We start from the raw sequence: 121,896 nt of genomic DNA, 5'->3' as shown, positions 1-121,896 counted from the left end.
TTGTGATGGAAGGGTTAATGTTTTAGAGGGTTTGGTAATCTGTAAGTGGGAGTTCATGGGTGAAAGCAATTAGGGGTGGAGGTGTGCAGGAGATGGGTTGCAGCTGGGTTTACTGGATTTAAGGAGCTAATCTTGAGACTGATATTTGGGAGAAAAGTATCTGTTGTATTTTGGTGGTGGATGTTGCTGGTTTTTTCCTCATGTCTGTTGGAATTTTCTGTATTTTGACCTGTCCCGTGTAATCTTGGAATCCTTGAACCTTTGGAGTGGCTTTTGACTATGGTATAGACTTTTGATCCCTGGACTATGTTTATTGAACTCTCGACATTTGACCACCGGACTGGACCCTTTTGACTACAGAGTTGTTTTTACTATCTTTATGTTTTATGTTTTGGTCTATTAAAACAGCCAGAAAGTAAGTGCTGTTTTAATTAAACTGTTTGATAAAACTGGGAGTTTGATTCATCTCTACCTAAATAAGGCAGAGCCCTGGCAACGTGACAGGGAATGAGAAAAAGAAGCAAAAAGGATGACTCTCCAAGCCCCCAAATGTGTGCGTGCGCACCTCATCTACGGTCCTTCAGGTCCTCAACTCCCAGTCAGTCCCACTAAATAAAAATAATCTAGAAAATAAATAAAAATAGACCCTCTGAAAGTCCCCTTGTGATCCCCCCCCCAGGGGTCCTGACCCCCAGGTTGAGAAACACTGATGTAGATGTTTTTACCAATTGTATGTTTTTAAGCATTGAATTGTTGCCAATATGTGAAGCCACTCTGAGTCCCCGAGGTTGAGAAGGTTAGGGTACAAATATGGAAAATAAATAAAATATTAATACTAAGAATCACAAAATAAATTTTCTAAGATCCTAAGATTTCTATTCCTAAAGCAGTAGACCTTCCCGTTTTACTGAATGTGACAGATGGGAAGACATCCACTGTTATGTTTTCTAATGACTTTTTCCTAAGTCATATTTCTAACTTCAACTTTAATTGAGAAATCTTGGCTTGATACGAAATAAATCAGAACAAAAACAAGCACTTTACAAAATCTTTATTACAAAATTTACACCTTTGGAACATTTATAATTGTTTAAAACTATTTTCAAGATCTGTGTTGACAAATCTGATTATTTTGAGTGTTGCATTTACATTTCAACATGAAAAATGCAAAATTTTATTAATAAAAGTGTTCTGTACAAGTGCATAAAACTCCATGAAACATCTCTGCTACAAAGTGATTATTGTTCCAAATTAAATTTTGGAGCAAATACAGAACTGCTCTGAATTTATATCTTGAAAGTATTTTCATAACGTGAGTTGAGTTGAATTTAAGTGAGTCACATCACTGTCTTCACAGAGAAATAGATAAAAAGAGATAGGTTAACTTTAATTGATATTCAGGACTTTGAGATGTTCAAATGATGTGTGAGCATGTGCATGTCTTCAAGTTGGCTGTCCATTTATGGCAACCCAATAATTTCATAAGGTTTTCTAAGGCAATGAATACTCAGAGGTGGTTTTGCCAGTTTCTTCCTCTGAAATATAGCCTACAGCACCAAAACTTTGAAAAGTTTCAATTAGCAAGGCTTCTAATCCTGCTACTGGCAGGAGTTAGATGTCCCCCAGCTCTGTGCTGTATGTTGAAATAAGATCTGAGAGCTGCATGGGGTAAGCCTATTTGTGGGGATGATACATGAAGAATAAGAACATAAGAAAAGTCATGTTGGATCAGATCGATGTTCTCTCTAGTCCAACATTCTGTTCACGCAGTGGCCACCAGTCAGCATGCAGAGTTAGGCTGCCTTATACTGTCCTGTGCACTTACCAAATGGGGAATTGTTTCTGAAAAATCAGTTTTCTACATTCTTTGAGAAAGGAAAACAAGGGACAATAATTTGTTCTTGCCCGCAAGAGCACATTTTATCACGACTGACATTTCTACCTGGTGATTCTAGACTTCATGATTGTTCTATCTGAATTTTTCTGGCTCAATCAATCTTCCTCCACTTTCAATTTTGTCAGGAACCCAGCACTTGGATTAAACAGCTTTTACCTCACTCTTTAGGTCAAACTGCTAAACAGTAGGTAATATAATAAGCTTTAACTAGAGAGCTTGTAGACAATTAGGGACCAAAAGCATATTTTGGAATGATTTTTTTGCATGATACAAATCTTGTATGTAAGAACCAAACTCATCTCATGCTTAAATCCAGGTTGCTTTGGATTGAGTGTATTTTTCATTTACTCAATATGATGTATATTTTTCAAAATTATTTTTCCTGATTTTGGTACATTACGCCTTATCTCAAGAGATGTGATTTCCTGTTTGTATGCTGTCATTAATATAAATGTGCTGCATCTACAAATACCCTCGGTTCATAGAAACAGAGAAGCATAGGAAGCTGCCAAACACTGAGCCATAGAATTGGTCTATCTTGCCAACTGTTCTCAATTCTGGAAGCAGTTCAGAGTTTTCATTCAAGAATCTTTATCCCAGAGATCATTGCTATCCTTGGGTGGTCTGCCATCCATACACTAATCAGACCCAACCTTGCTTAGCTTCTGATTAATTTCAATGCTTTCAGAGTGACACGGTGTCACATTTGTGGACATTACTAGTTAGACTTCCTGCCTTATGGAGCAAACAAACAACACTTTCACTGGTGACCAACATGGGTAGTGCTGATCAATATTAGTCTTGAAACAGCCTTTTAAAAAAACCATCAAATACTTCCCTTGATCAGGACACTCAATTTCTGTAGTTGTAACTTAGAAGTATTTTTCTGCCACTTTGCACTATTAATTCATTTGTAGTTTGTCGTACACACTTAGTTTTTTTCACCAAGTTAAAATTTACATTTTTAATTAAGTTTGTTTTTGCCCGATTTGTTTGTTTTGGTTCAGTCCAAAATTACCCGGAGGCTCTAAGCCTTTAACTACACTTCCTAGTTTGCTATCATCTGTATATTAGATGAGGTTGCCCTCTATCAATCCATCCAAATAATTTATAAAGCAATTGAACACCTTGGCTGGCATAAGCTTCAAGACAATTGGTCCAGTCAGCCAGATTCAATATTCTCTCCTTTTAAAAGATATGGCAACATTTGCCTTTCCCGTCTGCAGGGACCTCATTTGTTCTCCAAGAATTTGCAAAGGTTAAACAGAAACTCTGAGGTTACACCTGTAGGCTCCTTTCTTATAACTGGATAAAGATCATTTGGAGATACAAAATCATTTTAAGTGGTCAGATGTTCCCATACTACCTCTGTACTTATCTTAGGTTGCAACCCCTTCGCTGTATAATTTATTAAAATCTCACCAAGACGAGAGCTGCTTTCCTTCTGAGAGAAAATGGGGACAAATTGGGTGTTGGGCCATCCAGCTTTCTGACACCATTTAGCATGTTTCAATTTTCTTCACAGAGGGACTTACTAGTTCTTTGCTCTTACTCTTGCTTTGAAGACAGTTTTAACACACATTTTCACTATTTTAATCTCTCTGGAAAACTTAAGCCCATCCTAAGATTTAGCTGTACCAACCTTTTCTACAAACACTAGCTCCTCATGTGGACTCTTAACTGTTGATCTCTGCCTCTTTCCATCTTTATATTTGTCCTTTTAAATCTCAGCTCATCTGAAACCTCCTCATGTAATCACCCTGGTTTTCCACTGAAACTTATACCTTTAATAAATGTCAATCTATTATGAGTTTTCCTCTCTTTCAGTATATCAAGCATACGTCGTAATTCAGTATATTCTTTTTGTGTCTCCCTGTTGTCTTGTGTCTCCAAGACTGTAAAAGCCAGACACCTGAAACTTGTAAGGGATAGATACTATGAAGCTCTTGAAAAGGGACAGAGATAGCCTGGGAGATAGTTTTCTTCTTCTCTTTCTTGACTGGTTGCACTGGGAGTGATACGTTATTTTGTGTAAGAGAGATAAGGGAGATGGGATGGATGGAAGAAACATTCTCTTTCAAAGTCATTTTGTCTCTCAGATCGAGATTTATCCTTGATCTACTAAACCAGTGGTTCCCACCCTTTGGTCCTCTGGGTTTTTGTTCTTCAGCTTCCACAATTCCTAACAGCTGAAAAGCTGTCTGAGATTTCTGGTAGTTGAAGTTCAAAACAACTGGAGAACCAAATGTTGAGAAGCAAACAAACTAGAATGATAGGGAAGACATAAACTCTTACACCAGTTGTTCTTAACCTGTGGGTCTCTAGATGTTTTGGCCTTCAACTCCCAGAAATTCTAACAGCTGATAAATTGGCTGGGATTTCTGGGAGTTGTAGGCCAAAATACCTGTGGACTCACAGGTTGAGAATCACTGTCTTACACAAATCAAAGGATAGATTATTCCGTAGGAACTGAAATGGTATTTATTACAAGGAAGAGAGCAGGCATTTTCTCTGTTTCCTATATGAGGATTTCCTGTGGGTGATTTACTCATTCATCTTTGTGGTCATAATTTGTGGCCTGCTGTTTGGGAATTTCTTACAAATTTATAATTTAGTGATTTTATTGTTCTTTAGTTTGTATGCTTTTCCCTTTTGCAAGTATTTCCTATAGATACCAGAAGGTGGTAGTAATGGTGACTTCATTAAAAACAAAAACCTTCCACTAAAACAACCTCTGCATAATTGAAAATAAAAGATGAGTAAAGAAATTTGGATGTATGCAGAACACTTTAAGAAAAGATAGAACTTTATTCATTTTTTTCATATGATTAGTAGAAGTACCATTTTAAGACCCTCCCTCTTTTTCGCTCTCTCTCTATATAAAATCTCAATGGTTCTCAACCTGTGGGTCCCCAGAAGTTTTGGCCTTCAACTCCCAGAAATTCTAACAGCTAGTAAACTGACTGCGGTTTCTGGGAGTTGCAGGCCAAAACACCTGGGGATCCACAGGTTGAGAACCATTGATATATAGAGAGCCTTTCATCTGCTGCTGGGCCAAGGCAGTGGCGGTTGGGAGAGGGTCTTTCATTTTCCTACCACAACAGTATCTAGTCCATATGACAACATGACAGTTCAGACGAAAAAAACTGGGGAAACTTTTTGTTTCTTTTTTTTCTCCAAAAATATTTTTTCCTCTAAAACTGAAAATTGGAAGAAAAAAACAAAACAAAAAGAGATTTTACAGTATTTTCTTTCGGATTTTAAAAAGTTTAAGACAAAGTGTTCATATATTTAGTACCACAAAATCCTTTCAAAAAATATATTACAGGAAGACTTTTAGATAAAACAATATCTAGTAGGCGATCGTTACAATTCCTGGTATACAATTCTTGGTATTTTCTTGTCAGTTCTTTTTTATGGGAACAAACGCTTTATGCCTTTGACCTTATGGAAGATTAGAGTAGGCAACATATTTTTGTTTCACTATTGTTGGTAGTTTCTTCTGTTTTCATTTCTTTTGCCTGCTCATTGTAAGCTGAATTTGTAACAAATTATTTAAACATTTTAAACAGGGAATTCAATTTCTAACCTGTACTTTTAAGTTACTAAACATTAAAATTTTATAACAAACAAAATTGTACAATTGTTTCATATTACACATAGTACCTATTATGTGTTCTTAAACTAACAAAGTAATTTTCATCCCCTCCCCAAAGATTCAACACAAGCATGTTTAAGTACACCAAAGAAGTGCAATGTGAATTCTGACCGCTGTTTTGGTGTGGGTTTTGCCATTTTGAGGGAATGGATTTGGGGGTTCAGGAGACCTAGAGGAAGCAACCACCACAATTTCTGGTGGTTTGAGAATTTCTGGCTTCTACAGAGACAAATTAATCATTCATTTTGCACATTGGCCGAAAGTCAACAGATAGGCTATACCTGGGGATCCCAAGGGCTACATCCAGTTCTTAGGTTCTCACCCCATGCTGTAAAGGGTATCACATTCATTTTCATTTTTTTCCATACAAGAGGGAAGGGTAAATATTTCCCACAACTTGAAACTTTATGGGAATTTTACACCTTTAACAGTACCATGGGCTTTTTAATGGATGTTGTATCTAAAATCCATTATATGCTAAGAATTTCTAGTTAGAAACATAGGAATACCAAGAAACAACCAGCGTTAAGATGACACACAACCAAAAAGCAGGTTTGTTAGTTTTTAAACTTTATGGAATTACCATATTTTTTCTCACTGGAATTCCATTTTCTGAAATACTTAATTGTACATTCAGAAAAGTCATTTTGGTGGAAATTTAATTGCCTGATTTCTTGATTGATTGACTGATTGATTCTACATCCTTCTTTTCTCCCAGAGCAGAATCCAAGATGGCAATGTAAGATTGAGTATTCATGGAAGTAACATTGGTAATTTTTAAAAAGCATGATGTTCAAACTAAAGTTCATGTTGTAAGATTCCATCCGGAAGGCTTGACTGTAGATGTTGCTGGCGTATTTGGTGGCAGAGGAATGGAAAATTATTTTGCTTCTCAACATTGTTAAGTCCAATTTTCCACATTAAAGTAGAAGTTGCCTAAATATATTAGAGGCTTTTTTTAAAGACCGCAAATAGAGGTTCTATGCACCTCTGAGAACCATGTTCTGCATCACAGGTCATGTTATTTGCTCGATGGCTACAATCATGAAGGTGAGATTAAATTTTCTACATCGTAGCCTAAATATATTAGAGGCTTTTTTAAAGACCGCAAACAGAAGGATTATTCTATGCACCTCTGAGAACCATGTCTGCATCACAGGTCATGTTATTTGCTCTATGGCTGCAATCATGAAGGCGAGATTAAATTGTCTACATCTTTGATGTATTTTGCAGTCATGAATTAAGGCGTTGTTCACTGTCACACATCGGTCCATGTATTGGCTGGTCCTTCATTTAAAAAAAAAGTTTTAAAAGTGCCTTTAGACTGAAGAATGTGAGAATTATGTTTCTAACACTGTACATTCCTTAGGCCGGGAAGAGTCACTTTTCCATAATTGTAAATGTCTTCATCTTTGCCTTTATTAAGGTGCTTGATGATATTTTTCTCAAAGAGGAGTGGGTGATAGGCACCCATAGTGCAAGCTTGGTCAAAGATCATCTGGTAATAATGACAGATGTTTGTTTGCCTTTTGGAAGGGAGATACTCATAAACATCCACTTCGTCACAGAAATTCATCATGAGGACAATACCTATGGATGAAAGAACAAGGGAGAAAGAGACAGACACAGAGAGAGAGAGAGAGAGAGAGAGAGAGAGGGATTATAGATATTGCTTGATAATCGGATGCAAGAATAGAAAGCAAGATCTTACATTAAATTAGCATGTGATAAAGTTCCACCAGTGGACTTATTCAGAGGTTCAGAGATAGGGCCCTTCCACACAGCCCTATATACTAGAATATCAAGGCAAAAAATCCCACAATATCTGCTTTGAACTGGGTTATCTGAGCCCACATTCATATAATGTGGAATTTCCTCCTTGATACTCTGGGATATAGGGCTGTGTGGAAAGGCCCATAGCTATTGAGGTCTAGAGCAGTGGTTCTCAACCTGGGGTCCCCAGATGTTTTTGGCCTACAACTTCCAGAAGTCCCATCCAGTTTACCAACTGTTATAATTTCTGGGAGTTGAAGGCCAAAAACATCTGGGGACCCCAGGTTGAGAACCACTGGTCTAGAGGAAAGACAAAAGCAAACCACAGAATGGTGGTGCAATGGAGGTTTCCTTGGTGCATTCCTGTGATTAATCCATGGCCACTGAGGCAGTGGGTGGCAGCTGAAACGGCATTGCCTACCAAAACTGTTGTGTGAGGAATCATAGAATTATAAAGATGGAAGAGATGACAATGGCCATCCAGTCCAACTACCTCTCATGCAAGAATTTACACACTCAAAACACCCAGCCAATTTTTAAAAACCTCCAAAGTTGTGCTAGTAGTGTAATTCCTATTTCAGATAGCATAAAGTCATAAGAGGATTTCAGCCAAATAGTTGAAAACACCATGTGAAAAATCTGTGGAAAGGAATAGGGACAAGGATATGTTATTTTGCATCACAGGAATCTAAGAAGTATGAATATATGATGGCATTCTGCTTTGCATACTATATCTACTGAAGTAGGCTGAATTGCATAAAATACCATTTGTTAGTGTTGCAGATACCTGCCAACATTTTTATTGCTTTTGGTTTGCATATTGACTCAGAAACTGTGAATCTGGTTAATTCTTATGAGAATGCAAAGCAAAAAGAAATTACTCTTTGTTGCTAGAAAAACAATAAATGTATTGTTGAAGGCTTTCATGGCCGGAATCACTGGGTTGTTCAAGGTTTTTCGGGCTGTATGGCCATGTTCTAGAAGTATTCTCTCCTGATGTTTCACCTGCATCTGTGGCAGGCATTCTCAAAGGTTGTGAGATCTTCACAGCCTCTGAGGATGACTGCCACAGATGCAGGCGAAATGTCAGGAGAGAATGCTTATAGAACATGGCCATACAGCCCAAAAAACTTTCAACAACCCAAAAAATAAATGGTGAAGTCTCAATAATGCAGACAATGAGGAGATCTTCCTAATGTCTCTTCCTGATCCCCCTCCCCCAAAACTTCTAATGACTGAGCCAAATGCTGTAATCTAGCTCTGCCTTTTGAAAGTTAAATTCACCTTTATTCAGGATCCAGGGATGTATATGGAAGCTTCCTGAACTACTGAGCCTGAAAGCACAGTAGGGATAATTAGTAGAGGCATTTTGGAAACTCCACAATCTGAGCTGCTTGCTATGGACCACTGACTGGCTTCCATCTCAAAGCTCACGATTAGCAAAACACAGTTCAAGAGGTGTTTAATTTGTAGACATAGATCCACTTAATTTGCAGGGCTGCATATCAATTCCAATCTCTAACCCAGAAGTACGTATCTCCAAATTAAAAGGGTGGGAGTTTGTAACTGGTTACACAAAGCCATTTACTATAGCCAGAGATCATTTAATGCTATTCAAAGCTAGTTTGAAACTCGACAACAAATGCCCAAGAAAGCGCATCAAGAAAGCCCTTAATGCACACTGGGTTTCTGTGGTTGGTGTCAAGGTGTCAAGCTGGTTCCCTGATTTCCTATGTAATCATCTGCACTTTCTTCAATACTGGTTTGAAACTGCATTAAATGTTCACTGTTGATGGGAACCAACTTCCTTTCAAAGTTTTTTTCAGTTCTAAGCCCTGGTTTACCCTTACATCCATTCTAACAGTCCATAGGGCCTGCTGGGTGGAGTTGTTCTAGGTGGAGTTGTAAATCAAAAAAGAAAAATTTCTGGTACTGCTGTCCAGTTTACATGTCATCAAGTGTGAAGAAGCAGCAGTGGAGCTGCCTCTTAACTGAGAAGCTCATTTAAGCTTGTCATTCACCTATTAGTTCATATTTATATCCTGCCTGTCTTTCAATAAACTTTAGGCCGAATGCTGGTTCTTCTCTTCCGTACTTCAACTTCACAATAATCTTATGAGAAAAGTCAGGCTTAGAGACTGGTTCAAGTTCACCCAGTGAATTTCATGGCTCAGTGGAAAAAAACCCACAACTGGGTTCTCCCATTTCTTAGTCAGGTACTTCAATCACTGTTCCATAATAGCTCTCGGTTAAGCTCAATTCACTTCTAATGGATTGTCAACATTGCATTACTGATGTCACATTATAAAAGAAAGCAACTGCAATCAAACAAAGCAAAACACTCTAAATCGCTTGGGTTTATTATGCATCATCTCTGGAAAATATATTTGAATTTGGATAGAAGTAAGGGACTCAAGTAAATAGGATGACAAAGGGCACCATCAATCTGCTTCCACTTTATTATAAACATGTGCAATTTTAGCGTAGAATCTACTACAAACCCACACATTCTCCTTAGCTAAAGCAGTACTGCCCTCTAGAGGATGTTTCCCTTTGAACTAGCGAACTCTTCTAGACTGAAAATGAAATAATACTCGAAAATATTCAAGAAAACATGTGTATGTGTTTTTTAAAAAAACATGTTTCTTCAACTGTTGAGAATCTTGGACTGCTCAGAACCTGCAGTCTGGGAGTTATTCTGCCCCAAATTCTGCACATAGTTTTTTTTTTCTGCACAGAACAAGGAACATTTCTAGGCATGTTTTTTTTTCTGAAGAGAATGCTTCCCTGCATAGAAAATGCTACTTTTTCTGCAAAAAATAACATGTGAGAATTTTGTGTAAGATAACTCTTGAAGTATGAGCAATCCCAGGAAGTTTTTTCCTTGCAGGAAAAAGAGAATGGAGTAAGCAAAGGGGGGGGGGGGGATGAGAAGGTCTAGCCCCACTGTTTTGCAAGGTGTCATTTTCCTTGATACCATCAGTAGACTCTGCAAGCACATGAGCTCTCCTGCCTTGTCTGATTAGAACTAGGAAGAGTGTGGAAAATGTGTTTTTATTTGGACTAGAATTCTCTGAATTTCTCCTCAAGTAACTTTAGGATCAGGCCTTGCCACTTTAGTTATTTATAGTATAGTAATCCTTTGTAAAGGAGCCCCCGGTGGCGCAGTGGGTAAAAGCACTGAGCTGCTGAGCTTGTTGATCGAAAGGTCGCAGGTTCGATTCCGGGGAGCGGCGTGAGCTTCCGCTGTCAGCCCTAGCTTCTGCCAACCTAGCAGTTCGAAAACATGCAAATGTGAGTAGATCAATAGGTACCGCTCCGGCGGGAAGGTAACGGCGCTCCATGCAGTCATGCCGGCCACATGACCTTGGAGGTGTCTACGGACAACACTGGCTCTTCGGCTTAGAAATGGAGATGAGCACCACACCCCAGAGTCAGACATGACTGGACTTAATGTCAGGGGACTACCTTTACCTTTACCTTTAATCCTTTGTAAACTTTGGGATTAGGTATAGAAAAATGAGGTTTTACATATTGGATGACAAAGGAGAGATCTCAGGTAGGGTGACCAATGCCTCCAACTTGTTACTGGACGAGAGGCAGAAATATGGAGCCACTAGCTATGCTGCTTGAACTGCAAGGTTCTAGAAACTGCAGTTCCAAAAAAGTATCTCTGAACTTTGGGGGTGGATCTACACTGTCCTATATCTCAGGATCTGATCTTAGATTATCTACTTTGAACTGGATTATATGAGTCTACACTGAGATAATATGGGATAAGCAGGAAATATTTGCACTCACTGAGCCTGAACTTAATTATGACCTTTCTCTTAGCCATATTGTTTTATGATACTGTTCATGACTGTGTTATGCTTTATTATTTTTTGATTGATTTTTAACTGTGTCTCTATTTTTATCTGTAATTTTTAGGTTTGTTCCTCTGTAAGCCACTCCACATCCCCTAGGGAAGATGGTGGTGGGATATAAACATAAAGTTGTTGTTGTTGTTGTTGTTGTTGTTGTTATTATTATTTATAATAATAATCTGGGATCAGATCCTGGGATAAAGGGCAGTGTAGGTCCAGCCTGGATATGCTTCTGTGGAATTCTTTTTACTGGTTTCTGCTAACTTTGAATACATGGACATCAATGGTGTCCTTTCAAAAATGGTCTGGGATATGCCTTGTTCTGTCAGCATCTGTTCTTTGTCACAGTACTAAATACAGATGAAGGCAGCATCAAGCCATTGTTTCAGATATCCTCCATGCTGTTTGACTAGTCCAAACAGTTATCCTTTTTCTTTTCACACTAATAATAATAATAATAATAATAATAATAATAATAATCAACTTTATTTTTACCCCACCACCATCTCCCCAAAGGGACTCAGGGTGGCTTACATGAAGCCAGGTCCAGCAGTTACAACAAAGCAAATATACAACAGAAAAAATACAGCAATAAAATATAATAAAAATAAAATACAAAAAACAATACGAAGTAGACAATTACAATAATTGAACACAGTGGGCAGGGCCGGTTGCAAATATTAAAAAGTTTAAAAACACTGGGTGAGATGAGCAGTATAGTGTATCTGGGAGGAGGACATGCTTGCGCAATGTAGGGAAATCTTTATGACCCACACCTTACTTGCTGGCAGTAAGGTCCCATTTTGGAAGAAGACATGCCGTGCTTTACGTGTCCTTCAACTCAAGGTAATGAACAAAAACCCAACTTTAAACATTTGGGATTAAAAAGCAAACAGAACAGAAGTAGCCCTTGTACTATAGAATAAGAATAAATATCTGAGATGGGTAATTCCTTTTATTAGGACCAAAGGCACTGTACAGCCTTATAACATCTTGTTGGTCTGAAATGTGGCACATGGCCACCCTCTCTCCCCTCATTCTGATATTTGTTTCTCTATTTTGATAGAATGTTACTATGCAAGGGCACCATCTTGTGGTGAGATATAAAGATAACACCAATTCAGGTGTGTTTATGGTACGGAAATCATACCTTCATTATTGCAATTGAGTTCTCTTTTTACTGCAAATGTTTACTTAGCTGCAAGTAAGTTTGCTTGCTTTAAATCACAACTACCACCATACATGCCTGAATATCACCACCAAGACTGAGACCTGAACACCTGAAACTTTACCTACACACTAAAGGGACCCTGCATGTCTGCACTTCAAAGTTACTCCATTTCTTAGTATTCATATTTAGTATTCAATCAGTATTCATATTTAGGGTGAGTGAACTAGAGCAGCGGTTCTCAAAGTGTGCTCCGCAGAGCCCTAGTACTGCCTTCGGTCCTTTTCTCTCTTATTTCCCTCATGGTGGCATCTCTCCTCCTCCTCCACCTCCAACCTTTCATACTCTTTCCTGCGCCTACCCCTTTCACACCTCCCTTGCTTATTTCTCCTCAGCCCCCTTACTACCAAAAGTCTTTCACTGCCTCCCTTGCTGCCAAAAGCCTTTTCCCCCCTCACCTTTCTCGGTGTCCAGATGCTTTCCCCTTTGCCTTCCTTGCTTCCAAAGCCCTATTTCCTCCCACCGCTAAGAAGGTGTTTTGATTGTGTTCTTCCTACATATCAGAAGGAGGTTGGACTAGATGACCCATGGTGTTTCTGCTGCTATTATTATTATTATTATTATTATTATTATTATTATTATTGACACAAAAGCACAGTATGTCACAGCAAACGAGATCTATATGCTGGATTTCATATCACAAAATCACAAGTCGAACACTTCCCAAGCGTCTAGGACTGTGTGATGTATTTTCAAATGATGGGTGCAGATCCAAGCAAGGTGGGCTTTTGCAGTTGACAGATCGTGATTTTTGTCGATGTCCATTGTTTCCAAATGCTGGCTGAGATCTTTTGGCACAGAACCCAGTGCACCAATAACCACTGGGACCACCTGTACTGGTTTATGCCAGAGCCTTTGCAGTTCAATTTTGAGGTCTTGATAGCGGTTGAGTTTTTCCTGTTGTTTTTCTTCAATGCGACTGTCACCCGGTATGGCGACATCAATAATCCAGACTTTTTTCTTTTCCACAATTGTGATGTCTGGTGTATTGTGTCCCACAGTATTTTTGCGTGTTCATTTTCTACTACCTTTGCAGGTTTATGATCCCACCAGTTTTTACTATTGGCAGGTGGTACTTGATTTATTATTATTATTATTATTATTATTATTATTATTAAGGGTGGGTGGCCATCTGTTGGGGGTGCTTTGATTGTGTTTTCCTGCATGGCAGAAGTGAATTGGACTGGATGGCTCCTGTGGTTACTCTGATTACTATTATTATTACAAAGGGTGGGTAGCCATCTGTTGGGGGTGCTTTGATTGTGCTTTTCCTGCATGGCAGAAGGAGTTGGACTAAAATTGTTCTTCATTTTAAATATTGTATTGTTCTTTCTTAATTTTTGCACTGTGTGAATTACATAGTTCACACAAGCACCCTTCATCCACATACCACTGACCCAGCCCATGTCTGATATATATACATTATATAAAATATAGGATAATATATTAACATATCTTGGGGCTTCTGCTTCAAAAAGGGCTCCATGGCTGAAATAGTTTGAGAACCCCTGAATTAGGGAAAAGTTCAACCATCGTATTGTGCTGCTGGAATCAACAATGACATTCGGCTGCGAGTGCCAAATTTACCATGGATCTCGATAACAAATGTAGAATCTCTCTGTGATGCAGAAGGGAACCATATAGCCTTGAGCAGTCACAGGGTATATAATCTACTCTCTTTTCCAGAGCAATAAAAATAGAAAAGTGGGGGGAGGGGGGCAGATATCACTATTTTAGTGTCCTGGGGGCAGTCACCAATTTTCAAAAACAGGAAAATTTGAGGAGCTGAAAAACTGTGCTCTTCAATCCATTTTAAATATATTTCCATCTTTAGCTCCCTTGACTTCTATTACCACTCGGCTGGTGATGACAACCTATTAGCTCACAGGCTATTGTAAGGCAGTTGTGTGCCTGACTCATCTTAATTTACAAAATTAGATAGTTCTGTGTGCCTAGAAAAGTGCAATAGGAGCAAATCTCTCTCTCTCTCTCTCTCTCTCTCTCTCTCACACACACAGGGGGTTTCCATATACAAACTAACAAACACTCAACTGTGAGATTTTGCTCATGTAAGGGGGAGGGGGTCCCTAATTAGATCCTAAGTACAAATCTAGAAGAACAAAGAGAAGGAATTGTGGATCTGTTCTGCAGTGAACTTACCAAGCATTCCTGAAGATGGTGGATTTGGCTGAATATCTTCTGGGGAGTTTTCTTGAATGATATCCCAGAGCTGCCACTGAAGGTGCGGATTCAGGATATAAAAGGGTTGTTTTGGATACTTTTTCCGATAGTTCTTGAAGCTTCCATAAAAATTGTAGTCTGGCTTTTTATACCACTAAAACCAAAAATTGAAAGAATCGCATATCTTATCTAAATAGTGGCCACATACGGAAATATTCTCCAGAAAGTTTCATCTTCTCACCTAACTTACCTCTTCAATGCTTGAGTGGTAAGGGGCTGGATCCCATAAAATTAAGGTTCCAAAGTTATACTGTGGGTCTGTAAGAAACCTTTTTTCTTCAACAGTAATAAGCTGGAAATGATAAAAGAGGTGATGATTAAATGCATTCTGCTCCATTAGAAAACTATGAAAAGCATGGCTTTATAATTTACATCTGTTATAACTGTTATAACTTGTCAAAGGACAAGTGGGATCCTCCCACCTCTGCAGGAGTCTACCGTATACCATGCAGCTGTGGACAAGTCTACATAGGGACCACCAAATGCACCGTTGCCCAAAACATGAATCAAGGAACATGAAAGGCACTGCAGACTACTTCAACCAGAGAAGTCAGCCATAGCAGAGCACCTGATGAACCAACCTGGACACAGCATATTATTCGAGAACACAGAAATGCTGGACCACTCTAACAACCGCAATGTCAGACTACACAAAGAAATTCACAGCATGTGGACAATTTCAACAGAAAGGAAGAAACAATGAAAATGAACAAAATCTGGCTACCAGTATTAAAACATTCTAAAATTATAACAGTAAATTTTAAAAAAACAACAAACATAGGGGAACTTCAGACAAGAAACAATCAGGGACAGCTAATCATCTCTCAACAAAGGATTCCCCCATTCAGTAACAAGCCACACCTAAAAACTATCATGCCATCAAATGCTAATCAAGGTGGCAAATTGAAACATTCACACATACCTCCAACAGACAAGAGTTCTTTCTCCCGACCTGGACATTCCCAGATATATAAACTCCATTTTCCTAGTTCCCAACAGACCTCACAACCTCTGAAGATGCCTGTCATAGATGCAGGCAAAATGTCGGGAGAGAATACTTCTAGAACATGACCATACAGCCCGAAAAACCTACAACAACCCTGTTAGGATAGCTTAAAATACATACAACAGAATACATATATCAAAACATGTGTGTTTTGGAGTAGGAGAGATGCATAGCTATAACTCCTCTCCTCATTTTAACTTCACATGCATTTGCCTGTAGCAGTAGGAAGTATTCACATAGGGATGTCTGCATGTGACAGAGGATAGGAAGTGATAGAAAGATAATGCACAAATATAAAGACAGGGTTAACTTCTACTCCCAGACAGACAGGCAGACCAACATCCTGTACAGGTATTATGAAACTAGTGGAAATAACTGCATAGGAGAGGAGCGCAGACTATAGCCTTCCATCATTAATCTCTTCCTGAAGAGGGCAGCCTTCTGAATGAAGCTTTGAAACAGCACTTGTACTCTGTATTGAAAAGCTCTTCCCATATACACTTTTTGAAATGGCAAGGTGTTTTCTCCAGAGTGTCTGGCATTTACAGTGGATGACATAAATATTTTATAAGCTGATGTTACAAAGAGTAAATGAAAGAAAACAGACCTTTTGGGGTCTACATAAAAGCTAAAGGATTCCCCTGACATTAAGTCTAGTCGTGCCCAACTTTGTGGTGTGGTGCTCATCTCCATTTCTAAAACGAAGAGCCGACGTTGCCTGTCATGACTGCATGGAACGCCATTACCTTCCCACTGAAGCAGCAGCTATTGATCTACACACATTTGCATGTTTTCAAACTGCTAGGTTGGCAGAAGCTGGGGATATCAATGTGAGTTTACCCTGCTCCTCGGACATGAACCACTGACCTTTAATTAAGTAAGTTCAGCAGCTCAGTGCTTTAAACTTCTGACCCCAAGACTCTGGGGTTTACATAGTTGTGGCATATTTTTATGGGTCTGATAGCTTAGTTTATGTAGTTTGAAAATACCTTGCTCCATTTTACTACCAGTAACAGTTGTGTTAGAGCCCCCAGTGGCGCAGTGGGTTAAACCCCTGTGCTGGCACAACTGAAGATCGACAGGTTGCAGGTTCGGATCTGGGGAGGGCACAGATGAGCTCCCTCTATCAGCTCCAGCTCCTTATTTGGGGACATGAGAGAAGCCTCCCACAAGGATGGTAAAATATCAAAACATCCGGGTGTCCTCTGGGCAATGCCCTTGCAGACAGCCAATTCTCTCACACCTGAGCGATTAGCAGTTTCTCAAGTCACTCCCAACATGACAAAAAAACCAAACCAAACCACCCCCCCCCCCTGTGTTTGCATTTATGCCACCCAGTACAAAAATTAGAAACTCTTTAGTTTAGTAATACCGTGGACTTTTCTGGCTGAGCAATTTAAAGGCCCCTCCCCTAAATTTTTGTATGTGTGCCAGAAGCGACTTGAGAAACTGCAAGTGGCTTCTGGTGTGAGAGAATTGTTTGTCTGCAAGGATGTTGCCCAGGGGACGCCCCCGATGATTGATGTTTTACCATCCTTGTGGGAGGCTTGTCTCATGTCCCCACATGAGAAGCTAGAGCTCGACAGATGGGAGCTCACGCCGCTCCCCAGATTCGAACCGCCAACCTGTCGGTCAATCAGTCCTGCCGATACAAGGGTTTAACCCATTGCCACAGGGGACGCCTCCCTAAATTATACGCCCCAGATTCTGCAGGATGCAGCCACAGGATTTCACATGGGATGCATACCCTTTGCCTACTCTCTAAATTGTGTGGTGTGGGGAAAAAACCCAACTAGCCCTCTGAGGGTCCTTCCACACAGCCATATAACCCAGAATATCAAGGCAGTTAATCCACAAGATCTGCTTTGAACTGGGTTATCTAAATTCACACCGTCATATAATCCACTTCAAAGCAGATAATGTGGGATTGTATACATCTGTGTGGAAGGGGCCTTAGAAAGCATAAAGGAGAATATCTTTGCAATATAAGGAGCAGCAGAACAGGCATCCCTTTAGTGGGTCATGCTGTGGAACAAAATCATTTTGCAGCTGACCTCAAATTCTATGTGTTAGAGAAAATAAATACTGTACCAATTTCAAGAACACACTGAAGAGAGTTTTTTTTAAAAAAAATTAAATCGGCTCTTATAAGTCGTAATGGAGAAATAGAATTCCTTCCATTCATTCTAAATAACTGGGAGTTTTCAGATATTATCTTCAGTCCAGTCATGTCCACAGTGAACTTCAATCTGTGTGTTCCAACTTCTACTCATGAAGTAAAATATCAATCTTGCATTTATGTCAGTAAATGATACCGGAATTCTTTTGCAATTCAGCAAGTTTCTGCAATAAGTATGTAGAGGCTAATGTAATATATAGGTATGAGAAATTATTTTATCTCTTTAAATGTTAACATGTCATATTCCTGCATTGACCTTTATACTGTTTTAATGTCCTCTGGAAAAGGACTTAAAATAGGCATGGGCAAACTTTGGCCCTCCAGGTGTTTTGGACTTCAACACCCACAATTCCTAACAGCCTACTGGCTGTTAGGAATTGTGAGAGTTAAAGTCCAAAACACCTGGAGGGCCAAAGTTTGCCCATGCTTGTCTTAAAACATCTACAAGCCAAAACATAGTATACTTGTTCCCTATTTAATGTCACCTTTCACATGTGTCTCCCTTATTTCATATCTGCAGATTTTTTGTGTGTGTCAGTAGCGACTTGAGAAACTGCAAGTTGCTTCTGGTGTGAGAGAATTGGCTGTCTGCAAGGATATTGCCCAGGGGACACCCAGATGTTTTGATGTTTTACCATCCTTGTGGGAGGCTTCTCTCGTGTTCCCGCATGGGGAGCTGGAGCTTACAGAGGTAGCTCATCCATGCTCTCCCCGGATTTGAACCTGCGACCTGGCGGTCTTCAGTCCTGCCGGCACAAGAGTTTAACCCAGGGGCTCTAGATTCAGATGAAGGGACAGGATTGTTAAGACATCAGACTTAGCCTTGCTTTTCCTAACTTCAAGGCACTTGAGCCTATATGGGCTGAACTCAGGGCTGAACCAAAAGTGTTTTTTCCCCCATCAAAGTCATTGGGGCATTTCAGAGAAAAGGGGAAATCAAAAGTGAGTCAACACTTCTTTAAATAGTCATTCCTCGTTCAACAACAACGACAGCCTTTAATGGCATAGTCTAACAAGATCACAGCACAGAGATGTATAACAAAAGGAAGTCACAGAAAAAAAGTAAAAAAAATGCTTAAAAATGACTAATCTCAAGAATAAAACTTGCAACAGTCTCGCAAAAGGTCATTTTTTTTTTTTTGTAAAAGACCAGCCCTCTCTGACCCAGGGAACCAAAATACTTATCAGTCAGAACAGAGATAAGTGTAGCGTTGAAGGAGAAAGACATACAATATTTTCATAGAAGTGGGTTCAGTTTTTTTTTTTTTTGTCATGTCAGGAGCGACTTGAGAAAGTGCAAGTCGCTTCTGGTGTGAGAGAATTGGCCGTCTGCAAGGACGTTGCCCAGGGGACCAATGGATGATTTGATGTTTTTATCATCATTGCAGTGAAGTGCTTTCACTGTTTTTAAGGATTTTTTTTTTTTTTGCCTTACCAGCACTCAGTTTTCAAAGTGGCTGATTCTGACTGGCAATCTTCAAAGCAGTTTTGTACAAGTGAAGAAACAGACTAAAAAAATCTGTAGTAATTTTTCCAGTTCAAACTGAATGCATTAATTCAAAGGAGCATTAGAAAGAATAGAATAGCTCCATTCATTGTAACACTGAATTGGGAACTAAAGGGGTCTGTAATAGCTTCATTAAGTTTGTGTCATCCATTGATTGATATATGCAGTTATATCACCCTTGAGAACTTTTTACACTACATATCTATGGGACTTGATTCTACATGCTGCACCTAATAAAATCCTGGGATTTGTAATTCTGTGAATTCTCTAGCTGAGAATACTAAATATCTTCCCTAAATTGCCAATCCAAGGTTTTTTTATAGGATGCAGCTGTGACAGATAAAAGTAGAATCATCGTACAACAATTGTGCAGTCTGAGAAAAGAATAATAGAATCCTAGATTTGGAAGAGACCTCATGGGCCATCCAGTCCAACCTCCTGCTAAGAACCAGGAAAATCACATTCAAAGCACCCCTGAGAGAAGGTCATCCATCCTCTGCTTAAAAGCCTCCAAAGAAGGGGCTTCCACCACTCTGGGGTAGAGAGTTTCACTGCTGAACAACTCTCACAGGTGGAATATCCTTTCCTGTAGTTTGAAGCCATTGTTCCGCATCCTAGTCTTCAGGGCAGCAGAAAACAAGCTTGCCCCCTCCTCCTTATGACTTCACCTCACATATTTATACATGGTCATGATGTCTCCCCTTAGCCTTCTCTTCTTCAGGCTAAACATGCTCAGCTCTTTAAGCTCATAGGGCTTGTTCCCCAGTCCCTTGATCATTTTAGTCACCCTCTGGACACATTCCAGCTTGTCAACATGGTCCTTCAATTGTTGTGCCCAGAATTGGACCTGCTATTCCAGGTGTGGTCTGACCAAGGCAGAATAGAGGGGTAGCATGACTTCCCTGGATCCAGACACTAGACTCCTATTTATGAAGGCCAAAATCCCATTGTTTTTTGGGGTTTTTTTTGCCACTGCATGACATTGTTGGCTCATGTTTAACTTGTCCACGAGGACTCGAAGATCTTTTTCACACATACTGCTCTTGAGCAAGGTGTCCCCCATTCTATATCTTTGCATTTAATTTTTTCTGCCTAAGTGGAGTAACATGCATTTGTCACTGTTGAACTTCATTTTGTTGCTTTTGGCCAATCATCTCTCTAATCTGTTAAGATTGTTTTGAATTCTGCTCTTGTCTTCTAGGTTATTGACTATCCCTCCCAATTTGGTGTTGAAAGGATCTCTGGATTTCCCTTGTAGCAATTATTTTCAAATTGTTTGGGGAACTTTATCAAACTGAGCATTTCACCCAAAGACCTAATGACGCTGCTTTCAGTTCCTAAGGCACAGAGGAACCCACATTTCCCTTTATGTCCTCGATCATACAAATAAAGAACCCACTTTAACTTCTCTTGTAATGTTGTATTTGGCTTTCACTCCTAGTTTCAAAACTTGGTTTTCACTGAATTTCTCAATTCATCATCATGATGTTCCTCAATCAGAATACAGGCATACTTCAGCTAACAAAGTAGGTGTGTTTTGGAGCATTTTTTTAACCATAAAATTTGGTACCAAAGGCACAAATAACATGAAAAATAGGTATGAGTTTCTTTACCACAATAAACATCAGATCAATATTGTAAAATTCAAAAACATTTAATCTACTGATGCCTCAATTAATGTAATTGTATTGTTATCTATTTATATTTTGAAATTTACCAGCAGTAGCTGCATTTCCCATCCCTTGGCTTATACTCGAGTGAATCCGTTTTCCCAGTTTTTTTGTGATAAATTTAGGGACCTTGGCTTATATTCAGGTCAGCTTATGCTCGAGAATATACAGTAGTATCAGTGGTTAGAGTGGAATCCTATTATTTTCCAATCCAGGCTTTATTATTTTGTTCACTGAAGGTATGCTTCTGCAACATGATACCAAAAGCTCATGTTTCCCCAGGCATCAATCATCTTTCCAATACCAATTCTATTTTTTAAAAGAAGAACCTTCCAGCTTCCAGGTAAGTGTAAGTGTGCCTAAAAAGACTGCAAAAAAGAAGCTTCTTTGGCAGAGGCTTTGCTATCGGAGGTATGCTTGTATCGGAAATGACTGGTTTCCTTGGAGGAATTTCTTCCAAATGCAGCCAAAGGGCCATCTTGGGAGCAAGCCTGGGCAATCCTCTGTTTGAACAAAGAATGTACTTACTAGAGTTACTCAGCAGATAAATCATCAAGCAAGAGGTCTTCTCGTGTTATAACAAAATTTGAAGAACAGTGGTTTCTTGAAGTGTACCAATGAAGGCAAGAAATAGGGAATAATCTACATGGGCACTTTAACCCAACTCAGGATTGATTCAGCTCCATGGTATCCACTAGGCATGTGCAATCCATGGTTCTAAATGGTTCTAAATTACTTACAAACGAAAGTTCTGGTTGTGAAAACTAGGGGGCGCTGGTGCTTTGCTTCTACAGTGTTGCTAAAGTTCTGGTGGTGAAAATTTCAGAACTCTAACAAAACTTTCAAAATATTATTATTATTTCATTATTGGTGATTTTTATGACAGAACCTATTAAAAACTGCCATTTATAATGACTTTTTGAAAGTTGTGTTAAGGAGTTCTGAAAGTTTCACCACCAGAAATTTAGCAACACTGTAGAAGCAAAGCACCAGCGCCCTCTAGTTTTCACCACCAGAACTTTAGTTTTGTAAGTACTTTAGAACCATTTAGAACCATGGATTGCACATGCCTAGTATCCACATGGCAAACAAGGCCTTCTCACCTCCAATGTGGGGCAAGGTTGCTTAACATGGTTTCCCCCATGTTTTGCAAAGTTGGGAATGCTCTGGAGCACCTCCGTACTTTGGTATAGTGTGGAGAGTTGGGCTGTTATTTACTTGGAATCAGTTCTGCTCTTCACACAACCATCCCACTTTCCTTGAGCTCTATGGGATTGCCACCTCCTCCTTTCCCCCTTCACTCTCCAAGTTGCATGGATGTCTTTGCTAACATCAGCAATGGTACACATCGTGGCCAGGAGCCACAATGACAGCAACAGGACGACAAAGAAAAAGGTGGTTGCCCTGAGATTTTTGTTTGTTTGTGTAGCTGTGTTTGTAGCCTCCTTACCTATGAGGGGCAAGTTTAACTTCAGATGACCCTAAGAATGTCATAGGTCTTTCTTAGACAAGAAATACTGAGAAATAGATTTGCAATTTCTATCCCTAAAATATTACCTACAACACCTGTCAGTTGTTGGTGATCTCTCATCCAAGTACTAACCAGGGCTGACCCTGCTTAACTTCCAAAATGAAATGGGACCTGGTGCCGTTGGCGGATTTAGACCCATAAATACTAGGGCAGGCCACCTTTAAACACAAAGGACTCTGCTTTGTTCTGTGCGTATTCCAGAGATTCTGTAAGTTGCAAAAAGGTCAGTTTCTCATGAACTTGCTCTTGCTTATCCGTTAACTCATCGGCTTCATTAATATCCAGTCCCCAGATACTTTGGCTATTTTTAGCTGAGTACCAGGCACCAATACTACAACAGCTTCAGATGCCTGCTTTCAGGGACCTTTCTGCTGTCCATCAGCAGACACTTAACAGCTACCAGATTTACATGTCCTGTTCTTTTGCACTGTTCCTAATGAACTGTCTGTTTTATTGGCTATTTAAATATTTAGGCTTGACTGTCTTGCTAATTCCTACTTAACTGTCTCTGTGATCTGTCTTGTAAACACTATCAGACTGATTAATAAATATTACAGTATCCACAAAGAGCAACTGACTTTTTGCATATCAAGTAATTTTCATATCAGCCTTAATTTAAAGGCCTCTCTCTTGGTCCTCTAACAGATACGAATTATTCTTCCTGCTGCTGTCTCCAAGTCTGTGGAGGAATATTGGAAGGGTCATTGCCCACAGAGAGGCCTTTATGGCTGTGAATGTGAGTGCTTAAGGAAAGATTAGCTTTCAGCTGCTCCATTCCCACCATCACATACAATCTTCTGCAGAGGGCTTCACCTACCCCTGCTGTTATGATCAATCAAACTGGTTGACGGGGACAGCTGCGATCAACATGGGAGTCTCTTGAGCCTAAACACCATTGTATCAAAGATGGATTAAGGATGCAGAGAAAATGAATGTAATGAAGAGGTTTACAAGTGCAGTTTCACTGCAGAATTCAGACTCAGAAATGTACCTAGCCAAAGACTGGTATGCCTTAAAATTATGCTCCCTATTAAAGAAATTTCAGACTATGATACAAAAATTATATGGTGATGCAGCAGGTTAAACCACTGAGATGCTGACCTTGCTGACCAAAAGGTTGGTAATTTGAATCCAGAGAGCGGGGTGAGCTCCTGCTGTTAGCCCCAGTTCCTGCTAACCTAGCAGTTTAAAAACATGCAAATGTGAGAAGATCAATAGGCATCACTTGAGAGGGAAGGTAATGATGCTCCATGCAGTCATGCTGGCCACATGACCTTGGAGGTGTCTATAGACAACACCGGTTCTTTGTCTTAGAAATGGAGATGAGCACCATCCTCCAGAGTTGGACACGACTAGACTTAATGTCAAGGGGAAACCTTTACCTTTACTATAACAGACTCACTGACATCCATGAGATTTACTTTAGTAATGAGTAGTAGGCAGATTAAGATTTCCAGAGGAGAGACCAATACCGTTTAAGCAATCCCTGACACTATTCAACATCTTGTACCATCAAGAACATCTTTCAAATGTTTAAGTGTAGTCTTTATTTTTTGTAATTTGAATCCATGGGTTTAGATCACTGGAGCAACAGAATGTAAGCATCACAACCTCTGAGGATGCCTGCTATATATATAGGTGAAATGTCAGGAGAGAATGCTTCTAGAACATGGCCACATAGCCCGAAAAACCTACAACAACCCAGTGATTCCAGCTATGAAAGCCTTTGACAATACATTAAAATCCCTTACATTACTAATCCAAAATGGCCCACCTTCCATTGCTTTCCTTATGACCAGGCAACTTACCTGGGAATTTACAAGGCGAATAGTGGTTTTCTCTCCTACGTCAAAATGAAATCCTCTGACAGGGGCCCCATTAAACCGCAACACAGCATCATGACTATCTAAAAAGAGGAAACATACATTCAAGGTATCTGACAGACCCAAGACACAAACATCTATTTTGATCTTTGTAGCTGTTGTTGGGGTATTTGCTTTACTATAACCAAACTTTCCACTGTGAATGTGAGAAAACACAGCCACCTTCCACTCAGTGTACATGCATCTGTTCCTGCAAAATCATACTATTTGAGAAATCCCAATTGCAGCAGAGAGCAAAATGTCATGGCAGTTGTGGGTCTTGTTTTGAGAGAGAAGTGAATCCATTCTAGGTTTCAGTTTGCACTTTAGAAGAGGAAACCAAGGTGTGGAAATCTATGGGGCAGGACAGGGTTCAACAGATTCAACAGCTCCTTTAAGGTTTAGATTAAAATCTGGAGCAAACACATCAATCCAATGACAAGGAAAACAGTTGACATTCTAGAAAGAGAATAGACATATACATGAAAAGCACTGCTTATAAGAGAAAAAATGGGAAATGCTTTTCATAAACTTCAGTCTGGTGGCATTTATGGAACAAAAAAGTGGAACACAACACTAACTACACTAAATGACATAATGTAGTTTCAGCATATATTTCATTATATAGCAGTGTAGATGGGGCCTCAGCTCAGACATTACTGAATAGTGACTGTGGATCCTGAAGATCTGGGAAGAGTGATTTAATCTGTCAGGCAAAACTACAGTACAATGCAATGGATTTTTGTGATGTTATTATACTGTTTTAGTATTGGGTTGCTGTGGGTTTTAGTATTCTTTCACCTGTTTGCTGATATTGAGATCCTTGCTGTAATTAACACTTCACAGGCAAATATTTGCATTTAATAATTTCTATTACATTTGAGAGGGTTGAAAGTGCTGCACCAATGTAATTAAATCATTCATTTCATTAAACATACTATTCCCGGGTCGCCCTTATTGAAAGGATTTCAGGACAGTATGCAGTGGTGTTGATAAGCTTATAAATACAGCATAATAGTATTTTCTCAGTAACCTTTACAACTACTCCACAGGTAGAAAACTACAGTGGGTACAAAGCCTGAAATTACACCTGCTGATTTCATGGCTGAGATGGGATTTCAACCAATCTTGTGAAGCTTTTACATAACTTCTACTTCAGGGAAGCTGCAATTGCACAAAATTTTACTTAAACACAAATGTATCTTGACATGGTAGAATTAATGCGTCATTGTTAGTAAAGTCTGAACCTACTGTCAATCATAAATCAACCATAATTATTAAATGTAAGTCACAACTTGATTTAAAATAGGGACCATTACATCATAAAGACTAGACTGGATAATGCTGTCAAATATAATGTAGATTTTAAAGGGCCAGGACTGATTACATCACATTTATTCTAAATTCCCATAACCAATGCTTACATTTGGATGTCACAACAGATTATGTAGGAACAAGACTGGCTCCCTCATGTTCTCTCTCTTGTCCAGAGAAATTACATGAAAGAAAATGGGGAGACCCTCTATACCAGTGGCTCTCAACCTGTGGGCCGTGGCCTAGCAGTGGGCCATGAAAATGAAAATCAGGTCCACAAACCTCCTTCCTCTTCATTTATTTTATTAATTTATTTCCACTCCTTTCTGCAGAGCTGACCAGCCCTGCCCCTTTTGGTACTAATGTTGGAGAGTGGTCCCTGGTCAAAGTGGTCTCTGGTCAAGTGGGCTCTGGTCTAAAAAAGGTTGGGAACTACTGCTCTATACATTTTAAACAAATGGCAGTTTCAACTTTCACTACCATTTGTTGGAATAAAGGTGGCATGGCTTAATGTTGGCTTGTTTCAAAGAATCAAAGTTATAGTTCTTCTGCAGGCCCCAAAACAATCTTCTAGCCACAAAAACCATAGTTAAGAGCAAATAGTAACGTGTGTTTTAATAGATCGATCCTAGTCTAAACATAGGCATTATGAAACACATGTGCAAACAATCACTGAACTTGAGATGTTAGAAGAGTAAATCCAATAGAGAATTATCCTTTCTAACCACCACCCCCCCAAACTGAATGCCCCGAGTGTGATAGATTTTAATCGTCATCATCATCATCATCATCATCATCATTTCTATTGCAATAGAGTAACACAGACCTATAACCATCCCTAACTGGGATGACTTCATGGATCCTGCTGAAGACACGACAGCACATCGGCCCAGTTTTATGCTGATATTTCCCTTTGGTACATATGGCTCCCATTCTGATGTATTGAAGGGACTATCTGCAGCAGTTATCATCCTGAAGTCCAATCGTTTCCGAAGCTGGCATAACAGTTCCTCAGGTCTGACTTTATGAGCATACTTTGGTCCCACATACTTCACCCTATACTTATTGATTTTCAAGTAGTTTTCCCTTGCTTTCTGCAACCTGGGATGGAGGTTTTGGGATGAACTGTCTTTGTTCCATACTTTGAGGGCATTGTAGAAATCCTTGGTTTTCATCACTAAATTGCTTCTTATCACTTTTGTAGAGAGGTTAATTTTAATGTTTGATGATTTGGTAGACAAAGGGACTTTGTCGGTGCCATTGGCAGCTACTCCTTGGACTATTTCTTCTTTTGAGGTGCCCCATCTCCACATCTTCCACGGCATATGGTCCGATCGCCCGTCTAACCTCAGAGAAAAAATGACACCTCTCCGTGTTTCCTTCCATAAACAAATAGTAAAAACCAAAATACATGCCAGGAGAATGTATACACATTTTCGAAATGAGCTGACATGAACCATAATGTATGATGATGCATCAGGTTGGAGAGATCAACTTCAGTCTGGAAGCTGGACCTGAAAAGAAACATACATAAATAAGAATTTTTTTTTGAAAGGTTGGGGACATCAACAGCATGGTTGGTGCCTTTTAAATGTAGCCACAACTATTATTACGTTTAAGGAAAAACAGGTTCAAACTGAAGGAGTACAGATGTAGGGGCATGGGCTCACCAGCACTCCAAATGCACAAGCTTTGGAGTCCCCTCAAAGTCCCAGGCAGTAATGCAAGGAGGCCACAAGTTAGATTCTTACTACAAAGGTTTTAATTGTGGGCCTTGTAATAAGGTGACAGTAGTGTCCACTGCACAATATTTTTGTTGCAATTTGAAATGGGGTTGCACGGCTTTTTATCACTTTCACAGAAAATTGAAAACACATTCTCATTGGTGTTCAAAGATCAATCATTTCAATGGTCTAACCTACCTATACAGATGTTCATTGGCTCTAACAGACAGGAAGGCACATGTGGGATCTTAACAATGGCCCAACTATAGTCTATTGTTCTCTGGCCATGAACACTCCATTGGAAAGTATCTATAGGTCGGTACTTCAGGCAGTTGGAAAATTAAGGGAGCATTGGGGAGTACTATCTTTATAACTCTGGTCCTTGGCAGCTCTTTCTCTACACATCAGCAGTTTTTACAAACAAAGGCCCTCTGCAAAAGCAGGAACATAAGATTTTCAATCATTGGAAGCATCAATGAAAATCCCTTTTTAAAACTACATCTCCCTCAGAACAAGGTCTGAACTCAAAACATATCACACCCACTTGTCCAGAATATATATATATATATATATATATATATATATATCATTAATATCTTCTAACCAACTCCCCTTATAAATAACCTTTAAAGAACCCGTTTTTACTCTGACAACTCCAAACTGATCGCTTGGAGGTCTGATTACTAGATCCATGGAGGGATCTTGATATAAATGAGAACTGTGGGGCCAATCTGGAGAAGAATATATTTGATACCAAGCTATGGAACATTGAGAATAGATCTTCTGGTTAGGAGAAAGCCAGAGAAAGATCTTGATGGTTGACAGTGATGGAGTTTTGCCAAAAGTGGTGGTTGAACAGAAGAAATTTGAAAAGACAAAATTTATTGGTCTGGCCTCTGAAAGAGAGAACAGTATCTAGGGATAGTACCATCATGCTTTAATTCAAGAGGCTGTTGAAAGTTCTCCCCTTCGTGTCAACTGCCATTGTTGTGCCCTCTGAGGAAGAAAAGAGCAGCCAGCATTTGCTGAGGATGCATCTATACTGTAGAATTACTTCAGTATTACATCACTTTAACTCCTATGTTTCCATAGCACTGAGCCATGGCAGTGAAAGTGATGTCAAGCTGCAATGCAGAAGGTTGGACTTCTGCAATGCATTTTACATTGGGCTAATTCTGTACCAAGTTCGAAAATTCCAATCATTTCAAAACCCAGCAGCCAGACTAGATACAGGAACATCTAGGAGTAAGCATATTGCACCCATATTAAAGTTGCCAATTAGTTTATGTATAAACTAATTGCCACTGGTTGCCAATTAATTTCTATATAAAGTACAGGGTGAGGCAGCATAACTTCCTTTTTTAAAATGCGCACCATTCAGTCAGTTGAAGACGTAGCGGAGCGCTAATGGTCTCGTTCGAGAGGCGGAAGTATAAAGTTTTGTCCTGACACAGTTCAGTCGCCATCATGTGTTGGAACAGTGAGGAGTGTGCTTTTGCCATTGAGGCCTACTTTTCAAGTGGATTTGGAGTGGCCGGCCCGCTCTCCAAATTTAGCCCTTGTGATTTTTTTCTATGGGTTTTTTTTTTTTAAATCCCGTGTTTATGTGAACCGTCCATGGACCCTACAAGATTTGAAGACCAACATCCAGGAAGAAATTGCCAACGTAATGCCTGCTATGCTGGCAAGAGTCATGACATACGCCAGAAATTGGTTTACTCAATGTATGGAGAATGGGGGGACGTCACCTACCTAATTTGATCTTCAAAACGACGTAAAACAAAACTGGTTTAATAGGTATGCGCCTACATTATTAAAAAAAAAATTCTGATTCATAAAATGGGTTTTATTAAGTTTTGAAAAAAGGAAGTTATGCTGCCTCACCCTGTACAAAGTTTTGGTTTTGACTTTTAAAGGTTTTGACTGGTTTGGATCCAGTTTGCCTTCTCCGGTACAACCAACTGCTTAGAATACCGAGGTCCTCTAGAGAACTACTCCTGCCAGCCTGCCAGAACTCTATTAGTGACTGTTACCCAGAGGACTTTTTCATTGGCCGTCCCAAGACTGTGGAATGACCTACTGGAAGAGTTCTGACAGCTGTCGGGATTTAGAACACAACTAAAAACCTCTCTCTTCCAGCAGGCCTAAATTCATGACTTGTGTTTACTGTATTTTAATCTTTATTCTCTGTATTTTAATGGATGTATTTCATAGAAATACTTTTTAATATGTGTATGGTACATTATGTTTTATAATGATGTGCTTTGTTTTCCGCCAAGTCATTTTAATTAATTGTACAATAACAGATCTATGAGCAAACAGAAAACAATCCTTACACAATCAATATATAGTACTGATATTTCTTATCATTTATCATAAAAATTGTTGATAGTCAATCTTCCCAAACTTTTTTTGAAAATACAGTAGAGTTCCGGTTATCTGAGCTCCGCTCATCCGACACTCTGTATTCTCCGATGCCATCATGTGGCCGATTGGAAACATTGAACCCTTTGATATGTGCTCATGAGAGCAAGTGGCTTTCTTTCCCCGTGTGCAAAAACTGGGAGGAGAAAGAAGAGGAAAGTGCCTCTCCAAAGGGAAGGGAGGGAAAATCAAAAGAGAAAGAGGGATGGGAAGGGAAAAAAGAAGTGAGGGAGGAGGGAAAAGGGAAATGCAATGGCTCTCCTTCTCTCTCTCTCTGTACTCTTGGCACACGCCTGCTTTGGAAACTTCTCTCCAACCCAGGCTTGTTTCCAAACTTGGCTGGAAGGTAGTGGGGCGGAGAAGCCTTGTTGCTTTACCTGGTTGGGTGGGCGGAGGACCCTCCCCTTCTTCCTGCACACACACACAGACAAACACACACATCCTCCCTCTCCCCCCCCCCCTTCTCCCTTCTCTTTTCTCCCCCACACTCTCTCTTCTTCTTCCTTCTACTCCTCCTATCTCTTTTACCACTGACAGCCTTGCAGCAACTTGCACTTCTGGCCTTCTTCTCCTCCCCCTCCTCTTCCTCTTCTAACCCAGGCAAGGATAAATAGAGACATAGAATCCTAGAAATGCAAGAGGCTATCCAATCCAGCCCCAATCTGCTAGGCTGGAAGGCACAAGCCATGGCTTCCCAGCAGAGCCACCCAGCTCCAGATGAGATTCTGGAGACAGTTGACCAATATCAGTGTTTAGCAAACTTTGGTTTTCCAGTGTTGCCATTCCTCTATGCTCAATATGGGATTCTAGAGATGGTTAATCTACAGGATTATCAGTGTGCTCCCAACTCTGGTCTTCCAGGTGTTTTGGATTTCAAACATGATGTTTTGATGCTTAATTTGTAAAACTGTAACATACTTTGACGTTTAATAGGCTTTTCCTTAATCCCTCCTTATTATCCAACATTTTTGCTTATCCGACGGTCTGCCGGCCTATTTATGTTGCATAAGTGGGACTCTACTGTAATTCAAAAACAGCTGACAGTTATCTTAAAATCTTTGTATTGATTTTTTTAAGGCAGGATACTTTATCCAATTCTGCCAAACTGAGAAGCTTTGTCAGTCATTCCATCACAGATGAAATTGCACTTTCCTTCCAATAATGAGCAAATAGTATTCGAGCAGCCTTAACGACATCCTTTTTGTCAATTGTGTCAAACACTAATCCCAGTAGAAACGCTTCTGGTTAAAACAGAATGTTTTGTTTCAAAATAATTTTTTTTTTTAACTGCCATCCAGTACGCATAGGCTTTCAAACAAGTCTGCCAAGCATGAAAAAGGGTTCCTTCTTTCCTTTTACACTTCCAGCATTTTTAATTGGTGCCCTTATTAATTTTTGCTAATTTGGTAGAAGTTATGTACCATCTATGAAACATTTTATAGAAGTTTTCTTTCCATTCACTTGTTCTGGTGAATTTAAGACCTTTCTCTCACATCTTCTTCCTTGTAGCTAAACTTATATTATGTCCCACATCTTTTGCCCAACTCAGCATGCAAACTTTTATTTGCTCTTCTCCTGTTTCATAGGTGCTTGCGAATTTATTCCTCTCAGGCCATAAAATCTGTTCTAAATCTGTTTGTTCCTTTTCAGATTCATGTTCTTGTAAGTCCTCTGTAACGATGTGTTTTTAACTGTGTTGTGCCTTGCCTCGAGGCACAAGGAGAGGCAGGTAAGAAATAAAACAACAACAATTCTGCAGTGTAGATGCATGTTGTAGGTTTTTCGGGCTGTATGGCCATATTCCAGAAGCATTCTCTCCTGACATTTCACCTGCATCTATGACAGGCATCCTCAGAGGTTGTGACAACCTACAACAACCAAACATTACTAACAATGATTCTATAAAGATGTTATTTTTTTTTAAAAAAAACTATATTTGAACAAGTGCTGACCCATCACCGAACTACAAATCCTACAATTCCATAGCATTGAGCCATGATAAAGTGGGGTCAAATTGAATTAATTCTATACTGTAGACCAGGGGTCCACACACTTTTTAAGCAGAGGGCCAGGTCACAGTCCCCCAAACTGTTGGAGGGCCGGATTATAATTTGAAAAAAACATGAATGAATTCCTATGCACTCTGCACATTTCTTATTTGTAGTGCTAAAACACTTTAAAACAATACAATAATTAAAAATATCTATTTTAACAAATATAAACTTATTAGTATTTCAATGGGAAGTGTGGGCCTGTTTTTGGCTGATGAGATAGGATTGTTATTGTTGTTGAGTACTTTCAAGTCATTTCAGACTTAGGTTGACGCTGAGCGAGGGCCGGGTAAATGATCTTGGAGGGCCATATCCGGCCCCCGGGCCTTAGTTTGAGGACCCTTGCTGTAGACACATCCTTGGAATCAAATTAGTATTTAATTGCTCAAAATACTCATTATGTCCAGATATATAATGTGTACTAAAATTATCCTTCTCCTGGCAGTACTTGTACCTCTGGTTAAAGTAAAGCGGCTGTAAAATGTCACAGTTACCAATGGATCAGTCCCTAATATCATTGGACAACTATTTCCACAATTCCTAGCCAATATGAGAGGTGATTAGGGATGATGGTAGATGAAGCTAAAAACATCTTCATATCTAAGGCTGGGACTCACTATTACAGTCTATGAAAGTGATGCTACAGCAGAATTATGTCTCTTTAGGTCCATATACCTAATAAGCAGGTGAAGCTGAAGTGTGCCAAACTTTTTCTTTATTGTATATACATCTTTGATTTCACCTCAAATGGCTTTTGATGAAACCACCCCCTAGCTCCAAAAAAGGATTACAATCCTTTTATAGTGGTGTTATAAGCATTGGTTGTCCCAATTTCCGATCTCTTGTGTTCTCATTCAGGTTGTCATCCAGTTACCTTTGGACTCACTTCATATTTTATGAAATCACCTTTTCCACCACTTTATTTTTAGTTATGATCCATGGCAAGTGCAGGAAGCAAGTCAACTAAGCCACTTCGCCTATGTTTTGATTAGTGATGACATTGCCTCAAATAGTACTAGTGAGCTGGAATAATAATGAGCAGAGCAAGGATTTCCATGTAAACCATGCCATCAAATAATGTACTGTCTACTAAGGAGCCTGAGCTTGTGATTAGCTTGGCATCTGCCAAGGAAGCGCCAACTGAAGATACGAAGGTGACCAAGACATCTCTTTTAGCCATCTGAAATAGAGATGGCTCAAGTTTCTCCTCTATAGAAAGAACAAAAGTGCATGGATAGACACCTCCCAGCCCAGCCTTCTGGAATTTTGCACTTTCCCTTGGCTCTATTTAGGAACTACAGCATATACTCTGAGCCCTCTGAACTCAGCATCTATTATTGTTCAGCCATGATATAGTTTTTATAATGTTTGCTTTGTGATTGAGATATGGAGACTAGGACGCGGAACAATGGCTTCAAACTACAAGAGAGGAGATTCCATCTGAACATGAGGAAGAACTTCCTGACTGTGAGAGCCGTTCAGCAGTGGAACTCTCTGCCCCGGAGTGTGGTGGAGGCTCCTTCTTTGGAAGCTTTTAAACAGAGGCTGGATGGCCATCTGTCAGGGGTGATTTGAATGCAATATTCCTGCTTCTTGGCAGGGGGTTGGACTGGATGGCCCATGAGGTCTCTTCCAACTCTTTGATTCTATGATTCTATGTTTTCCTGATGTGTTGTTGTTGATTTGATTTTGTTTGTTTTAATCTGTATTTCTCGGGATTGTCCCTATGTAAGCCACCTCAAGTCCCTTTATGCAGGGCATAAAAATAAAATTATTATTATTATTATTATTATTAATCATCAAGAATATAAAAATCACTGCAGTATTCTTGTGAAGAAGCTAAAACAAATACCTCACAGACACACCCTACCAAGCCTCCAGGATGCCAAATTAGGAAGAAAAAATGAACCTTAAAATGCAAGGGGGGGGGGGGGGGGAATAGGATTTTAAAAGGCGAAGTCTGATAAAAGCTGAAAAGAGTTGAGATTGTACTTCTCTTAATATAGCGGGGGGGGGGGGGATTTCATAAGTTTTGACTCATTTTTTACCTATGGCCTACATATATATGGCTGTCAACTAGGTGTCACCCATCTTACATTTGTGCATCTAATTTTTCCAATGTAATGTAATGTTGCTGTTGCTGTGTGTCTTCAAGTCATTTCTGACTTATGGGGACCTCAAGGCAAGCTAATAATGGGGGTTTCTTTGCAGAATTTATTCGGAGGAGTATTGTTTTTGTGAAGCTGAAAGATCACTCAAAGGGTTCCATGACCAAGTGGGGATTTGAACCTAGGTCTCTAGAGTCATAGACCAACACTTAAACCAATGCACCATGCTGGCTACTACCATTTTACTACCTTCTTCTTATTGGTATTGTTTGGCATTGTGCCTTCCATATATCACTTCTATGAAATTCCCATCCATTGTGAACTGCCTTCTATTTCAGTATCATTAGATATGCAGATGACACCACTCTGATGGCCGAAAGCGAGGAGGAGCTGAGGAGCCTTCTAATCAAGGTGAAAGAAGAAAGCGCAAAAGCCGGGTTGCAGCTAAACGTCAAAAAAACCAAGATTATGGCAACAAGAATGATTGACAACTGGAAAATAGAGGGAGAAACCATGGAGGCCGTGACAGACTTTGTATTTCTAGGTGCAAAGATTACTGCAGATGCAGACTGTGGCCAGGAAATCAGAAGACGCTTACTTCTTGGGAGGAGAGCAATGTCCAATCTCGATAAAATAGTAAAGAGTAGAGACATCAAACTGGCAACAAAGATCCGCCTAGTCAAAGCCATGGTATTCCCTGTAGTCACCTACGGATGTGAGAGCTGGACCTTAGGGAAGGCTGAGCGAAGGAAGATCGATGCTTTTGAGCTGTGGTGTTGGAGGAAAGTTCTGAGAGTGCCTTGGACTGCGAGAAGATCCAACCAGTCCATCCTCCAGGAAATAAAGCCCGACTGCTCACTGGAGGGAAAGATACTAGAGACAAAGCTGAAGTACTTTGGTCACATCATGAGGAGACAGGAAAGCCTAGAGAAGACAATTATGCTGGGGAAAGTGGAAGGCAAAAGGAAGAGGGGCCGACCAAGGACAAGATGGATGGATGGCATCCTTGAAGTGACTGGACTGACCTTGAGGGAGCTGGGGGTGGTAACGGCCGACAGGGAGCTCTGGCGTGGGCTGGTCCATGAGGTCACGAGGAGTCGGAGACGACTGAACGAATGAACAACAACAAGCTAGTACATGGGAATAACCTCCAATGACTTCCAATGGCATTTAATCTCAGCTGAATTTGTAGAGGACTGCAAACATCACACCCCTATAAACTTCATCTACAGAGGTTGGAATACTCACTTTGTTGTACTACAACTTCCAGAATCTCCTAGTCCGCATGACTACCGTCTGTGCCAGGTAGAATATTTTGGAAATTGCAGTAGTAAATTATCCCAGTAATATTTATTTTTTAAAAATCCAAGGCTTTCTAAATTTATTTTGACTGTATTATACTATGAATCATACTGGAAATAGTTTACAAGATGCTATAATAAGAGTAGTCTAGACTAGCGAGCAAATATGACCACCTCAGGGCCCATGGGGATTTCCATTCCCACTTTTGTGGTTTCTGAAAGTCCACATAAATAGTTCGACACTACCTGTGACCAGCTATATGATGGAGAGGACACTCAGAATGAAAAGGCCTGAGAGCAGAAGAGGAAATTAGATGACTAAATCAACACAGGTAAAATGGAAAAGGTTCCCCTAAAGATACAGAACAAATCAGTTCCATTTGGGAACTTACATATCAGTACAACCCCTCCATGCAAAACACATACTGGAATGTTTTTTTGAAATCAAACTAGAGACATTTTGCATAAAGATCAACAAGGATGCAAAGGTTTTTGTTTTTCAAACTGCAATTTGTTTATCTAATGTATAACATATAATTCTATATTGATATGCAACCAAGGCACTTTAAACGTATTTCCTTAAAAACAGCAAATATTTACTAATGCACAAAAACGTAATGTACCAAAACCAAGGAAATTGTTATAGTTGGGGATGACAGAATGTAAACCTGAGTCAACTACTGTTGCGTGATTTGGAAAAAATCAGCAAGGCTTTCTGACTTCAAACTTTCTGAGAATAGCAACAACAACCCCCACTTCTAAATTAAGATTTTGGAATCCCTAATCTGTATTTAAAGATATGCTTTGCAGTTGTAATTATTCTGGTGTAAGGATCATAGGATACAGTAAATAATTCTACGCTCTGAAAAACTGTTTTTGTACCACTGACTATTTTGCATGTTAATCTAGTTGATAGAGCTTCCATTACTAATAAAATTGGCAGTTTCAATGTTAAAATGAGCAACGCATGGGTAAAATTAATCTTGAGAATCTAGTAATTATTCTTAATAATAATAATAATAATAATACAACTTCATTTATACTCTGCCACCATCTCCTCGAAGAGACTCGGGGCATCAAACAAAAAGCACACTATAGTGTTGCAACAAAACACAAATACATTTACATAAACAACATATGTTTGCAGGAAAATATATATTTACATAAAACATCATACTAATATAAACCCTACCCACTTAACCTGTAATGAAAGCAGTATTTTCCTTCTGCAGGAAGAGGCTGGAGGGGTGAAGTAGCCCTGCTTTTCATCTTTTCCATTCATCGACTGCTAAACACCCTGAAGAGTTTTTAGTAAGGCCTCTGCAAGACACTTTGCAAAGTCTGAAGACACTGCATGTATTGAGTTACCTTTGGGATGCACTTGCTGACCTTACTAAGTTCTTCCATCAGGACTGAAACTACCATAATAACCCCTCACCTCTCTTTACATTAACTATGCATCTCAATATTTGATGCCCTTCCAATCCTAACTCAGAGTTTTGAGTGTGTTTTTATATCATGGGCATGAGGTTTATAGTGATGTAATGCTGTAGTCCTCTACAAACTCAGTTGGAATTGAATTTTCCTGAGTTTTCTAGTACTATCCACAGCTGTGTAACTAACACAGGGTTCCATGTTGACACAACAAAAACCCAATATTGTTGGATTCTTGAAAGCTATGCAAGTAGAGAGTATGTTCTGTTAAACTGTATGAAAGCTTCTAATATGCCCTGGAGCAGTGGTTCTCAACCTGTGGATCTCCAGGTGTTTTGGCCTACAACTCCCAGAAATCCCAGCCAGTTTACCAGCTATTAGGATTTCTGGGAGTTGAAGGCCAAAACATCTGGGGATCCACAGGTTGAGAACCACTGCTAGAGGAAGACTGAAGCTGGATCTACACTGATCCCAGATTATTTGCTTTGAATTTGATTCTATGAGTCTATCCTGCAGATAATCTGGGCTCAGATCCTGGGATATAGGGCAGTGTGGATCCAACCCATTTTTCTCTTATTTTGAGACCACTTCAGCTAAGTGAAGGACAAGGTTCACACCAGAAGGCTGTGCACCAATAAACTTAGTGGACAACTATAAAACTAATGAACAAAATGCATATGATCAGCATGCATGAAGGAACTACTTACAAAGTTAACATCACTGATCTTCATGATATAGGACTGACAAATGGATTTTTCTTAAATCTCACTACAGTATGGCAAACTGAACTACAATCAAGAAGCATGATGAATACTTGAATACACTTTGAAGTGATGTGTGTGTGTGTGTGTGTGTGTATGTATATGTATATGTAGTTCTGCATTTTTAAAAAATATGGCAAAAAGAGGCACAGTAATTTATTATTGCGATTAATTTGACTCTGGCGACTGTAGATTGGCATATTTTCGCAGGCAGTGGTATCCAGGTCCTTGTTCCAAAATATGCTGTTACTAAGAAAATCATCCCTAGTGCTCTCCTGCCTTTCCCAGAATAATAAATATGCTAACAAGGATGAAGTCCTTAGAAGACTAACCATTCATTTTGTCAAACTATTATGCGAGAAATAAGCACAGTACCATCCTTCAGGGTGTTTAGCCAACAAAGTCATGTGTATGACTAACAATATGTGAGCAATGTTAGGAAAAACTGCAGAATGGTAATTTGAGAGTTCCTCATTTGTTTTGAAGACATCTTTAGTCTACTACCTTCATGGAACAGAGATTAATGGCAATAGAAAACAATGCCAAAATCTAGAATGTAAATGCAGCTATGACTAGACAAAAAAGCATAGCACATCCTGTATGAATTAATAGGTAACAGCAATAACAGAAGTTTATACCCATTCAACATTTGGTTGAATGGAGCCAGAGTGGTGCAGTGGGTTAAACCCCTGTGCTGGCAGGACTGAAGACCGACAGGTCGCAGGTTCAAATCCGGGGAGAGGCAGATGAGCTCCCTCTATCAGCTCCAGCTCCTCATACGGAGACATGAGAGAAGCCTCCCAAAAGGATGATAAAAATATCAAATCATCCGGGCGTCCCCTGGGCAACGTCCTTGCAGACGGCCAATTCTCTCATACCAGAAGCGACTTGCAGTTTCTCAAGTCGCTCCTGACACGACAAAAACAAACCAACCCCCCCCCCAAAAAAACCCCACATTTGGTTTAATTTCATGTATATATGAAGACAGAGAGAAAGCAGGCATTTCTTAAAAATCAACTCATCAGTACCAAGAAAGCCCAACTTTATGTCTATATTGCATAGTATGGTTTGATATTTTAAATAAAATATTGAATTAAACTAAACTAAACTAAAGTACACTCTTAAAATTGCTTACCGGTTGCTCTATGTGAAACTTCTCTCTCATGGGCCAACCAAGCACTCAGTTTCACTAGAAGTGTTGGAAGACATGCAATCTCTAATCTACACAGCAATCTCTGGTATTCTGAGATATACAAAGCTCTCTACGCTTCAGAAAGTGTTTGCCCTTCTGCTAATTTGCAACAGTGCTACACATCCACTTTTCACAGATTGGATATCTTTTCATGATTGCTGTTTGGTTTTCATTATCAACACAGCTGTTCTAAAATTGTTCTAGTATTAATAAGGGAAGATTTGTAAGATAGCTACTGGGTTTCATACTGACACCTGGCCCGTGGGTAGTAGGACAGCCTATAGAAAAAAAGTTGTAATGAATAGGCACTGTACATTCTGAAAATTTGTAAATAAGACTGATCTGTTATAGGCAATTCCAAGATAAAGTTGCACAAAGCCATGAGAGAAATTGCAGCCTTCAAACACAACAGCAATGAATACTAAACAAAACATCAATCTACATGAGCACCTAAATGCGGGGCTGCTGTAGAGCACTGTGGCTTCGGACTAGCTCCGTATTGGGGTGGCGGAGGCAGCATGTTTACCAGCTCTGCTCCCAAATTCTGGCACTGGTGGGAGCAGAGTCTAGACCTGGGGGTCAGGACCCCTGAGGGTGTCAGAGGGGTCACCAAGGACCATGAGACAACACAGTATTTTCTGTTGGTTATGGGGTTCTATGTGGTAAGTTTGGTCCAATTCTATCATTGGTGGGGTTCAGAATGCTCTTTGATCATTAGGTGAATGATAAATCCCAGCAACATCCACTCCCAAATGTCAAGGTCTATTTTCCCCAAACTCCACCAGTGTTCACATTTGGGCATACTGAGTATTCATGCCAACTTTGGTCCAGATTCATAACTGTTGGAGTCCACAGTGCTCTCTGGATGTAGGTGAACTACAACTCCAAAACTCAAGGTCAATGCCCCCCAAACCCTTCCAGTATTTTCTCTTGGTCATAGGAGTTCTGTTTGCCAAGTTTGCTTCAATTCCATTGCTGATGGAGTTCAGAATGCTCTTTGATTGTAGGTGAACTATAAATCGCAGCAAATACAACCCCTAAATGACAAGATCAATCCCCCTCAAACCCCACCACTATTCAAATATTGGCATATTGGATATTTGTGCCAAATTCGGTCCAGTGAATGAAAATACACCTTGCATATCATATATTTACATTATGATTCATAACAGTAGCAAACTTACAGTTATGAAGTAGCAACGAAAATAATTTTATGATTGGGGGTCACCACAATATGAGGGGTTGTGGCATTAGAAATGCTGAGAACCACTGGTCTAGACTATCTTGTCAATCTGTCATCCTTACCTTTGCTATAGTTTATCTCAACTAAAGTGGATTCACTGAATCAACTGAACTACCTAAGTATTGTATTTCCAAATCCCTATAGATTAAGTGGATCTACATTAGTTGAGGTTTTTGTATTTAGGGGTGGAAACGGTGTATTACTCCAGATGCTGCTGAACTGCAGTTCTCACCACCTCCTGGTAGAATTGATAATGAGGAGGAATGTTGGGAGTTGTAGTCCAAAAGCATTTGCTGGGTCACACTTCTGATTTGGTCTTAAGAGATCTGGAAGACAAGAACCCTGCTCCCTTCAAAATGTAACCTTATTGGTTTTGAATGATTACTCTCATATCTCTGAATTTCAAGTTATGCCACGCCAATCCATTCATATTTGGTTTTCTTTGTTGTGATTCTACAACTGGACAACTGATGCAAAGAAATAGTTTGCCATGGAGCTTTTGCTCAGAGTGGCATAAAAACAAAACAGCTCTGAAATAGCTCAGTTAAAGTAAGCAGTTCTAACTACTATATATACACTAAATTTAAATACATAGAAAGGAAGGGTCATTCGTGTTTCTAAATATAAATCCCAAAGCTTGTTCTGTGACTTACCATCTTGACAACGATTTATCTGTTTTGCTCTAAGTAGAAGAAAATGTTCCATGGAATTTGCATAAAATCGAGAAAGGAGTTGAGCAAAGAACAGGTGCCAGGAGAGAGGTGACTGACAAACTGTCACAGCTGAATGGCAGCAGCTCAAGAAAAGAGAAGCAGCAGGAAACGCTCATGAAAAACAACCCACTGCTGCACAAACCTAGGAAAGGATAAGAAACCCCACAGAAGCCCTGGCACAATTTGCAGTCACTCGTCTCCTTGCCTTGTTACCTTATTGTCTATGATTTCTTTGGCAAAGGAAATATTTTCAATGAAAGAGTTCAGACCCAACTTACTAGCCTTTATTCATGTGAATGTCCCCCCAAAATAAAGGGTTGTCAGCTAAACACACCTGCGCTTGCAGTGCACCTGCATCAGCAAGATGACATTTCAAGCATCATTGTGGATCTTTTTTCTAATGCTCAATTGCTTCACGACATATCCAAACTCCTTTGTAGAAAAGCTAACAATAGTGCTTTCTGGGTGTGCCTAGACTGTTATGTCACTCAGCCATGTCAGGCAGTGAGGCATACTTCCTGCATGGTATGATTTTGACTATTTCTTTCTGTACTGGATGGAACCAAGTAATAGCGTCCTGCACTGCTTGTAAGGTCAGGATCTCTGTTTACAAGTAAGAAAATAGCAATAAAAACCACCTCTCCCTCATATGTGAAAAACAGGTTACACTTCCCCCAGTCCCCAAATATGTGACGTGTCAGCACTGAGTACCATGGCATGAAAACCACTTCCCCACTCTGGTAACATGAAAGGAGGAGAAAAGATTTTAAGTACAGTATAATGCTGGAGTGTAAGCTTTTAGAATCACAGAACTGTTGCAGACGCCAAGTGCCATACAGTCCTGCCATGAAATAACAATAATCAAAGCATTCCTGACAGGTGGCCACTCACTCTCTGTTTAAAAAGCTAAGAGAAGGAGACTCCATTACACTTCAAAGCAGTATATTCCACTATCAAAAAGCTCTGACAGTCTTGAGGGCTTCTTTAATGTTTAGGTGGTATCTCTTTTCCTGCAGTTTGATTCCACTGCTCTGTGTCCAAGTTTCCAGAGCAGCAGCATACAAGCTTCCTCCTTCCTCAATCTGACAGTCTTCCAAATATTTAAACATGGGTATCATGTCCCCACTGTACCTTCTTTTCTCTAGACGAAACATACCCAGCTCCCTTAAGCCACTCCTCATACGGCTTGCTCTCCAAACCTTTGATCCTTTTGGTTGCCCTTCTCTGGACACTTTCAAACTTGTCAATATCCCTCTTAAATTGCGGTACCAAGAACAAGACATAGTCTTCCAGGTGAGGTCTGACCGAATGGAGAACAGAATGATAAGTTTCTAACTATCTTTTTTATTGTCAACACAAAGCATGCACTTACAAACCCAGTCTGGATCTACACTGCCCTATATCCCAGATTATTTGGCAGTGTAGACTCAGGGCCCTTCCAGACAGACCCTATATCCCAGGACATGATCCCAGGTTTTCTGCTTTAAACTGGATTATATGAGTCCACACTGCCAGATAATCTGGGATAAAAAGAAAGCCTAGGATATAGGGCCTGTCTGGAAGGGCCGTTATATAATCCAGTTCAAAGTAGATAATCTGAGATCAGATCATGGGATATAGGGCAGTATAGATCCAGCCTCAGATGCACAATTCACAATTACTAGCTGGTAAAACAGCAGCGTATTTCCAAACATAGCACATGGGCTGGATTTTGTGTTTAATCATATTTAAAACAATTGGACTTTCTTAGTCACATCTAACTTCCCATTGATTCCGGCAAGTCTCTGGCAACCCCTTGAAAATATTGCAATAATGCTCTTTGCTTGATTGAGGCGTTGGGAAGTAGTTTGGTGAGACACCAGCACTCTTTGGCTGGAAGTACCAAAGGCCTTGTAAAATTACAACTTCCATGACTGAGCCATGGCAATAAAAGTGGTGCCAAACTGCCTCCATTCTACTGTGTAGATGCACCCTAAGAGACAGAAAAAAACTGAATTTGTACTTTATACAGTGGGGTGGGCAGCTGTGATCGGTCCTGGAACTAATTCTCTAACGTATTGTCGAAGGCTTTCATGGCCGGGATCACTGGGTTGTTGTAGGTTTTTCCGGGCTATATGGCCATGTTTGCCTCCAGAACATGGCCATATAGCCCGGAAAAACCTACAACAACCCAGTAATTTTCTATTCCTTGAGCAGCACTGTTTGTAAAAATGTCCCCAAAAGAAAAAAAAAATCTAGAAGAAGTCAGAGGTTCAATGAAGATACAGTAGAGTCTTGCTTTGCTCATCCAACGTTCTGCATTACCCAACACAGTCTGCCTCCTCCTGTGTCAATACATTGCAATGTTTTTGTGCTAAATTCATAAATACAGTAATTACTACATAACGCTACCATGTATTGAACTGATTTTTCTGTCGATTTGTTGTAAAACATGTTTTGGTGCTTAATTTGTAAAATCATAGTGTAATATGACATTTAATAGGCTTTTCCTTAATCCTTCCTTGTTATTAACATTTTCGCTTATCCAATGTCCTGCCGGCCCATTTATGTTGGATAAGCAAGACTCTACTGTAGTAAAAGCAATGGTATTTGCTCTAGTAACCTATGGATGCGAGAGCTGGTCCATAAGGAAGGCTAAGTGAAGGAAGATAAATGCTTTGAACTGTGGTATTGGAGGAAAATTCTTCCTGCAAAAAGATCAAACCAGTCCATACTCCAGGAAATAATGCCCGACTGCTCACCGGAGGGAAGGATATTAGAGGCAAAGATGGAGTTCTTTGGCCACATAATGAGAAGACAGGAAAGCTTGAGAAGATAATGATGCTGAGGAAAATGGAAGGAAAAAGGAAGAGGGGCTGAGCAAGGGAAAGGTGGATGGATGATATCCTTGAAGTGACTGGCTTGACCTTGAAGGAGATGGGGGTGGCGACGGCTGACAGGGAGGTCTGGCATTGGCTGGTCCATGAGGTCACGAAGAGTCGGAAGCGACTGAACAAATAAACAACAAAAGTTTCATTTATGGTTTTGTGTAAAATGTATTTTTGATGTTTACCAGTACTGAAAAACCTTCAGGATTGGCAATTCTCTCTTTTTGCGTCCCAGTGAAAGGGGAAACTTAGGAGTCTAAAAGAATTCAGGGGTAAACATCTCCGAGGATCACTTGAGAGCTTGCTGTTTTATATAAAGTAACTCCATGATGAGCAGACCAATACAATCTAGCTGTCTTATTCTGTATAGAAGTATTATTTCCTGTGCAGAAAATGCTGGTTCCGGCATAGAAAAAAAAATCTGGATTTTATTTTTTAAAATAACAATTTTAGAGTAAAATCCCATCTGTGTAGATTCTTGTTAGCCCAGAATTGTCCTCGTAAGGGTTTCCTACTTGAAAAACAGGTTTTCCCACCATTTTTCAATTTCTTCTAAAAATATTCTTTTTATTCCTAGTGAAAAAGGGCTTGTTGGACATCAGCACATTCCAATAGACACAGTCTATTTATTGCCAGAGGGCAGAACAGGAAAAGGCTGCAGTAAAGATGTAGCTTTATAAAACTGATGAAGTCAACTTCACTGTTTTGAGAGAAACAAGAGGTACGTAGGCAAATGTATTAGAGTATGCCACTGCACACAGGAGTGACCATTTCCTAGGCAACACTAGATTCTCTGGAAATAAAACCGGAGATATAACTAACTAAGCTTACAGAAAGGTCAAAGCAACACCAGCAAGCACATGCATTTATGGCTTCCAGGTACGTGCTCCGCTTGAATTCAGGTTAGTTTACCTATCGGTCACATGAACTTTTGTGTAGCTTTTAATGCATGTGAGTCTTACACTTTTCAGAACTAAGAAACTAAAACTTTGACCAGCTCTCTGTCCTATACAGTAAGGATACCTTTATAGTAGGGATGGAGAACTGGTGGCTCTGGAGAACTTCTATTCTGCTGTACTTTTGACCCAAGTGTCTGAGGCTGATGGAATTACAGTCTTAACAAGAGCAGGAGGGCCACAACTCCCCAGCCTGCTTCAATCAAATTAGGTACCGTAAATTCCGGGGTACTAGACTAATTTTAATGCCTGGTAAATCTTATTAAAAGTTAGGGGTGGTCTAGTACGCCGGGTATAAATTAAAATAATAAGTTAAAATAAAAATAAATTCGCCCTTAGTGGCGTGGCTTGAGGAGGGAGGGAGGAGGAGGAGCTTGGAGGGAGGGAGGGCATGGGGAGGAGGAGTGGCAGGCCACATTGTCACGGAGACCGGCTGGGGGTGATGGCTTGGTGGGCTTTCCCTTTCCCTCCATTCAAGGACCTCCTCTGCCCAAGGAAGCATCTCTGGATGCTGACTCCAAGCAGTGCTGGGCGACGGCGTTCCTTGGATGTGCTCCCAGAAGCATGCTGGAAGCAGTAGGAGTCAGGGAACTACTGCTCCCACCATGCCTCTGGGAGCACATCCAAGGCACGCCGTCGCCCAGCGCTGCTAGGAGTCGGTGTCCGGGGGCACTTCCTTGGGCCTAGGCAAGCCCAGTAACCTTCAGAGGAGGCAAGCAGCAAGGGCAAGGAGGTCCTTGAACGGTGAGCTGCAGGGGCCACGGGGGCATAGTCTTCGAAGAGGGGGGTAGTCTTAAATGCCGAATATATCCCTAACTCTGTATATTATCATCAAAAGTTGGGCGTCGCCTTATACCCCCCGTCGCCTTGTATTCCGGAATATACGGTACGTGAAGGTTTCCCCTGTCCGACTCTAGAGGTTTGTGCTCATCTCCATTTCTAAGCCAAAGAGCCAGTATTGTCCGTGGACACCACATGTAACCGGCACGACTGCATGGAGCGCCGTTACCTTCCCACCAGAGCGGTATTTATTGATCTACTCATAATAATATAATAACTTTATTTTTGTACCCCACCTCCATCTAGTTAAAAAATAGCACAACAGATTTTATAAAAACAATTTTAGAAATATAAAAACAACCATACATAATACAATATATATAAAAAGTCTAACAATTGTCAGTGGTCTGAGTAGTGCAAAATTCTGAGCTCACATTGGCATGTTTTTTAACTACTAGGTTAGCAGAAGCTGGGGCTAACAGCAAGAGCTCACCCCGCTCCTTCGATTCGAACTGTGCCACTGGGGCCCAATAAAATTATAGTTCAATTAAACTGAATACTTTTGCAGTTATGGCCTCCTCACTTCAAACAATATTGCATACTTCGGCTGCATCGACACTGCCATATAATACAGTTTCAGACTGTATTGTATGGCAGTATAGATACAGCCTTATAAAAGGTGCAGAAAGGAACAAATAATATGATGAAACACCAGGACCAACTCCTCTATAAAGATCAGACTAACCTTTTTAGCATAGCAAGAAGGGTAATATGAAGGGTAAGATGTTATATATGTACTGTATAAAGTAAAGATATGGCTATGGGACCAAGCCTTTGGGCAGTAAAGTAAAGCAGTACAAGAAATAAATAGGTCATAAGTGCAATTGACAATAGCAACGGCTTCAGATTACGATTCTGGATTTAATGCTATATTAAGATGTTTTTAATTCTATATTTTAATTTTAAATGTCTGTTTATGTTGTATGTTTAATATAATTTTAAGGTTTAATTTATAGTTACATGTTATCGTTTTAGATATCCTTTGATTTGTATATATGTTGGCATTGAATTTTGCCATTACTTGTTGTACACTGCTTTGAGTCCCGCCAGGGGTGAGAAAAGTGGTATATAAATGCAGTAAATAAATAAAAAAATATAAAATTAGGAAAAATGTGGAAAAAAGAAGCAATGAAGAGAGATTTAGGACAGATATAAGACATTCTATGGCATTAAACCTGCATAGTTTTAATAGCAATCCCACATTTTATCCATTCATCCAATAACAACAAAAATCTCAAAACAAAATTAGGAAAAGAATGGATTTTGTGATTTTGGGTTACTTTTGTTTGTGATACAAAAACAAAGTCCCATGCCATTGTCTCCCTCCAAAACATGTAAAGAAAAAAGGAGCAGAGACATTATCTGGCTATAAGTATATTAACCCTGTTTGGAGCCAAATTAGAAATAAAAACAATAGAAATAATAATAATAATAATAAACAACTTTATTTATAGACTGCCCTATCTCCCCAAAGGGACTCAATACTGTTTCCTACAAATATGGCAAACATTCAATGACCAAAGATAAACCATACAAACAGTTTACATCAGGACAAAACAATTAGACAACTCGGATTAAAACATTATTCTAACCTTCAATGTAAATATGCTTACATATCCTTCCAATAACAATAGAGTAAAATAATAAATATAATAATAATAGAGTAAAATAATGGAAATGTAATAATAACAGCAATAATAGAGTAAAATAATAAATGTAATAATAATAATAATAATAACAACAACAACAACAACAGAGTAAAATAACAAATAACCTTGACTCAAGTATAAGCCGAGGGGAAATTTTTCAGCCTAAAAAAGCGGCTGAAAAACTAGGCTTATACTCGGGTACATACAGTATATTTGCATCGCACAATATAAAAAATACTCCATGCTTCACACAGGCCACTTTTTTTCTGTCCCATGAGTATTAATCCCTGGCAGATGGATATAAGATTGCAGCCCTGGCAGTTTAAAACCATCACTATTAGGATTCATATATTTTGCTGCTAGCAACCTACTGTGTTCGGAGTGAGAAAGGGTTATGTTCCAGAGTAGCAGAATTTGCCAGTACTGTACCATGTTTTTCAGCTACTTTAAAAGAATGAACAGTCCTTAAGAACCCTTTATTTTTGAATGGTTGATCTCACCCCTCCTCCTGGGTGGATCCACAAAAATGTTGAATAAGGAAGGATTAAGGAAAAGCCTATTAAATGTCAAATTACATTATGATTTTACAAATTAAGCACTAAAATATGTTTTACAACAAACCGACAGAAAAAGCAGTTCAATACACGGTAACGTTATGTAGTAATTACTGTATTTATGAATTTTGCACCCAAACATTGCAATGTATTGAAACAGTTGTGGATCTGGCTGGGAGGCAGACTGTGTTGGATAATACAGATCATTGGATGAACAAAGGTTGGATAAGCGAGACTCTGCTGTATTTGAAAACACATCACTTTCTAAGAAAGGTATCCCAAAACACCAGTGATTTAAGTCTTCATGTCTTCTTTACCCTGTCACTCAATTTTCAAATTACATCATCGTAAATCTACAGGAACCAGAGTAAATAATTTCAAATCACTTCTTTAAAAATTGGGAGTACAAACAACGCATAAATTCAACCAGAGAAGTCAGCCATAGCAGAGCACATGATGAACCAACCTGAACACAGGATATTATTTGAGACCACAGAAATGTTGGACTACTCTAACAACCACCATGTCAGACTATACAGAGAAGCCATTGAAATCCACAAGCATGTGTACAATTTCACCAGAAAGGAGGAAACCATGAAAATGAACAAAATCGGGCTACCAGTATTTTAAAAACTCTAAAATCAGGACAGTAAATAAAGAGCAACACTCAAAAAACAGTGGAATTCCAGACAAGAAACAATCAGGGCCAGCTAATACCTCCCAACAAAGCCAGGAAGGAAGCAGCCAGGCTTTGAAACTACAAGGTCATTCCATGCTAATCAAGGTGGCCAATTGCAACATCCACTGCTGCCTCAAACAGACAGTTCTTTCTCCCACCCTGGACATTCCACAGATATATAAACCTCACTTGCCCAGTTTCCAACAGACCTCACAATGTCTGAGGATGTCTGCCATAGATGTGGGCGAAACGTCAGAAGGAATGCTTCTGGAACATGGCCAAACAGTCTGGAAAACTCATTATTTATTTGAGGAAATTTGTATGATGCTTTTCTCTGAGCACAGACCCAAGGTGGTTACAACAGAATAAAAACATATACTACAAAGTTAAAACAACCCATTAAAAATATAAATATTTGGAACAGCATGTGAATGAACATTCCATATCATATACTGGACTTAGTTACCCTCTGCTTTGCAGATTTCCTATGTATCTGGGCAATAGCTTCGAAGGGTATATTTTTATACTGTAGAATTCATGCAGTATGGCTCCACTTTATCTGCCATGGCTCGATGTTGTGGAATCTAGGGAGTTATGGTTTGGGGATTTGCTAGCACTTTTAAGCAGAGAAGGTTAAAGATCTCGTGAAACTACAACTCTCATGATTTCATAGCATTGAGCCATGATAGTCAAAGAAGAGACAAGCTGCATTTATTCTACTGCATTATTTGCGTGTAGATGCACCCAATGAATGCACCCAAAGAATCATTTTGTATAAAGATTACTGCAAGAAGAAAGGTCAAACTTACCTTCCACATATGCTGGAATCCTGACAATGCATTAGTGGGTAAAATATAGTTTTGGGACTACATGTGCCCTCCAAGGCCTTTCTGTGGTCCTCTGAACTTCCCAGGTGGCACTTTCCCTGTCTTTCCTACAGTGAACTGCAAGGCCTTGTTTCCAAGTATGTAGAACTACATAGGAAAGCAAAGGCTGGCTCTACACTGTCCTTATATCCCAGGATCTGATCCCAGATTAACGGCTTATCCCAGATTATCTGGCAATGTAGACTCATATAATCCAGTTTGAAACAGATAATGTGGATTATCTGCTTTGATAATCTGGATGATATGTCAGTGTAGAAGGGGCCTAAAACAGCAGGTTTTAAAACAGAGAAACTAGCACAGAGGAAAGACACACCTTTTAAGGGAATGGCTACCAACAAGTGATTTACACACCAGAAAAAGATGGAGTTTGGAGGAAAAAAGAATTTAAAGGAACTGAGTAAAAGCCTGTTGTCTTTGCTCCTTTCTACACTGTCATATAAAAACCAGATTATCTGCTTTGAACTGGATTATATGGAAGTGTATACTCAGATATTCCAGTTCAAAGCAGATAATGTGGATTATCTGATTTGATAATCTGGATTATAACACCGTGTAGAAAGGGCCTGACTGTGTGTGTGTTGATTCTTTGGATCCATCTACACTACCACATAATGCACTTTGAACTGCATTATAGAGATCAATGTAGACTCATATAATGCAGATTGAACTGGATTATATGAGTCTCACTGCCATACAATGTAGTTCCATGCAGTTAATCTGCATTCTGAGACTGGATTGTATGGCAGTGTGGATTCAGTCTTAGTGGCCAGAACCTACATGAGACAGGCCCTTTTGCACTGTTTAATATGAAAGAAAAAATACCACTTCCAGATATTATTTTTTTTTTGGACTTTGCCAGTCTGCAACATCTGAAAAGTCACAAGGGCAGAAAATTGCCCTTCAAGCCTGCTAGAGCTGCTCACCACAATAAAAAAAAATCCTCTCCAGTGGCTAACATTGAGTGGTTGTGTTGTTTTAATCCGCACACTGGCCAAGACTGTTTATTTAGTTTCCGATAAATTTCTGGTTCCAATTCAAGGTTTAGGTTATGCCCTACAAAGCCCTAAATGGTTTGGGCTGTCCCTGGATTGCATCTCCTACTATGAACCGGTGCAAGGTCTAAGATCTGCTGGGAAGGCTCTTCTCTCGTTTCTACCACCGTCACAAGCACGGTTGGTGGGGATGAGGGAGAGGGCTTTCTTGGCAGTGGCCCCCTGTCTTAGGAACACCTTCCCCAGGGAGATTAGGCAAGCCCCCACACTGCCCTCCTTTCGTAGGGATCTGAAAACTTGGATGTTCCAGCAGGTTTCCGAGAATGATTAGTCCCTAGGCCCAAGTCCCTAAATAGCCAGCTAACACTCTGTCCTGCACTTCATCCACTTCCCCGGCCCTATAATACTTTGTTTGCACTATCCTTTGCCCAGTCCTTTTCTAGTTGGCTACGTTCATTGTGTAATCCTGGTCATTGGTTTGTTGAACCTCTACTGATGGAGCTAAAATGGAATGAGTTTTTGGTATTTTTTATTTTTTTTTAGTGTGTTTAACAGGGTTTTGGTACTTTATGATGCTTTTAGTTGTTATTTTGTTCATTTAGTTGAATAGATTGTGTTATATTGTTGAATGTGTTTATTTTGATGTAATTGTCTGTATGCTTTTCTTTCCAGCAATTGAATGCTTGCCTTATATGTTGGAAACCGTCCTGAGTCCCTTTGGGAAGATACGATGGTATACAAATACCGTTTTTATTATTATTATTCAAAAATGTTTGTGTCAGGAGCAACTTGAGAAGCTGCAAGTCACTTCTGGTGTGAGAGAACTGGCCGTCTGAAAAGACATTGCCCAGGGGATACCCAGAAGTTTGATGTTTTACTATCCTTGTGGGAGGCTTCTCTCATGTCCCTGCATGGGGAGCTGGAGCTGATAAAGGCAGCTCAACCCACTCTCCCTGGATTTGAACCGCTGACCTGTTAGTCAGCAGTCCTGCTAGCATAAGGGTTTAACCCATTGCACCAGCAGTGGAACCAACAGGTCAGCAGTTCGAATCCAGAGAGGGAAGGTTGAGTTCCCTTTGTCAGCTCCAGCCTCCTACAAGGATGGTAAAACATTAAACATCCAGGTGTCCCCAGGGCAACATACTTTAAGACGGCCAATTCTCTCACATCAGAAGCAACTTGCAGTTTCTCAAGTCACTCCTGACACACACACACAAATATTATGATTAATTACGCCATTTGATTCCTACATGTGATGGATCCACCCTTGAGGAACCTGACAGGCAGTGCTCCCAGACATACATTGGGATTTATGTTAGCACCACAGGACTTGAACAACTCTGACCAAGAGACCAGCTGCTAAAAAAAGTGCAGCCACATATGGCATCATTTATGCCCGCATTAAACCATAAAAGTTTCTGGCTATTAATTGCAAAGATTCACTAAATGATGCTTCTAATTTAAATCTTATAAGCCAGCATGCAGATAAGATTTTCAGGTGAAATAAAAATGTGGCTTCTTTCCTTTGAATGGTTGTATACATAGAAAAAGAATTTTCATGCAATCGAATTCCCAGTGAAATTCCTCTTCTGTACAGCCATTAAAAGGCTGGCAGCCCTGCAATCTGTATAATCACAACTGAATCCAAGACAGTATGAACAACATATTATCTGGACAAGTTATTATGGGAAAGAACTAGTTTGGTTTTTAAGACACTTGAAGCGGTCTTTCCCTTTGGACTTCTGTCCAAACAGAATCTTCTCTGGAGTTCACATCACTCACAAATTTTATACCAAGCAATTGTTCAATCTGAAGATGGTGATGCCTAATTTGAGTGTAAGTCATTAAAAGCAGGAAGACGGGAAATATTATTATCTATCAGTGTGGAATTGTTTCCTACGACACTCCTAGTCCATAGTCTCAAGAGATTTGCATTATGATGCTGGGAAAACAGAATGTGTACTGGATTTCCAGAAAGTTTGTACAGAAACACTCTCTAAAGAAAGGTGACATTTGAATACTCCTCTGCATTTCGAGCTCCATTAGCGTTGTACTCTATTTATTGTTTATTTATTGTTTAAAACAAACTACAGTAGAGTTGTATTGTCGAAGGCTTTCATGGCCGGAATCATTGGGTTGTTGTAGGTTTTTTCGGGCTATATGGCCATGTTCTAGAGGCATTCTCTCCTGACGTTTCACCTGCATCTATGGCAAGCATCCTCAGAGGTAGTGAGGTGAGTAGAGTTGCTTATCCAACCTTCGCTCATCCAACGCAGTCTGCCTCCTGTTTGGATTCACAGCTGTTTCAGTAATTACTACATAACATTACTGTTTATTGAACTTCTTTTTCTGTCGATTGGTTGTAAAACATGATGTTTTGGTGCTTAACCTAATTTGATTTTAATAGGCTTTTTCTTAACTCCTTCTTATTATCCAACATTATCTGAAACTGTGGAGTCAATTTTCCTATTCCTATTTCAGAACAGCTAATATAGGAAGCAGTTCTTCCTTCTCTTTGGCTCTGAATTTCGCCTCTTGACAGGTCTGAAAAATTGTGATTCTGCTGCTTTTTTGTTTATTTCCTGGTGTACATCTGATGGAAAGTAATGCCTGTTTTTGTGGCTTTTTAGCAACCATGGATGCCCCTTTCCCAGACTCATCATGTTCCTTTTTGTTCTGCCTTCCTGCTTCTTTCTTAAAGAAACACACACTGTGCCAGTTAAGCCACTTCTGTTTCCTCTCTCTTCATCAATCATGGTAAGGCTGAGTAATGTTTACTACAACTTGCGATAAGATATGGGTTTAAGATTATTCCTCCACCCGTTTTACACTTCAACTCTTAGAAGCCCACACCAGTAAGGACAAAGTTGTTTGGGAGCTGAAGTGCGAAATATCTGGAGGACCAGAGTCTAAGAAACCTTGAACTCAGGTATGTTGAACACATTTTCACCAAGGGCCAATTCAACGTTATAGTTGCCTTCAAAGGGAAGTTTATAATTGTAAGACTGTATACAGAAAATATAACTATTTAGGCCTGGCATTGAAAGCCTTGCGGGGCACATAAAGTGCCAGATTCGGCCTGCGTGCCTTGCATTTGACACGTGTGTCCTAAGGGAATGACAAGGATAAAAGACTTGAGTGCATAACCATTTTTCTGGACCAAACACGTCCATGTGCATCTTTTGTTGCTGTATGCCTTCAAGTCACATTATCCTGGACAGATTTGTTCAGAGCAGGTTGTCTTTGTCTTCCTCTGAGATTGAAGGCGCATCCAAACAGCCTTTTAAAAGTGGGAGCTCCTGCATTTTCAAGTGAGGCATCCAAATAACGGCCCACGAAATTTAGGTACTGTTCCATTATCTGGGCGGAGGCCACTAGGGGGCCCTAGAGAGAAAAGGATAGTCCATTTTACAGGGGGTTGAAGGAGAAAAACCATTTCCCCCATTTTGGTTATGCCCCCTCCCGACTTCCCATTTCATAAACGAGGGTTGTTTCCATGATGGGAATACGGGTGGGGAGAATAGCAGGAAAACTGGGGGAAATGATTTTCCTCCTTCAACCCATCCCACCTCCAGTAAAATGGACTATCCTTTTCTCTCCAGCACCCCCCAGTGGCCTCCGCCCAGATAATGGAACAGTACCTAAATAAGCAAGCAAGCACATGACTAGTAGTGTTTTCAAGTTACCGAATGTTTTCATTTCCACTAAACTAAGGAAATGAGCATATCTACCATAATTTATGAAGAGAGTTCAACAACAAGTTGAATACTTTGACAGGATACAGATATACTCTTTCCTCCAAAAATAATATATATTCAGTTCTCACAATACAGGAGGAAAGCCCTTCCTGGTTTGCAAGCCATTTCTAACTCCTGCCTGTCCCTTTCCTTCTCAGATAACATTCAGTTTTTTTCTACCAAAGATCCATAAGGTTATAGCAATGTTTATTTATTTTAAGCTTGCTGAATTTCTTGAATGGCTGCCATTGGATTTTAAAGAATGTGTAAGGAGGATGCCATCCTATTTTAATAAGCAAAGATTCTCAGTTTCTCTGTTCGTCCTCTTCAACAAACAGGAAAAACACCTTGCAAAGCAAAGAGACAGTTACTAAGGGCTGATAATAACAGAGATTTGACTTCGCAACATCAGCATGTTTTGAAAGAGAGGAAATCAGATAGGAATTTTAAACCTGCTGCCATCATCAACTGACAGAGGACAGAAGAAAGACACTATTTCCTCTCAACTATCAGAGACAAAGACATGGGCAAAGTTCAATGTTAGGCCCCTTATACACTGCCATATAAAATCCAGATTATCCAATTTGAACTGGATTATCTGGCAGTATTGTCTCATATAATCCAGTTCAAAGCAGATCATGTGAATTATCAACTTTGATAAACTGGATTATATGGCAGTGTAAAAGAGGCCCTAGTCCCATCCAGACTAGACCAACGAAATAAATTATATTTAGGCCCCTTCTACACTGCCATATATTCAAGATTATCAAAACCATTATCTGCTTTGAACTGGATTATACGAATCTACACTGCCATATAATCCAGTTCAAAGAGATAATCTGGATGTTTTATGGCAGTGTAGATGGGGCCTTGTTTTCCATAAAACCCACTGTTTTCACCTAGTTTATTCTAGCTAGGGCAAATACTGGATTGATTTTACCTTATCCCAGGATCTGATCCCTGATTATATGCTTTTTAACTGGAAGATATGAGTCCCCACTGCCAGATAACATGGGATAAACAGGTAATCAGGAATCAGATCCTGGGATATAGGGCAGTGTGGAAGGGTTATTCTGAAAGCTCTTTCCCCATGTCATAAATATTATGTCTTTAATTGAAATAGTAATAGGTAATATGATGGAATGACTGGCAAGTGGAATTGGCCAATCAGAATTAATAACAATACTTTTATATTTTTCCAGATATAGGAGTTACTCTTACTTGAAATAATCTCCTCCTCCTTGGTCCCCCCCCCCCTCCTTTGATACATAATAAGATTAGTACACATCAAACAGGCTTTTGTATTTAGTCACACATAGGACACTTCCCAAGTGTCTAGGACTATGTGATGTATTAGTGAATAATGTGTGCAGATTTGAGTAGGGTGGCCTTTTGCAGCTGACAGATGGTAAATTTGTCAGCGCCGATTGTTTTTAAATGCAGGCCAAGGTCTTTAGGCACTGAACTCAGTGTGCCAATCACCACTAGGACCACCTTTACTGGCTTGTGCCAGAGTCATTGAAGTTCTATCTTTAAATCCTCATATCGTGCAAGCTTTTCCAGTTGCTTCTCGTCAATTCTGTTGTCACCTGGGATTTCCACATCAACTATCCATACTTGTTTTTACCCCCCATGATCATGAAGTCAGGAGGATTGTGCTCCAAAACTCTCTCAGTCTGCATTCGGAAGTCCCAGAGTAGTTTGACGTGTTAATTTTCCATAACTTTTTCAGGCTTGTTATCCCACCAGTTCTTTGTCACAGGCAGATTGTATTTGTGGCCCAAGTTCAAATGGATCATCTTAACAATGATATTATGCCTCTGCTTATAGTCCATCTACATGATCTTTTTGTAGCAGCTGATCCATCATTTCGCCTGCTTCCTTGCAGAGTCTACACTTGGAATCTGTTGTTGACTTTTCAGTTTTGGCTTTGATGGCATTGGCTCTGATTGCTTGTTTTGGGGCTGCAAGAATCAGGCCCTCTGTCTCTTTTTTCAAAATTCCATTTGTGAGCCACATCTATGTTTTTTCCTCGTTAATTTTGTTATCAATTTTCCCCAGGAACTGTCCATGGACAGCCTTATTTGGCTAGTTTTCTCTTCTGTTCTGCATTGCATTTTTCTCTTTGTCTTATGCACTTTAAGCAGTTTTCTACTATTGACTTCTATCGATGTTGTTTCTTGACTGTCTTTCACATAATCTGCCAGTGCATATTTCTCTTCTTCTACCATTTGTTTCACTTGCAGAAGCACTTTGCCTCCTGATTTTCTGGGCAGGTAAAGGTCTGTTTACATCACTACGTCTATTATTATTATTATTATTATTATTATTATTATTATTTATAAATCTCTTATGGAACATTGCTTTGGTCTCATTTAATGGACAGATGTCTAGAAAAGAACAATGGAAATCTTATCCAGTTTATTCCCATGGAACTCCCTGTAAAGTTTGAGACCATTTACCACATGATCTTTCTGGACAGATTATCATTGCTGTGGGTTGAACATGCAATGAATTTATTTCTGAACTGGAGCTCTGTTTTCAAAAGGCAGGGAATAATGCACAATAATAATATTCATGCGGTGGGTCCCATCAGGATAACATTCTGTTTCTAGTGTCAGTTCCTATATAAGAGTATTGGGTGAGAACATCAAGACATGTAGAGCCAAGTACCACAATTATTTTGATTATGCCCTGCATCCTTTTTAAAATTTAGATTTGGGCTAGACAATAATTTTATGTAAGCATTCAACCTCACATGAAACAGTTAAAATTCCAGTGCAGGTAAGGGCCAATTCAACATACTTCGTCATGACCTCGCATACCTGGCTTCCCTATAAGTGTCTGAACATTGAGCCAAGTACCTGAACACATTTACAAACCTCCCTGTGATCTGGAATTCTGATAAGGTAGGACGTTATAAGGCATAATGCTCTCTCTGTGCCCAACAGAGATACTCACGGGTCTGATAGGGAGTAGACATAGTTAGACTGCCTACAGTTATTCATGGTCATGATGACTTCCCAGAACATTCACGAGTGCACAAAATGGTGGTAGGTTACTGACTGGGACTAGATAAAAAGGACAAATCCTAGGCTCCATCTACACTGCCATATAATGCAGTTTGAATCTGCACTATATGGTCAGTATAGATTCATATAGTGCAATTTAACTGCACTGAATTTCATTGGATCAGTCTACACTGACTACAGAATGCAGATTCAAACTACATTACATGGCAGTGTAGACAGGGCCTTACTAGGATGTGAATGACCTTACCTTATATGATGAAGTAATGACTTGGAACACTTGAAATAAATCTTTTCTAGAGACTCAACATTCAAATCTTATTCACTTGCTTTAAAGGGGAAGGCCAAGCTTGGTATTTAAGTCTATAAGGTTCCCAAGTTAGGTCCCTTGGGAAGTCTGACTTGGTCACGGTGGGCCATGCTCTTCTTACATCCTGAATAGATTACTGCAACACACTCTATGTGGGGATGCCTTTGAAGACTGTTTGGAAACTTCAAATGGTCCAACGGGCGGCAGCCAGGTTACTAACAGGAGCGGCCCTCAGGGAACACACTACTCTGTCGCGTCAGCTCCACTGGCTGTCAATTTGCTACCGAGCATAATTCAAAGTGCTGGCTTTAGCCTATAAAGCCCTAAACAATTCCAGCCCAGCTTACCTGTCCAAATGTATCTCCTCCTATGAACCATCTAGTAGCTTAAGATTGTCTGAGGAGGTCCTGCTCTTGATCCCGCCTGCCTCGCAAATGCGATTGGCAGAGATGAAGGACAGGGCCTTCTCAGTGGTGCCCCCCCCGGCTATGGAACTCCCTCCCCAGGGATATTAGATTGGCCCCCTCCCTCCTGACTTTCTGAAAAAAGTGAAGACCTGGCTCTTTGAGCAAGCTTTTGAGAATGCAGCAAAATAGATAACACAGAACTATGAATGATGAACATGGAATGGCCAGACAATGTTACTGGATAACGTTTTTAACAGGATGACACCAATGATTATATGCTTTAATAGTTTTTATATATATTTAATATTGTCATGTTGACTGTTTTAAATGGCACTTTTATGAATGCCTGACATTGAATTGTGCCAATCTGTAACCCGCCTTGAGTTGCCGTACGGCTGAGAAAGGCGGGCTATAAATATCATAAATAAATAAATAAATGAGGGTGAATGGTGTGTGCATGAACACTCTTAATAGCATTGTACTGTTTGCAGTAACAGAGGTGATGTAAGTCATACAAAAAATATGTAAACTAACACAGTACTTCCTAGTTTTAACTAGGAGGTGCCCAAAAACCAGAAGACAAAGATGTAGCAGTTGCTTGTACTTTAGAAAAGCCAATCTTTGTCTATCCATTTCAAGCTTACTTCATCCCCTCTTCCTTACTACACATCTCCCGAAAGCACTTCAGACATAATAACTGAGAATACAACCATTCTTCCACACACTGAGGTCATTCAGGCAGATAGCTCACTGACTGGAATGTTGCTATAGTGCTGGAGATGTTAGCTCCATGGTGATGAAGGGGACACAGCCGCATCACATCCACACACTCAGCTGGGAAATTCAGGAAAGTGACAGAAAAAGATTAGGGTCACATGAAGGAGATCACTGGAATGAAGCTCTGAAATTCACCACATATGCAAACACATACACACTTCTACAGTCCCGAATAAAAAGTTCTGAACAAAGAGATAGAGACATGAGCAGCCTCATCAAGAAAGAAATTAATTAACCACGGCAGTATTAGCAAACGTGAAGCTGGGCTATGAGAGTTCAGAAAACACTAGTGAAGATCTAACTAATCAGTATTCTCCTCCATTATTTCCAAATACTAAAGGGCTCTATTTCAGCAACACTTGCTACTGGAAGAGAAACAGGATTTCCTTGCTGCTTTCGCTTGGCATGCACAGTCAGCTGTTTCATAGCCATGAGTTCCACATCAATGGATTCAACCAACTATGGCTAAAAATATTTGGAGGACAAGGGTGATTCCAAAAAGCAAAACTTTATTTCGCCACATGCCAAGCATTACACTGATGTCTAGACATACTCTGTTGTAGTCTCCCACCATTTCAGAGATTCTCGGGCTCTCTCTAGCATTTATTTAAGTGGTTTGCCATTTTATGTAAGGGGTACAATTTTATTATGCTATTGTATATAATGGGATTGAAGCATCCACAGATGTAAGTATCCATGGGAGGTATTGGAACCAAACCTCAATTGATTTTAGACCTCCTTCTGCTATTACTTTATTGACATGAGAGCCCCAGCAACATTATTTGTTCCTTGGCATATTGTTATGTCCCTTCAAGCTGACTCTGACTTATTATGACCCCATCATAATTATTATTTTTTGTGCAGGATTTATTCAAAGCTACCCATGGTTGAATGGGGATTTGAACCGTGGTCTCTGGAAGTCCAAGACTCAAATTACTACATCATGCTAGCTTCTTTCTTGGGTACTCTGGAAATACTGAAGGATATGGACTACATAGGAAGATCTCTTCCCCATACCATCAACACCCCTCATAGAAACACATCCATGTTCAACATCTACACAAATGACCAACCACTGCCAGAAGGGACAGAGAGTTTCATCTATGCTGATGGTGCCATTACCGCTCAAGCAGGGAGCTTTGAGATGGTTGAACAGAAGCTCTCCGAAGCTCTAGGTGCTCTAACTGCCTATTACAGGGAAAACCAACTGATCCCTAATCCATCTAAAACACAGGCATGTGCCTTTCACCTTAAGAACAGACAAGCATCCCGAGCTCTGAGGATTACCTGGGAAGGAATCCCACTGGAGCATTGCAGCGCACCCAAATACCTGGGAGTCACTCTGGACCATTCTCTGACCTACAAGAAGCACTGCCTGAACATCAAACAAAAAGTGGGTGCTAGAAACAATATCATACGAAAGCTGACTGGCACAACCTGGGGATCACAACCAGATACAGTGAAGACATCTGCCCTTGTGCTATGCTACTCTGCTGCTAAGTACGCATGCCCAGTGTGGAACACATCTCACCACACGAAAACAGTGGATGTGGCTCTTAATGAGACATGCCGCATTATCACAGGGTGTCTGCGCCCTACACCACTGGAGAAATTACACTGCTTAGCAGGTATTGCACCACCTGACATCCGCCGGGAAGTTGCAGCCAATAGTGAAAGGACCAAGGCAGAGACATCTCCAGCTCATCGCTTGTTTGGGTATCAGCCAGCACGTCAACGCCTTAAATCAAGAAATAGTTTTCTTAGATCTACAGAGACACTCGCTGGAACACCTCAGCAAGTGAGAGTTCAAAAGTGGCAGGCTCAAACCCAGCATCTCAATCCGTGGGTGATACCAGATGAGAGACTCCCCCCTGGGCACACAGAAGACTGGGCGACTTGGAAGGCGCTGAACAGACTGCGCTCTGGCACCACGAGATGCAGAGCCAATCTTAAGAAACGGGGCTACAAAGTTGAATCCACGACATGCGAGTATGGAGAAGAGCAAACCACTGACCACCTGCTGCAATGCAACCTGAGCCCAGCCACATGCACGATGGAGGACCTTCTTGCGGCAACACCAGAGGCACTCCAAGTGGCCAGATACTGGTCAAAGGACATTTAATCAGCTACCAAGTTTGCAAAATTTGTGTTTTTTTAATCTGTTTGTTTGTTTTGTTCTGTTAGAAATGTAATACAATGTTCTGGTTGCGGATGACGCAATAAATAAATAGAAACACTCTGCTCATTTTCTCTAGATCTAGAAATGGAGTGGTAATGGGCTCTCACATTATCTGGGCAACATAGCTTAGAGCTACAGCCTCCCCTCCAGGGAATCAAAGGAGAAACATGGGCCTGTAAGATCCTTTCCAATTAGAGGTTATAAAACCTGAGGGTGTTATGGGACAAAGAGTGATAAAAGACTGAGGCACCTATCTCATCTAGAGGAAGCTTGGTGGCAGATTAGCAAAGACTTCCAGACTCCTAGCTGCCCCACACATACCCATCTCTATCAAAGAATAGAAATGTTCAGTTAGCCACATTAGGATCTCACATTGCTTTTTAACTTTAACTTAATATGACCTAGATAATTTGCAACTTCAAAGTAATGCCTGAAGGAAGATGCCTTCATGTAAGAGATACTCTTTTGCTAATGTAGTTTACTTGCTTAGAATAAAAGCTTTCCTTAAAATATCTTGTTTGATGTGCACATGTATGTATACATGATGCTCATCTCCCATAGAGGAGGGGAGGGAAAGTCTCTGCAGATGTAGAGAAAATGCAAACGATGCCCTCAATAACTTCCTACAAAGTTACTGAGTCAAGTAGTTGGGTCCCCCCCACCCCCAGTGTCAGGAACAACTGGAGAAACTGCAAGTTGCTTCTGGTATGAGAGAATTCGTTGTCTGCAAGGATGTTGGCCAGAGGACACCTGGATGTTTTGATGTTTTATCATCCTTGTGGGAGGCTTCTCTCATGTCCCTGCATGGGAAGCTGGAGCTGACAGTGGGAGCTCCTCTGCACTTTCCCCAGATTTGTGATGGCAGCTTTGTGACCTCCGACTTGTGATGGCAGCTTGATCTCAAGGGATCCCCTCTCCTATATCAGAGCACTAGTTGGGAGCATTTACAGATGGGCTAATACCAAACCATCCATAGGCTGCATCAGCCTCTACCCTGAATCAAGAAGTGGCAAGATGTCTATTTCCAATTTGTAAGTTGTTCTTTGGGTAATCACTGGGGGGAAACAAGATTAATTTTTGCCTCAGTGGAGTGGCCTCCATACGAGTCTGGCGGGAACATTGGGAAAGGAAATTTAAATAGCAAAAGGGCCCACAGGCACCTGCTTTTCATCTCTAAATTTTCTAATATATCAAAGTGATATTGAAAGGGGATACATGGTAGTGCCTCTGCATGACAAAGGACCACAGAACAGCGAGGACCTATGTGAGCATGATCTTACCTCCCTCTGAGTCTTCCTCACTTAACAACACTTGAAGTAACACTGACAGACAAGGGAATTCACACACAAACATACTCCAAGGATTTGTGAGGAGATACACATGCTGTACTACATAGTACTGTAAATCCATATTTGTATTAAGCATTTAATGTATGGGTACCTAATTGTTCATCCCAGTCCTATAAAATCCAAGCCAATACAATCCTCAAACCCTGGTTGTCAGGTTAATTATAGCTGAACAGAAACCCATTAAGCCATTACTAGTACAGCCACATCAGATCCAAGAGAGCCCGAGGCCAAACACAGCAGTAGTTGTCGGCAGCATTTCCCCTTCTTTTGCTCATGGAGGGGGGCTGTATAGAGACACTAGCAAAGACTCCATTAATGTCAAAATAAAGGCTATTTGAAGCTCAGCATCTTGAACTCTGCTAGAAAGACAAGACAACCACCTTGTAAAACCTGAATTAACCTTTGCCTCCCCATGTTTTCTTACCTTCCAGGAGTAGTAGTAATTTTGGGTGAGCCAGTTATCTAGAAAAGTGGCAATCATACAATAAGTTCCTCTAAGCAGAACCAAAAGCTACTGAAATCTCAACAGAGGCATTTTTGTTTCCTTTCTTTGTGCTTTGGAAAAAAAAACCCTTAGTCTTGGCCTATCTCCAAATATAGATGGGTTCTTACTGTAAAATACTGTCCAACTCGAAATCTACTCTAGATTTCAGTAAGGATGGCTTTAGAAATGGGTTTTTTAAGGAACTTACCAAAATCTCCATAATTGGGTCAGTTGAAATTGTTTGTTAAAAAGAAAAGAATAGGAGAAAGTGAATCTGACAGTGTATGAAGAGAGGGGACAGGATGGCAGTTCCACCTTGCCTCCAGTGTCAACAGTTGAGAGCCCCCCTCCCTCCAGCACTAACTGCTGCTCTGAGATCAGAATGAAGTGAGGGGCCAGGAAGGCAGTTCCATCATGTCTCCTGCACTGTGCTTATAATGTAATGTAATGTAATGTAATGTAATGTAATGTAATGTAATGTAATGTAATGTAATGTAATATAATATAATATAATATAATATAATATAATAATTGTATGTACATATAATATTGATAATATTATAATGTAATCTATATATATATATAAATGCTCTGTGCATAATGAGTACCTTAAAAACAAAAAAACAAATGAACTAAATCACACCAAATTTGGCAACCAAATGTCTCACAACACAAGAAGTGACCATCACTAAAAAAATTATGATTTTGTCATTAGGAAGTTGTAGTTGCTGGGATTTATAGTTCACCTACAATCAAAGAGCATTCTGAACTCCATCAACGATGGAATTGAACCAAACTTGGTACACGGAACTCCCATGACCAGCAGAAAATACTGGAAGGGTTTGGTGGGTATTGACCTTGAGTTTGGGAGTTGAAGTTTACCTACATCCAGAGAGCACTGTGGGCTGAAACAAGGATGGATCTGGACCAAACTTGACACAAGCACTCAATACGCCCAAATATGAACACAGATGGAGTTTAGGGGAAATAGACCTTGACAATTGGGAGTTGTAATCACTGGGATTCACAGTTCACCTAAAATCAAAGAGCATTCTGAATCCCACGAATGACAGAATCGGGGCAAACTTCCAACACAGAACCCCCATGACCAACAGAAAATACTTAAGGCAATCCAGTCCAACACCCTTCACCAGGGCAAGAAAACGTAATCAAAGTCCTCCTGACAAAGAGCCATCCAGCCATAGATATAGATAGATAGATAGATATGATTCACACACACACATAGTATCATAGATTTGAAAGGGACCCCTAAAGAAGGACAATGATATGTTGCATGTTCCAGGGTGGGCAAACCAGACACTCTCCACATCAACACTGACAAAGAAACAGCAAGAGATACTGTTTACTCACAAGCATAAAGACCTTACATATATTAGAAACCAACACTTTCTCATTACTTTATTTTCCAGATCAACAGACTGGGCCACAGCAACATGTGGCAGGGGACAGCTAGTACAATATAATATTACTATTTTTTTTTGTCGTGTCAGGAGCAACCGCTCCTGTTGTGAGAGAATTGGCCGTCTGCAAGGACGTTGCCCAGGGGACGCCTGGATGATTTTTGATGTTTTATCATCCTTGTGGGAGGCTTCTCTCATGTCCCCACATGAGGAGCTGGAGCTAATAGAGGGAGCTCATCCGCCTCTCCCCGGATTCGAACCTGCAACCTGTCGGTCTTCAGTCCTGCCGGCACAGTGCTTTAACCCACTGCGTCACCGGGGGCTCCTAATATTACTAATAATAATTAATATTACTAATAATAATATGATATTATAATTATATATTTTATATTAAATGTAATGTTACTAATAATATTACAGTATAATGTTATAGTACATTGTAATATATAATATTAATATTGTGCTATGGTCATAATATATTGTATTTACTTTTTACTTGTAAGCCGCTCTGAGTCCCCTTCAGGATGAGAAGGGTGGCATATAAATGTCATAAATAAATATATAAATAAATATTAAGACAAGTTGCTAATAAGGAATTACAGTTAAGAGAATTATAAAATCATTCATAGGTATGCTAGAATTTACTCAAGCCCTACTTGATCCCAACTCTCCTTCCTTCCTAACAGGTTTGTCATATTTAGAATAGAATTGCATTATAGTCTTCAGCATTCTCCAAATGGCTATACCTATTGATGATATGGACAGAAGAGAAATCTGATCCGTTTGTTTATTTTTAATAAGAACATACCCAAAATTACAAATTTCTTCATAAAATGTCATATTTTAGAGAAAGCAAAAACCAACATATCGGTTTATACCTAGATTCTGTAGATAACAGCCAATTCAGCTGTTATTGTTTAATTGGTTGTTTAGATTTCATCTAATTTCACTAATGTTTCTTGGTAAATATACTTCCCTCAAACATTCTCAGTAAATCAACAGGATTGCCATCTAACTCTAATGTGAATCCTTCAGAACATGGATGGGCAACCTATCTGGAGCTCCAGATGTTGTTTTCAAGTTACATTTGTCCTGGGCAGCAAAGATGGTGGCAAGGAATAATAAAGAGTCAAAGATCAACAATATCTAGAGAATCATAGAGTTGAACGATACCTTGTGGGTCATCCAGTTCAACCCCCTGCCATGAAGCAGGAAAATCGCATTCAAAGCACCCCCGACAGATGGCCACCCAGCCTCTGTTTAAAAGCCTCCAAAGAAGGAACCTCCACCAGACTCCGGGGCAGAGAGTTCCACTGCTGAACTGCTCTCACAGTGAGGAAGTTCTTCCTAATGGAACACTCTGCTCTGGAACACTCTGCCACCTGAAGTCCGTGCCTTGCGGGACTTATCAGCTTTCCGCAGGGCATGTAAGACATACCTGTTTCGACAGGCTTTTAATGTTTTTAAATTGTTTTTAAATTGTTTTTAAATTGTGTTAGATTTTAGCCATTCTTATAAGCCGCTCCGAGCCCCAGGGGAGTGGCGGCATATAAGTTCAAATAATAAATAAATAAATAATGTTCAGGTGGAATCTCCTTTCCTGTAGTTTGAAGCCATTGTCCCACGTCCTAGTCTCCAGGGCAGCAGAAAACTATCACAAGTTGCCTATCCCACATTTTTTATTCTCCATAAAGTTAAATATTGGGAACAGATTGGTTCTTGTTTCTGATTTCATTTTCCTAATTTCACTGACTCTGGATTAGGCACTACCTTCTTATGAGATTGACTTCAAACAGATATGAATTTATAACAGCATGACTAGATTTTATGGGAACAGTATGTTTACTAAGTGAAGGACATTTCCTTGACATATTAAAGTAGTTTAATTGAGCTTGTTTTAATTAGTTAGACATTTGCTTTGTAATTGTTTCCTTTTTAGGTTTTAGAAACCATTTGTGTTTGAAACTGCCAGGCAAAATATATGGTTTAGGCTGGATTTTTTTGCCTTTTTATGCCTTTGTATCACCTAACTAAAAAGTACCTCCTTTAAAAAAAGAAAAAGAAAGTAGAGATATATAGATACTGTTCATTCATTGTGGGAAAGGAAGCTGGCATGTTGTTCACCAAAAAGATTTTAAAATGTGTTAGTCAAATGTTAACTAACCCAATCAGGCCCGTAGCCAGGATTTTGATTCGGGGGGGGGGGGGGCTGAGTTTGATTCGGGGGGGGGGGCTGAGTCTGAGCGAAAGAGGGTCTACCCTAGCAACCCTTTTGTATCGTTACCCCAATACCCCCATGCATATGGGATATATTGAGTATGGTGATCAGATCATGGTATGAATAAACATAACAGTTTAAATAATGCACCAGTAAGGCCTTCTTGCGGAGCACTATGAGAATTTGGGGGGGGGGGGGGCTGAAGCCCCCTAAGCCCCCCCCCCCCCCCCCCCGGGCTACATGCCTGAACCCAATATTTTTAATTGTCAGGAACCCTTCACTTCTTTCAAAGGGCAAAGTGACATTGAAAAGTTGCACATTGAAACCAATCCCAATAAGAGGAAAATAAACATAATAATGGCACAGTGTAAAACCTAAATATTTTGGCATTTAGGTCAGAATCCTGCTGGTGAAATGCAAGTGGGGCACAAGGGGCTATTCACTAAAATTTCCCTGCAGCTGCTATCAGGCTCTAGAGAGTGTTGCTAGAGACATTTATGGCTAAGGCAGGGGAGGGGGAGGAAGCTGACCATGCAGGAGGATGCTCATTCCCACTGAAATTCTTCAAACTGAGAGAAATAAAAGTATGACAGTTCCTCTTCTCCCTGTCTAGAGAACTGCAGCATAGATGGGAGGGAGTTCCCTGCTGTTTTGTTGTCTCCCTCTTTCCCCTTTCCTTCCCCCCAGCTATTTTACAGCCATAGCTGGGGCCCCCAAGACTTGACAGCTGCCTGCAGGAGAGAGAAGTGCAGAGCTGCATGAGCACAGCATAACACTTCATGTGTGTGATGCCAGATGTCAGCCTTAGAATACTTTGTGCAAGTACTTAGCCTTTTTTTTTAAAAGGATACTACCAGGGAATGTGCAACTGAAAACATAAAATTTGAGGAAATGTAAGTCTCAACATGAAATGATGATAAACATTGGCTGAAGACAGTTCTATTCTTAACTGTAACCAAAAAAAATCTTCAAAGGCAATTTCACGTTGATGATCTGTGACAATGGCTGTCTCCACCATGCCCTACTTATGTGGTTTCCAGAGATATCTAACAAAAGAGAACATTTCAGCAAACTGTTTACGTGTAGAACTACTTCCTATGGAGGTTTCCAAGACAAAAATGGGCCGCCTACTGAGAAAAGAGCTCAATTTCTTCAACATCAACAGCAACACTGAAAATGTTTTAGAAGAAAATTGTCATTGCTATCTTTTGTAGTGTACATGTCACTTTCCCAATACGTTCAAACATTTAACCACTAAGATTTTTCTTAATGTTACAGTGGCACAACTGTGGTGCAGTTTTAGAAATTGTCAGTGGAAATTGGTTCCTTGTTTTTGGGCAAGTGCTGGGACACACAGTTATCATACAGACGTAGATGCAGGGGTCCTCAAACTAAGGCCCGGGGGCTGGATGTGGCCCCCCAAGGTCATTTACCCGGCCCTCACTCAGGGTCAGCCTAAATCTGAAACGACTTGAAATCACACAACAACAACAATCCCATCGCATCAAAGCAGGCCCACACTTTCCATTGAAATACTAATAAGTTCATATTTGTTAAAATTGTTCTTCATTTTTATTATTGTATTGCTTTTATTGTTGTTGTTTTTTTGCACCACAAATAAGATATGTGCAGTGTGCATAGGAATTCATTCTTTTTTTTTTTCCAAATTATAATCCAGCCCTCCAACAGTTTGAGGGACTGTGACCTGGCCCTCTGTTTAAAAAGTTTCAGAACCCCTGCGTAGATGTATTGCTCTTAATTGAGAAGGCTATTTCAGACTCTCGAGAACAAGAACTGTATAATCAAAACAACCTCTGACATGAACATAAATACTGGGCAGATAGTAGTCTCTTGCTGAAACTTCTCTACATTAGCCATATCCCTTTGGCTTTGTCCTTGCAGTGTCTCATACGGAGAGGAAAATTTCTGGCATGCTGGGAAGAATGACAAGTACCTTTCGCCAGCTGAGTCACCATCATGCCATATCCCAAGGTCGCAGAAGGGTGTCAACAGCATTGTTCAGTTTAAAGTTCTTTTTTCAGTACAACAGCTCTACCTAATTTGGCTGTGTTGGATTTGGTTAACTCTTCCATCTGTAAAGTTTACTTCTACTAAGGTTTGGGAGTTCAGCGGCATTGGAAATGTCAACATGCATAATTACTTCAAGGAAGCAACAGAAGGACTGTAGCTCTCACTGTCTATTACCCATACTGATTTGAACAATTTGAAAATTGAGATCTAAATTAATAGTGATTAAAGGCTTGGATATAATGAATTTAAGATACAATCAGGGATACAAAACAAAAAGGATTAATATCAATAAAATGGGCAATCACAACAAATGCCCATCCAGACAGTACCTTTATCCCAGGAGCTTCTGCAGCAAACAGGAGGGTGGCCAAATGCCATTCCCTGTAAACGTGGAAGCAATAGCTACAAAAGACAAAATACAAGGAATTTCCAGGTGCAGGAATATCGCAGTTTTGAGCCAAATATGCGGATTTCCGTATGTCTGTATGTCCCTGAAATTGGAAATCACATGATTTTTTTTGTCTGGGTTTGTTCCCGGGTTTTAGATCTTTGTTCCTAAAAAGAGGGTGAAGGCAAAAGACAAAAACCTTGTGTACCAGAAGGCAAAAACTTTGTGTGCCAGAAACTTCATGAAACATGTGGAGGGTGCATTTTATCAGGCCAGGTCAAAGTTGTGGCCCCCTAGTCAATGTTATACATCTTTTTCACAAGAAGAGCAATCAGGAGCAGCCATGTTTGATGCCTATTGTTTGATGCCACAAGTACACAACCAAATCTGTCTGGACAGATGGCTGGGCAGCCAGGCTCTGAAAAGTGTCAATAATGACAAAGTTCTGTTCCTGCCTTGAAAGTGTGTGTTCCTGTTTGATTGTGCAGTGCTGACTTGGACAGAAGTGGTCTTACCCTGTAAAATTTGTGTGGCAGATACTTCATGAAAGGTCTGGAGGGCACAGTTTCTCTGGCGAGGACAAATAACTTTTGCAGTGATTCGCTGCAGTGATTCTCCACATATCCGAATATTGAGGGTTTTTGTCTTTTTAAAACACACACACACACACACACACACATCCAAGTTTCTGGCGAAAATCCTGTGGCAGCAATCTTAGGAGCCTCTAAATCTCGCGATCAAGGATCAAGTCTGGACAACGGCTTCACATTATCTTAAACAAGTTGAGAATCAAAGGCTTAATTCACGATTCCATTACTGGACTGTCATCCCTGTTTACAATCACATTAGGTGCACATGGGAACGAAAATAAATCCCTAGTTTCATATCAATGAGCTAAAAGTCAGGGTAGAATCGCAGTCCTACATTCTGCAGCCAGGTTCAAACAGGACATAAGCAGTCTGGATCTAAGGGGAAGTTACTTTTCTGTCGCTAGTGGAGATGAAATTTCATTACCTGACTTTTATTACCCTTTGCCCTCAAGAAGAGTGACCCTGCCTGAATTTGTAACCCTAGATTATCTAAATTGAAAACAGAAATAATACACACACACTTGCCGGCTACACCACTGTCATTATATTGCCAGAATAAGCAAAATGTCATCTAGCTGATCCAGATAAATTGGCAGTGGGTCCAGGCTTTATACTCATGCTCAGGGTGTTCCTACGTGATGATCAGTGCAAGAACATAACATAACAAGCTGGTTAGAGCAAGAAGTAAAAAAGGGACAGTCTTTTTCATTTCCTCTTTTGTTCTTATTCACTTCCCATTTCCATAAGACTTTGTATCATTTTTGTCTGGTTTTAATTTTCTTATTCTTGATTAATTATCCTCTGCATAAATGTGTCCAGAGGAGGGTGACTACAATGATCAAGCGTCTGGAGAACAAGCCATATGAGGAGCAGCTTAAAGAGCTGGGCATGTTTAGCCTGAAGAAGAGAAGGCTGAGAGGAGACATGATAGCCATGTATAATATGTGAGAGGAAGTCATAGGGAGGAGGGAGCAAGTTTTTTTCTGCTGCCCTGGAGACTAGGACGCAATGGAGCCATGGCTTCAAACTACAAGAAAGGAGATTCCATCTGAACATTAGGAAGAATTTCCTGACTGTGAGAGCCGTTCAACAGTGGAACTCTCTGCCCCGGAGTGTGGTGGAGGCTCCCTCTTTGGAAGCTTTCAAACAGAGGCTGGATGGCCATCTGTCAGGAGTGCTTTGAATGCAATATTCCTGCTTCTTGGCAGGGGATTGGACTGGATGGCCCATGAGGTCTCTTCCAACTCTATGATTCTATGAAATAGATGACAAATTGATACAGAGTTCTGATTATGAGAGGCTCCTTTTTCCAGGGTAAGTAGAATTGGATTGCCCAAAATATATTTGTAGAAAGGCAGGGCATGAGAGTCTCATCATGAGACTTGGCAGTGGGTACTTTATATTTGCTTGCCACAGCAGATTGAAAACTTGTATTCAGTCCATAGTTCATTTTTAATCCAATTTAAGCTCCTTTTCCACTTACACTGGAACAGGGAATGAGGATATTCTCTTGTATAGCGTGCATAAGGGAGATCAGGTTGATACAGTGTGCTTCGATTTTTCATGAGCTTTTAACAAGGCTATTTAGTCAAAAAATAAAAGGAAAAGAGGTGAGCTGGCACACTACATAGAAAGGTTGTCCTTTTGTAAATCAGCAAATGAACAAATAGGAGGGCTTGTTTAAAGTCCAATGCATCTCCCATTGAATTTGAGATATTGAAAAAAGGTCTTGGGAAGATGCTGGGAATCAGTTCTCTATGAAAGAAAGCACAACACTTCTCAAATAATGCTGACATGGCTCCCCCCACATGAGTCTCCTAGAAAAGAGGAACAATGACAGCCTGGTGACAAATCTACATGCCAATATGGTTTAAAGTCTCCTGTTGACTCACGGCAACATCACGAATGTCATAGGGTTTTCTTAGGCAAGGAATATTCTGCCAGTCTACAGCACCTGGAATACATTGGGCACTTTCTCATCCAAGTACTAGCTAGAGCTGACACTGCTTAGATTCCCATATGAGAGAGAAGCTAGATCACCAACTTAATATTAGTACTAATTGAAAGTTCATTTTTCTATTCTTTTTATTCTGATTGATGCATGGCTGCAAAAATGTCACAATTGTCTAACTTGTACTTTTGCTATTGTTCAATAAAATTGTAACTTAAAATTTAAAATTTTAATTTTATTTATTTACTATATTTTACCTCATCCTCTCTCACCCCAAAGGAGACTCAGAGCAGATTCCATATTGGCAACAATTCAATGCCATATAAAGAAACATATAACTACCAGTAAGCATATACCTTAAAAACCATAAAAGTTTTTAAAAATCATAAAATCAATACATTAAAAATCTTAGTCCAGGAGACATTCTGATCGTGTTCACTTATTTCAAATCTGCTTATCGCACTGAATTACTTTCCGAAGGCTTGATCCCACAGCCAAGTTTTTAATTTCTTTCTAAAGGTCAGGAGGGAGGGAGCTGATCTGATTTTGCAGGGGATGAAGTTCCACAGCTGAGGGGTCACCACTGAGAAGGCACTGTCTCTTGTCCCCACCAACCACACCCGCAAAGGAGGTGGGATCGAGAACAGGGCCTCTACAGAAGATCTTAACCTCTGAGGTTGTTCATAGAGAGAGATAACGTTCGGACAGGTAAGCTGGGCCAGAACCGTTTAGGGCTTTATAGGCTAAAACCAGCACTTTAAATTGTGTTCGGTGGCAGACTGGCAGCCAGTGGAGCTGGCATTAACAGGGGGGTTGTGTCCTTCCTGTATGCCACTCCAGTGAGGAATCTAGCTGCTGCCCATAGGACTACTTGAAGCTTCTGAACAGTTTCCAAAGGCAGCCCCACATAGATTGCATTGCAGTAGTCTATTTGAGATGCAACAAGGGCATGGACCATTGTGGCCAAGTCTGGCTTCTCAAGGTATAGGTGCAACTGGCATACAAGTTTTAATTGTGCGAAAGCACCCATGGCCACCACCGAGACCTGGGGTTCCAGGCTCAGTGATGAATTCAGGAGAACTCTCAAGCTATGAACCTGTGTCTTCAGGAGGTGTATAACCCCACCCAGCACAGGCTGCAACCCTATACTCTGTTCGGCCTTACCACTGACTAGGAGTACCTCTGTGTTGTCTGAATTCAATTTCAATTTGTTCTCCCTCTTCCAGATCATCACAGCTGCCAAGCATTGGTTCAGGACCTGATCAGCCTCTTTAGCAGCAGGTGGAAAGGAGTGAGAGTTGGATGTCATCTGCGTACAGATGACATCAAACTCCACAACTCCGGATTATCTTCTCTTTCCTCCTGCTTTTTTCGAGGCCCTGATCCCCAAGAAGGAACGAAGGAAGGAAGTCAAGAAAGGGAGGATGGAAGGAAGTCAAGGAAGGAAAGAGCAAGTGAGGGACTGAGGCTGGAGAGAGAGGGCCAGTGGAAATTGGAACAGAGGTCCCAATTGGCCGCCAGGCAGACTTTGGACATGCCTGTATTAAGGGCATCCACAACATCAGGAGTTCATTCATAGTGAGGCAAACAGGCCAAGCTCTATGCAGAATAATGCATGAATATTGCATAAAACCTTTGAAGATATTAAAAAACTAGTCAGTGGATGTTCTGATCTTGTGTGAAAACGTGTATCTGACCATAAAGTAGTCATTCTTGGGTAAAAGAATTTCAGAGATAGGCTGCAACAAACCATCATTTGAGTTCCAACCCTCAAAACTAGAAACTTTTTTAAAGGACATAACATTGCTAATTATCTTACAAAACCCATTGCATTATCAGCAGGAACTGATATATGGCTGCGGACTGAGAGTAATATTACCGTACTTTTTGTATTTTTGTATTTTATTACTTGTTGACTTCACAATAAAACCAGTACCACACCACCACCACACTGGCTGTATTAATTTAGACCACAACTTCTTAAACTTTGGGTCCCAACTCATTAGCTCAATGTTGGGTTCCATAAGAAATTGGCAACAGTAATTTTTTTTCTGAACTAGTGGCTGTTTAAAACATTTAGATGAATCTGTAATAAAGTGTTTACAGTGGACTCTGCAGTCTGCTTCAGCTATACTTCATAAAAAAGAAAACCAGCCTTTTCGCAAGCCTTGAAAATGCTGATTTGTTATCCATAAATATTTTTATTTTTGTACCTATTTTATATATCTATATAACCAAGGTCATGAGGGAAATGTTTAACATTCTATGATCTAGAAAACAAAAGTTCATGACACAATTAAATTCATGAGGTTGCTGTAAGTCAATAGGTGACTTGAAGGTACATACACACATAGAATGGAAAATATTTATGGAGCAATTAGTTAAAACAGTAGGCAAGCAAGTGAAAATAGAAAAACCAATCCTTTTAGTAGAAAGCTTTCAAAATGAGTCAGAAAGCTGAAAATTTGCTGAAGATTTGATATTTTTGAACCTAGAAATATGAAACTACATTAATGTTGATATGATAGCAAATTTTACTTAGAACATTATTTCACAGAGGGCAGGGTAAAGGTAAAGAACTGGTCAAGAATAATGGAATCAAGCACTGCATATTGCCTGTCCAAGCCAAAGACATATAGAAAACCATCTGAGCAACACTTACCGTATACACTCATGTATAAGTTGACCTCATGCATAAGTCGAGGGCAGGTTTTGCTGCCAAAATCACGGACTTTGATATGACACATGGATAAGTCAGGGGTCAGTCTTGGAGGGGGAAATCACTAATGCTAGCACATGGGGCCATTTCCCCATAGCCGCTGCCACTGTCATTTTTCCATCAAGGCATTAAAAAAACAGAAATGATACCTTGGCAGAGACAGTAGAGGGGGTCAATGCTTCTCTCCTGATGGGCTAAGTTCTTGCCTTTCATCATTTTCCTCAGAGGAGGTGGTGGTTCCTTTTAAAATAAGAGTTAAGGTACAGCATTCAACACTGAGCAGTACATAAGTCAACTCAGGTTTTTAGTGCTGTTTTTTTGACGAGTATTTCTAGACTTAAAAAGTAAAGGTAAAGATTTCCCTTTGTAATTGTGTCCAACTCTAAGGGTTGGTGCTCATCTCTATTTCTAAGCCGAAGGGCCAGCATTGTCCGCAGACACCTCCAAGGTCATGTGCCCAGCATTACTTCATGGAGTGCTGTTACCTTCCCGCCGGAGCGGTACCTATTGATCTACTCACATTTCCATATTTTCAAACTGCTAGGTTGGCAGAAGCTGGGGCTAATAGCGGGAGCTCACACTGCTCTCCAGATTCGAACCTGCAAACTTTCAGTCAAGAAGTTCAGCAGCTCAGTGCATTTAACCCATTGCGCTACTGGGGGCTCCTTATTTCTAGACTTATAAATGAGTCTATAGGGTAAGTCGTCATTCCAGAGTTATGACGTAAGTATTATAATTAATTGAGTTATATCATCCTCTGTATATATAGTATTACAGGAAAGGGCAGAAGTGCTTTTCTGATTCAGTGAATATGGCAGCCCAATGTTTGACACAGAGCAAAGGATTACAGAAAAGGAAAGATATGAAAGTGTACAAGCAGTTTTTCACCTACAAAGACTTTGCTGCATAAAATGAGATACCAGAGTTTTTAACTGTAGTTAAATTCCTTTGCTATTTAAAGCCTTTCAAGGGGCAGGGGGTAGTTAATGATTACCATGAAGATCACACAAACACCAGAATAAGAACCCTGTGATTACTGAAACCCAGTCATTTCAATTTACTGTACGGATTATAAGATCAAACTCTCCAGAAGTAATCAAAGATTTTCTCCTTTTAGTCGTATTTACTAAAGACATGTCCTTCCTCATGTCTTGAATATTCAAAGACAGAAATATTTTTAAAGCAAAGAACTTACTTTCTATCACCATCTCTACACCACAAAACTTCAGATTCGGTCTAGCGAAAGTTAAGAAGGTCTGCTTTCCACTTCTTCACTGAAGTCTATGAGATCTGAAAGTGCTCTACTTTGGATTGGCTCATTGAATTTATTTCGTATACCTGATCAGTAAGTGGCCTAAATACCCTAAGAGCATTCATTCTATCCTGGAAGCTAGGAACTGCCTGTTCTGCTTAGTATTTATATGAGATAATCCCAATGGTGTAGGCTATATTGCGGAGGAAGGTACAGGCAAAACTATTTCTAAATATTCCTTGCCTTAATAAACAGTATGAAATTTATGGGGTCACAATAGCTCAGTAGTTGACTTGAGGGCACATATACAGATCAATAAGAAAATAAAGGGTTTTGAGTATGAAATGGGCAGCTGTGGCCTTTCAGATATCTTTGGTCAACAGTGCCATCTGCCATAATCTTCACACACACACACACACACACACACACACACACACACGAGAGAGAGAGAGAGAGAGAGAGAGAGAGAGAGAGAGAGAGGCGGAGTATGATCTTTGTGGGACCAGTACCTGAGTTTTCATTGCTTCATATCTGACAAATGGTAATATGCCTCTCTAGGCTTTCCCTAGGTCCTCCAGCACAACTTTTTGTTGTGCTTCGATGAAAGTTGATTTGTTCAATAGGTTCACAACTACCCACAATTTCTATTAATCTAGGTAATTATAAGAAAGTATTCCCTGCAGATATGGGAATCCTACTCTATTACTGTGAGAGAAAAATCCAGCTCCAGTTTCAATTATGAAAAAGCCACAGCAACCAACACCAAACAAACAGGCTGTTCCCTGGGTTCTCCAGGCAACTGAAAGGCACATATACACAGATACAGTAGATGTGGGTGTTGGTGCACACGTACCTACATATGTGTATGGGGGATGCCTCTCTGTGTGTCAAAAATATGGAAAGCTGTGTATATCCAAGTGTATGACATGATACAATGACAGACATGATACAATGGAAAAAAGCACGAAGACTTCTGTACCTGAAATACTCCATGGTTCCAAGGACATGTAAATGTGTATAGGATTGCCACCCAAGGGGATTCGGTTTTGCACCAAATAATTTGAGCCCTTTTATACTGAAGCCCCTCATTTCATTTCCTCAGATCCACTCAGCTAATCCCTCTAATTTTCAAACTATTACAACAGTTTTGATGTTCCCCTGTTGAAATGTGAAGTACTTATTGCAAAGGAATTCAGTCAGCCAATAGTTTTATTTCTTAGGTGACCGATGATACCTTACCCTTGTTGAAAAAATCATGCATTTCTTGACTTTAGTTTATTTTATTTATCACAGGAGCAAAATATTTATAGTGAACTGGAAACATACAGACAATGCAAAAATGGCATTAAGTTAAACCATTTAAGTATAATTGCATTTCAATTTATAAACATTTCTCCTTCTCTGGAGGAGGATTCTTTCATATCTCCTGAAATATCTCTCTCTCTCAGGTAAAGAATACACTGGCTCTCCTCCCCTTCATATTCTTGCCACTCAGCTAAACAGCTAAATTCAGACTCATTTTGGATGTCACCTCCCTTCTGATCTCTCCCACAGATTCATTTGAGCGACAACATGAACTAAGAAAATACAAAAGATACTTTATGGGTCCATAGACATCTATGAATTTGAAATCTTTGTTAAAAAAAATACCTTTATATCAGGATACAGCACACATTCCAGACTTTTTCTTTGACCTAGCACAACCCACTGTTGCCCAAAAGAAACGGCCAATACCCAAAAGACATTACCAGTGGACAAATCAAATCCCAGCAAAGTCTGTGGAGAGAATATAGCTGATATCAATTCAATTGCTGGAGGCCACTTGACCAAATTTAAACTCCAGCGAACAAGACTTCTGATTTAGTATCAGCAGACCATCCTCAATCCAACTTCTTGTATGTTGAGTTTTTGATCAATTCATTGAATCACTTTCTGAATTTACTGTAAAATAGTGCTCTTAACATCTCATTATAATGCTGGAATGTAATTCATCCAAACCAGCATTATCACAGTGCCATTCAAGCACCTCTGCAATAAATATGACTTGGGGCCCTTCCATACAGCCATATATAATCCAGAATATCAAGGCAGAAAATCCCACAATATCTGCTTTGAACTGGGTTATCTGAGTCAACACTGCCATATATTCCAGTTCAAAGCAGAAAATGTGAGATTTTATTCAACTGTGTGGAAGGGGCTCTTGTCATATGACAATCCTGTTAAGATTATATTGCTCTTTTAGGTATACAGGAAGTTAACACAGGGAATGAAATGAATAAAGTTGACTTTGAAAATGGATTCAAATTGAATAAGCATCTGGACATGTTAAATGTAAAGGAGGAGCCAGTGCTGTTTCAAATGGTCTCTTAAAATCCCAGAATGTGGATATTCTATTCAGAAATGTCCAGCTAACTCTTTCCCACACAACAGTTAATCATGCAAAATAGCACAAGAATCCTGAGGAGAGTCACTGTCCAATAACTATTCCAACATGATCTTCTGAAACAACATGACTTTTTCATTGTTGTCAATAATGTGCTTAGAACAATTAAGATAGTCATGTCAGATCAGACTAAAGGTGCATCTAGTCCACTAGCCAACTAGATGATTATGGGAAACTGTCTACAAACAGAAAATGAACTCAACTCAAGTCCTTTAGCTCATGTTCCTAGGCAGATGGTATTTAGAGGAAACAACTTGCAATATTGGAGGTAATACATAGCTATCATAACTACTAGTCACTAACAGTTTTTTCTTACATGAGGTTCTTCTCAGATTACCATGGTGCTATTACTGTTTATTACTATTTGATTTATGTCTGTTTATAAGTAACTGAATTGGCAATATACATTCATAAGTGAGATTATAATGGGCAGCTGTTTCTATTAAACACATATGAAAGGTTTGTTTGAATGTCATCTCAGTACCAGGAACAATCACGAATATTTGGAAATGGGTATTTTCAGACTAGCCTACCTTCCTTGTTTGTTCTGAAGGAATAATAAGGAGAACAACTAATACAAGCAGGTACAGGTAGGAGGCAACACTGTATCTGGAAGTATCCTGTTCAGCAATTATAGTGTCATAAGTCTGCTATGACATTGACATTGTAGTTCACTTTTATGGGTGCTTCATCGTGGCAAAGATTAAACCTCCCTGCCAAATCTACCTCTTAGACATGCACTCCACATAACAGGGGTCTACAATTGCCAGAGAGCAGGGGGAATGAGTTAGGGTGCACAGCTTCCTATCTATAGCCGGGTGTGCTGCCACAGGCAGAGGCTGATGCATCCATCATCCCTCGATCCCCCACTCTTCAGTTGCTCAAAAATTGTCATGTTGGGGGTGCGATAAACATAGCTACAAAAGGTAACTATATGAATTTATGTCTCCCGATACAGTGTTACATCCTTTCATTCTCTCAGATCTATTTGTTATGGGTTTATATTGTATGTGTTGTTTTTGGTGATTCTTTACTATTTTGTTGAGAAATACCTAAGTGAATATGGAGATGTTTGCATTAAGGATGGTGGGAAATGGATAGTATTATCATTCTGTTTCCCAGTCAGCCAGGTGTCAGCAACCAGTGACATAGGAACCAATGAAGGATTTGCAGATAATGTGGCATGTTCCAAGAAGAATTGTGCTGCTATGACATTGTCTATGGCTTTTTCATCCAAAAGGTCTGCCAGTCTGTGTGACCTTGCTCTCGTTGTATACATCACCATTGGAACCACAGTCATTTCTTTGTGAACCTGAACTTTAAGGAGATATACAATACTCTGAACATTCCTGGAGGGATACAAATAAATTGCCAGCTAAAACACAGTTTAAAACATAATAACACTTTAGATAGCTCCTTTAATATTCACACTAAAGACCAGAAAGATTCACTGAGATGGAACCCACCAGTCACCAGGAGATGAAAATGGGGAAGAAATCATTTCTGTGCCATTAAGATGTGTTTATTTGGAAAAGCAACTCAATGCTCTGATCGTATTAATTGTAAACTTATGCAAAACAGACATTTGTATTGATAAAAACCCATCCACACAAAAGAATATTGAATCCTGCTTCTCTCCTTCATCCAGCTGCTGGAAATGTGTGACAGAGTCCTGATGGAAACTGGAGAGAAACTGGAGAGAAGATTTAGGAAGGGAGCACTTAGAAGGAAAAACAAGGCAATCCCTTGCCATGGCTCCAAATAAATAGTTGAATAAATGGAATAATCTGGGTCCCACTGGACATGAAGTCAGTATTTTCATAAATGGCAGGCTTGCATTGGGGCCCTATTATTTATCAGGTTCCAGACACAAGGCTTAAAAATGGCTTGTATTTGTCTATATAGCTGGATAGGTAAGCACCAAAGAAAATTGAGAATCAAGGCAAAGGGAGAGCCAAACAGGAAAGGAAATTAAATTTAAATGCAAAAAAAATTACAGTGAAGAGCAGGAGAATAGTTACTGGACGGATGAATAATAGTGGTGGTAGGATAAGAATTGGTGTAATATCCAAGTTCATTTTTGAAGAAGTTTTGTGGGATTTGTACTGGGATTAATTTTTGGATGTTGCTTTAAGCACCTAGAAAAAAGAAAAGCCAGAAATGTAAATAGTAACAAAATCAATCTAATCAGTTCATAACCTCTTCAGGTATCATCGTGTTCCAATGCTGCTCTTATTGCTGCAGTTAATCAGGAAGGCAAAGACAGAAAAATGCAAGAGCCTTTGTTCACCTCCACCTGCAGACACAAGGCACTTCTTAAATTCTCCCTTCATTAGACATTTTGACTCCTCCCAACACTCACTCAGTTCATGCCTTAGCTCACAATAAACACACCACCTATTTTAAAATGTGTGAAAAGGTGAGGCAACCTGTCTAGCTGAATTAAAACCACCCCCTCAGTCACTACCTTATGAGTACTAGGAAATGGACTCTTAGCATTTACTTTCCAGAGCTGACATTTTATAAATTTATAGGAGTCATTTTTATTATTTCATTAAAAAGTACACTGGGCACCCGGCAACAAAAGAACAAAAATAAAAAAAGACTAGGAAGGAACTAGATTATAAGAGTCTTGAGAATGTCACAAGACACAATAAGTCTGCTTTTCACCAGTTCCAGAAATGGCAAAATATACTTTTGGGGACTCTCCTGTATATGAGAGATTTTGGGAGCCACTCTACAAAAAGCAATTTTCTTAATCTCTGCTCTTGGCCTTCAATTTAATGCCATTTCAACAAGTGAGATACGTAGGGGACAGAAACTCACAATGCAGTGCCTCCAAAGCACATTGTGTTATGCATGGTTACATATTCCATAGTCTCTATTCCCAACATTAGAAACAAAAGAATAGATATTTTATTTATTTATTTATTATTCAAACTTATATGCCGCCACTCCCCTGGGGCTCGGAGCGGCTTACAAGAACAGGCTAAAATCTAACACAATTTAAAACAATTTAAAAACAGCAATATCAAAGATAATGTCTTCATCTTGCAATAAGCAACTTAATAAAAAGAATGGTACACATAAATCCACAGATGGGAAGATCTGAAGGGATGTCATTCAGAAAATGGAATGTATTTATTTGTTTACTGCTGCTCCAGAAACAACATGAACCAAAGAATTCAAATTACAAGAAAATTGATTCCACTTAAATATAGTGGTAATAATGATGATGATAATGATGATAATTATTTTATTTTTACCCGCCATGCCTCATGGCTCGAGGTGGGTTACAATATAGCTAAAACACATAATCATTATATTAAATAAACAGTAATCCACTGTAATGTTACAAATAAATTTTGAAGATAATACTTAATTTACAGTCAGTATTTGAACAACTGTGTTGTAAAAAAATTAATTATGCTCACCAACATTTTTTTAGAATTGTGACATCCCAAATGTTCTCAAAGGGTTCATTTGAAATCACAATTGTGTTCTTGAGGAAGGCAGTAAAATGGAGGAAAAAAATAACTGAACAGTTTCAGATATATATCTTCTCTTGATTTTTTTCATCTCTACCAATCTGTATATTAAATAATCATGTATTTAAATACAGTGTTTAAAAAAACACACACACTTTTTCTACTTGTGTTGATGACACCTCTCAAGAAAGGTCTCATACCTGTAAATTTGGCAGAATACTATACGAAAGGTTAAATACAAAAGGGAGTCATTCAGCAAAATGATGGCTGACACTGGATATTGGAGTGGGAACTCAGCAGAAATGGATCTGTTAAAGGTTAAACACACTTTGCAACTACAGTAAAAAAAATTACAATTAAAATCACTCAAATGTCATTTTTCATAGTCTTCTTTGATTACATATTCTTTGAAGATTGGTCCATACAGAAGTTACTGATGTAAACATAAGTGGTACTTATAACTAATCCACAATAGATTCTTAGACTGCTTATGTCAACTGCGTTTATACTGATGACTAAAGTGCTGGTAATTCAAAAATGATAGTTCTGACCTAGAACTGTACTATGGCTTATTTTACATATTGTGGTATACCAGGGAGAAAAAGAGATCAAGAATTATTTATTCTTTTGTTTACAGTATGAAACTTTTGTTGTATCTCACTAAACATTTCATGATGAATAAATAGAGAAAATTAACAAGACCATATCTATAGATTATCACCATTAGCTTTTGGGTAAATTAATCTAAAATAATTACCATATCCCCAAATTACTAAACAGAATTCAAAATCTAATAACTTCTATGGGCATTGACCAAGATATAGGAACAAACAAAAACTTTGCCTGTTGTAAACATGGAAAAGTTAACATTTGAACAAGATAATTAAAGGGTGAATCTCTTGAACCCATTCACCAGATCTTCACTTATTTCTTTGCTATGTACATTTTGTAGAAATTTTGAAACCACGGGAGGAGATACAAGAGAAACCAGCAGTATAGTAGGAAAGTACTATTACCCAATAACACTTTTAAAAGTCCTTAATATACCTAAAATAAAGAGTCTGCACTTTGTGCCCCAGATACCATAATGTATCAACAACATAGCCACCTTTCAGTTGTTTAATTTCCCTGTTTTACTGCAATAAATCTATGGATGAATGTAAACAAGTGCCTTACAACACATGAGAGGTTAAGAATTTTAACTCATATGTAACTTGGTAATTTGGCTTGACTTTGAAGGAGTTGAGGGTGGCCATGGCCGACAGGGTGATCAGGCATGGGCTGGTCCATGAGGTCACAAATGATTAGTAACATTTGGTACTAAAACACAATAATCAGCAAAAGATTATGATCATGTTTTAGTAATTTTCTGATTGCTGCTCTGCCACACTTACATAGTTAGGAGTGTGCTTTGTTGCTAGGAGTGGAAACTTCCAATCATCCTACTCCAGCCTCTGTGAAATGCTGGACCACTCTAACAACCACCATGTCAGATTACACGGAAAAGCCATTGAAATCCACAAGCATGTGGACAATTTCAACAGAAAGGAAGAAACCATGAAAATGAACAAAATCTGGCTACCAGCATTTAAAAAAACCTCTAAAATCATAACAGTAAATAATGAACAACACTCAAAAACAGGGGGATACCAGACAAGAAACAATCAGGGACAACTAATCACCACTCAACGAAGGATTTAGTCAGGCAGTAAGAAGAAACACCTTGAAACTGCTAGGCCATTAAAGGTAATCAAGGTGAGCAATTGAAACATTCACACCTACCTCCAACAGACAAGAGTTCTTTCTCCCACCCTGGACATTCCACTGATATTTCAACCCCATTTTCCTAGTTTCCAACAGACCTCACAACCTCTGAGGATGCCTACCACTGATGCAAGTGAAACATCAGGAGAGAATGCTTCTGGAACATGGACATACAGCCCAAAAACTTAGAAAAACCCAATTCCTGCTGTGTTTTATCACAGTTATTTTAATTCTTTGAAGAACATCATTTATTCCGATCCTGCAGTATTCATTGTTAACTCATACTGATAAACTGTGAGTTGTCTACTTTGGTTTCTAAATGTGTATGTAATCATTTTAAAAGCATTTTTATTTTTGGTTTACAAGAACTGGCCTGTTATGAGCACATGCAGTGACAGAGGAGATATCAATGAGACCTGCCTTTGAAAAGTCATGTTGGAGAGTAAAAACAAAGTCAATATACAAATATGCAAAATCAACATGCAAACTGATGCAAACCTGATATACAAATACACAAGAGTAAATGAGTGTGCATCTAACACCAACACATTCCTACAAAGTTCAAAACTAAAATGATTTCAAAGATATCATAGCACTGGATCCAAAGTTTACGTGCTTCCAGACAAGGCTTTTATTGTACAATGGCCCTCAACGATATCTGGGTGCAGATGGAACAACATTATCTGATGCTTTTGTGGGGTTTTATTTATTTTGCTAAGGAGAAATGTTTGTAAAATATCTATTGATGGCTAGCCCTAGTGGCTGTCCACAAAGAAGCAGCCTTTGTTGTACTTACAACAGTCAAGGCTAACCATATGGAGTCAGATGGAAGATCTGCCACAACAGGGACGATGTCCCAACTCCTGTTTTTTAAGGTTTCTCTTTATGCACATACTCCAAAATGCATAAGAAGTCCTGCATTGATGGAGTCTTACCTTTCAGAAGTACCAGCAGGGCTTCAATTCCACTTTAAGCAACAGTACAAAAAGCAGCAGTAAAATCCGGAGTGGATTTTACCCCTTTGCAATGGTAGATTCATTGAATGAAACCAAGGATTTTTGGATGAAATCAATTATCTGAATACATCACAGTCTGGTTTCAGGCCTGGTCATGGTATGGAGATGGCTTTGGTCACCTTGGTAAATGACCTATGCAGAGATCTTGACAAGGGGAATGTATCCTTGTTGGTTCTCTTGGACATCTCAGCGGCTTTCAATACCATCAATCATAGAATCCTTCTGGGGTGGCTCTCCGGAATGGACCTTGGGGGCACTGACTTGCAGTGTCTCCAATCCTTCCTGGAGGGTCGCACCCACTCAGTGAAGCCGGGGGATTCCTGCTTGGACCCCTGGCCCATGACCTGTGGGATCCCTCAAGTTTCTATTTTATCCCCCATGCCTTTTAACATCTACATGAAACCGCTGGGTGAGGTCATCCAGAGTTTGGAGTTCAGTGCGATCTCTACCCTCAACTCTACTACTTTTTTCCACCAATCTCCAAGGAAGCCCCCAGGATCCTGGACCAATGCCTGGCTGCTGTGATGGACTGGATGAGGGCTAACAAGCTGAAGCTTAATCCTGACAGGACAGAGGTCCTCCTGGTCAGTCGTGTCACTGATAGGTTGGCAACCTGTGCTCGATGGGGTTACACTCCCTCTGAGGACACTTGGGGGGTCCTCCTAAAGAAACTCCAGCACCTCAAAATATAAATTAAAAATACACTAGGAAATCTAACAAAGTCCCATGGCATCTTAAAGACAAACAAATTATTACTGAAAGAGTTTTTGTGAACTGTAGTCTGTACTGTCAATAAAACTGCATGCACACTAGAGTGTACACTGTGGCTCAGACTGGAGGCTATGAATCCAGAGAAAAACAATTTGCTGAGTACATACAGTAGCCATTACCTTATTGACCTGAACCAGACATAATACTGTCATGAGAAATACTAACAAACTCTTTAACACACATGCAATATACTAAGCACCTGTATTCATTATTTGTATTTCCGGTGAGATAATCAAATTTAATTCACTTTAAAGACTGGGAAATAATGTGGTGGGTAGATTAAATTGTTTTCCAAGGGTTGATTGTCAGGAAGTCTCTTCTTATACCATGGTCATACAATTGATAACAAAGCAAACAATAAAAAGTTTCTCTTTCATTTAAAAGCAAGTAAATTAAAGTAGATTTGGACATGTTTTTTATCACTCTGAAAACTAACAAAGGTAGGATTGGACCTTTTTAAAAAACTTAAAGAACATTTAGAAATATGAAATATTAAATCTATGAAGGAAAATCCTTCTTGATCCTTGAGAGACAATTCCAGAAACAAAGAAAGCTGCCTTGTACCAGGCCTTGGAAACATCCTTTTTTGGATTATCATGCCCCCAAATCCCCATACATAATGCTAGCTAGAGAATTCTGGGAATTCTGATCAAGCAAGTAATTTTTCCAAGCTCTGATACTCTGCTAGTTTATATGTTTATTTTGTCTTGTACTGACTATATTGACTGAAATAATTATCCAGTCTTTTCCTATTTTTGTATCTCAGGAGTATGCTTTCAGGCCCTTCAACACAGCCATATATCCCAGAATATCATGGCAGATAATCCACAGTATCTGCTTTCTACTGGATTATCTGAGTCCACATTGTCACATAATCCAGTTCAATGTGGATTTTATACAGTTGTGTGGAAGGGGCCTTTTTCACTCAATATCATTAATGATGCTAGATGACTTTCTAGTTACATGAGAACACTTTATTATTCCTTAATATAAGGATATGTGGCAAGAGAAAATAAAACATACTGCAAAATTTATATGACAGCCAGAATAGCATAATGGTTTGAGTGCAGCAATACGATTCCAGGAGACATGCGTTCAAAACCTGCCCTGCCACTGAAATCCACTGGCAAAACTTCAGCAAATCATAGTCTCTCAGGCTAGATTTATACTGTGCTGTATCCCAGGATCTGTTATCTGATCACCCCAGATTATCTGGCAGTGTAGACTCATATAATCCAGTTCAAAGCAGATAATCCAGGATCCAATCCTGGGATATAGGGCAGTGTAGATCGAGCCTCAGTGTCAGAAAAAGATAATCTCAAAATTTGCTAAGAAAACCATGTGAAACGTTTCCCTAGGGTAGCTGTAAATCGGTAACTGCAACAATATTTGTATTATAACAGGTGACCATGTAGTGCATAGTAAAGTAATCCCTTGCATTTGTTCAGGGTCTATTGAAGTTGCCACCTTCTTTCTTGAAACAGAATCATTTAACTGGAACCAGTTCTCAGAAAGGAGAATACCCATTAAATCACCCTGCAAGATGATAAAGAACTGAGCTGTTGTCCAGAAAGAAGGCAACACAGTTGTCCATGTCTAATCTCTAAGTTTGAATATCCAAAGAAATAACAGTGGTTGCAGAGCCACGCCAAATACCAGCTCGAGCCAATTTGGGTCCATTCACATGCAGCAAATGTAACTTCCTTGGCTTTCAGAACCATGACAATCTCCCTAAAGACAGCATTCTCCAAATGTTTTCTAGCTCCAGCAACCATGGTTGATGGTCCAGGATGATGGGAACTGATGTGTAACAATGTTGAAATCTTAACGTCATATTAAGGGAAATTTAAATATGCTGTTCATTTCCTTTCTGCTCCTAGATGTAAATGTTTGCCAAATTCAAAATGCACACTATCAATTCTTCTTGACACTTGCATTTCCAAGGCTGCAATCCTGTTCACACATTTGTGGAAATAAATCCCACTTAACCCAGTGGGACTACCTTTTGAGGAAGGATTTTCATTAGATTTTACCACTAATGAAACTCAAAAACTGAAACCCTTTTAACTGTGGGAAGTAAATCAGCCCTTTTGAAGGGAAGTGCTTATTAGCCCTGATAGAGCTTCAATAATTAGAGTTACACCAGGGTCCCAAAGGCTCTGTTAAAGCCTTGGGGCATTATGTATAGCAGCCTTGCAGTAGGGACAGTTTGAGAGTTAAAAAATCACACATCAAAGCAGAGAGCTGAATTGGACCCTATAGTAAGATATTAGGGATTTGCTGAGCACATATGATGCAGGTGTTCCAGATGTTAGCAACAATCTTACCTATCAATGCAGAGAACTAGAGGTACTTATTCTTGGTCCTAGTTTTATTAAACGCTAGATATTCTGTGACCTATTTCATTGCTGTTTCACTAAACTGATTTATTTTGTAAACAATACTATTACCATTTCAAGTAGAAAGATGTTCCATACATTATTTAGATAAACACTGCTAAAACAATGGATTAAAGTCACTCAGTCATTCAATCTAGTCCCATTTTTTTGTGTCAGGGGTTACTTGAGAAACTGCAAGTCGTTTCTGGTGTGAGAGAATTGATTGTCTGAAAGGACTTTGTCCAGAGGACACCTGGATGTTTGAGGTTTTTACCATCCTGTGTGGGAGGCTTCCCTTATGTCCCTGCATGGGGAGCTGGAGCTGACAGAGGGAACTCACCTGCTCTCCCTGGATTCAAACCTCTAACCTGACGGTCAGCAGTCCTGCCAGCACAAGGGTTTAACCCATTGTGCCACACATTAAGGCAATTCACAAAGCCTTGACAGAAACCACTGTAACCACTTCAGTTTTTCTCAAAGGAAAGCAAAACCACTTTAGGATACTGGGTTAATTTTCTGCCAGTGTTATTCTCAGTATTAATAAGCAGGCAGCGGAAGTATTACTGGCATTAACAGACAGAAGTGAGAATCTGACAGCCAGAGATTCTTAGCATGTAGAAGTTAGCAAGGAAATCCCCTATTAACTGCTAAAGAAACAATCCTTTCATTTGCAATATTTTTACTTCTTCAAAATACCATAATATACAAATCAGTCTTAGTCATTTCTTCTGTAAAGTTTGTAACCTAAAGCTAAGCACAACTAACCTATTACATAGGTATTGAAGAGTATCTATCTCAGAATGTGGAGTTACACATTCGTTCTGCTATGCAGCAATTATATTGCATAACAACACTACACAATTGAATGCATATACACATCTGCATGTGCATACTACTAAATCCAGATGTTGGAACATAAAATCTAACCACTCCTGCAGGGAAACTTATACATGTATGGGACATCAACCTGAGACCCTGCATAGTGGAACGGCTTGAATATTAGTCTAGAAAACTGAAATACAAGGGTTCAGATCCAACGTAGCCCTGGAACCCCACTGGATGACTTTGAGCAAGTCATGCTTTTTCAGTCCTAGAGAAATAAAACCTTGCCTAGTAAACTATAGCATGGTAGCCACGTCTTGAGACCAACATGAAGATACATGACAACAAGATACAATGAAGATTCTAACCTATTGACTCTGCAAAATGAACACAGAGGCTGTTCCAAGAATCATGATTGGGTTTATTGAAGGGAGGGCGGCATTAATAAAACATACAGTTTAAAACTGATTGCTCTGACTCTGTTGGTTCTCCATTCTAGCCTGCTTTTCAAAAATGAATTGTGCATGTAACTTCTATTTGCATTGTTGGGGAAACGGACTATAGGATCCAGTATGTATAAATCCATAAGACAATCCATATATGTGACGTGAAATGGAAATGGTGAGCTCCTTTACTCTCCAAATAATTTTTAGTAGTGTGTCAGGGAAATATTTCATTTGACTTCTCGGTACAAAGCCATGGCTTCTTCTTACCTCTTTAGTGCATGAGAAAAACCACTTTGCATTATTGTGGATCAATCTGCCTGGGAAAACTAGCATCCCCTTACTCTATATGTGTAAATACTGTATAGAAATACAGAGTAAGGGGGCACTGGCATTGTTTTTTTAAAAAATCCAGAAACAGAACTCTGAAAAAAGACAACTATGTTGAATGCAGAAGATGGATAAAAGTGCTTTAATTATTCAGTGTCACACTATCTTTAGAATGTGAGATATTTTTAACTTCCTATTTCCATTTCCAAAGTACTTGCCTATTGCATTAATTCTGAAGTAACTGCATTTGAACATGCATACAAACTAATCTCGTAATGTAAGGAATGGCCTTGAGATTTCAAATCATTTGTTTCCAGCTGGGGAGGGGGGAGCTTTTTGGAATGTTTCAACTTTACTTCCTCCATGTAAAGCTGTAGAAAACAACTCTGTATTACTGTAGCTCAGTGATTCTCAACCTGTGGTCCCCCAGCGGTTATGGCCTACAACTCCCAGAAATCCCACCCAATTTACCAGTTGTTAGTATTTCTGGGAGTTGAAGGTCAAAACATCTGGGGATCCACAGGTAGAGAACCACTGCTGTAGGTAATTCAACTTTGCTTTACAATATTTTGCTGGACAGACAGGTTTATTTATTTATTTACCACACTTTTACCCTGTCCTTTTCAGCCCAAAGGCGACTCAGAGCGGCGTACAGACTGGCAACAATTAGATGCCAAACACACACAAATACATTGTTTAAAACAGGTTAAATCACATAATAAAATTCATATAAAACAATTTAAAACTATAAAAATCAATGACTTCCAGATTTAAATCCATGTCCATTTGCATCGTTAAGCCGTTCCATATTTGTTCACAATACTGAGCTTATCTGGTTACAATGAGGTTCCAAAAGCTTCCTCAAAGAGCCAGGTTTTTATTCTTTTCCTAAAGGTCAGGAGGGAGGGTGCTGATCTAATATCCCCAGGAAGGGACTTCCACAGCCAAGAGCCACCACTGAGAAGGCCCTGTCCCTTGTCCCCACCAAGCGTGCCTGTGAGGCAGGTGGGACTGAGAGCAGAGCCTCCCCAGATGATCTTAAATTCCTAGAAGGTTTGTGAGGGGGTACACGTTCGGATAGGTAAGTCGGGCCAGAACCCAACTTAGTGCTCCATCTCTGTAGCATCATACCTTTGGACCTTCATGTGTTTTTGTATCATCGCATAAAAGTCTCACCAAACATGGCCAAGGATAAGGGATGATAAGTACTGAAGTTCAAAGGCTGAGAAGCACACCAGGAAATAATGTAAATAGATGTACTGAAAACATGGTTCCCAGAGCCACTTGATCAGCAGGACCTTGAAACTTTCCAAACATTCCCATCACTTCTATTAGAATCAAGACAAAAGCACTTCCTCGGCTGTCCCTTACATTATCAGATGCCATTACTTTCACCACTATTTTGTAGTTCTTACAAAGCTAGTGAGACATATGGGAGGGAGATTTCTCTCCAACTAAAACAAAATTGTAGCCTGTAAAAAGTTTTACTCAAGAACAGATGGCAATATCTTTCTCTTAAAGTCATCTAGATTCACCTAGATGTGCCTAACTTTGTGTAGCACTGTAGTCTTAAATAAGCTGAAAGCTAATAGTAGTGAGGTATTTTAAAATCCAAATGTGTCTACCCAAGTGTTGACATATTTTGTTGTATAATTCACACTTCTCTCTGCCTAGCAACAGATGGCAGATCAGTTCACTTGAAAAATACAACATATCTGGAGCAAAACTCACAAGAAGGAGTTTGTAAATGTGAAATATGCTCATGCTGCCATCCTATCACAGAATTTGTAAATTCAACACAAAAGTCTCCTTTCAAATAACGTTGATCTATGCTGGAAAATGCTCAAGTATGTAAGGTGCAATAAATCAAGCATAAAGGATGCAATCAATTAGTCATGAAAATAAATGCAGAGTCGTCCCAGTGGATCGTGTCCCCTGTTAATAAGAAAATAAAGAGGCAATTCATTGCCTTTCAACACCAAATGCTGCACAATGCAAACTCAAGAGGAATACAAGATGCCTGTTCTGCCACAACAGATGGCGCAAATAGAAGGATCTTCAGGAACGAACAGCAGCGTTGATTGTTAACATTATTATCTCAGCAGGTTGTTCTTTTTCTAGGGGAGTGATGTTCAACCCTTTCAATTCCAAGAACGCTCAGCAAATCAAAAACTGTGATGAATGATTGAAAGTCACTGGAACTTTCTCATTACAAGATATCTCCCTATGATGTAGGATCTAAGGACATTTGGTCCATTTTTTTTTCTACAAGATGCCTGGCAGAACCTTACAGACATTCAACCTACATTGCAAATCATGAAAACTTTGAAGCATTTTTGTCTCTGAAAAGTTTCTCCTACATCAAATTTGTCCACCCTACATTTGGCAAGTGAAATATTTACTATAAATTATCACCCTCCAGCCCAATGGTTCTCAACCTTCCTAATGCTGCGACCCCCTTAATACAGTTACTCATGTTGTGGTGACACCCAACCATAAAATTATTTTTGTTGCTACTTCATAACTGTAATTTTGCTACTGTTCTGGATCTTAATGTAAATATCTGATATGCAGGATGTATTTTCATTCACTGGATCAAATTTGGCACAAATACCTGATACACCCAAATTTGAATACTGGTGGGTTGAGGCATATTGATTCTGTGATTTGGGAGTTGTAGTTGCTGGGATTTATAGTTTGCCTACAATAAAAAAGCATTCTGAACTCCACCAACGACGGAATTCAACCAAACTTGGCACACAGAAGTGCCATGACCAAAAATACTGTAAGGGTTTGATGGGCATTGACCTTGATTTTTGGAGTTGTAGTTCACCTACATCCAGAGAGCACTGTGGACTCAAAACAATGATGGATCTGGACCAAACTTGGCACGAATACTCAATATGCTCAATATGTTGTTTCTGGGATTTATAGTTCACCTACAATCAAAGAGCATTTTGAACCCCACCAACAATAGAATTGGGCCAAACATTCCACAGAGAACCCCATGACAAACAGAAAATACTGTGTTTTCTGGTGGTCTTTGCTGACCTGTCTGACACCCTATCATGCCCCCCCCCCAGGGGTCCCGACCCCCAGGTTGAGAAATGCTGATCTAAGGGCATTTAGTCCTGTTTGTTCTACAATGTGCTTGGCAGAACTTTACAGACATTCAACCTACAGGCAAACCGTGAAAACTTTGAAGCATTTTTGTCTCTGAAAAGCTTCTCCTACCTCAAATTTGTCCACCCTACATTTGGCAAGTGAACTGTATTTACTATGGATTATCACCCTCCAGCCCTTCAATCCAGGTTACCATTGAAAGGAGAGAGGAGAAAATAAACTATGACCAATGATTACACTGTGCAGTTCCAAGACCAAAACTGCATACTAATAAAGCTCCAGGCAGTTCCAGCATTGAGAGTAACTAATCTTTTTCACAAGAAACAGAAGTCTTCACTCACCCCCAGGGACCCATTGCTGTGGGAGGGAGATGGCGGTGGAAGGTGAAAAGAAGAGAATTCTGTGGAAATACCAATATTGCAAAACTTGTCTGTCTTGTTTAATGAAAAAGCTCCTTCCCTTTGGGGCATATGCCAAGGGGGCTTTGCTGGAGATAAATGGAAGGAACTGGGATGCCAATCCTTGGTTAAAAAGACTTCCTAACTCAGGCAAAAGGGGTCTGTTCACTCTCCCCTGTCCTATGTGGTTTTTAGCTTTGAATATGAATGTTTAACAATGAATTTTAATGCTGTTTTGTTTAATTCTAGTTTAATGTTTGCATAATTGTATATTTTAAATTGTGCAAGCGGCTTTGAGTCTCTTTCGGGAGAGATAATGTAAGCGGCTTTGAGTCTCTTTCAGAGAGATAAAGTGGTGTATAAATAAACATAATAATAATAATAATAATAAGAAGAAGAAGAAGTCCCAGAAATAAACAACTTTACCAAGGGTGCATATGCATTGTAGAGTAGGCTGTAGTTGGCCAATATGAGGTTGACACTCAGACACTTTAGTTTGTGACTTGCTGGCAGCTAGTTTTATCTACAGGTGTTCTATGTTTTAAAATTGAGGAATTTTATTTTATGTCGAAGGCTTTCATGGCTGGAATCAATAGGTTCTTGTGGTTTTTTTCAGGCTATATGGTCATGTTCTAGAGGCATTTCTCCTGACGTTTCGCCTGCATCTATGACAAGCATCCTCTGTGTTTATATTTGGGCATATTGAGTATTTATGGCAAGTTTGGTCCAGATTCATCATTGTTTGAGTCCACAGTGCTCTCTAGATGTAGGTGAACTACAATTCCAAAACTCAAGGTCAGTGCCCACCAAACCTTTCTACTGTGTTCAGTTGGTCAGGGGAGTTCTGTGTGCCAAGTTTGGTTCAATTCCATCGTTGGTGAAGTTCAGAATGCTCTTTGATTATAGGTGAACTATAAATCCCAGCAACTACAACTCCCACATGACAAAATCATAATTTTTTGAGTGATGGTCACTCCTTGTGTTGTGAGATGTTTTGTTGCCAAATTTGGTGTGATTTCGTTCATTGGTTGTTTTGTTTTTAAGGTACTCATTACACACAGAGCATATAGATAGAAAGATGCTGCACCTTGGAGTGCTTTTGTAAAACTGCCCAAGTCCCTTTGGGGAGATGGTGGTGGGATATAAATAGATTATTATTATTATTATTATTATTATTATTATTATTATTAGTTTGACACCTCTTAAAATGCCACGGCTCAATGCTTTGGAATCATGAGTTGTAGTTCTGCAAGGTCTTTAGCCTCTTTTGCAGGTAGCTACTCAAACTACAAGTTTTAAGATTGAGCTGGAACATTTAAGGTGATGTTAAACTGCATCGACTCTATAGATGGCATGAGCAAACTTTGGCCCTCTAGGTGTTTTGAACTTCAACTCCCACACTTCTTAACAGTCTATTGGCTGCTCTATGGTGTAGATGCGCCTTTAGTGATGCTAGGTATGGGTTTTCCTGACAGAAAACACCTAATGATAGGTGGCTGCAATTGCCTTCTGGGCTGCAATTTTTTCCACCAGTGATTTTTCCCACCAGGGATGCACTTCTTAGTCAAAAGTAAGCAAGGGTGAAGGAAAGGGCAGTTGCTGGAGAAAACGAAATAAGAGAAAGAAAGAAAGAAAGAGAGAGAGAGAAAGAGAGAGAGAGAGAGAGAAATGTCTTGTGTGGTTATTTTAATTGCTTTTTTATTGTGAACGTTTTCTCAATGGACTAAAGCAGTGGTTCTCAACCTGTGGGTTCCCAGGTGTTTTGGCCAACAACTCCCAGAAATCCCAGCCAGTTTACCAGCTGTTAGAATTTCTGGAAGGCCAAAATATCTGGGGACCCACAGGTTGAGAACCACTGGACTAGAGTCTCTTTTGACTCTGTAATATTATTATTATATTCATATCATCTTCCTCTCTGCAGGTTTTAATAAAGAGATTGGGTGGGTAAGTGTTGGGAATGCTTTGATTGTGGTCTCTTCCAACTCTGCAATCCTATTACTACTACTATTATTATTGCCTCAGTGTGTGGTGGACCCTCCTCTATAGACTTTTAAACAGAGGCTAGATGGTCATCTGTTGAGAGTGTTTGATTCTGTGTTCCCTATATGACAGGGAATTGGGCTGGTTGGCCCTTGGTATCTTTTCCAACTCTTGGATTCCACTGTTACTGTTATTATCATCATTTTATGTCAAATGAGACACAAAACAGCTCAAAACATCTACAAATCCTATGACATTATTATATACATTTTTTCTTAAGAGATTCAAAGAGATTCACAACACCCAAAAATCCTATGAGTCTATTATTTTATATTATTATTTTTACTATTATATGTATATGCTTTTTCTTTCTTAAGAGGCTGAAAATGCTTCATAGTATCCAAAAATCCTTTGATTCTATTATTATTATTTATATGCTATTTTTTTCTTAAGACTCAAAGTGCCTCACAACATCCAAAAATCCCATGATTCCATTGTGATTATTAGATTTATTTATATACTATTTCTTTATTAAGAGACACAAAGTGTCTCACAACATCCAAACATCTCACGACTCTATTATTTTTGTATTTACTTATATGCTATTTTTTCCTAAGATACTCAACATACCCCACAGTATCCAAAAATCCTATGATTCTATGATGATTATTATTATTTATATGTTATGTCTCTCTTGCGATACTCAAAGTACCTCACAACATCTAAAAATGCTATGATTATATTATTATCACTATTATATATGCTTTTTCTTTAAGAGACTCAAAGAGCCTCACAACATTCAAACATCCTATGATTCCATTGTTATTATTAGATTTATTTATATGCCATTTCTTTCTTAAGAGACTCAAAACATCTCACACCATCCAAAAATCCTATAGTTCTATTATTATTACTATTATATTTATATGCTTTTTCTTTCTTAAGAGACTCAAAGTGCCTCACAACATCCAACAATCCCGATTTCATTATCATTAGATTTATTTATATACTATTTCTTTCTTAAGAGACTCAAAGTGTCTCACAGCATCCAAAAATCCCATTATTCTATTATTATTATTATTATTATATGCTATTTCTTTCTTAAGAGACTCAAAGTGCCTCACAACATCCAAAAAAATCATATGATTCTATTATTATTATTATTATTATGTTATTATTATGTTATTTCTCTTTTGAGAGACTCAAAGTACCTCACAACATTCCAAAACTCCTATGATTCTATTATTATTACTATTATATTTATATGCTTTTTCTTTAAGAAATTCAAAGCGCCTCACAACATTCAAAAATCCTATGATTCCATTGTTATTATTAGATTTATTTATATGCCATTTTTTCTTAAGAGACTCAAAGTGTCTCACAACATCCAGAAATCCTATGATTCTATTATTATTACTAGTATATTTACAAGCTTTTTCTTTCTTAAGAGACTCAAAGTGCCTCACAACATCCAACAATCCTGATTTCATTGTCATTATTATTATTATTGGATTTATTTGTATACTATTTCTTTCTTAAGAGACTCAAAAGTGTCTCACAGCACCCAAAAATCCTATGATTCTATTATTATTATTATTATTATTATTATTATTACATTTATATGCTATTTCTTTCTTAAGAGACTCAAAGTGCCTCACAACATCCAAAAAATCATATGATTCTATTATTATTATTATTATTATTATTATTATTATTATTAGATTTATATGCTGCTTTTTCTTAGGGGACTTAAAAGTGCCTCACAAGATCCAAAAAAACATTGCAGCTTAAAATCCTGTGGTTCTATTACCATCATGCCTACATCTAGACAAAGATGGGCCATCCAAGCCCTTCAGTGACAAAGGTGGCATACAAATCAGTCCAGTGGGCAAATCCATAAGAGAGAGAATCCGGGAAAGGAAGGCAAGGCGGCCAATCCTTCCAGGAGAAGCAGCGCCTCCGAGGCAAAGTCCCGCCCGGTCCCAGGAGTCCAAAGAAGAAGAAGAAGGGAAAGGGAAGCCAAGGGGAGAGAGCCAGAGGCGTGCAAAGCCGAATCCGCAGGGAAGAGATTTCCCCCTTCTTTCTTTCTTTCTACTTACTCCCCGGAGCTGCGCCTGGCTGTTGCTCTCTGCCTGCTTCTCCGCCTGGATGGATGCGGCCCAGGGAAGCGGCGGCGGCACCTCTTTGCCGGCTCCCTTCCTCTCGCCCTTTTATCCGCCTTTGTTAACGCCCAGAGCCCGATCCCGCGGAAGGGGAGAAAGGAAAGGGTCACCCCTTCCCCTTCCCCTCCCCTTCGCCAGCCTCAGTCAAACCCAAAGGAGTGACTGAAAGGGAGAAGGCGACTCAAGGCGGGAGGGGGCAGCGCTTGGTCCAGGAGAGGCAGAAGCAGCAGCAGCAAGAGGAGGAGGGATGCGGCGCGCCTGCTTTCCTTCCTCTCTTCCTTCCATCTCTCCGAGGGGCTTCTGTGGGGCGTCTCTTTCCATGTGGCTGAGAGAGGCTTCAGGGGTTTGAGGCGCCCCTCCTTCCCTCCTCCTTTCCCCTCCCAGAGCCCCTCCAGAGGGGAAAGCCCCGCGTGGCTGAGAGGCTGAGGGCGCGCCCCTCTTGGATGGGGAGCACGAGGGAGAAGCCAGCCCCCTCTTCTCCTTCCTCTTCCTCCTCCTCGGCCAGAGTCCCGGCCAGCAGACCCTTCCCCTCCTGCCAATGCGCACACACAGGCCAGGCTCCAGGCGGAAGCGGCGGCGGCTGCTGTTTGCTACTGTTTCAGCGGTCCAGGCTTTTGTCTGCAGCCTCCCGCCTGTCTGTGGCCCAGGCGGCCAAAGTTGAATGGATATAGATCAGGCCTGGGCAAACTTGGGCCCTCCAGGTGTTTTGGAATTTAGCTCCCACCATTCCTAACAGCCTCAGGCCCCTTTCTCGCTTAAGCGGCAGAGGGGGAAAAGGAAGGAGCCTGATGATTTGTGGGAGTTGAAATCCAAAACACCCGGAGGGCCCAAGTTTGCCCATGCCTGATATAAATAGATCCTGGAAGGTCCAGGCATCTTTGGAGCTCTCCTGGATTGATGGCTATAGAGAAGGCATGGACACACTTTGGCCCTCCAGTCCAAAACACCTGGAGGGACCAAATTTGCACATTCCTGATACAGATGGATCCTGGGAGAGTCCAGGCATCTTTGGAGCTCTCCTGGATAGATGGATATAGAGCAGGCATGGACAAACTTGGGCCCTCCAGGTCCCAAACACCTGGAGGGCCCAAGTTTGTCTACGCCGGAGATAGATAAAGTCTGGGAGAGTCCAGGCATCTTTGAAGCTCTCTTGGAGGGATGGCTATAGAGCAGGCATGGGCAAACTTGGGCCCTCCAATCCAAAATACCTGGAGGGCCCAAGTTTGCACATGCCTGATATAGATGGATGCTGGGAGAGACCAGGCATCTTTGGAGATCTCCTAGATGGATGGCTATAGAGCAGGCATGGGCAAACTTGGGTCCTCCAGTCCAAAACACCTGGAGGGCCCAAGTTTGTCTACGCCGGATATAGATATAGCCTGGGAGAGTCCAGGCATCTCTGAAGCTCTCTTGGATGGATGGATATAGAGCAGGCATGGGCAAACTTGGGCCCTCCAGGTCCAAAACACCTGGAGGGCCCAAATTTGCCCATGCCTGCTATGCTAAGAACAGATGGATACATTTGTGTAGAACATGTGTTACAGGATAGCTTAAGTTTGACTTACAATAACATGACAGCCAGAATATTACATTGGAGTAGTCACAACACAGAGGTATAATTAAATGCTCATACCATAATCCTTATTTGGTTTGCTCTAGAATGTATTGATCATTTTTTCAGATGAGTTTAGGACAAAATCCTGTTTTGTAATGCTGAAATTTGTTTATTTGTTTATTGTTATAAATCAATTTCTTCCAAAATAAAGGACAGACTTTTTGAATATTCATAGTGTCAGGGTCTAAGAACAAAATTTACAACAGAAACAAAGAAGAAGCCTGTTGTTTGTTTATTTATTGATAGTATTTATACCCTGCCCTTCTCATCCCGAAGGGTACTCGGAGTGACTTACAGAACATACATACAGCAAACATTCAATTCTGATTATACAATTAACAAGGACAGACAACACAGACAGAGGTAAAGGCAGTTTTTCCCATCGTATTTTTGGTATCTTGGAGGCTGTTAGACTCTGGCCACAGTGTGTGTGTATGCACGCGCTATTCTTCCATCTACCATACCTAGGAGCTTTCCTCCAATTGATGTCCTTAAGGGCACCTTTATTACCTCCCCACTAAACGTGGTACCTATTTATCTACCCACATTTCTGCTTTCAACCTGTTAGGTAGGTAGGTGAGTTGGGATTAACGGCGGGTGCTCACCCCGACCTGGGCTTGAACTACCGACCTTTTGATTGGCAGAATTTTTCTGCAGCACAGCAGATTAGCCTGCTGTGCTAAGCCTGAGGATGTGTCACACTACACAATTATAGCGCTATAATTGTATTTTAATTTCCACGACTGCATCCCAAGACATTTTAGAACTTACACTCAGAGATTTCTATTGCCTTAAAAGGTAAAGGTAAAGGTTTCCCCTTGACATAAAGTCTAGTTGTGTCTAAATCTGGGGGATGGTGCTCATCTCCATTTGTAAGCCAAAGAGCCAGCATTGTCCGTAGATGCCTCCAAGGTCATGTGGCCAGCATAACTTTTATCTTACCGCCAGAGCTGTAGCTATTTGTATACTATTGTCATTGGTTTCATTGCTTGTTTTATATATTGTTATAATGTTGTTTTTATGCTGTTTAAAATTGATGTCATGCGTTTTAATGTGTTATGTTTTTAACTTTGTTGCTTGGGTTTGGCCCAAGTCCCTTTGGGGAAATGGAGGTGGGGTATAAAAATAAAGTTATTATAATAATATTATTATTGACCTGCTCATATTTGCATGTTTTCGAACTGCTAGGTTGGCAGAAGCTGAGGCTAACAGTAGGAGCTCACTCTGCTCCCTGGATTCGAACCACCAACCTTTCAGTCAGCAAGTTCAGCAGCTCAGCGGTTTAACCCACTGCACTATCAGGAGGCTCCGCCAGTAGTTTGTCTTACCAAACTACAAATCCCAGGAATCCATATGATGTTGTCATGACACTTAAAAGTAGGATATAATGCTATAATTGGGTTTTAAGAATATGCCCAGAATGTGGATATATTGCTGAATCCAAGTTTTTCTAGACCAGATTATGATGTTTCAGCTCTGTTGTTGGTGCATAAATGACCAGTGATGGCATCAGGTGTTAAAATGTGTAGTCCCCTCCCCATGTTTCCTAACAAGTCTACTCTTTTCCTAGGTGGCTGCTTTCTCATCTTATGACATGTTCCTGGGAAAAAGCCAATATTATCATTTGCGTGCAATGCTAAAACTAGAGAGTGGGGGGAAAGGGGAAGCCCTGCTTCCAAATGCCAACATGAGAACAAAACAATGCTTTGTGTAAGGGACAGTCTTTTCAGTAAGGTTGCATCAGTTGGTGTGTCCTTAATTTAGGTTCACCCAGGCTATTCTGTTCCCCTGAAGGACATTTAGGGAAAAAGGAGCATTGCCTAAATTGCTCATATTCCTGGTTTGTCTTTTCTTTTGTTGCTGTTCTGTTCTCAAACTGGATGTAGTTCTAGGCTTCCCCAATACTTTGTTCAGTATCAAGTGCTATAAAAGAAGCTTTAAAATGTTGATGTAGATGGTATAGGAAAGTGACAGCCCTTGCACAGATTAGGTCTGCGAGACTCTTACAGTGAATTGTAGATTTTGTTTGTTTGTATAAAGTATTTATATCCTCGTTTAACCAACAAGATGCCCAGGGCAGCTTACAAATCATTAATTTGACAACCTTGCCACACTCTGAGGTAGCATATTCCACTGTCAGGCAGCTCTTCCTTATGTACAACTCTGGAATAAATGACCACACAAAGTAACAGGCAAACCAAAAAACTTTTCAGCTGCCAGTCTTTTTTCAAGATATGCCAGCTCTGGGATTGTATAGTAACCATGATTCATAGAATGATAGAATCATAGAGTTGGAAGAGACCTCGTGGGCCATCCAGTACAACCCCCTGCCAAGAAGCAGGAAAATCGCATTCAAAGCACCCCTGACAGATGGCCATCCAGCCTTGTTTGAAAGTCTTCAAAGAAGGAGCCTCCACCACACTCCAGGGCAGAGAGTTCCACTACTCAACAGCCCTCACAGGAAGGTTTTCCTCATGTTCAAGTGGAATCCCCTTTCTTATAGTTTGAAGCTATTGCTCTGTGTCCTAGTCTCCAGGGCAGCAGAAAACAAGCTTGCTCCCTCCAACCTATGACTTCCCCTCACATGGCTATCATGTCTCCTCTCAGCCTTGTCTTCTGCAGGCTAAACATGCCCAGCTCTTTAAGCTGCTCCACATAGGACTTGTTCTCCAGACCCTTGATCATTTTAGTTGCCTTCCTCTGGACACATTGCAGCTTGTCAACATCTCCCTTAAATTGTGGTGCCCAGAATTGGACACAGTATTCCAGGTGTGGTCTGAACAAAGAAGGTTCAATACTGTCTGTGCTCTGTCATAGGGGTGGTGTCATATTTCTTTCCCTTGACCTATTAGAATGTAGAATTGGTCTTTCTAGCTAAAGAGGTTGACTATAAAGTCCTACAGAGTGAATATTAGATGTATTGAAAAAAACTTTCCAATGGGAATGCCAAGGAAGATGCATTATGGCTAAATGACCATTAGGCCATTTAGCTCAGTATCACCAATTCTGACTGCCAGCGACTGCAGTTTTTTGGGCAGGGATCTTTTCTTTTCCATTGTGGATATCCTTACACACAATTACTTACCATACCAAACTCAGCTTAGCTTTTGAAATCAGATGGGACTGGGTCTTTTCAGGGTGATATATGGATTTTTCCATCTTCTCTACAAAATAAAACCAGTTCTTTAAACTGTGTGTCTTTTTGAACCTTCTATCTTGCTTTGTTAACTACTCTGGGAGACCTTTTGGATAAAGAACAGTGAATAAGTGTTTTAATTTTTTAAAGCTAATAATAATAATAATAATAATAATAACAACAACAACAATAATGCAAGGGCTGTGGCATAAATCAGTAAAGGTGGTCCCAGTGGTAATGGGCACACTGGGTGCTGTGCCAAAAGATCTCAGTCGGCATTTGGAAACAATAAACATCGACAAAATCATGATCTGTCAAGTGCAAAAGGCCACCTTATTTGGATCTGCACGCATCATTCGAAAATACATCACACAGTCCTAGACGCCTGGGAAGTGTTCAACTTGTGATTTTTGATATGAAATCCAGCATATAGATCTCATTTGCTGTTGTCATACTGTGCTTTTGTGTCAGTAAAATAATAATAATAATAATAATAATAAGATCAACAGATCAGATAAAAACCAAAAACAAACAAACAATTGAAAACAAAATAGTAGACCCAAACAAATATTATTAATAACAAGATTATATCAAAATAGATTTTATTAAATACAGGTAAAAATTCCCTTAAGTTTATCATGCCATTTTTTGGCAACAAGCGAGTGCTGCGGCACAAAAGCTTTAACTGTTACCATTGGATTCTGATCTGCCAGCAAGTAGTGTGTGTAAAACTCAACAGTCCTTCTAGGAAAACTTTGTAGAATTAAGTGGATAAAAGTATGTCGGAAGCCACTATAGAAGGAACAGTATAACAATATATGTCTCATTGTCTCCATTGAGCCATCACCACAAGGACATATGCATACATCATAAGGGACTTTGTTATACCTCCCCTCTAATAAGGCCAAAGGCAATCCATTAATTTTTGCCAGGGCAAATGCTTTTCTGTGTTTTGGAAGGGTTAAAATGTTAAAATGACTTGTTAACTGAAAAGACTAAGCACTGTCTCTGAATTCAGGATATACAGTAGCTGTACTTACATGGTACTGCTACGCATTATCTAATATTCTCTGTTGTGTTTGCTTTTTTGTTTTCACACATCTAGAGAATAAGGTTTAACCAGACTTTTCTCAACTAGAACTTTCAACCCATTTCTGTAGATTTTTTCCAACAATTCTTGGAATATTAGTTGCCTATTTATATTTCTTTTTTTGCAGGGTTATGAAGAAAAATGTTTGACCATGACTGCCTGGCAGGTGCTCAAAGTTTTTTTTTAATTGGAAAATAATTGCCCGTATTTTCACACATGAGATGCTGTCAATTCTTAAATAAATATATTATTATTATATGTCAAGAGTTAAGCAATCATTTCAATAGAACTAGCTAGGGAAAAGTTTTTTTTCTGAGAAGTCAAGATGCAGAAAACAATTGCTTGCATATAAGCTAGTTGCATATAAGCTAATTGCTTGCATATAAACTAGCTTGCATATAAGCTAGTTTAAAGATAAATATGGAATGAAATTCATTGCTAAATCTTTGGTTACAATAGGAGATACTGGTCTTGAAAAACATTGCAATGAGATAGCTTGGCTCTTCAAAAAGTAACAGCAGTTGAAAATAGAGTTGCTGAGAGTTTTGGAGCGGAGATTAAACTACTCTGCTTTGATATTCCTTCAATTTATTTGTAAGTGCAGCAGTCAAAATATTTACTCCTAACTATTTCTTCAATGTTTGCCATTGCTTATCCCAGCAAATGTACTTGTGATAAGAGTAGAAATAAAATGTATCCCTTTCAACTTGAATGGCTTCGTATCACTCACACTACTCACATCTTATTCAGAGTACACTAAGAACAATGTAAAGTACTGCTTATATATTGGATTAAATATGGATTACAGTGCTTTGCTTTGGGGAAATTAGTTCCCAAGAAGGCTCCAGTTTTAATACTAAAGAATTGACCAAAGAATAATAGAGAATTAGATCTTAAATAATTAATCAGAACACTCTTGCATATCAAGAAATTGACTATCTATCATTCCTTCACCACGTATCTCTCCTGCAATGATTTTGTAAGATATACTTTCCTAAACTTTAGTGGATGAGGGAGTCAATGTCTTTTTTAAATGGTCAGACACTTGGCACACAGCAAGCCATGCATGCATTCCTGAAGCCTACTGAGCATATGTCTCAGTATAAACTAATAGGTAATACTCAGAAATGTATGTCCTTGTCCTTTTCCAATGTCTGAAGAACTTAAAACTAAGAGCTTTTGCAGAATCTGGAGAGGAAAGAGTTATTGGACTCAGAAGCTGGGGAGATTAAGTAACAGCATATACTCATGTATAAGTCATCTCTGTGTACAACTCGAGTGCAGGTTTTGGGACAAAAAAAAAGCTCCTATTTGAATGTTGAAGCATCTGGGGGAGGGGGTTGGAAATCTATTACTGGTGGTCGAGAAAATTGAGAGGGCTCATATTTTACCCCAAAATTAGCATTTCAATGAAAAATGTCAATTCTTGAGGTAAAACATTACAGGATGGGAAAGGCCAGAGTTTAGGAAGAATGGGACGATGCAGCACATGGGCCCTATGGAGGCAAGGCCTTATGTCCTATGGAGGCTCATGTTCTCTGCACTGCGAGGTGTGCATGCACCTGGAGTGGAGGGTGGAGGTAAACGGTATCATTCTAGGGGATACACTAGGGGAGGAGAAAGGCAATCCCACCACTCCTTACCGCCTTCACATCTCAGAACTGCTAAACTCAGATCCAAACACCTTAGAATAATAGCACTGGAGAGACCATATAGTACAACACCCTGCCATGCAGGAAAAGCACAATAAAAGTACTCCTAGGATGCTTTCACCGTGTCTGGGGGACAGAGACATCCAGTGTAGGCCATACCCCAACTGTGGTAAAAGCATCACCGGGTGCTTCCACCCCAACACAGGAGGCTTCCTGTGTTGTGCTGGTCCCAATAAAGCCACTACATGGCCTCCCCGCAATTGTGATGTTTTCCCCATGTGATGCAAAGCGTTGCTTAGAGGGAGCTGTGTGCTGGGTAACAGATTTGGCCTGCTGCTCCCTTTTTCCTCACAAAAACCTGGTGAAGCAGGATGCTTGGGCTTTCTGATGAGGTCCTAAGTCTCTCATAAAAGAAACACATACACTCTAATTATTCATAGCTGGGAGCTGAGAAATTATGTGGTCAAGAAGCATTATTGTATTCAAAATGGTAAATATTATTAATGAGGAAGAAGCTAGGAGAGGCTGCAACAGTTTGTTTTTGTTTTAGCCTACTAGAAAGGGCAAGATTTCAGCCCCCCCCTTCCCTCCCTTTTGCTGAATTAATTGATTACAAAGAACCGTTGTGCTCTGAACTCAATTTTTCAATAATTGCAGTAAACTGAGAACAAAGGGGGAAGTGGGAGGTGGAGAAATGAACTGGGACATTTTACAAGCACCTGAAAATATGGGATGGCATAAAATTAATTGAGATATGGTATTTTCTGCCAAATCAGGACAGTTGGGTGGTATGAAAACATTGTTGACCCTCCTAGAGATCACATGAAAACTTCCTCCAAAATGCATCCAGAGATGATTTTTTTTCTTTCCCTGGCAACAAGAGTTACGGACTTATGCTTTTTAAAGAACATACTGAAGGTGAAACAGGCTTATCTGATTTCTCCCTTTATCTCTCCCCCTCTCTTTTGCTGGTTATACATACTCAGTTAGGGATTCTGGAGACAGCTGGTATTTGCCTTCCCTGTTGCAGGCATCCTGTAGGATTGGCTGGAGTAGAAGCTCACTCTTTTCCAGTTCAAACTGTCTTTAGTTCTGTGTTCACTGCAGACATACTTCTGCAAAACCACACCAAATATTTGTGTGTCTCCCATCCTCTTTAATCAATGTGAATGCAAAACAATAACACCTTTCCAACTAAACAGAGGACACGAGGAAAAAAAACAAGACTGGGTGGACAGTAAGAGCCTTTATGTAATGAAACTTTAATATCAGAAACTTTCCTGAGGTATGACTATATATCTCCCAGCACTGCAGAATATAGGGTTCCCCTTACAAGGGCCAGGAATACCTGGTGTCCTCCAAATATATTTGCATACAACCTTTATTATATCTATCCACCATGATCATCGATGGGCAAGAAGTTGAGAAATGCTAGTTCAGTTTCAGGTGTCTTCCTGGTGCTGAATTACACAGCATGTGCTCAGTTGCTGCCTTAATAGGATTAAGTTTTTGTCAAGAGCAATTAGAGGTAGCATTAAAAACAGCAAATCTGTGTGCAGCCTCAGGGCAATGAAGTGGGCAGGGAGCAGATTCTTATTCGCAGCAAACATTTTGAAGCATCTTGGATCTGACTGGTTAAAGATGGAGTCAAACATTTGTGGAGACATATTCAGAAATCGCTGTTATATTCCTAGGTTGTTCCCAGATAGAGGACTCTTAGAACTTCGTCATATGAGACTGGCAAAAATGAATTTCAGCAGAATAATAGTATTTTTAACTGTACTTACCATACGTTACCATGCCTTGCTGCCACTATGCATTCTATCCATTAGAGTAGCACACGTTGTCATTTCCAGGTAAAACCAATTAATGGCTCTCAATATTGTTGCCTTTCCATTATTGATTTCTGTGAAATACGTCCCTTCCACTTTCCATATCATGGTAGTCATTTGACACTATTGCCATGATTCTTATTTATGTGTTTTTTTTTACAGTCCCCCCCCGAATGGGACTCAGAGTGGCTTACAGAATACACACATACGGCAAACAGTCAATGCGGATTACACACTTTATACAGTTATACACTTAAGAAGGACAAACACAAAAAGGGGTAAATACAGTTGTTCTCATCTTATTTCCAGCATCTTGGAGGCTGTGCTCAACTCCAACCACGAGGTGTGTGTGTGCGTGTATGTGTGTGTGTGTGTGTGTGCTGTTACTCCCTCTTCAATGCCAAGCAGCTTTCCTCCAATTGAGTAATGTTCTTAAGGGTGCCTTCTTCTCCTCTATTCCTTGCTATTCACAAGCAGGATGTTTTCCTCTCCCCCATTTCTTTTTTTCTTATTAAATTATCTTTCTATTATTGTAAAAACTCAGTATTTCTTTTTTTTTTTTTTAAAGCATGGATAGGGCATAGAACAGGAAAGTGGGATTATGGAGGCTGTGTGAAAGACAGATCACGGGAGCATAAATTGTGGAGAAAGGCAGCATATACATGTAATAAATAAATACATGAATAAACAGCAGTAGTTGCACATCCTTGCAACTTATCCTATGCCCTCTCTCCATTATTGCAGCTTTCATGTATTCCATTTCTATTGTTTACAACTTGGCCATGTTTACAGCAGTTTACCACCACTGGTTGATGATCTTAGTTTTATTGAGTCTGAGTTGATACTTTTGTATGCGTGTTTTATTTCATTGTATTTTATATTCTGCTTCATTTTTATGTTTGTTTTTAGGCACTTTGTGCCGTCTGTAAGCCGCCTCGAATCCCTTCTTAGTACAACAGTTCAAATTACGTTGGGCACCTATTTAGTCTTTTCCATTGAACATTTTTTAGAAACAAAAAAGAAATGGCAGAAAAAAATGAGAAGTTTTCAAGTGGAACACTCCTCTTCTTGTTTGTGTGTGTGTGTGTCTGTCTCTCTCTGTGTGTATGTATGTGCACATACAAACACAATATTCTTTGAATGATAAAAGTCTTATCTTGAATCACCCGGTATCATTTTTGACCAGCAGTAATGGGGTTTTTATTTTCAAGAATGTAAGAGTGTTAGCAGCTATCATCAGACTGGACTTCAGGAATTACTTGGTGTAAACATGCCAATGACCTCCTGCAGCTTCTGCAAAGTTAGAAACAACACACTCATATCTGTCCGGACACTTGATCATAGGGCTCTTGTTTTCCCACTGGCCAAATATTAAGCAAACTTTAGATTAGAAATAACAATCAGAGCAAAAACATGATTTTTTTTCAGTACTGCTTTTTGGGCTATGATCTAAAACACTTTTCCCACACCCAACTTTTTAAGTTGGTTAAGTTATACTACAATTCCTGTCATTTTCAACTGTTGCCTAACATATTGGCAGAATCTAATGTTATATGATTTTTTTCTAGTTCAATAGTTCCAATGAAGCAATGCCTTCCTTCCTACTATGGGTTCACAGTACAAATATCTGCTGAATTTTCATCATCTATTTGCATCCTATCAACTGTGACAATTTGGCTTAAGAACTGAGTCACACAACTATGTTAAACTAATTCAAAGGTTTGACATCTTGAAACTTTACTCCAGGAGATGGATAACAGCAGCAGCAGCAACAACAACACATGTCGATATAATCTACACATTTTAAGCCCATTTCATAAGGACTTAAAAGAAGCAATGACCATTACATTACAACTATACTGATAAAAGCTGATTCTAGGTAATTTCTTACTCCTTCCATTCATACATTATTAATGAAAACTGATCACTATTACAACAATTTTAATGGGTCAGAAATTACTTGACCAGAAAACTTTACAGGGTCTATCCATGGTTCTGAACCTCTTTTGAAGATGCAATTCAGCAACAGGGGTGGCTCTTTTAAAGACTAGATTGAAACATGTAACAAATTCCATTGGTTTTATACAGAATGGAAACAGACTTTGAACACATTCACATCTTAAAGTAAACAATCCAGAACATTTATAGTTGAAACATGTCAGCACAACCCATGGAAATAGAGGCCATCTTGTGTTGCTATATTACTCTCCTGATCATTTGCTAATCCAGTTGTTGAGTCTCTCTCTATGATTCCTTGGTTAAGGTAAAGGTAAAAGTAGTCCCCTGACATTAAGTCCAGTCATGTCTGACTCTGGGGTGTGGTGCTCATCTCCATTTCTAAGCCGAAGAGCCAGCGTTGTCCGTAGACACCTCCAGGGTCATGTGGCCGGCATGATTGCATGGAGCGCCATTACCTTCCCGCCGGAGCGGTACCTATTGATCTACTCACATTTGCATGTTTTTGAACTGCTAGGTTGGCAGAAGCTAGGGCTGACAGCGGAAGCTCATGCCGCTCCCCGGAATCGAACCTATGACCTTTCGATCAACAAGCTCAGCAGCTCAGTGCTTTAAACCACTGCGCCACCGGGGGCTCCGATTCCTTGGTTATTCTAAGTTTTCTCCCTAGTGTCTCTTTGGCTGTTGTATCCTATTGCACATACCCTGATATTATCCTTCAGTATAATTTATAGAAATATTTATGTACATCTAATCCTACCAAACTATTTTTTTATTACAATCCATGCCATTCTATAGCAAAGCAAATCTCAATATAGCAAAGATCTTCATACCTTTAGTTCCCTCTCTAGGATGTTATGTTTTTGGCTCACAATTCTGCCAGGAAGATGTGTCTAAAACAATGTTTTTAACTTCTAGCAAAGTATGGAGGAGACATTATTATGAATTTAGTTTCTATAGTAACTGTCAGGGCATGAGTGATATGGATCTGCTGAGACATCAAGACTAATTTTTGCTTACCCAGAACCTCACCCTTATCTTGTTCTTTCATCCTGTCTACATATAAGAATTAAATGTTCAATCAGTCTCTTATAATTAACAAAGCCAGGTGTGACAGACAGTGGAAAACACTGGAAAACACTATATATCTCAGGTAGACAGCTGTTAAACAAAGTTGATATCTTACTAGAGTTTAGAAATATTTGGAGGGGGGCGGTCTATATGTCTCAGAATGTCCAGTTCTTGTTATATACCATTAATGTGGCTTCCATTGATGGCAACCCTACCAATGAGAGATCTCCAAGAACTCCCATTATCAATAGGGTTGCTCATATATCCCAAACTCAGTGTTGTGGTTTCCTTTAATATATTTGTAATATGCTCTTCCTATTTCTTTAATGCCTTCTACATTACTGAGAATAACCAGTGCCTTTTCCAAGATGCAATTTTCCCAAGCTCTATACTTCTACATGTATGCATAGCATATACAAAAAGTTAAAAGCAGTTTTTGCAAAGATACCTGTCACAAACTACAACATCACCGTCATTTACATTTCATGATGTCAAAAATAATAGCAGTTGTGAAATGTAGTTGGTGTACTCAGGATTCAGCCTTACATTTTCGGAAAGATTTGGATGATCATCCTTCAGGACTGCTTTAGTTGTGTATTTCTGCTAGGCAGAGGGTGGACTTGATGGCCTCTGTAGTCCCTTCCAACTTTTAAGATTCTATTATTCTACTGCCTCAGAAACAAAATTAGCTCATTTTTACATGTTTCACTAAAAATGCAATTAATCTTTAAAATTAATTTATGTTATGTCTCAGAGATTCTCTGTTTTTCAAAGTTGTATTAACCTGGTACATATTATAATTATTATAATTATATGGTGAGGGAGAGAAGGGGTAAAAGCTAGAGAAAATAAGGAGTACAGTCAACTTTCCACTTTTGTAGACTTCACTTTTGCAAATTTGATTTTTGTGTGTGAATTATTTACTGCCACATCTGCTGCCACCCTGTCCTTTTAAATAGGGACCTCACAAGACTAATGGAGACTGCAACTGCATGTAAATCTCTATGAAAATAGCATAGAGCAGCGGCAGAGACAGTGGAAGGGGTGGAGGAAAGGCATGGAGAAATTGGGTGCACAGGCAGGACAAAGAAAGTCAGAAAATATCAAAGGGAGAAAGAAATGGGTCTCTGGTTCCTCCCTTCCTTTCCCTGTGTGCAGTTGCTTGCAACTTTTGTCATGCCTGAGGGAGAGGCAGACAGCAATCTACAGGGAGAGAAAGGACGAAGGAACTGGGGACTGGTTTCTTTCTCCCTTCGCATGGTTGCTGGCTGCTTGCTTCCCTCTGGGCAAGAGAAAGGCAATAGGCAGTCAGACAGGTGGAAAAAGGAAAGGGTTGTATTTCTCTCTTCCTTTGCCTGGGTGAAACAGACACAGACACACACAGCAACAAAAAGGGAAAGGTAGTAACAGCGAGTGAGCAGGTGAAGATAAAGGCCATGGGATCTCCTGAAACCTTGTTGGATACCCCACCCCCCAAACACAGTGATGGTACCCCATTCTCTCTCAGAGATATTCAGAATTTTACCACTTTTGTTGTGAGACTCTGTGTGTGTGCATTTATTTATTTACTATATTTGTATACCGCCCTTCTCAGCCCTTAGATGACTCAGGATGGTTTACAATGGCAATGATTCGATGCCCAAAAACACCATAAAAACATTATTTGTTAATTTAAAAACATTAAGAAATAATATAAAACCATAACAAGAATACCAAAAGCATACATCGTTTGTGTCTCCTAATGAAAACATTGTCCCATTTTGTCGTCCAGTCACTCCAATTCCTATGTCTTTTACCTTGCATTTTCAAACACTTGCTCACAACAACCAAGTCTTGACTCTTTTCTGAAATGTTAAGCGGGAGGGTCTAATCCCCTTGAAATGGAGGGCCAACTGTACCTCAAAATACATTGCTTTTCAAGCTTTATTTTGTATTCTGCTTCCGTTCCTCCATTCCAGCATCTTTTGAAATGAGGCAGCCAGTATTGACAGCACTGTGGTAAATTTAAATTTATTTATGTATCTCTTTTACTCTGTAAAACAGTTACATGATTATACTGTATCCCACAATATTTTAAAATGTCAGCTAACAGATGACATAATACTTCTACTTTAGCTATTAGCTTTAATAGAATGAATGTGGAGTACTAATGACTAACACTCGGAATAAAACAATTCTCTGTCAGTTATAGTAAACAGAACAGTCTAGGTACATTTACTGGAAAATGATGCATCACTAATAGATGCTAGATTTGCTTTTGAAACTTACTGCAATGGGAAAAATCTTCCAACTTGAAACACTTTGATTATTAGGTTGGGGAGAGAGCATTTGTATGGGAGACTAAAACTGTTTTAGGAAATTTCTGACAAAGAGTGCAATCTGGATTGGTTAAGAGAGTCAAAGACCATCTTGAAAATGTAGGGAAGGACTGAAATATTAGCCCTAATTATCCTCCCTGGTGGAAAACAAAGCTAGAATGAGCTTTGAAATGCAGCAGGAAAGCAAGCAAGCAATAAATAATAACTTTGGGCAAAGGACCTACCAAGCGTCTTTTGAAATGAGGCAGCTGTGCTTTCAGCCCAATCTACTCACAGCACTAATCAAGATAGATCAAGGTTATTCCAAGCATCAGTATTTTTATAGTACTTCAGAGTTATGCAGACAAGGTCAAAGAGTGCATGCATATGTGTTAATTTGTATCTAAGGCAGTGGTTCTCAACCTTCCTAACGCTGCGACCCCTTAATACAGTTCCTCTTGTTGTGGTGACCCCCAACCATAAAATTATTTCCATTGCTACTTCATAACTGTATGTATTGACATATGAATATCTGATATGCAGGATGTACTATCATTCACTGGACCAAATTTGGCACACATACCTGATACGCCCAAAGTTGAATACTGGTGGGGTTGCGGGGGATTGATTTTGTCATTTGGGAGTTGTAGTTGCTGGGATTTATAGTTCACCTACAATCAAAGAGCATTCTGGACTCCACCGACAATGAAATTGAGCCAAACTTGGCACACATAACTCCCATGAACAAGAGAAAATACTGGAAGGGTTTGGTGGGCACTGACCTTGAGTTCTGGAGTTGTAGTTCACCTACCTCCAGAGAACACTGTGGACTCAAACAATGATGTATCTGGACCAAACTTGGCACAAATGCTCAATATTCCCAAATGTGGACACTAGTAGAGTTTGGGGAGAATAGACCTTGACATTTGGGAGTTGTAGTTGCTGGGATGTATAGTTCACCTACAATCAAAGAATATTCTGAACCTCACCAACGATAGAATTGGGCCAGACTTCCCACACAGAACCCCCATGACCAACAGAAAATTCTGTGCTTTCTGATGGTCTTTGGTGACCCCTCTGACACCCCCTCGTGACCCCCCTCGGGTCCCGACCCCAGGTTGAGAACCACTGATCTAAGCCCTATGTGCTTGTTGCGTGATTTCAGTTTTGCAGAAACCACGGGTTTGGGCCCCTGGCATGTCTAGCTTCCCAGAGGGTCAAATCAGACACAGACGAGATTTACTCTCAATGACTAAAGAGGATGTCAGCAGACAAAGCACCCCAAAGTGCTGACATAATACAATTGAAAATTCATAGCATTTTTATTTCATCTGACATTTAAAAAACCTGTGCTAGCTCCTGACTGACACAATAGGGTTAGTCCAATGTACACAATGATGATCATTGGGGATGATGATCATTTCAATAGGTGAGGCTGGCTTGATGAGTGGGTGCCAGATATTGCCCATAGATGGCCCTGATCTTATTAATGAGAGTAGGAAATGGATCCAAAACTCTGATGCAAATTCATTGAGTACTTCCCTCACATCTACCAGTTCATTGTGAGGGTATTATGGAAATTACAAGAAGAGAGTTTGGGGTGATCAGACAGCAGTCCTGAGGCAATTCATAACAAAGGTTAAAGTGAGGCATGAGAGGAGTTCTGGCAGAGCTATTCACGCTATTCCATAATTTGGGGTCCAATTTCTCAATATCATGATCCAGAGCTTGTTTATGGTTGTCAAAGATGTTCTCTGTATCTGGCATTGTATGTAGCCATAACATCAGATGGGGTGGCCTTGGGCAGATAATATTGCAGTTACAGCATTTCTGGCATAGCAAAAATGGCAGATATCACAAAACAATGTGGGCCATATAGATGCCAGCTACTGAAAAATAGAGTTAAGCAGTCCAGTTACAACTGACCAGCTGACTCTCTAATTCTTATTCACATCAGCAAGATTATCCTTTCCTTTGTCCAGCTTTGGCCTGACATTATGGCTGCATCACTGGCTGCAGAGTGCATAGAAATGAGTAAACCTTGCTAAATTTAGGAAAGAGTGTGATGATGTAACTTTGTTGGGACCTGGTACGATCTCTGAGAAGGCATATGCGCCTTCAGGGCTACTTAGAACAGATCTGGGCCCTGGTGAAACTTTCTCAGGCCTCAGAAGTGTGTTCATTCCCTCAAGGTCCAACAAGTCTTTGTGGGTTGTGGAAAAAACACAGTCACTACCTCCTACAACCAACACCTATCCCTCTCAGCTGTATGACTTCACTTTTACATTCACACTCACAGGCTGCCACTTTCCCCCCACATAACGCTTGCTGGTCCATCTAGGCTGTTCTTAAGGCAGAGCAATTGGAATAGCATCTTGTCTGGGCGGTGGAGGTGGAGGGTTGTTGTAGCAAGAAGAACGGAATTAGCTTTACTTCACTAATTGGGGTGGAGTAGGGTTGGGTGAAGAGAAGGATTAGAAGGCAGCCGGCTGGCCAACATCAGTCAGTGATCTAGAAGGAAATTACATAATCACCACACTATTTACAAAGAGACTTTATGCCTCAGAAATATGTAGCCATTCATTTTTTAAAAAGAAACTAGCCATTTTTGCACCTGTATACATGGCTAGATTTGCAAAAGCGAATGCACAGGAGCCTTCCTTATGCAGACAAGGCCGTCCAATGCAATTTCAACATTAAACATTCTACATTCAGTGTAACTTTATTATTTCAGTATTTTACTATCTCCACATAATTTAAAAAGTTTTTTTTTCACAGTGCCAGGATAAAGCATAAATGTCAGTGTTATAAGGTGATGTGCTTCACCTAACTCCAATATCTCTTTGGTACTTGCTTCCGATTATTTGTATAACCCTCTTTGAGGACATTTAATTGGAAATGCAATATAACATATTACAAGTGCACTTGCACTTATGCTTAAAACTACTGCCAAAATCAACAATAGTATGAAAATTAGAATATAAGAAGACCAATGCTGGGGCCCTTCCATGTTACACTATTATAGCACTATAATTCCACAACAACTATATAGCAACATTTTATGGAATCTTGGAGTTTGTGGTTAAAGTAGGATTGCAGTGATGTAACAGCATTGCAGCGCACCCAAATACCTGGGAGTCACTTTGGACCATGCTCTGACCTACAAGAAGCACAGCCTGAACATCAAACAAAAAGTGGGCGCTAGAAACAACATCATACGAAAGCTGACTGGCACAACCTGGGGATCACAACCAGACACAGTGAAGACATCTGCCCTTGCGCTATGCTACTCTGCTGCTGAGTATGCATGCCCAGTGTGGAACACATCTCATCACACTAAAACAGTGGATGTGGCTCTTAATGAGACATGCCGCATTATCACGGGGTGTCTGCGACCCACACCACTGGAGAAATTACACTGCTTAGCCGGTATTGCACCACCTGACATCCGCCGGGAAGTAGCAGCCAATAGTGAAAGGACCAAGGCAGAGACGTCTCCAGCTCATCCCCTGTTTGGGTATCAGCCAGCACGTCAACGACTTAAATCAAGACATAGTTTTCTTAGAACTACAGAGACACTCGCTGGAACACCCCAGCAAGCGAGAGTCCAAAAGTGGCAGGCCCAAACCCAGCACCTCAATTCATGGGTGATACCAGATGAGAGACTCCCCCCTGGGCACTCAGAAGACTGGGCGACTTGGAAGGCGCTGAACAGATTGCGCTCTGGCACCACGAGATGCAGAGTCAATCTTAAGAAATGGGGCTACAGGGTGGGGTCCTCGGCATGCGAGTGCGGAGAAGAACAAACCACTGACCACCTGCTGCAATGCACCCTGAGCCCTGCCACATGCACGATGGAGGACCTTCTTGCGGCAACCCCAGAGGCACTCCAAGTGGCCAGATACTGGTCAAAGGACATTTAACCAAGTGCCAAGTTTGCAAAATCTGTGTGGTTTTTTCTTTCTTTCTTTCTTTCTTTTTTCTTTTTCTTTTTAATCTCTGTGTTTGTTTTGCTCTGTTAGAATTGTAATACAATGGTTGCTGATGACACGATAAATAACTAGCATAGTGTGAAACAGCCCCAGGTTGTGATGAAAGACTTGTTTGATCCAAGATTCCATCCCCAGAAATAAAAACACAACTGCACAATTAGTATATCCAAACTGATTATATACTGGGATAAAATTGATTGATCTTGAGGCCCTTCCACACAGCCATATAATCCAGAATATCAAGGCAGAAAATCCCACAATATCTGTTTTGAATTGGAATATATGGCAATGTGGACTCAGATAACCCAGTTCAAAGCAGAAATTGTGGGATTTTCTGCCTTGATATTCTGGGTTATATGGCTGTGTGGAAGGGCCCTTGGGAGCTTATATAAAATATCTGATTCAGGGATAAACAAAATGTATATGGATCCCCAAAATAAAATTGGAAAAAAAACATGAACACAATCTGGGATTTCCTCATCTTTTTAATCAGCCTGGATGTGGGTACTGCCTCTGGTGCTAGATGAAAGGGAGAGTATACATTCAATAAATAAATACAAGAAAAATAAGTTATATGACTATTGCATTTTTAAAAGGTGAGAATGGTAAATTGGGCACAAGGGTAGGACCAGTTTGGGGTTCCCTTCTGGAGGAAAAGGTCAGAGGTTGACCATAAGGTACAGTCATTCCAAAGGAAAAGTATTCTGCATCAAAGAAAATTGGGAGACTGCATAGTTATCAAGCATTTTGACTCTATTATTGACTAACTGATGCTTACTATTAGTAACAATAGCAATCTGAAATGTAAGGAAAAGATTCAACATGAATAGTTTTTACCTAGTACTTGCTTGGTACTTTTCCATTATGGCATAATAACCATTGTTATTATGCCATATCACAAACACTGGTCCAGAACAGTTATCATGGGCACTCAGAAGCTTATATAAAATAAGTGCATTTGCACTTATGCCTAAAACTACTGCCAAAATCAACAGTAGTATGAAAATTAGAATATAAGAAGAGCCATGCTGAAGCCCTTCCATATTACACCATTATAGCTAGATGGGAGATAAGGGTAGAAACTCTCCAGTTTTGTTTGGGGGGGGGGGCACAAGAGGAAAGGACTGTTTCCAAATCTTAGGGGTTAGATCAACGATTTTAGAGAATCTCTGTATTTCATTACTTAGCTTCTTCCTTCCTTTCCAATTGTAACACTGGCTCACTGGCTGATCTACTCTGCATCCACTTTCTGGTTGGAAATACGTAGGCTGGATTTAAATGTTCCTTAAGCTTTCCTTCTGTGTATGTGAGTTGGGATAATCCCCTTATTTCACTTTAGTGTGAGAACCATCCTTCTACCGACGATTTCTGTCCTAATTTCCAAACAGGAAAATGTGCTTGTGTTTGAATGAAAAGCTCTGAGTAACTGTGGCTGGTAGTAAATGCATAATGATCAATTATATCACTAAAGGGTATATCTGGGTTTTTGGCCCTAACACTTAAGGGACTGGGATGATCCTGAATGACTATGTTATTGCTGTTTAATCAATTTAATTAACTGTCACCCAGTACATAATTTGAGGTCATATGTTTCATGACTGAGGATTTGAACCTCAGTCTTCCAGAGTATTAGTCCACAACTCAAATCACTACATAATACTCTTATTTCATGTAACAGTACTAGATTCATAATCTTCCCCTTATTGATTTTGCCTTATTCTAATTCCCTCAGTTCCCTTCAGTATATCTAATTATATTCACCAGTCCTGTTCAGGAAACTATGATTTTAGAAAGCACTATGAATATGGATGGCAACTACATGAAGAATGCCCCACATCCAAAGCCTTCTTGCCACAAGAATAGGAGAGCAATTCTGCTTACAAAATTGTTGCATGGAGAATATGATATTTTCACTATACTCATTTTTATTCTTTGTTGTTCCATTGCCAACGTTATTTGCTCTGATCCCTAGCATTAATCTTTCTTCAGCTGAGAGAGGAGTGAGTGCTGGCCTTTCTGTTTAATGGGAAGGAAAACACTTGAACACTGAATGGTGCTTCTAAAAGTCCACTTGAGGGGGATGGGGAATCATGAGGTGTTTTCCCCCTTCAGAAAAATCCACTTAAAGAAGCATATTTCTATGACAAGGAGCAAGCTGAAGGAAGTTCTGAATTATTGTTGGTAGTGATAAGGAGAAAAGAGACCATTGTGCTTGAGAATGCATTTTCACAGACTTCCATTTCCTGACTAGATTGCACTAATCTATCTTGAGTTTCCCTGACGTACATGTGTGTGTGTGTGTGTGTGCCATCCTTGAATTAAATATTTCAGTTAGATGGACCTCCAGCTCATCAAGCATACAGACATGACTGCAAGTTCCTGAATTTGTTCGGAAGTAGGTACTTGTTTACACAGTTGTCCAGCTTTAAATGTTTATACTCACCATCAATAAATATTGCAATAGAAATAAAGATATAGGAACCATGTTTTGTGACAATCCCAGGTACCATCTAAGTCCTCAAAGTCTGTTCTAGCAACAATACTAATAATGTTGCCCACAACATCAGGGGTTCGTCTATCTGCTCATCTTTCAATATGACATGCCCCAGCATTTGTTATATTTGGAATAGGGTAAATAGTCCCCCCCTCTCTCCCTCTCCATATGTATGTATGTATATATATATATATAGAGAGAGAGAGAGAGGGGGGGGGGGGCACATACATACACACACAAAACTGACATCAGAAGTGGTATTAAAAAGTGGGAAAATACTTCAATTTCCTGTCCCACAAGGTGTTGTTTATTAAACAAAAGGATTGCAAAGGGATTCCAGCAGGAAACAGGAAACAAGAATTCATCAAGAAGTTCAACTCTCTCTTCTTTAGGTCAAATAAGACAAAGATGCTTTACCAAACTGTCAGTTCACTAATGCATGAGTGTGCTAACATGTACCTATTCTTTGTTAATGTTAAGATTATGGTCATTGTTTGTAGTTCCATATTTCCACTCCCTCACAGCCCACTAATTATACACTAACAGGCAGCATATGCCTTTAAAAAGTCCAGCAGAAGTACAGTCCAGGCAATGCTCTATGAAAGTTTATGTCAGTGGCTTCAAGACTATCACTTTTATTCTTTTAATTCTTTCCTGTATCCTTTTTCTTAAAATTGCCCTGCCCAATTTACTGGACAGAGAGACTTAAGCTACAGGTGCTCCCCTTCCTAAGGAGTATTTGCACACCATACACCTTCCCGGGCATTCAAATCTGGCAAGCAATCATATTTAACCTTGCACACAGGTTTATTGCCAGCCCAGCAGCAATCCTGCACAGTTGCCTTCTGGTGCTTCCCACCCTCAGTTTATGTGTTGTTGTTTATTGTTTTACTTCTGGAGACAGTTTGCATGGGCCCTGGATTTGGTCCTGGCTTGCTCTCCCTTGGATGACGGATCTTGTTTCAGGGGGCAGTGCAGGGAGCCCAGAGTAGTACTGAATGGGAGCCTGCATTACACCCCCTGTTGGATGGTGAACCTTGAGCTTGGTCATGCACCCCAGATTCTATCCGGAGCCCCCTCCAGTGTCATCAGAACAGCATTTGGGCTGTCCTACAAAGCAATCTAGGATCTGTGTGTGTATGTCAACCCTATGCCAGCTGTAAACATTAAAAAGTTGTGGCCTTTGTTATCACAAACAGTATGTTCATGTGTCTTGTTTATGGGTCTGGGGGGATGGATCACCTTCCATGCACAATAGTTTTTGCCTGATAAAAAAGCCAGTTGTAGTTTCAAAAGCTGATGTGTTTCATGCATTTGGGTTGGCCGATAAAGATATCACTTGAAGGTCTGGACTTTGTTTTATGGTGTTTTATTGCCAATACAGACTAATATATAGCTATTAGGCCTGTTTGATCAAGAAAAAAATTGTTTCTAAAATCGATTTGTAATTGGGGTGTTTTTTTGTTTCGATATTTAAAATAATTACAAAACTTTCCCCCAAAAAAGTTTTGGTATTTACGAAATTTTGTAAATATTAACGAATTTTTAGAATATTTTTTGTATTTTTTTAAGAATAATATTAAAATAATATTAAAAAATATTTTAAAATGGAAATGCCCTCTTTGGCAGGAGCCTCCTCCCCGCCCCTCTGCTGCTCCATGGCTAAAAATTCCCTTCCTTCCCGGGGCTGGGCTCCCAAGCCTGCTGCCGCTGAGGGCGAGGAGGAGGCTACTGGCGAAGGGGGCCTCAGCGGCGGCAGCTTCCCCCTCGCCCCTTTGCTCCTCCGTCCTCCTTCTTCCCCAAGCTGGGCGCCAGGCTTGGGAGCCCAGCCCGGGGAGGAAGGAAACTTTTAGCCACGGAGCAGCAGAGGGGCGAGGGGGAAGCTGCCGCCGCTGAGGCCCTCTTCGCCAGCAGCCTCCTCCTCGCCCTTCTGCTGCTCCGTGGCTAAAAATTCCCTTCCTTCCCGGGGCTGGGCTCCCAAGCCTGGCGCCCAGCCTGGGGAAGAAGGAGCACGGAGCACCAAAGGGGCGAGGGGGAAGCTGCTGCCGCTGAGGGCGAGGAGGAGGCTACTGGCGAAGGGGGCCTCAGCGGCGGCAGCTTCCCCCTCGCCCCTTTGCTCCTCCGTCCTCCTTCTTCCCCAAGCTGGGCGCCAGGCTTGGGAGCCCAGCCCGGGGAGGAAGGAAACTTTTAGCCACGGAGCAGCAGAGGGGCGAGGGGGAAGCTGCCGCCGCTGAGGCCCTCTTCGCCAGCAGCCTCCTCCTCGCCCTTCTGCTGCTCCGTGGCTAAAAATTCCCTTCCTTCCCGGGGCTGGGCTCCCAAGCCTGGCGCCCAGCCTGGGGAAGAAGGAGCACGGAGCACCAAAGGGGCGAGGGGGAAGCTGCTGCCGCTGAGGGGGAAGCTCCTGCCAAAGAGGGCCTCAGCCTAAGGGCGAGCGCGCGCGGGCCGGCCAATCGGGAGCCGCGCTCGCGCCCAACAGGCAGGCGCGGGGCTTGGCTCACTGGGTGCGCGCTCGCGCCGCCCCTTCGCCCCTGCCCGCCCCATTTACGAAACGAGCGAAAGCTCGTTAAAACTGTGGGGGTTGCCGTTTCGATATTTAAAAACCCTTCCGGGTTTGAAAATATGTTTTGTTATTGTTTCGTATATGCAAAAATTAACGAATGTTTAACGAATTAACGAATTAACAAACGAAACCGCACAGGCCTAATAGCTATGTCTTTGGAAATTATAAATGTGTTGTTTGTATTCCATATTTTTGTGAGCAACACTTTGGGTGCCAGCAAAAGTATGTCAGCAAAGCCAACTTGGACAGAGGAGGAGGGCAAGAAGGAGGTGATTTACTGAGATTCTTCAACATTTACACTTTGTTAGTGTATTTCCTACTTGCTACATTTATCTCAGTTTTAGACTGCCGTTCTTAGCATGCATGCTGATCCATGCATGGTGGGATTAATATACTAACTCACCATTGTTCTCTTTATTTAAGTCCTTTGAGGTGAAATGAAACCTGCATTGATTTCTGCATCACAGTTTCAAGGTAATTGGCCCTATGCGGGGAAAAATACCATGTATAATTTGCTGGATTATACACTCCACACACCTCTAATACACAATTAATGCAAGTGATGCTGAATTATACACTCCACACACCTCTAATACACAATTAATGCAAGTGAACAAGAGCATGGGATAACAGAAGATTTTGATATGATAGAGTCTGGAATGTCCTCCCTGAGAAGACTTTCAGTCTTTTGTGGTTGGTGAAGACTAACTTTTTTGAAGCCATCTTTAGTTCTGTCACTTCTATTTATTTATTTTAAAAATATTAATTAATGAGTATGAAATCCTTCAAAGGATTTCATACTCCATATTATGGAAGAGAAATCATTTGAAATTGTGGTTTGCTGAAGATTTTCACGTTGATATAAAGAGGTGTCCAAGATTATGGCAACAAGAATGATTGACAACTGGAAAATAGAAGGAGAAAATGTGGAGGCCGTGACAGACTTTGTATTTCTAGGTGCAAAGATTACTGCAGATGCAGACTGTGGCCAGGAAATCAGAAGACGCTTACTTCTTGGGAGGAGAGCAATGTCCAATCTCGATTAAATAGTAAAGAGTAGAGACATCACACTGGCAACAAAGATCCGCATAGTCAAAGCCATGGTATTCCCTGTAGTAACCTACGGATGTGAGAGCTGGACCTTAGGGAAGGCTGAGCGAAGGAAGATAGATGCTTTTGAACTGTGGTGTTAGAGGAAAGTTCTGAGAGTGCCTTGGACTGCGAGAAGATCCAATCAGTCCATCCTCCAGGAAATAAAGCCCGACTGCTCATTGGAGGGAAGGATACTAGAGACAAAGTTGAAGTACTTTGGCCACATCATGAGAAGACAGGAAAGCCTAGAGAAGACAATTATGCTGTGGAAAGTGGAAGGTAAAAGGAAGAGGGGCCGATCAAGGGCAAGATGGATGGATGGCATCCTTGAAGTGACTGGACTGACCTTGAAGGAGCTGGGGGTAGTGACGGCTGACAGGGAGCTCTGGCGTGGGCTGGTCCATGAGGTCATGAAGAGTCGGAGACGACTGAACGAATGAACAACAACAACATAAAGAGGTGTGGTAAATGACTTCTAGGCATCATATGAAGCAAATTTAATTGATTTCAGATGGTACCTATTTGTCAGTGCTGGCTCTAACAGCTGCTGGCCTCCACTTCAGCATGTTGGAGAATGTGCTCTGTGTTCTAGTCAAGACTTCAGAGATGCTGTCCAAGGTGCATCACATTACCCACCAATAGGTTCATTCAGCAATTACAACTGCTCTTCTAAAATTAATATCAAAACCCTTAGACCTTTACCTCACTAATAATTTCCTTCTTAATCTATTTTCAAATTTCCCTTGAACTCATAAAAATGGAGGTTGGAAAAAAAAAAACACCTGTGTCTCAGTGTGTCCTTCTTTTTTTCTGCAACTCAACTCAGCTCAGCAAGGGTTTCAGGTGTTGATGTCTGTCAGTATTACCAGAATCATTTTTTCTTGAAGAAAACTCTGGGAAACATTTATCTCCATTTCAGATATAAACTGGTTTTACAGCCATTCCTTCTTCCTCAAGAATCCCAGGAACTGCAATTTGGGAAGGGAATTACTAATAAACCATTTTCAGTATCTGAATAGTGTACAATAATACGTATGGTTTG

At 40.0% G+C, this 121,896-nt stretch overlaps 1 protein-coding gene across 5 annotated transcripts; it reads right to left on the bottom strand.

The window, feature by feature from the left end:
* Window positions 1–1,036: 1,036 nt before the first annotated feature.
* Window positions 1,037–96,650, bottom strand: ST6GAL1 (ST6 beta-galactoside alpha-2,6-sialyltransferase 1). Of its 5 annotated transcripts, none has more exons than XM_060767935.2 (6): window positions 96,005–96,650; window positions 26,559–27,246; window positions 24,365–24,462; window positions 14,854–14,955; window positions 14,583–14,757; window positions 1,037–7,145 (listed from the first exon to the last, which is right to left on the bottom strand). In XM_060767935.2, the coding sequence occupies exons 2-6, from the start codon at window positions 27,190–27,192 to the stop codon at window positions 6,904–6,906; spliced, it is 1,251 nt and encodes a 416-aa protein (XP_060623918.2). In that variant the 5' UTR covers window positions 27,193–27,246; window positions 96,005–96,650; the 3' UTR covers window positions 1,037–6,903. The 5 variants fall into 5 exon arrangements, with proteins under 5 accessions (XP_060623918.2, XP_067322046.1, XP_067322047.1 ...); XM_067465945.1 differs by lacking the exon at window positions 96,005–96,650 and adding an exon at window positions 62,320–62,398; XM_067465946.1 differs by lacking the exon at window positions 96,005–96,650 and adding an exon at window positions 40,624–40,708.
* Between the last annotated feature and the right edge of the window lie 25,246 nt (window positions 96,651–121,896).

Source organism: Anolis sagrei, chromosome 3 (genome assembly GCF_037176765.1).
Source record: "Anolis sagrei isolate rAnoSag1 chromosome 3, rAnoSag1.mat, whole genome shotgun sequence".
Taxonomy (NCBI): Eukaryota; Metazoa; Chordata; class Lepidosauria; order Squamata; family Dactyloidae; genus Anolis; species Anolis sagrei.
Note: the sequence above shows the minus strand (reverse complement) of the source record. Positions and strands in the feature narration are given on the sequence as shown.

Coding starts and splice junctions, on each gene's coding strand:
- ST6GAL1 (XM_060767935.2), bottom strand. CDS start 27,192: ATGGTTCATGTCAGCTCATTTCGAAAATGTGTATACATTCTCCTGGCA. Junction 24,463..26,558: donor CCAGTTAGGGATGGTTATAG/GTCTGTGTTACT, acceptor TCCTCTTTTTAG/ATAGTCATGATGCTGTGTTG. Junction 7,146..14,582: donor ACCATCTTCAGGAATGCTTG/GTAAGTTCACTG, acceptor TTTCATCCATAG/GTATTGTCCTCATGATGAAT.